This window comes from Actinia tenebrosa, unplaced genomic scaffold (genome assembly GCF_029948245.1).
Source record: "Actinia tenebrosa isolate PJP-AT-01 unplaced genomic scaffold, QUT_ActTen_1.0 PGA_scaffold16__25_contigs__length_10494907, whole genome shotgun sequence".
Classification (NCBI taxonomy): domain Eukaryota; kingdom Metazoa; phylum Cnidaria; class Anthozoa; order Actiniaria; family Actiniidae; genus Actinia; species Actinia tenebrosa.
Genome location: NW_028292576.1, coordinates 8400156 through 8539514, shown reverse-complemented (window position 1 = coordinate 8539514; position 139359 = coordinate 8400156). Strand labels below are relative to the sequence as shown.

General features: G+C 37.5%; 20 protein-coding genes and 1 long non-coding RNA gene across 25 annotated transcripts in view; 11 read left to right on the top strand and 10 right to left on the bottom strand.

Moving 5' to 3' along the window:
• Positions 1-614, top strand: part of LOC116305804 (uncharacterized) — a 2403-nt gene extending 1789 nt beyond the window's left edge. Inside the window, exon 2 of the long non-coding RNA XR_004198196.2 lies at positions 204-614. This is a non-coding gene — a long non-coding RNA (uncharacterized LOC116305804). The remainder of the gene's footprint in view (positions 1-203) is intronic.
• Positions 615-1230: 616 nt separating this feature from the next.
• Positions 1231-1913, bottom strand: LOC116305807 (uncharacterized). The gene has a single exon (XM_089031072.1). It carries the CDS (start codon positions 1911-1913, stop codon positions 1323-1325), a length of 591 nt encoding a protein of 196 aa, XP_088887198.1. The 3' UTR covers positions 1231-1322.
• On the top strand, positions 1831-12001 carry LOC116305801 (glutamate carboxypeptidase 2-like). Of its 3 annotated transcripts, none has more exons than XM_089030998.1 (5): positions 1831-1967; positions 7416-7629; positions 8219-8416; positions 8856-9144; positions 9694-12001. In XM_089030998.1, exons 1-5 carry the CDS (start codon positions 1942-1944, stop codon positions 10965-10967), a joined length of 2001 nt encoding a protein of 666 aa, XP_088887124.1. In that variant the 5' UTR covers positions 1831-1941; the 3' UTR covers positions 10968-12001. The 3 variants fall into 3 exon arrangements, with proteins under 3 accessions (XP_088887124.1, XP_031571634.1, XP_031571635.1); XM_031715774.2 differs by lacking the exon at positions 1831-1967 and adding an exon at positions 3644-5919; XM_031715775.2 differs by lacking the exon at positions 1831-1967 and adding an exon at positions 5727-5919 and having other exon boundaries at positions 7416-7549.
• LOC148910721 (uncharacterized) lies at positions 2139-3522 on the bottom strand. Its single transcript, XM_089030999.1, has one exon. The coding sequence runs from the start codon at positions 2873-2875 to the stop codon at positions 2288-2290; it is 588 nt and encodes a 195-aa protein (XP_088887125.1). The 5' UTR covers positions 2876-3522; the 3' UTR covers positions 2139-2287.
• LOC148910720 (uncharacterized) lies at positions 11918-16125 on the bottom strand. The gene is made up of 6 exons (XM_089031071.1): positions 14340-16125; positions 13905-13978; positions 13710-13801; positions 13242-13351; positions 12810-13154; positions 11918-11962 (listed from the first exon to the last, which is right to left on the bottom strand). Exons 1-6 carry the CDS (start codon positions 14718-14720, stop codon positions 11918-11920), a joined length of 1047 nt encoding a protein of 348 aa, XP_088887197.1. The 5' UTR covers positions 14721-16125.
• Positions 16126-21332: 5207 nt separating this feature from the next.
• Positions 21333-27439, top strand: LOC116299244 (glutamate carboxypeptidase 2). The gene is made up of 5 exons (XM_031707874.2): positions 21333-21880; positions 23497-23710; positions 24332-24529; positions 25082-25370; positions 25709-27439. Exons 1-5 carry the CDS (start codon positions 21618-21620, stop codon positions 26980-26982), a joined length of 2238 nt encoding a protein of 745 aa, XP_031563734.1. The 5' UTR covers positions 21333-21617; the 3' UTR covers positions 26983-27439.
• Positions 27440-28583: 1144 nt separating this feature from the next.
• On the bottom strand, positions 28584-30871 carry LOC116299254 (CDGSH iron-sulfur domain-containing protein 2-like). Its single transcript, XM_089031140.1, has 2 exons — positions 30492-30871; positions 28584-28838 (listed from the first exon to the last, which is right to left on the bottom strand). Exons 1-2 carry the CDS (start codon positions 30786-30788, stop codon positions 28746-28748), a joined length of 390 nt encoding a protein of 129 aa, XP_088887266.1. The 5' UTR covers positions 30789-30871; the 3' UTR covers positions 28584-28745.
• A 242-nt stretch (positions 30872-31113) lies between these two features.
• On the top strand, positions 31114-37432 carry LOC116299257 (sodium/hydrogen exchanger 9B2). Its single transcript, XM_031707887.2, has 8 exons — positions 31114-31759; positions 32198-32373; positions 32657-32763; positions 33683-33835; positions 34708-34816; positions 35265-35401; positions 35759-35839; positions 36445-37432. Exons 1-8 carry the CDS (start codon positions 31182-31184, stop codon positions 36628-36630), a joined length of 1527 nt encoding a protein of 508 aa, XP_031563747.1. The 5' UTR covers positions 31114-31181; the 3' UTR covers positions 36631-37432.
• Positions 37433-39751: 2319 nt separating this feature from the next.
• On the bottom strand, positions 39752-42023 carry LOC116299238 (zinc finger HIT domain-containing protein 2). The gene is made up of 2 exons (XM_031707866.2): positions 41533-42023; positions 39752-41006 (listed from the first exon to the last, which is right to left on the bottom strand). The coding sequence occupies exons 1-2, from the start codon at positions 42021-42023 to the stop codon at positions 40244-40246; spliced, it is 1254 nt and encodes a 417-aa protein (XP_031563726.1). The 3' UTR covers positions 39752-40243.
• Positions 42024-42160: 137 nt separating this feature from the next.
• LOC116299256 (sodium/hydrogen exchanger 9B2) lies at positions 42161-48456 on the top strand. The gene is made up of 8 exons (XM_031707886.1): positions 42161-42961; positions 43770-43945; positions 44619-44725; positions 45408-45560; positions 46021-46129; positions 46206-46342; positions 46774-46854; positions 47900-48456. Exons 1-8 carry the CDS (start codon positions 42420-42422, stop codon positions 48068-48070), a joined length of 1476 nt encoding a protein of 491 aa, XP_031563746.1. The 5' UTR covers positions 42161-42419; the 3' UTR covers positions 48071-48456.
• Positions 48457-51090: 2634 nt separating this feature from the next.
• On the top strand, positions 51091-59896 carry LOC116299245 (N-acetylated-alpha-linked acidic dipeptidase 2). Its single transcript, XM_031707875.2, has 6 exons — positions 51091-52451; positions 53105-53318; positions 55964-56164; positions 56422-56719; positions 57738-58798; positions 59163-59896. Exons 1-6 carry the CDS (start codon positions 52198-52200, stop codon positions 59391-59393), a joined length of 2259 nt encoding a protein of 752 aa, XP_031563735.1. The 5' UTR covers positions 51091-52197; the 3' UTR covers positions 59394-59896.
• A 326-nt stretch (positions 59897-60222) lies between these two features.
• LOC116299246 (octopamine receptor beta-1R-like) lies at positions 60223-65420 on the top strand. Its single transcript, XM_031707876.1, has 2 exons — positions 60223-61521; positions 64041-65420. Exon 2 carries the CDS (start codon positions 64122-64124, stop codon positions 65121-65123), a length of 1002 nt encoding a protein of 333 aa, XP_031563736.1. The 5' UTR covers positions 60223-61521; positions 64041-64121; the 3' UTR covers positions 65124-65420.
• Positions 65421-69958: 4538 nt separating this feature from the next.
• LOC116299239 (alpha-1A adrenergic receptor-like) lies at positions 69959-70924 on the bottom strand. Its single transcript, XM_031707867.2, has one exon. The coding sequence runs from the start codon at positions 70922-70924 to the stop codon at positions 69959-69961; it is 966 nt and encodes a 321-aa protein (XP_031563727.1).
• A 1657-nt stretch (positions 70925-72581) lies between these two features.
• Positions 72582-74178, top strand: LOC148910719 (uncharacterized). Its single transcript, XM_089031351.1, has one exon. The coding sequence runs from the start codon at positions 73474-73476 to the stop codon at positions 73987-73989; it is 516 nt and encodes a 171-aa protein (XP_088887477.1). The 5' UTR covers positions 72582-73473; the 3' UTR covers positions 73990-74178.
• A 6647-nt stretch (positions 74179-80825) lies between these two features.
• Positions 80826-84994, top strand: LOC116299251 (putative methyltransferase-like protein 24). The gene is made up of 5 exons (XM_031707881.2): positions 80826-80986; positions 81369-81438; positions 81763-82078; positions 82208-82445; positions 82870-84994. Exons 1-5 carry the CDS (start codon positions 80912-80914, stop codon positions 83152-83154), a joined length of 984 nt encoding a protein of 327 aa, XP_031563741.2. The 5' UTR covers positions 80826-80911; the 3' UTR covers positions 83155-84994.
• Positions 83887-84795, bottom strand: LOC116299240 (adenosine receptor A2a-like). Its single transcript, XM_031707868.1, has one exon. It carries the CDS (start codon positions 84793-84795, stop codon positions 83887-83889), a length of 909 nt encoding a protein of 302 aa, XP_031563728.1.
• Positions 84995-89517: 4523 nt separating the features above from the next.
• Positions 89518-91809, bottom strand: LOC116299250 (galanin receptor type 1). The gene has a single exon (XM_031707880.2). The coding sequence runs from the start codon at positions 91590-91592 to the stop codon at positions 90417-90419; it is 1176 nt and encodes a 391-aa protein (XP_031563740.1). The 5' UTR covers positions 91593-91809; the 3' UTR covers positions 89518-90416.
• Positions 91810-95793: 3984 nt separating this feature from the next.
• LOC116299249 (C-Jun-amino-terminal kinase-interacting protein 1) lies at positions 95794-102828 on the bottom strand. The gene is made up of 8 exons (XM_031707879.2): positions 101638-102828; positions 100659-100716; positions 99870-99936; positions 99331-99438; positions 98602-98664; positions 97589-97662; positions 96946-97044; positions 95794-96327 (listed from the first exon to the last, which is right to left on the bottom strand). Exons 1-8 carry the CDS (start codon positions 102317-102319, stop codon positions 96273-96275), a joined length of 1206 nt encoding a protein of 401 aa, XP_031563739.1. The 5' UTR covers positions 102320-102828; the 3' UTR covers positions 95794-96272.
• Positions 102829-103468: 640 nt separating this feature from the next.
• LOC116299241 (uncharacterized) lies at positions 103469-119466 on the top strand. Of its 2 annotated transcripts, XM_031707869.2 has the most exons (18): positions 103469-103706; positions 104564-104779; positions 105433-105501; positions 105969-106073; positions 106675-106798; positions 107811-108278; positions 108941-109170; positions 109787-109921; positions 112017-112158; positions 113452-113763; positions 114098-114147; positions 114654-114894; positions 115637-115882; positions 116415-116485; positions 116720-116827; positions 117732-117826; positions 117962-118031; positions 118747-119466. In XM_031707869.2, exons 1-18 carry the CDS (start codon positions 103539-103541, stop codon positions 118987-118989), a joined length of 3093 nt encoding a protein of 1030 aa, XP_031563729.1. In that variant the 5' UTR covers positions 103469-103538; the 3' UTR covers positions 118990-119466. The 2 variants fall into 2 exon arrangements, with proteins under 2 accessions (XP_031563729.1, XP_031563730.1); XM_031707870.2 differs by lacking the exon at positions 105969-106073.
• Positions 119467-119489: 23 nt separating this feature from the next.
• Positions 119490-122495, bottom strand: LOC116299243 (translocator protein). 2 transcript variants are annotated; one of them, XM_031707872.1, is made up of 4 exons: positions 122363-122495; positions 121975-122104; positions 121133-121347; positions 119490-120651 (listed from the first exon to the last, which is right to left on the bottom strand). In XM_031707872.1, the coding sequence occupies exons 2-4, from the start codon at positions 122081-122083 to the stop codon at positions 120475-120477; spliced, it is 501 nt and encodes a 166-aa protein (XP_031563732.1). In that variant the 5' UTR covers positions 122084-122104; positions 122363-122495; the 3' UTR covers positions 119490-120474. The 2 variants fall into 2 exon arrangements, with proteins under 2 accessions (XP_031563732.1, XP_031563733.1); XM_031707873.1 differs by having other exon boundaries at positions 121975-122092; positions 122363-122452.
• A 184-nt stretch (positions 122496-122679) lies between these two features.
• On the top strand, positions 122680-136826 carry LOC116299253 (dual specificity mitogen-activated protein kinase kinase 5). The gene is made up of 23 exons (XM_031707884.2): positions 122680-122882; positions 123278-123326; positions 123804-123871; positions 124816-124885; positions 125222-125262; positions 125377-125480; positions 125931-125988; positions 126403-126467; positions 127064-127103; positions 127499-127567; positions 127674-127726; positions 127831-127859; positions 128263-128324; positions 129050-129098; positions 129483-129556; positions 130349-130399; positions 131133-131204; positions 131531-131560; positions 132218-132247; positions 133069-133101; positions 133935-133996; positions 134724-134769; positions 135345-136826. Exons 1-23 carry the CDS (start codon positions 122784-122786, stop codon positions 135465-135467), a joined length of 1377 nt encoding a protein of 458 aa, XP_031563744.1. The 5' UTR covers positions 122680-122783; the 3' UTR covers positions 135468-136826.
• The last annotated feature ends 2533 nt before the right edge of the window (positions 136827-139359 follow it).

The following is a 139359-nucleotide window of genomic DNA, read 5'->3' as shown; positions in this document are numbered from 1 at the left end:
GTGAAAATAAAAACATGCCCGTCATTGGAATAAAGATATGAAACTCATTAATTGTTGCTATGCCATTATTGTTATCAAGCGCTTGTTAGCAACGTTATCATTTGGTAGCTTGCAAATCCATGATTCCAAGATAATATTTAAAAAGACACCTCAGTTTTGCAAATTATCTCTATTCTGATTCGGTAATATTTTCTTTATCTCAGATCAGCTGGAGTGACCTGAAATGGACTAACATGAAACTGGAGTCAGAAGTACCAACTATAATCTCCAGGTCATCTTACGGATTTCCTTCCTTCCTTTTGTGATTTCGTCAGGGGAACATATCATAAAGAAATTAAGAGAGAAGGCTGTGCAATGGAATTTGAGAAAGATAAGAAGACAAACCGCAGTAAGTCTACTGCTAGGCGATCAAGCAACTCAAGGAGAGCTCGCGAACTTGAGTGGCAAAGGAGATTAGATTCGTTGGTTGAAGAACAGCGAAAGCTTCAACATGAAAACAACGTGCTAAAAGAAGAGCATATGAGACTTTTGAAGATCGTAGAAGAACTGAAATCTCAAATCTAATTTTTTTATCACAATGAGTGTAGGTAGCATTTAATAAAGTTTCTTATTTGTTAGTAAGAAGTAAGAATTCCCGTAGATTTTTTCAGATGCAAGAATATATTTACAATACTAGGTGGAATTAAAATATAAAATAAAATAAATCAATTAACAGGGAAAAAAGAAATCAAGAATCAAGTAATCATGAGAGTTTTTCTAATGATGTGTGCAGTTCCAAGGAGAGCAATCTTCTGTACTTCTGTGATAGAGATGTCCCCTTTTAAATGGTTGACATATTGTTCTAGTCCTTTGTGAATTAACCCCAGGGCCGGGTTGTTCAAAGCTGGATAAGCGCTAATCCAGGATTAAGTCTGTAGGTCTTATTAAGAGTTATCCCAGGATTAGCAATAATCGGGCTTTGAACAACTGGGCCCAGTGCTCCAATGACAATAGGTATGGTTTTTGTTTCCATACCCCACATTTTTTTAATTTCTATTTCTAGATCTTTGTACTTTGAGAGTTTTTCTACTTGTTTTAGGGGCACATTATTATTATCATCATCATCATCATCATCATCATCATCATCACCACCATCATCATTATCATCATCATTATCATCATCATTATCATCATCATCATTATCATCATCATCATCATTATTATTATTGTTATTATCATTATTATGGCAAGTTTTATTTGTCTGTATATATCATGTTTACATTGACCAGCAGACTAAGTCTAGGCTGGTTAAGTTCATCATTTTTTACAATCCTTTCTTCAGCTTATGCATATTCATAGAACGTTTTGACTATATTAACGTTCTGGCTTAAAATCCATTTCTGACATCGTTCTATAAGAAAGTTCACTTCCCTGTCTGTATTTGTAATTGTTCTTAGGTCTTTTCTTAGCTGTTCGTGATTTCCTGCGAGAAAGTCAAGCACTATGTTAATCTGATTTACACTTGAGCTTTTGCACTCTTTTTTGATGCCTGCACGTAGTTCCGTGTATTTTTCTTGTTTTTCAACAGTTCTCTCCGCAATCTTAACAACTTGACAAACTGTGCCTTCAAATAGTGTCCAAGCATTAGTTTCTTTATCTTGTACAACTATGTCGGGTTTATTGGCACTGTTTTCTGGAGCTTTCTCAAGTTGAAAGGGTACATTCCAGTATATTTTTGCCTTTTCATTTTGAAGTACTGCTGATGGTAGACTTTGTTGGTACCATGGCTTTCCATTGTCGTTTTCCTGAAAGTTGTACTTTTCCAGCAAACAGTGGTATATCGGTCTCAGCATTCTGTCGTGTCTGGCTGTGTAAAGACTTTGGGCGATCTTTGAGCAGCCACTCAGTACATGTATTGTTGATTCTGTAGCCATATGGCACATTCTGCATTTGGTGTCTGTGATGGTCATCTGTGCTTTGCTTTGCTGGTATGTCTTTGTTGGTAGTAGTTGTTGGCGTATGCTCTTGTTTACGCTATAGACAATATCGGGAATGTTTATTATTATTATTATTATTATTATTATTATTATTATTATTATTATCATTATTATCATTTTCATTATTATTATTATTATTATCATTATCATTATCATCAGTAAACACGTTTGAATGCTAATTAGGTAAGCTAGATAGGGCGTAATTTCGTAACCTACCAGCATGACAGGATTAATAATATATACAATCACTTAAAACCAATTATTAATGTTCTTAAGATGCAGTTTAAATACTTGGAATGTTTGAAATGTCCTTAAGATGTGATTAATTTAAATGTTCTTGCAATGTTCACTGTGCAGCTTAATAACGCTTTCTGCATTCTAAGTAATACATCTTTGTATCTTGCTCCAAAGATATTCTTCATCTCAGGCTCCATCTCTTTAGACCATCCTCCAAGAGCGTCCAAAATGAGGTTCACTTGCAAGATCGTGTATCCTGGGTGTTGTTTTGTGAGCTCAAGTCTAAGTGCTCCATACTTCTTCGTCTTCTCTTTGTCTTTCTTTTCTCGGTTGTTAACCCACGGACAGCTCATTTCCACCATGAGTACTTTCTTGTTATTGTGGTCGATGAAACGCGCGTCCACACGGTTAGATCGTACATACATGTGGTCGGCATATACAGGTACATCCCAGTATGCTTCAGCGTCAGTTGATTTGTAGAGTGGTTTGGGTTTGACATCAGAAAACCATGGGGGTGTACTATCAGCCAGTTTGAGATCTCTTAGCATCTCAAAGAAAAACACTTTCAAAGCAGCGTTGTGTCTATCCAGGTACTTGGACTGTGCAAGAGACGGACATCCAGCCAGTACAGGAACCCTCGCCGCACATTCTGCATGTGACATTATTCTTGTCTGTTGTTCCCGTCTTGTAGGCGGAGTAGACTCTCGTTGGGGTTAGCTGTTCGTACAATTCCATAATGCCTGCAACACAATGGGTAGGAGCGCTTACCCACTTGTTAAGCCATGCAAAGCAACCTTCATGACTTAATTGATCATCCTGCCATCTTGCTTTCAGTAGACTTCCTTGCCAATGTTGATCTTCAACCTTCCCCACGAGTTTTTCATTTACAGCTTTCTTAAGGTGTTTCTTGATGTGCATTCCCTTGATCTTTATCTCCGGTTCTTCTAATGGGCTACATGACGGTTCAGGGGTATTTAGGTTCAGAGTTGTTCTCAGTTCCTGGGCAAATTTCTTTGCATCACTAATGAGAGAGGAGAATCCCTTGTCTGCAGCTCTTTCTTCAAACTGTTGAACAGCTCTCATCATAGGGTCCGGACTCTCGTAAAGTTTGACAGCAGCCTTGATCTTGATCAGCTTATACTCTTGTTCAATAGATCGCAGTCCTTGTCCTCCTTTCTCTCTAGGTAGATATAATACAGCTGTTGAGCTAAGTGGATGTCGTCCTCCATTCCCGCTGATGATCTTCCTTGTTTCTCTATCGATAATACGTAGCTCAGCAAGTGGCCAGTGCTGGGTCCACATAGGATATGTGAGCACCGTAAGTGCAAACTGGTTGGTAGCAAGGACGCGATTATAATCAGATAGTGGGCTTGTCCATATCACAGATAGCCTACTATTATTATTATTATTATTATTATTATTATTATTATTATTATTATTATTAATAGTATCAGTAGTAGTAGTCAGTAGTAGAAAACAAAAATAATCACGCGCAAAAGCACTTGAGATATCCCTGGATCCTCCTCTTGACTGTGATAGTCTTGGCGATGAAATAACGTCTGCCATAACATGCAAGCCGTTACGTTGCTTTATAAACGTTTGCGGCAACAAACTTGCGAAACGCTTTTATGACATAGCCACGAAATAACGCGCGCTCTGATTTGTTAATTAGCGTGCGCGAGCGTGCATTCACAAGTGGATGGTGTGCGCTGACCTAGTGATTAAATAGCGCGCGTTATGTAATGATGATTTCGTTATAGAACAAAATTTGATTTATTTTTGTTTTGTAACAAACTTGCGAAACGCTTTTATGACATAGCCACGAAATAACGCGCGCTCTGATTTGTTAATTAGCGTGCGCGAGCGTGCATTCACAAGTGGATGGTGTGCGCTGACCTAGTGATTAAATAGCGCGCGTTATGTAATGATGATTTCGTTATAGAACAAAATTTGTTTTATTTTTGTTTTGTAACAAACTTGCGAAACGCTTTTATGACATAGCCACGAAATAACGCGCGCTCTGATTGGTTAATTAGCGTGCGCGAGCGTGCATTCAGAAGTGGAAGGTGCGCGCTGACCTAGTGATTAAGTAGCGCGCGCTATGTAATGATGATTTCGTTATAGAACAAAATTTGATTTATTTTTTGTTTTGTTTTTGTTTAACAAATCTTTTTTTACGGTTTTGCTATGTTATAAAGCAATGGTCAATGCTTAGCTGTGCGCATATCCAAATGCTGACTCAAGAAGCTAGAGTTGCACTTGGGTACGCTTGGTGCGACTCTTAAGCTTTTTTGGTGCTTAGAAACCTGCCGCGTGCACCCAGAAACTGGATATACGCACGCTAAGCATTGACCATTCCTCGATTGGTATACATAATACACTATGACTTTCTAGCTTGTCTCGCAAAAAAAAACAAAAAAAAAAAAACAAAACAAAACAAAAATCTAGTTTTCTTTCAGCAAAGTTTATCACAGAAAACTATTCATAGCCGTCTGATTACTGTGGGCACTGCTCTTGAATTGTTAACTAATTCATCGATGCTGAATCATTCACTGAAGCGTGCGCCCAAGAGATTCTGTCCAGGGTAGACACGGGTACGCCGAACATTGTCTGATTTATAAAATGCGCAAGACCGTCAGAAAAAATATTTTGGTATCCTGCAGAGCAGGCGTTCTTGTGCAGGCGTTCTTGTGATGGCGTTCTTGTGATGGCGTTCTTGTGATGGGTTTGAGGAAGAATCTGGGTTTTGGGGTTCCTGTTTCGACTACGTGCCCGCGAGAAAAATGGGACCTTTCCGAAGAGTGGAACGCATCTCATTGCTCGGTTTCAATTCATGCTCTTTCCAAATGTCCAAAGTTCCCCCAAAACCCACAAGAACGCCTGCTTTGCAGGCTAATATTTTGGGTCCGCAATGTATACGTCTTGTAAAACTTTCTTTGTAGCCGTAATGTCGATCAAAATATGTACGCATAAACACTAAATGGTGGCATTTCTTGAAAATCAAAAGAGCAATTATTTTAAGAAAAGGTCAATTCAATGTCGCAATATAAAACTTGGCTATCTCGCTGTGTGGCAATTATGCTATCGTGATAGTCAACTTCTGTCTTTTGTCAGTATGTCACCAGATCCAATCAAATATTCGTGGAGTTAACCTAGATTGCTCTTAGATTTAATATCAGTCTCGTTTTGGTGGCTGAAGATATACTCTTAATGAAGTGCGTGTTGACACTTTGTTAAACGACGCCATCCTATGTTGAGCTAGTTTGCTAATTTGGACATCATTCTCGGCTTTTTGCAAGATTTTTTGTGTTTTGTCCGATTCTTTCTAACGTTTTTGCAAACTCTCTTGCCATCATTTGCAGACTTTGTTCCATCAGGGCAAATCCATCAGTTTATAACGCTAAGTTTGAATATTGACTAGTCTAATCAAAAGCAAAATGGCAGACACCGGGTACGAGCTACAAGGTAGGGAAGACCACACGTCTCCAAGACCCGTATGGAAAACCAGAGCCATACTTGCACTGAAGATTCTATTGGTTGTAGTGGTGTTCTTCATTGGCTTCGTAATAGGATACTTTGTCATGAAAGGTTCTATTCCGAAAGACCGAGCGGAAAGTTCGTCTAACACTGCAGCTGCAGATTACAATGAATACGCCACAAGACTTGCGGAATCACTTCAGGCAAAAAATATCGAGGAATTCTCCAAGTAAGTCAAGTTGGGTTTGATACTATGAACTAATGTTTTTTAGTCGAACGAGTCACCAAAAATATCAAGACATTCCGGCTATTGAATGTTTAGTCGTGATACAGTCATCAAAGTCCCGCTCGGCTGAGTGGAACTGCCACATAAAACTTTATCAATCATTTCCGGTTTTTTTTTTTCAATATCGATCGATCTTTTTCATTTGGTGGTTTCTGTGAAATCTAAATTAAGTACTTGTGATATTTGAATTGCAAAAAAGCCAAGCCCCGAATACATAATGCAAAAGAGCACATGGATTTCCGTGTCAGGTAGTGTCAGCCCACAGATATCCAAAACTCAATTGTTTAGGGTATCGATAGAATTACAGTAAATACGATATGTTACTGCTGTTTTCCATCTGCGAACTTGGTAGTTACGAGTTGAACGCAAAATTGGGCACGCTGAGATTTGCACGTAAAATTCAGAACACGTTGAAATTCTTTCGCTGCCAGTAATCATAATCAATTCGGTACCATATATGTAAGTAAGACGGCAGTAAGACTGACTTCACAACAAGTCATTGAGATGTGTGAGTTTGCAGAATATCGAAAATCAAAGTAATATAAGCTAAAAATTCATTCGGGAATATTTTTTACAGTGTAAAACTTACTTACTGTTCCCCTGCGGGACGTATTTCAAGAGTTGAAATTTTAAAGTTACTGTAACTCGTGAAATGCTGGACGGACTTGACCTCTCACTCACTCCCAGAACCACAGGAAGTTAAAACAATTTTTAAATGAATTCGTAAGCTTATATTACATATGCCAAGGTCATGAATGGAACCTGAGACCCCAGAGGTGCCTTAGATGAAAGTGTGCACCGCTATTGCAACAACACGCTTTACTGAAGGCCCCGAGAAACGTTTCCAACAGTTCTCAACATTAACTAATATATATTTAGGCACTGCCTAAAAGCGGAGCTCTCGAATGTGAATGAAACTGAAAGGTAAAAATAAGACCGGGGAAAAAATCTTCAAGTATGGTGCTCCGCTCGCGCGGTAGCTTCGCTGTAAGCCAACATGTACGTTTGTTGGGTCGAATGTTGTGACCGTTATTCATGGTCTCCCAATTGTGGGTTCAAAGTTATTGGCTAAAATGTTGCGTCAATGGACCGGTTCACGATAGTCGGTGCATTATGGGTAATCAGGGCAAAATTCCAAAGAAGCGAAGCGAGAAAAGTTATGTTTTCCGTTATATTTACATTGAGTAAATGTTGCGTCAAATAATGGGACTGTTTTTCATGTTTTGTCAAAAACGCTGGTTTAAAATTTTGAGTCATATTTAGTAGAGGGGATCTCTCTATTCAACTATTATTGGGTCAAATTTTTGGTCAAATTTTAATTGGGACCGCGTTTGTCAGGGCTTTGTGACTTAATACAGCCATGAACTATATTATTAATAGAATGTTAATAAGTTGAATAAGCAGCGCTAATTATAATCGAATTCTTCTTTCCGCAACAGGTATTTTACCAAACATCCTCACATGGGAGGCACAATGCAGAACGACAAACTGGCATACTACATTCGGGATAAGTGGCTGTCTTACGAGTTTAACGTGGACTTGGTTCGCTATGACGTGTTATTGTCAATGCCTCGTAAGGATAAGCCAAACGCTGTCAAAGTGATCAACACCACAAACAACGATGTTCTTGTTAATATAGAGGGCCCTGAGAAAGTAGGTGGTTAGGGTGCCGGTGTCATTTAATTAAGAGAGAATTTTTTTCGTATTTAAGCAGTGAGCGCCAAAAACTATTTTCTTGAAGAAAGGCTGTTGTACAAGGCTAAAATCTTGTTATTCAGAAAGTTTAACTCGTTTGGAAGTGGAGATGACCGATGAAAGTGGAATCGTGTTAACCCAAAGAAAAAATGTTATTCGAAAATGAGGTTTAGGCCTTCATTTGCTTATGTTTCATCCAATATATTTTCTATAAAAAAGCCTGACAAACAACATTCTAACACAAATGCAACAAAACATCTTTGTACAATTGTAAATACCGCTTCAAACAGGCATTTTATCATTGCACATCAGTTTCTAACTGTTTAAAAAAGGTTTTGATTGTTAACGCAAAACAAAAATTGGGATCAAAACTCATACGAAAGTCTAGTTTTTGGCTCTTTTTGCCATTATTGCTCATTAATGAAAAACTTTGAGTAATATAACCTACTATCAGAGCTATTATATTAATGAAAGCATCGAAATGCATTCTGGCGAAATAAGCTAGCCAGCTACTTCACATTTATTGATTTTCACATGTATGCTTTAGACCAAGGAAGCAAGCGAAAATGATTCTTCAGTGGCATCACCTTTTCTCGCTTATTCGCCTCCTGGTGACGTCAGCGGTGACCTGGTTTACGTCAATTATGGAAGAGTCGAAGACTTTGTTGAGCTCGAGGCTTTGGGACAAAACTGCTCAGGAAAGATTGCAATAATGCGTTATGGAAAGATATTTCGTGGTAATAAGGTGAGGGACTAAAGGCTCAGATCAAATGTCGAACTTCACGTGACGTCAGAACAGCCATATTGGTGTACCTTTGACAGCAATAGGCTTTGTCATTAGTTTCTTATGTTAGGTTCACCAATATGGCTGTCAGATAACTCTCTAGGGAGTGAAAAAGCTATATTCAAAACGAGGGATGATAATAAAAGGCGGTCTTCTTTATTTTATAAGATTCGGCTCCTGTTTCGTCGTATTGCGGACAGTTATACAATACGATAACTGAACAGCTTGCATTCTGGTCTATCTTTCGTGCAAATATTATTATCATTGAATATGGTGAGACGAGTATTAATGCTCCTACCCAAGGTAGACCAGAATGTACGACGAAGAAGAAATGAAAACGAATAAATCCGCTTTTTTTTCGCAACCACTTTCATTACATTGCTGATATATGCTCCAACAGGTTGCAAATGCTGAAAACTATGGTGCAAAGGGTGCCATTTTATTCTCTGATCCTGCTGACTCTGCTCCCGGGGGCGTCGACAACACATTCCCTAAGTCATGGTGGTTACCGGAGACTGGCTCCCAGAGAGGTAGTATACTTGGAATAAACGGTGATCCATTGACACCCGATCTGCCATCCAAAGAAGGTATATACAGAATCCCAAGGAATAAAGCCAAGGGAATTCCAGGAATACCAGCTCAACCAATGGGATACGGCGATGCGATTAAGCTACTCCGCATAATGACAGGTAAGAAACTCCGCCCCAGCCCCCCATCCAACGTACAAAATAATGTTGTATTTTTAGGGGGGCCGGGGGGTGGGGGAGAAGCAGTTATTATCTTCAATTAAGCTAATAGACCTCTTCGGCTCTGACGTAATCTTTTCCCATTTCGGACCATATGTCATTCCCTAGAGTATCATTTCTTTGTTTAAAGTTTGCGCTCGGTTGCACATGAGAAGACACATGAATATGGATACAGCTCAACTAATCTTATTCTCAAGGGAATGACACGTGGTCTGAAATGGGAAAACATTACCCCAAGCCGAAGAGGTCTATCAAGGACGTCCATGGGCAAAAGATCCCATCGTCAGATTTTTTAAAACTTTTGCACGATGAAAGTACATCATACTAGAAGTCAAATAAGCAAATAAAAAATAGGGGTCCCCGACTTCGTTTGGCCATCAGAATGCGTGGAGTTTCAACCTTTTTACTGCAAAAATTCTTCCCGGTATTTAGTAGATAATATATATATAGTTTTCGAAATTTGACTTGAATTGGATGTTATAATCATCATAGGACCCGAGGCACCAGCAGCATGGAGAGGAGGCCTTGCCATTACTTACAAACTCGGTCCAGGCTTTAACGACAGGAATGTAACCCTGAGATTGATAGTAAACAACCAATTCGTGGTTCGTCCAACGTATAACGTGATTGGTACCATTAATGGTAGGGAAGAACCAGACCGTGTGGTGTTGCTAGGCAACCATCGTGACGCATGGGTTTTTGGTGGAGTCGATCCTTCAAGTGGGACAGCAGTTATGATGGAATTGTCGCGTGGTATTGGTGAGCTGATGAAAACAAGCTGGAGGCCAAGGAGAACTATCATGTTTTGTAGCTGGGGGGCTGAAGAGTACGGGCTCATAGGATCATGGGAATGGGTGGAGGAAAATCAAAAATGGCTGGGAGATAGAGCAGTTACTTACATCAATTTGGACTCGGCAGTATCTGGCAATTACTCCTTCTCTTCTAGTGGGAATGCGTTATTAACAGGTCTAATTATGGAGCAGGCGAAGAAAGCGACTGACCAAAACCAGGGCGTGTCCCTCTACGAGGCGTGGAAGAAGCGAATTCCTGGAGAAGGCGGAATGCCGCGTTTTGGGTCACTTGGTTCCGGTTCTGACTATTCTCATTTTGCGCATTTCCTTGGAGTCCCATCTATTGATATAAGGTATGTGTTCAGGTCGATGAACGTCTCTGGCTACCCTGTTTACCATTCGGTGCACGACACTTTCTATTGGCAGAAAACATTCACCGATCCTTACTTTAAGTCTCACTTGACCGTATCGCAAATTGCCGCACGTATCCTAGTTGCTGCCTCGGATTCTCCACTCTTGCCATTCACTTTGGCCCCCTATTCAGCAACACTATTATCTGGATTCAAGAATCTGAAAAAGAACGAAGGAGCTCGGCTTCAGTTACATAACATCACGTTAGACCATCTGGAAGAGGCAATTAATACCTTCAAAAATGCGACGGACGTCTTTGAATCCAAAATAAAAGAAATGAAAGTGTCCAAGGACTTTGCGAAGATAAGAGCTTTGAATGATCAAGTGATGTTGCTAGAACGGACTTTCATCTGGCCTTATGGGTTGCCCGGCCGCTCTGATGTCCGTCACGTGATCTTTGCTCCTTCCTTACACAACCAGTATGGTTCTTCGACATTTCCTGGAATTGGTGATGTGCTGTTCGACATTGTCAAGACAGGCAACTGGCAGGAGGTGAAACGCCAGATCTCGATCATTACCTACAGCATTCGAGCAGCTTCCAAGGCTGTTGGATGGATGTATTAGTCAAGTCTGCGTCCCCCCTACCCACCCCCCAACTAGTTTAGCTTGATCCTTGCCCTAATGGTTATCATACATGTTCACTAGAGATTCCAGTTGCTGAACCATCCAAAAATGGATGGTGCACGCTGAACTAGTGCATGATTAAGTAGCGCGCGCTATGTAATGAAGATTTCGTAAGAGCAAAATTTGAATTTTTCTCTGATAAACAAATAATTCTTACGGTTTTGCTATGTTATAAAAGCAATGACCAATGCTTAGCTGTGCGTATATCCAGTTCTAGATGCACTTGGGAGGTTGATTAAGCACTCCGGAAGTTAGAGTTGCACTTGGCTATACGCTTGGTGCTACTCTTAAGCCTGGTTTCCATATGATCGCTCACGATCGCCCTATCGCTGAACACTCGACGAAAAAATGGATTTGTCATGTAGGCAAACATATAGACAAATATATGGGCAAATATCATATTTGACTAATAGTAGACAATATTTGACCAATGACTGTATATGATATGTACCTACACATTTATCCCATGGGCACAGATGGCAAAGTCCGTATGGCCCAGTAAAATCCCAAACGGCAAATATATAGCAGATATCATATCATCCATACATTTACCCGGTAGTAAATGTGAATGCTCATTTGATATGTGCACGTATTTGCCCAGCCCGTATATGTGTTTTATGTCTTACGTATACCCTGTGTTTCCCCAGGCCGTATATGTGATTCATGCCTTACATATACCCTGTATTTTCCCAGGCCGTATATGTGATTAATGCCTTACATTTACCCTGTCTTTGCCCAGGCCGTATATGTGATTAATGCCTTACATATACCCTGTATTTTTCCAGGCCGTATATGTGATTTATGCCTTACATATACCATGCGATATGCTCTGACCGTATATGTGATTAATGCCCCCTTAATGCCTTAGATGTAATAATGCTTTAGGGGACTTATATAGGGCTAACCTCAATGTCTTCCTTTTCAAAATATGTAATCTGCATTTTTAGAATAAAGTATTATTATTATTAGATGTACCAGCGCGTCTTAGCCATATTTGCTCAGTTGAATTATGCTCATCATATTTGCTAAATTTAACTATATTATCAGTCTTCAGCTATTGTCACTTATGGCAGGCCAAAAAAAATAGAAACGATATATGTCGTGACAACCACCTCATACTTTAAACATAGCTAACCTATACTAAGAAGCAGGAAAAAAGACATAAATCATACTGAAACATTTTTATTGTGAATTTCCTTTTCTTGACGACTGATTAACTATGAACAATTTGTTAACTACAACTAATTGAAATTTTCATCTTGTGACAGAATTTGTGAAAGGAGATCATAATATATTTAGTTGTCAATCGATCTGTGGCTTATGTACGATTCTTTTTAGATATTCTGTAGTAGTACACTTCATTTATAACTGCAAAAACTTAATTAAGGACACCGAACGTGGTTGGGTTTCTACGAGTTTTATGAATTAAATCTTGTGTCACTGTTCCTCCGTTCCTTTGGCCTGATTTCTAGGGTTTTCCTTCTTCTTTCGATTATTTGAACATTATACTTGTTTACTTGAAGAAATCCAAAGGTCAATAGGCTTAAATAGCCGCTGCTATACCGTTTGACCTTTGGATTTCTTCAAGTAAACGAGTATAACGTTCAAGTAATCGAAAGAAGAACGAAAACCCTAGAAATCAGGCCAAAGGAACGGAGGAACAGTGACACAAGATTTAATTCATAAAACTCGTAGAAACCCCAACCACGTTCGGTGTCCCAGTGCCCTTGATTTGATAAAAACCTTTAGGCTCTCAATGCCCATTCGGGACCTCCAGATGGCCTTGGGCGTCTTGACGGCTCTCCGATTTTCCGCTTCAAAAGCATGGTGAGACTGCGCTCTGGACAGCCTCCTTTTTGCTTTTCGGTCCATGCTTTCCATGAACTGGTTAGCTAGGGGGCTTCTCCATGGCAGAGGGTGTTTTATTAAAACTTTACTCTGCTTAGTAGGGCCCCCTTCGTTATCAGAGCCACTGTCCGCTGTATCGTCATCAGCCTGGTCATCCGCCTCTGACATCGACTCCTCTGATGACATATACTCCAGTTTCATAATTGCCTTGACTTTCTCTTTGTCCCCTGGTGATAGCGAGGTTGACAAGTCCGCTGCCTTGGATCTGGATTTTAGGAGCTAAAAGAAAAAAGAAAAAAAAAAACACCGTCAGTCAAAGTTTCTTATTAAACAAAGTCATAATCGTTGCAAATTCAGTTTACTCACATTTTGTTTTCTTTGTGTTTTCCGCTGCATCTTTTGATGCCTTCCAAGGGCCCCTGAACGCTCTCTTTTGTTTCTCTTTCTTCTCGTCAGAAAGTGACTTTTAAGGGCAGCTGAAATTATATCAAGTACCCATATATTAAAACTTGAGACAAAATTTGTTAGAAATTTTGGCATTTGGCCGACAATTACTCCTTTAGCATCCATTTGTTTTTGCTTTGTTTTGTTTTGTTTCGTTTTTTTTTTTTTTTTTTTTTTTTTTTTTTTTTTTTTTTTTTTCCATGTTATTTTATTTCAAACTGCTTCCCCTCCCTTCGGCATTTGAATATTTCTAAAAGGATTTCGTTACCCCCTCCCCCCCCCCCCCCCCCCCCGACCACCACTACCCTTTGTCCTCACCCCTCCCCCCCGGGTTAACTTTGATAGGTGCATAAGGCCTTTCGCACTTCGTAATATAAAATACATAAATACCTTCTAACTCGACGGCAGAGACATCCTTATGAACATTCAGAACTCTATCCCTTATTGCGTTATTAATCTGTTCGTTGACGTCATCTCTGAAACTAATTAGGAAATGCCATATTTGAGTGGTAAGTGGAAACTTAATATGGAAAGAAACTATGGATGATTCAGACAAGATCATTTTTATTAAATTTTAATACTTACGCTTTAGTAAAATCCCATATAAGAGGGTTTTCTTCCCTGTCCCGTAATTTCTTTGCTACCAAGCGTACTTCAGACTGTAATAACATAATATAATTCATTAAAATCATAACATGTACCTTAAGTTATTCTTAGACATAGTAATAATGTTTTCATTATTTTTATGGCTGTGATTGTATAATATTGGGGAAAAAATCGAAATCAAATCAATTCCTTTACAAAAAAGGAAATTATCATTATCATTCAGTGTCTTGTTATTGGAAATCAATAGTAAAGTTTGGTAGCATTAACCACTACCATGGCGGGTTTCCCGCCAATTTTAGCATTGCATAAATTATACCGCTGCATAATTATACCAACTACTCTTCGCGCCAAGAATTCCCAGTAAAATTATCAATAAAAATAGCTTGCTTTTTTAAATATTGCCACTTTACTTACTGCAACAGCCTTTGAGACAGTAATCTTGGTCTTGCTGTTGTCCTTGTTCTGCTGGCTTTCTTTTAAGGCCGCTAGTATTTGGCGGTTTTGTTCTTGCAGTTCTTTAAACTGTTTTACAATCGTTTCGAAATTTGAAGAAATTTCTTCTTTTTCGCTGTCGGGGTCAACGTTCTCATTCTCGCTTGTTGCTTGCAATAGGCGATTTCTGTGTTCTCTTAGCACATCCTCGTTACCACAAGGGACAGAGGGAATAAGTATATTAAGCCTTTGAGAATTGGCGCCATTTTCAGTATGTCTACTCGTACTGCTTGTACTGGTAGTTGCAGTAACAGAATGGACTGGCATTGGGCGTCCTGGTAAAGGTGTAGATGTTCTTCCCATTTTTTGATCGCGACGAATGAACGCAATTTATAAGCAAAGATATAGAATGTGCGGGAAACTAGATGACCGACAGAGTTTGTTACCTGTTTGTGACCAAAAGGCGAATGAACGAATAAGCACATCCACCGAACAAATCTACCCCCTATCTATCACGGCGTATCACGTGACTTGTGATGACATATACGTTCATATAATGAAGTCTAATAATAAAAAAAGGAATAACTGTCTTATAAAAATGCTGAAGTTGTATCCAGGATTCATGTTAAGTAATATATCTATTATCTTAAAGCTATTTGCTCCATTTTATAAAGTTATGAAATTTTTTCTAAAGCCTAGATTCACGAAATATCATTGCAATAAACTTGATTAGCTTCTAGCTCTAAAACCATCGTACCATTATCTGCCGCCAACAGTGACAGCTCTAAGGAAAAGGGCGCGGTAATAAAGATCCGGCGTGCTTTTGTCCAGTGGCATGTGGTTGATGGACGTGGAACTTTATTACGCTGGAATATGGCTGTTAGCCATTCAAAATGCTTGGATTTTGAGTAATTATCCCAATGATACACACCGTCTTTTTAATTATATAGTTCTGGAAAACAAAATGTCTTCTGCGATGTCAAAGCGTTATCATTGCTTTCATTGTAACGAAGATTTACATTACAGAGTATTTTGCCGTCACAAAGAAGAATTTTATGATCCTTTAACAAATCAATGGCAATTACAGCGGAATGACGACGAAGACTCAAATGATAGTATTTTCACTCACGAGATTGACGGCCAGAACGACACTTCTTCTAATGACTACAGCGAGATAAACGTTTTGGACCAAACTGATCAAGACTCCTCTGATGTGCCAAATACAAACCAACCATCAAGTGACGAATTCTTACCAGCTACTTCACAAAAAGGTATTGATGTTATACGTTTATTTGATGATTAGATTATATAATCTTTAAATGTTAAAGTCAAACTGCATAGATAAAAGACTGAATCTTTAACAAGCGGCTGATTTGCACATGATCTAGCTCCCCTATTGGATTTACTACCAAGCATTAGTGTTATTGAAGCGAGATTAAGTTAGAGGTACAAATGATTCTTTTCTATTTCTATCTTAGCCTCGTTTTCACCGTTACTTTTAAGAAGGGTGCATTATTAAGTAATCGGCTTATGGTTGCCATTAAAACCTCAGTGTTCATTCAGAAAGGTTCATTCAAAGAGTTTATAAAATCATAGCTAGAGATAACTCATTTAAAACGCCAAAAAGAATTTACTATGTTCAAATGGATATTGCTGTACATTTTTGTCTCCAAATCAATTCATGACTGTGGTCATCCTGAGATAGCATGGTATCCGGCAAAACATGTTTGTCAAGTTAGAGAAATACAATTATAAGTAATTTATTTAATATGTCTCTTGGGTCTTTTATTTTCGATTTATCATTTTTCTTTCACGAATTATAAATTGTTGTTTTGCTGACTTAGAAATTTATATTTTATTTTCAATGGAAATCATTTATTTTCAGAGCAAAATTTGGGTCAAAATTATACATTTAGGGACCGGTCATTATTTAAGTTGGAGGTAGGGGGGGGGGGGTGGAGGAGAAATTGTCAGTGACGCAAAAAAATTTCAAGGCCCCCCCTTTGAAGGCATCCAAGTTTATCGAAAACCCCCCATGGATTGTAGTAAAAAATTTAAAAATTTTCCCTAAGAGTCATTTTTAAATTTCAAGACTTTCACTAGCAAAAATTTCAGCCCCCCCCCCCCCCCCCCAAATTTTTTCTCCCCCCCCCCCCCCCTTCCCCAACTTAAATAATAACCGGTCCCTTAGCCCATGAGGTTTTTTTTACTGACATTTTTTTTTCCCTAGTATTATAATGGTTTCAGACTTTATCTTATACTATGTTGCAGTTATACAATGCCGAATGAATAAAATACATCGTATTTGCTTATGTTTAAAGGAGACGGAATAAATAACTTTGAGGAAGAAGATCAAGTGTTTTGGGATGACAAGTTGGACAGTGAATCTGACCATGAAGAGATAAGAGGAAACGAAAGAAGGAGATTGGTTGAAACTTGGGATATTGATATCGAAGACGTAGAAAGAGATTTTGAACAATCTAGTGCAGAAATAAGCGTTGCCGTCGAAGCAAGTTCCCGAGTGACCCTTATTAACTGGATTGCCTTGTTTGTGTGCTTTTGGTCTGCATACTTTTCTGTACCAGACCGAGGCATTGATATTCTCCTCGCCTTTTTTAAAGCGATTTTTCAGGTTTTGTGTGAGCTTTCGCCAATCATTTTCCCAACCGCAGTATTGGTTTTCCCGAGCTCCTTCAAACTCTTGAAAAATTATCTTTCTTTTAAAGATAAGCATTCAAAGTATGTTGTTTGTCCGAAATGCGACACCCTATACCGTTTTCAAGACTGCATAACAACAAGATTCGGGCGTGTCATTGCTAAACCATGTTCTCACATTGCTTTTCCGAATCACCGTCAATTGTTTCGCCGCACACCTTGTGGAGCGGAATTGCTTAAGGAAATTCGTTTGAAAAATGGACAGACGAAATTGTACCCACATAAAGTTTATTGTTATAAAAGCATCAGAGACGCTCTAACTCACTTTATTAAGCGACCAGACTTTGTACAAAAATGTGAGATTTGGAGAAATCGGAATGTACCGGACGATATTTTAGTTGATATTTACGATGGCCAAGTGTGGAAAGATTGGCAATATTTTAACGGCACTCCTTTCCTTGCCCAGCCTAATAATTATGCTTTTATGCTGAATGTTGACTGGTTTCAGCCTTTTAAGCACAGTGTCTATAGCGTTGGAGTCATATATATGGTCCTCCTAAATCTTCCGAGAAAAGAAAGGTACAAAGAGGAAAACGTAATAATAGTTGGGGTAATACCTGGTCCACACGAGCCCAAATTGAATATCAATACGTACTTACAACCACTCGTAGCCGAATTGAACTTATTGTGGCACGAAGGCATCCAAGTTCGGCCTCATGGGAGTAGAACAGCAAGATGTTTTCGAGCTGCCCTCCTTTGTATTGCTTGTGACATTCCTGCACTAAGAAAAGTTTGCGGTTTCTTAGGATGTACTGCTCACCGAGGGTGCTCAAAGTGCACAAGATTTTCCCCCGGAGATTTTAGTAGCATGGATTTTTCAGGTTTCGAAGATGACGATACACCAAGGACAAATGAAGAGCACCGAAGAGAGGCTCAGAAAATACTCAATGCAACAACCGCTGATGAACGAAACCAAATTGAAACTTCCACTGGAACAAGATATTCTGAACTCTTACAGTTGCCTTACTTCGATTGTACTCGTTACCATGTTGTTGATCCTATGCACAATTTGTTTTTAGGGACAGCAAAACATTTAATGAAAAATGTATGGCTAAATGCTGAAACGCCAATTATTTCTAAAGAAAATTTGAATAAAATCCAGGAAAAGGTAGATGACGTCAAAGCACCATCATTTATTGGGCGTCTCCCGAAAAAGATATCAACATCGTTTGGAGGATTTACTGCTGATCAGTGGAAAACATGGACTCTCTTGTATTCTGTATTCTGCATTTGGAATATCGTTCCAACAGATGATTTGGAGCTGTGGAGGTTATTCGTATTGTCCTGCTTTCACCTTTGCTCTCCACTTATTACAACTGAAGAGCTACAAGAAGGACATGATTACCTAGTGGAATTTTGTAAATCGTTTGAAAAAAGATATGGAAAGGAACGTGTTACGCCAAACATGCATCTACACCTGCACCTCAAACAATGTATTTTAGATTACGGGCCTGTATATTCATTTTGGCTTTTCAGCTTCGAACGTTTCAATGGGATTTTAGGAGCGTTTCGAACTAACAATAGATCTGTTGAAATACAAATCATGAGAAAATTTCTCCAAAAGCATGAACTAAGAGATATCCCTTTACCAGAGAGATTTCGAGAAACTTTCCAACCAGTATTTCAACTTCTTCAGGAGGCACAACAAGTAGGAACACTTGGCGAAAGCATCCCATCAATACCATCAACACTTAATCTTTCAGTTGGTCAAGTACTACGTTGCTTAGAGTGGAACAATATGAATGCATACTCATGTTTTTCACCTCGATCCATTGATGTTCTTGATGATGACTATACAGAATATCTCTTTAAAGCTTATGAAACAATTTTACCTCAACACTCGGTCATTGAATGTGTTACCGATACGTTTGAGAGAATTAGTACCATTGGATATTCGGGGACAAAGCTAGGGTCCTCTGACTCTAGACTGGAACGTTCTTCCTTCATTCTTGCAAGTTGGTGTGGCCAATATAGTGGCAGTATTGAGACCGATTCATTTGACTTGCGCCCCGGTGTTGTCGATTTCTTTCTTAAACAAACCATTATAATTGATGGCAAGCAGGAATCATTGTGTATGGCAAAGGTTCGATGGTATCAGCAACATCCAGAAAGACACAGGATTGGCAGACCACATGAAATTTGGTGCAGAAACTTGTTTGAAATGGAAGGGCCCTCTACATTCATTCCCATACAAAGGATACACAGCCAGTTTGTTGCTGCTTACGATGTTATTGACAAAGAAAGAGTATTAATTGTTTGTCCTTTACAACGTAAATTGTACGGATGATGGAGATGACAGTAAAGTATCATCCAGGAAAAATATTCAAAGCTATCAAAAATAAACTGTTTGAACTGTGCATCAGTAACTAGATAGTCAAAATGAAAATTGAATGAATTCTTTGATGAGTTTAAAATTAGATGAATTAAAATAATTATGAATGAAATTGCATATATTGCCAATAAAAAAGATGAATTCACATGTTTAGACTAAACAAAATTGATGCTTCAAATAATATTACAGATGTTAGCGGTTTGAAATGCAGCTGAGGTTAATGGGTTAATGAGTTTTCTTATTGTCACTGGAAAAAACGCATGTACGACTTACGCATATTAAAAATACATCGTCCGCGTTTTTTCCTGTGTGTATCAACGCATATAACCTCACTTTCATGACATCAAAGCAAAACAATGATTGAATTAATGTGGTCGCAACATTGATGTCATGCGTTAGGAGAAAAAATTGACACATATGACTGAGATGGACCTGCATGCACTCCCCCCTCGTAAGTCGTAAAAACAAGCCAACATCCATCATAATTCAGTTGAAAAATTATTGATTTGTTTTGAAAAGTTTTGATTGCAATAAATTGAAACGGAAACCTCACATCGGATATACTCAGTTTGGGGTATTGTATTTGCTCCCCAGGTAAATATGGGGCAAAGCCTAGTGCAAAGTTGATTTCATATGTGCCCTTCATTTGACAATAGGGCAAATATAGGGCAAAAACGGTTATCATATATCCCCACTGGGTAAATGCGTCTAAACTAAGGGCAAATATATAACATATTCACCCATGTGTTCAGATGTATGGCAAAGCAATGGCAAATTTATTAGAAATTTACCCCGACCTTTGCCTGCATAGGCAAATGTATGGGCAAATATAGAGCACCATATTTGCCCAACATTTGCCAAGCGGACATATGATGACCAAATCCATTATTTCGTCGAGTGGAAATTATTGATGCGTGAATCGCTCATGATCGCTATCAATTTCTGACATATGTTTCCATTAAGCGCTGAAGTTTATGCTCCAGTGAACTCCACTTGAGGTTGTGCATGCTCTTTTATGAGCCAACGGATATCATGGTCAGTTGTAATCTATATGAGCCACGCGTGGTGGCATAGCGTTTTGACAACATGGCGGACGAAGAAAGAGTCTTGCTTACTTTACTTTAGCCAAGCGAAGATCAAATTTGAAGCAGAAAAGATCTCATCGTTTTTGGGTGAGACATATCTTCAAAAACAGAAAACAACAGGGTTTTTACCACAACCTATTCGATGAGCTATTCGATGTCAGTACTTTTGTCCTGGCTATTCTGTACGATTCATAAGCTTATAAACAGCACAATAAAAAATATTAAGGCTGCACTATCATGACTTTCAGCCATGCTGTGTAGAAATAACGCAAGGCCAATGTTTTGCTTTGTTTAGTACGTCGCTATGACTACCACTACTGACAGGTGCGACATTTCGATCGCTCGATCGCTGAAAAGCGTTTCCATATAATCGCTCACGATCGCTGGCATCATTTTCAGCGATCCGGCGATCGTGAGCGATCATATGGAAACCAGGATTTACGCGTTTTTCGTGCTTACAAACATCCCTTGTGCAACTAGCATGACTCGCAAAAAAAAAAAAAAAAAAGCTTGTCCGGGGTAGACACGGTTATGCCGAACCTTGTCTGATTTATAATATGCGCAAGACCACCTGAAAAAATATCTTTATAACTTTCTTTGTTAGCTATAATCTCGATCAAAATATATGCGCATAAACACTAAATGGTGGCATTTCTTGAAAAACGCGAACTGAAAAGCAATTATTTTAAGAAAAGGTCAATTCAATGTCGCAATAAAAAACTTGGCTATCAGCTCGCTGTGTGGCAATTATGCTATAGTCACTTTTCTGTCTTTTGTCAGTATGTCACCAGATCCAATCAAATATAAGTAGAGTTAACCTAGAGTGCTCATAGACTAAATATCAGTCTCGTTTTGGTTGGCTGAAGATATACTCTTAATGAAGTGCGTGATTACACTTTGTTAAACAACGCCAACCTATGTTGAGCTAGTTTGCTAATTAGTCTCTGCTTTTTGCAAGGTTTTCTGTATTTTGTCCGATTCTTTTCAACCTTTTTGTGCAAACTCTGATCTCCTGCCATCATTTGCAGACTTTGTTTGGACAACAGTGCAAATATTGAAATTCGCAAGGCAAATCCATTAGTTTATAACGCTAAGTTTGAATATTGACTAGTCTCAGTTAAGAGCAAAATGGCAGATACGAGGTACGAGCTAACGGAAGACAACAAGTCTCCAAGACCCGTATGGAAAACCAGAGCCATACTTGCACTGAAGATTCTATTGGTTGTAGTGGTGTTCTTCATTGGCTTCGTAATAGGATACTTTGTCATGAAAGGTTCTATTCCGAAAGACCGAGCGGAAAGTTCGTCTAACACTGCAGCTGCAGATTATAATGAATACGCCACAAGACTTGCGGAATCACTTCAGGCAAAAAATATCGAGGAATTCTCCAAGTAAGTCAAGTTGGGTTTGATACTATGAGCTAATGATTTATTAGTCGAAGGAGTCACCAAAAATATCAAGACATTCCGGCTATTGAATGTTTAGTTGTGTTACAGTCATCAAGCAAGTCCCGCTCGGCTGAGTGGAACTGCCACATGAAACTTTATCAATCACTTCCTTTTTTTTTTTTATATCGATCGATCTTTTTCATTTGGTTTCTGCGTAACGTGCAGGTTTTCTTTTTATTAGTGGAATGAGGTGTTTCTTAATAATCAAGTAGTGTTTAAACTTTGAATTTTAAATTAAGTACTTGTGATATTTGAATTGCAAAAAAGCCAAGCCCTGAATACATTATGCAAAAGAGCAAACATGGATTTCCGTGTCATGAGTGCAGCCCACAGATATCCGAAACTCAATTGTTTAGGGTATCGACAGAATTACAGTAAATACGATATACACTTATTTCAATAAAGTTAGTCACCCGAAAAGCTACAAAGCTGAGACCAACAAGGATTATGGATAGTTACATTTTACATGTTTAACCGCTTTAATAACTGTTGATGGATTTTAGATCTTTTACCAGTTACAGTCTCACCTCTTCTGAGCATCCTCAAGCTGCAATTTGTATCAAAAGCTTTACTTGTTTGATATGAAAAGTTTCCCATGATCCTCAGTGATCTCAGCTTTCTAGTTTTTTTGGTGACTAACTTTATTGAAATAATTGTATAATATTACTGCTGTTTTCCATCTGCGAACTTGGTAGTTACGAGTTGCACGTAAAATTGGGCACGCTGAGATTTGCACGTAAAATTGAAAACGTTTGAAATTTTTTCGCTGCCGTTAATCAAAAAATAATCATTCGGTACCATATGTGTTGCTGACTAGCGGCAGTGAAAGACCGATTTCACAACAAGCCATTGAGATGTCTGAGTTTGCAGAATATCGAAAATCTATTAGACGCTATTAACAGTATGGTTGGGTCAAATGCTGAGTAAATGTTGCGTCAAATAATGGGACTGTTTTTCATGGTTTGGCAAAAACGCTGGGTTAAAATTTTGGGTCATATTTAATAGAGGGGATCCCTCTATTAACTATTAACGCTCTATTAACGCTGGGTCAAATTTAATACAGCCGGCATGAACGTTAGAGTGGTTTTCAAAAACCCGTGAAATACACTTTAGCGTTTTACACTTTAATACACTTTATTGTCCGCATTTTCTTTTGATTTTCTTTGTGTTTTCGGTGTATTACAATTTATTACACCTTAGTTATTACACTTTGTTTCACGGGTTTTTGAATACCACTCTGACTATAATAAATAGGGTTTTAATAAGTTGAATAAGCACCGCTCATTATTTAATAGATAATTACTGAGGCACGCAGCATTCGTAGGTTTAATGCAGGCAGCTGAGGGCGTAGCCCGAGTGATTATCTAGTATAGTTATTGTTCTTATCAAAATCCAATTGTTTTCTTTCTAGCTTGTTTACCATAGAAACAAAGCCAGTAATGAATGAACTAAATATGTCTGATTTTCCTCTATGCATTCGTTGGGATAATGCAGACTGAAAACAATGGATTTTAATAAGATCAGTAATTATAATAATCGAATTCTCCTTTCCGCAACAGGTATTTTACCAAACATCCTCACATGGGAGGCACAACGCAGAACGACAAACTGGCATACTACATTCGGGATAAGTGGCTGTCTTACGAGTTTAACGTGGACTTGGTTCGCTATGACGTGTTATTGTCAATGCCTCGTAAGGATAAGCCAAACGCTGTCAAAGTGATCAACACCACAAACAACGATGTTCTTGTTAATATAGAGGGCCCTGAGAAGGTAGGTGGTTAGGGTGCCGGTGTCATTTAATTAAGAGAGAATTCTTTTCGTATTTAAGCAGTGAGCGCCAAAAACTATTTTCTTGAAGAAAGACTGTTGTACAGGGCTAAAATCTCGTTATTCAGAAAGTTTAACTTGTTTGGAAGTGGAGATGACCGATGAAAGTGGAATCAAAGTGTTAACCCAAAGCAAAAATGTTATTCGAAAATGAGGTTTAGGCCTTCATTTGCTTTATTTCCCATACATTTTCTATAAAAAAGCCTAACAAACCTACATTCTAACACAAATGCAACAAAACATCTTTATACAATTGAAAATACCGCTTCAAACAGGCATTTCATCATAATACATCAGTTTCTAACTGTTTAAAAAGGTTTTGAGTGTTAACCCAAAACGAAAATTGGGATCAAAACTCATACGAAAGTCTAGTTTTTGGCACTTTTTGCCATTATTGCTTATTATTGAAAAAAATTTTCTCTTAATGAGTAATATAACCTAGCATCAGAGCCATTATAACAGTGAAAGCACCCCAGAAATGCATTAAACTCATCGAAATGCATTCTGGCGAAATAAGCTAGCCAGCTACTTCACATTTATTGAATCTCATATGCTACGCTTTAGACCAAGGAAGCAAGTGAAAATGATTCTTCAGTGGCATCACCTTTTCTCGCTTATTCGCCTCCTGGTGACGTCAGCGGTGATCTGGTTTACGTCAATTATGGAAGAGTCGAAGACTTTGTTGAGCTAGAGGCTTTGGGACAAAACTGCTCAGGAAAGATTGCAATAATGCGTTATGGAAAGATATTTCGTGGTAATAAGGTGAGGGACTAAAGGCTCCGATCAAATGTCGAACTTCACGTGATGTCAGAACAGCCATGTTGGAGTACCTTTGACATTAGGCTTTGTCGTTAGTTCATTATGTTAGGTTCACCAATATGGCTGTCAGATAACTCTCTAGGGAGTGAAAAAGCTATATTCAAAACGAGGGATGATAATAAAAGGCGGTCTTCTTTTATTTCATAAGGTTGGGCTCACGTTTACCTTACTACTTCATGTAAGACGACTACACATGAAATGGCACTATTCCGTAAAAAGTTTAAGATTTGGGTTGAGGGTTAGGGTTTGGATTAGGGTTTCAGGACGTTATAATCAATAATTAATAATCCAATAGTGCCATTTCATGTAGTATTACATGAATTACTAACCCATGCTTTTAATATTTTTAATATTATTATTATTGATATGGCATGGGGAATAGTGATGCTCCTACCCAAGGTAGACCAGAATGCACGACGAAGAAGAAATGAATAGGACTAAATCGGCTTATTTTTCGCAACCACTTTAATTAAATTTCTGATATTGCTCCAACAGGTTGCAAATGCTGAAAGCTATGGTGCAAAGGGTGCCATTTTATTCTCTGATCCCGCTGACTATGCTCCCGGGGGCGTCGACAACACATTCCCTAAGTCATGGTGGTTACCGGAGACTGGCTCCCAGAGAGGTAGTATACTTGGAATAAACGGTGATCCATTGACACCCGATCTGCCATCCAAAGAAGGTATATACAGAATCCCAAGGAATAAAGCCAAGGGAATTCCAGGAATACCAGCTCAACCAATGGGATACGGCGATGCGATCAAGCTACTCAGCATAATGACAGGTAAGAAACTCCACCCCCTACCCCCAACGTACAAAATGTTTTGTTTTCTTTTTGGTGGGGGGGGGGGGGGGGGGGGAGAAGCAGTTATTATCTTCAATCAAGCTAATTAAGGACGTCCATGGGCAAAAGATCCCATCGTCAGATTTTTAAAAACTTTTGCACGATGAAAGTACATCATACTAGAAGTCAAATAAGCAAATAAAAAATAGGGGTCCCCGACTTCGTTAACAATGCGTGGAGGTTCACCCTTTTTACTGCAAAAATTCTTCCCGGTATTTAGTAGATAATATATATAGTTTTCGAAATTTGACTTGAATTGGATGTTATAATCATCATAGGACCCGAGGCACCAGCAGCATGGAGAGGAGGCCTTGCCATTACTTACAGACTCGGTCCAGGCTTTAAAGACAGTAATGTAACCCTTAGATTGATAGTAAACAACCAATTTGTCGTCCGTCCAACGTATAACGTGATTGGTACAATTAATGGTAGGGAAGAACCAGACCGTGTGGTGTTGCTAGGCAACCATCGTGACGCATGGGTTTTTGGTGGAGTCGATCCTTCAAGTGGGACAGCAGTTATGATGGAATTGTCGCGTGGTGTTGGCGAGCTGATGAAAACAAGCTGGAGGCCAAGGAGAACTATCATGTTTTGTAGCTGGGGGGCTGAAGAGTACGGGCTCATAGGATCATGGGAATGGGTGGAGGAAAATCAAAAATGGCTGGGAGATAGAGCAGTTACTTACATCAATTTGGACTCGGCAGTATCTGGCAATTACTCCTTCTCTTCTAGTGGGAATGCGTTATTAACAGGTCTAATTATGGAGCAGGCGAAGAAAGCGACTGACCAAAACCAGGGCGTGTCCCTCTACGAGGCGTGGAAGAAGCGAATTCCTGGAGAAGGCGGAATGCCGCGTTTTGGATCACTTGGTTCCGGTTCTGACTATTCTCATTTTGCGCATTTCCTTGGAGTCCCATCTATTGATATAAGGTATGTGTTCAGGTCGATGAACGTCTCTGGCTACCCTGTTTACCATTCGGTGCACGACACTTTCTATTGGCAGAAAACATTCACCGATCCTTACTTTAAGTCTCACTTGACCGTATCGCAAATTGCCGCACGTATCCTAGTTGCTGCCTCGGATTCTCCCCTCTTGCCATTCACTTTGGCCCCCTATTCAGCAACACTATTATCTGGATTCAAGAATCTGAAAAAGAACGAAGGAGCTCAGCTTCAGTTACATAACATCACGTTAGACCATCTGGAAGAGGCAATTAATATCTTCAAAAATGCGACGGACGTCTTTGAATCCAAAATAAAAGAAATGAAAGTGTCCAAGGACTTTGCGAAGATAAGAGCTTTGAATGATCAAGTGATGTTGCTAGAACGGACTTTCATCTGGCCTTATGGGTTGCCCGGCCGCTCTGATGTCCGTCATGTGATCTTTGCTCCTTCCTTACACAACCAGTATGGTTCTTCGACATTTCCTGGAATTGGTGATGTGCTGTTCGACATTGTCAAGACAGGCAACTGGCAGGAGGTGAAACGCCAGATCTCGATCATTACCTACAGCATTCGAGCAGCTTCCAAGGCTGTTGGATGGATGTATTAGTCAAGTCTGTCTCCCCCCTCCCCCTCCCCCAACAAGTTTAGCTTGATCCTTGCCCTAATAGTTATCATACATGATCACTAGAGATTCCAGTTGCTGAACAGTTGCTGAAAGAAGAACCCTTTCAATACTCATGATTTTTGTAATAGAAAACTTGTAACAAAAAAAAAAAAAAAAAGATTTCCTTGCATAACCACATACATGTTAAAGGGAATAGCCCTCCCCGGCTTGGGTATAATGTTTTCCCATTTCAGACCATGTGCCATTCCCTTGAGAATAAGATTCTTTGTTTAAGTTGTATCAATATTCATGTGCCTTCTCATATGCAACCAAGCGTAAGCATTTAACAAATAAATGATACTCTAGGGAATGACACATGGACTGAAATGGGGAAACATTATGCCCGAAGCAAGGTGGTCTATTCAATAATGAGGAATAGTAAAGTTCTATATAAGTTTCATTGATGAAAGTTTTTTCATGGTACTTTAAAGGGAAGTATTTGATATTTTTATGAATATTAAAATGAGTCTCTGTGACACCATCTACTCAACAGTAAACATCACTCAATACATTTCTTTGTAGTCTAAGATCAAAATATCTGCTATTTTATGCTTAGAATTAAAGAATAAAAATCACTGGCATTGAACAAAAAAAGAAACAATAGACTGTTTTCTCAAGGTTGCGTGCACATCCAACTTGATGGGCCACAAAATTGAAAAATGTAAATTCAGTAAAATTGAGAAGCCGGTTTTACAATTAAAGAGGAGTATAATCAATTTTATTAATTCTTATCGAAAAAAAAATCATAAAAATGTAATATGATTCTTATCATACGCTCCTGTTCTGGTATCGTGGAGTGTCAAGTTCTTAAATTGGATGCGCATGCAACCTTCAGAAAACAATCTATTCATTAAAATTAAAAGCTTTTAAAAAACTGATGCTGAGTCCAGGAATCAAACCCAATTTAGACCCAGGAGAAAAACCCTCGAATCAAGGGAGAGACCTAACAAACTCTACTCACATGTGATGCTGAGTCCAGGAATCAAACCCAATTTAGACCCAGGAGAAAAACCCTCGAATCAAGGGAAAGACCTAACAAACTCTACTCACATGTGATGCTGAGTCCAGGAATCAAACCCAATTTAGACCCAGGAGAAAAACCCTTGAATCAAGGGAGAGACCTAACAAACTCTACTCACATGAGATGATGACTCCAGAAATCAAACCCGAGACCTTAGATGCAGAGTGAATGGGAGACAAGAGTATTAGGCCAAACAAAAAAATAAGTGTGTTCCCTGTTGCGCAACCGACCTTAATTTTCTTGCTGATTTTTGCCAACCCTCATGTTTCATTTCATTTTCATTCCCCAATGCACTACAGGGTTCCCAGTAAGCTCATATCTACTGTTGTATCCCTAAAAAAATATATATATATAATAATAATAATAATAATAATAAATCCGACCTACCAACCCCAATTTTTTTTTCATGCACTAGGAAACACACTTATTTTTTTGTTTGGTCATCCTCGATTCCCAAACTATTGCAAGTAATCCCTCAACATCTTTGGGCTTCACAGAAATATCAAAAAAGTATACCAAGCAGTTATCTACGAGAAGATTCGTCCTTACTTTAATAGGTACATGTAAGTGCAAAAATTTACAAAAAAGGTTTTATCATTGCTCTACAGCTGTGCAATATTATATAGAGTATGTATTATTTATTCGACACACACACTCTCGCTGGGGAAGACATTAGGATATCAATTTAAGAAGCTTTCTTGCAATTGACAATCAGTGGGCCAACATTGTCACCAGTCTCCTTATTGTGAGCATTATGAGAACCGTCGCAGTATGGGAACTGGAAAAAAAAAAATTAAAACTGATAATAATATCATGGGTCATGAAAAAGGTGCAGCTTAAGCAGTTATGCATCTTGACCAATCAGAAAGCTAGATTCATAATTAAGGTACAGTATTTATTAAGCTTCGCATATATGAACATAGTTATTTCAATGAAATATCCACCATACAGTATAAGACTGTATGAATGTGCTTAAAATAACAAGATTTTTTTACAGAAAACACTCATGATTTAAAACACTGCTTGACAATGAATGTAAATATAAGCTTTACTTAACATTTATCTAACATTTTGGATATGCTGATGATAGCCCAATGAGAAGGCAGCTTTCATCAGCATCTGTAGGCACCACACACAAAAAAAAATACCAAGTATGCATTTTCAGAAAAAAACCTTGTTATTTAAATATATCATTTTCATACTAAAGCCTCAAAAAGTATTATATTCTATAGTCCATTTCCTTGCTTATGTAGAAGTTCAATCATCAGGTGAACCATAATCTTTGCATGTGGTGGTTTGAGTTGCCCCCCCCCCCCCCCCCCCCCCAAGCTACTCCCAGGGCTGTCAACCCCCAAGATATTCAAATCTGAAGAATTGATAGGGAAGCGACATGACGTCACAGTGGAAAAAAGTGCACTTTGTAACATTTGATGTGATTGATTTAGTTCTGACCAATCAGATTATCGCATATATTACAATGGCCTGCTTGCAAGAACAGTTTATGAGGAATGTTTTGGTACTATCGTCGTGTACAGATTAACAAAGTACGTCATAGGTTTCTGAACACACGAGTGGGACTTAGAAATTTTGGTTCTCCTCACTTAGAAAAAAAATTAAGTGAAGATACCAAGAATCGAACTCAGTACCTTCAGCACCAAGAACTACTACAATGCCAACCCCAACCCTAAACCTAACCCCTAGACCACGAAGTGAATTTGGTTGGGTGGTCTCATTTTTTAGTCATATTTAAACGATGTATCATCAGCACGTGCACATAAATATTTATTATAGTTTAATTCATGCTATCATAGGGTACGATTACTAGCCGATTACTTGAAATTTGAATTTGAATAGAATTCCCTGACAATTCCCGTACACGACAATACAACCAATGTTTTGATTTTGTTAGTGATGTAAAATAACACAAACAACACAAAATAATTGGAATTTTATGGTTGTGAAAGTCGAGTCTCACAAGAAATGGTCAGCTTTGTCAATAAATCCAGGACATTTGAGACTCTAATCTGGAGACTGGGAGATATGGTCCAAAATCTGGAGACTCCCGGTTTATCTGGGAGAGTTGACAGCCCTGTACTCCCTTCACCTCCCCCGCCTCCTCCCAGCCAAAACAAATTAAGATATTTTAGCAACATATTTTATGTGATAGTAAAGCAAAATATCCAGCTTCCAAAATTCCATTTTCCAATTCCAATTCCAAATTCCATACCATTTTAAAGAACTTATAATATATTTAGATGATAACTAAACTATTGAAAGCTTTCACGTGAGCAAACATTAGTAATATCTTATCCCAACATTTAATTCCTCCACCAAACACGCATTTGATCATGAGCATTAAGCTTATTTACTGCAAGGTTATATAATCTTAAATCCAACATCTGAAAATCACGTGCGATCCATGTTTACGTACCTTCTTCGATCTCCAGCATCTGCAGAATACACCTTTGTCACCCAGATTTTCAATATCCACAACACTAGCCACCTTATCCTTGTCCTTCTCTATAGCAGGATTGACTATATCTTTCTTCTTGGGTGAGAAGGCATTAACAACAAGATAGACAACCACTGATGCAGTAACAACAACGGGAACTAACTGTACCCATTCCTTGCCAGATAGCTGCACTAACCCATCAACTGAACCAGGAATAGGAAGACCACGGAGGTATCCTGGAATTTGTACTTTAATAAGACGAGATATGGCATCCATACTTAGCTTGTTTGCCTCCTTGATGCACGTCGATCTCCTGCTCCCTGCTCTCTGTCTGGTTTTCCAATCGAGCCGAGTACTTTGCGATTTGTTTCCGAAGATTTTTCGAAATTACTCGTCAAACAAATATAATTTTTATGTTTGGAACCGGGAGGAAAAACATAGACTTTCATAGCAAAGAATTGTATGAGGACTAATATTTTAATATCAAATCAATATGTTATGCATCCAGAATAAATAATTGGTTAAAACTGAGAACAAAACTTGTCAAATGCCCGAGATACTCCCGAAATGTAGCGCGCCAGTTCGGCGCCAGTTCCCCGGTTCCACCGACGGATTCAGAATTTAATGGCGGCAAAATAAATATGAACGGTTTATGAAAATGCTTTTAAAATGGCCGAAAATACGTCAGCAATACAAGATGGAGATCAAAATAACCAAGGAACAGTAACAAATAACTCTTATCTTGAGTCAAGATCTCATAAACTTGGATTTACTCTCCCGCCATCTGGTTTTTTAGCTCGAGCATTGACTCGCACTTTGATAGCCGCAGTGGGATGGACAATCCTTTGGACAATGATTGGAGATGATCTACTTCCTGGAGGCAATCTCTTTGGTATATTTATTATCCTAGTGTTTTCTGCCTTAGGAGGGTTTCTAATCTCAAACATACCTTATATTGTGCTTCCTTCTCTTTTTGGGATGCTAATCGTTGGATTTCTTTTGAGAAACGTCCCAGGCATCGACGTTGCTAAACACATAAATAAACAATGGTCAGCGACTTTAAGAAGTATTGCTCTTGTTGTGATTTTGATAAGGTCTGGACTTGAACTAGATCCTGTGGCTTTAAAAAAGCTCAAGTTCACTTGTATCAGACTTGCATTTGGACCTTGTATTGCTGAAGCTGTTACTGTAGCAATTGTGGTCAGATATTTTCTTGGCATGCCATGGCTTTGGAGTTTTCAACTTGGGTAAGTACACTTTCATTCAATCAGTCTATGTTACTGTGTGAAAAGTCAACTACTGGGACCACTCTTACCGAGGGACCCCCCCCCCCCCCTCCCCCACCATGAATATCATTGCCCTCATCCTCCCCTCTTTAGGGTAAAAAGGTAATAAAAAAAATTAACCAATCACAATGTAGAGTGATGTCTGTAAAACCCTGGTCCAAAAAGAGTCAACAAATCCCGTTCAAGACTCTGAATTTTTTCTGAGTCTTTCAATTTGCAGCTACATAAGTTGCTTCATATACTGCGAGGATCAGCTCAATTTGATACATTACAACCGCAGTACAAATATATATTTCATATATATTCTCATACACACATATAGTCAATATTATGTTTACAAAGGATCCAGGAGGCAGAAAATTCCATGTATGTAATAATTGTGAGCTTGTTAATCCAAAGGTTTGTTCTTGGAGCAGTATCTCCAGCTGTGGTTGTCCCTCAGCTATTGGTCCTCCAGGAAAAAGGTTATGGAGTCCAACAAGGCATTCCTACTCTTGTCATGGCTGCTTCATCTTGTGATGACGTGTTGGCTATCAGTCTTTTTGGAGTCTTTCTTGGCATTGCTTTCTCAGAAGGTACTACAGGGCTTAAAATAGCAGTTGGTCAGTTGCCAGTCATGATGACTGGCAAAATTAGTTTTAGCTCTATCATACCTTGTTTATGGCTCAAAGTTAATTACTGGTCAAAGTTCTAATTCCGGCAAGATATTGTCCTTGATGACATTAATTTAAGCCTGGTACAATAGCATACAGATCTTTAATCCCCAGTCAATTTAATATGGGCTTTGTTTTTCCTTAAAAATATTTTGCAAAGTTTTAGGAAAAGACATTACATAAATCTTTATACTTATGTTTTCAGGCAATCTGTACTTTAATATATTCAGAGGACCCTTAGAACTCCTTCTTGGTGTTGCTATTGGTTGTCTTGCTGGTCTTATTTGTTGGTTTCTACCAAATAAGAAAGAGGTATGTGTAAAGGAAGGAAGTCTGTCCCTTGAGTATCATTTCTTGCTTCATTTGAATGTATTATTGATTGAAACTGAGGATAATAATTTGCATAGTTTTGGCTTATTGGTGCAGAGGATTCAGTAATTTTCAAGGCTGTCTTGACAAAATAGGTGTGTTTTGCACTAGTTTAATATCGATGATTTTCCATTTGATCATGAAATAGCCAGTGGTTGGAGGTGAAGTACCTTTCTGTTGAAACCTCTGTTTGTAGATGTGTGGTGTGTGTATGTTTAGATGGGAGGGGTAAAGGGCGATGAGGTTAAATGATAGGAATTTTTCAAGAGAGTGAAATGGGAATACAGTATATTTGTATGTCCAGGAAATCTGTTCTTTTTGAAAAACAGAGAGGTTGGCTCTTGACCTGTAACTACAATTCTCAAAGCAACAAAAAATAAAATAAATAAAATAAGATGAGATGAGATGAGATTAAAAAGAATAATAATAAATACACTCCTTTCTATCATATAAACACTCCTTTCTACCACCTCTTTCTCTTTTACTCCAATGAAGGACTAGCGTCCAAAACGTCAGTAAGTTTTTTCATCTTTTCATGGTGTATAATTTACCTTTTTATCATTACTGTTTCATTAGAAACACCGACGCAGCTCACTGCACTAGTTTTTAGCTAGTTATATCTTCCTAAGATAAGAGAAGAGAAGAGAAAAGAAGAGAACAGAAGAGAACAGAAGAGAACAGAAGAGAACAGAAGAGAAGAGAAGAGAAGAGAAGAGAAGAGAAGAGAAGAGAAGAGAACAGAAGAGAACAGAAGAGAAGAGAAGAGAACAGAACAGAAGAGAACAGAAGAGAACAGAAGAGAAGAGAAAATGAAAATAAAATAAAATAAAATAGATCTATTTTCATCATTCATATGTTTCAGACTGATAGATCCAGAGTTCGGTTTGTGTTGCTTTCTGGCTTTGGATTACTATCATTGTTTGGTTGTAATGCTGCACAATTTTCTGGTGCAGGAGCACTAGGTGTATTGACAATGGCATTTATTGCTGCTTACAAATGGGGAGAGGAAGAAAAGGTGAGTACAACTTTGCACATCTTAAAAATTATCTTCTTGCTCAACTGGATTGGAAAAATGGGAAAAATTCTTCACTAATTGCCCTATTTCACTATGACGTCACTGCTTGTTTATGTGGGGGGATAGAATTGCCAAATCCAATAGAAAATTCAACAAAATTTGCTCCTAGCGAAACAGTTAAATCTAAAATGGCCTGGTTTTCAGATATAATATCTGTTAATATGTATTAAAAAAATATTCTGAGCATTTGCTGGCTATTCTAATTCTCTTCGGGGATTGGTACAGGTTTTAGAACAATTTTCGGTGAATTTGCTTTGATTTGACCCCCTCCGATGACTATGATCCTTTGCATTTAAGCAATAGATTGTTTTGATGTGATGTCATAGTGAAATAGGGCAATTTTGATAAAGGCTGTCTTGCTGAATAATGTATATGATGACAATGGTGATGATGTTGATGATAGTGGTAGTGGTGATAGCCAAGGGTGGATACAGGGGGGTGTCCTGCAGTTCACCGGACCCTTGCACTTTTTCGAAGCAATGCATTATATCTCTATATACATTTGTTCATTTGAAACACCCCCCTAACAAATTCCTGGATCTACCCCTGATGGTACGGTGATGGTGATGATAGTGATGATGGTGTTGATGATGGTGGTAATATGTAATGATGATGATGATGATGATGGTGATAATTAGTGATGATAATGATGAATAATGGAATTGATAGGGCATGAACAAGACGTGAGTACCCATTAAAGACACTTCCCGTTCTTCTAAAAGGCTTTAAGTATCGTGTATGATATAACCTCTTGAGTGGTAGTTTACTATGCACCATTTCAGTTCTTCACATTATTCTGTATACTTTGACAGACACCCATAAACAATGCCATGTCTATAGTATGGGAGTTCTTCCAGCCATTATTGTTTGGTCTGATAGGGGCTGAAATATCTCTAGATTACCTGGATGGAAGATTTGTTGGTGAGTTAATTTTTACTGTTATGATCTAAAAGAATTGCCAAGGGCTTAGACAAAGGATGCCTTTGAAGTATAAAATTTGAAAGAAATCATAAGAGTGGGTCATGGGCTAGGAAAGTTAGTGATAGAGACATATAGCGCTAGTTGTGATGTAAACTATTGTGATTATGAAACAAAGCAACTTGGCAAGAACTTGGAAATAATGGTTGGCACGATTCTAATAATTGTAAACATAAACCAGCTCTATTAATTGTTGTCACTGAACCAGTAGAGCCGGATAGTATGGATTAAACCTTGCATAAGCCTGAACTGAAGTCAGACAGGCAGGCCGTCGGTCGGTCAGTTGGTCAGTCGGTCGGACAGGTGGACGAACAGACAGACAAAGAAATTGTGCATATTGTTGATTAATTTGAGATGCAAAGACCTTTGCTATGCGTTTTGTTTTTTGCAGGTAAATGTGTTGGTGCATTAGTCATCTGTATTACAATGCGCATGCTCGTTACATTTCTTATAATGGCGGGAAATAAGCTGACCAATAAGGAAAAGGCATTTGTTGCTATTGCATGGTTACCCAAAGCAACAGTTCAGGTATGGACGTTTACAACGCATTCCTTTTTGTTTCTTATCTTGGGTCCCAGAAGCTTTCTTGCAATGCAAATAACCTACTTGGGAACCGGAGCAAAGGGATGCCTAGTTCCCTTGCCTGAATGTTTAAAGTAAGTCGTGCTTATAACCTGTAGTCATGAGAAAGAATAACTTTACGACGAGAGCTTACATAATGCAGTAAAAATGTCTACTGGTCCCCCCTGATATATATTTTAGATCGATTGGTCGAAATAGAGTACAAACACTAAAAATGTGTAAAGCTGTTAGGTTTTGAAGGATTTTGCTGGATATCATAACAAATATCGCCATCTTAAAGGATAAATTCCATTTTTTTTATAGGCTGCAATTGGATCCCTATCCCTCGATATAGCACGGCAGCGAGGTTATGCTGGCAAACCACAAGAGGAGTACGGTATCCAGGTAATGTATAAGTCTCGATTAATACAAACTTGAGTGCTTGTTTATTATACTGTATAAGAAGTCCTTCTCTTGCTAGTGCCTCTCACTCATGTTTTTGGAGGGAAGTGAGGCATGTTGACAAATGCAACATTACTGCGCATGAGCAGATTATTATTTGCAGCAAAACGGCTTTGCGCTATGATGCGCATGAGCAGACCATTATTTGTAGGCATTTATTTGCAGACTCTTAACATTCCCTCTTTTCCTTCCTAACTCAGTCGAGTCAAGTTCCTTTCCTGTTTTGGAAGCACGGGAAAGTTCTCTCTTATAATACCTTCTACCCAACTCGGCTCCGCAGGAATCCTAAAAACTCGTTTTTGCTGAGTCTGGAGGGTAAAGTGGGATGCTTGCAGTCTAGTTATTTGCAGTTATCTCGGCCAATCAAAACGACGGAAAAAAATATTTCGAATGAGAAACTCTATATTCAATTCTAAAATTATACTAAACTGAGGTGTTATCAATGACCTCTCGCCTACAAGGGTCAAAGACTAAACTTCTTGAACCATGCACTGATAAGAATTGCGATCATTAGTAATGACAAGTGTCTTTGTTTTCATGATTTATAGATCATTACCATGGCAGTTCTATCAATCCTGCTGACAGCTCCTGTAGGTGCTGCTGGTATAGCCCTTGCTGGTCCTTTACTTATGAGAAGAGTACAGCCAGAAGAACAAGACATGCGGGCAGAAGATCGTTTGCTGTGTATCCAGGAGCGGCCTAATAAGGATATTGCTTTAAACGACATGACCTGAAACAGCGAGCTCGAGTGTGTACAGAGCTTTCAGACTAACCAGTAGGCTTGTAGGTCGCGAGGCAATCGCGTTCGTGTGCAACAAATAAGCGTCTTAACGTTAGAAACAGCAGTGTTTGATGTAATATTTCAAAAACTCGTGCTTCGTGTTTCATTAGGGTTTCCAAACACGAGAAAACATTTGAAAGCACTAGGCCGTAGACCGAGTGCTTTTATTATTTTTGAGTGTTTGGAAACCCTAATGAAACACGAAGCACGAGTTTTTGGAATTACTTCTCTAATGAGATAATAATTTATTATTGTAAATTATGCAGGGAAAGAAGTTTCCTTGTTTTGATGTTTTTATTTAATATACGTAGAACAGTTGCATGGGGAAAAAATCAATAAAATATAGATCCAACCCAACTTTGTCTGCAAATTCCTCGTTAGCATAGTTGGTGAATCACTAGGCTATCACGCAAAGGGTCCCAGGTTCGAGACATGGTAAGTCCAAGGTAAAAAGAAATGAAAAAGATAAATACGTAAGTAGATCATAGTAGATAGAAGTATAAGAAGTAAGTAATGGAGAGGAGAGAGGTAAAGAAATGAGGCAAATGGGTGGAAAGTGGATGAGAAATTCTTCTAGCTATTTTGAGATATCCACGACAGATATGTAGATTAAGAAATATTTCGGCACGAGATTTGAAAATATTTCAAGCACTAGTGATGATAATTTTCAAACACTAGTGATGAATATGGTTTTTCATAAGGTTTCAAAACCCATTCACGTGATCTGAAAAGTGCCCCTCCATTGGTTGCTGAGCTTATGACTTATTGATGAGTTTGAGAAAAAGTTTTCCAAGAACTGAAGAGAAACTGAAGAGAAACAAAAAATAGAAAGTTACTGGTTTTCCTTTCGTAACGAATAATAATAATAATAATAATAATAATAATAATAAAAGAATAATAATAAAAGAATAATAATAATAATAAAAGAATAATAATAATATATTTATAACGCGCATATTTCATATGGATATGTTCATATGTGCAGAAATTAACTATGCCGTTCAATTAAATAAATTGGATAAAAAGAAATATAGATATAACATAATATAGTATAGTATATAATAATAGAAATATATAAAAAAAATAAAATATATAGTAAATAGCAATAAAGATGTATAAAATTCTAAGTATTAAAGCTAATTTAAAAAGGTATGTCTTAACAAGTGATTTAAATTTCCTGATACACAGTTCATTCCTGATTTCAACAGAAAGAGCGTTCCACAGTTTAGGGGCCGCAGATTGAAAAGCCCTGTCACCTAAAGTTTTTTTACATTTCCCACTAGCTGGATTTAGCAGAGTGCCCTTATGATTCCGGAGGTTATACCTAGAAACCTTACTGAAACCAAATCAGATAAATATTGTGGTGCTAGCCCACGTAAACATTTAAATGTTAACAGTAGTATCTTAAAATGAATACGATATCTAATACGTAACCAGTGTAAATCAAAAAGAACTGGTGTGATGTGGCAAAAACGAGGAAGGCGCCCTACAATAACCCTGGCAGCAGAATTTTGCACTCTTTGTAACTTATTTACATTAATATCAGGAAGCCCATACAATAAACTATTACAGTAATCAAGTTTACTCACTATAAAAGCATGGACCAAAGTCTCGGTAGAACCACATGAAAGGTATTTCCTAAATCTTCTAATATTGTATAGATGGTAAAACGATGAACTACAAGTTTTCTTAATTTGTTCATGCATATTCAAGTGGGAGTCAAACCAGGCTCCCAGGTTTTTTACAACAGAAGATTGGTTAATCTTGGATTCTCCAACTTGTAGATTGGTGACGTTCACTTTCTCCAGCTGTTGTTGGGTACCGATCACTAAGAATTCTGTTTTACCAGGATTCAGCTTCAGTTTGTCAGATAGCATCCATTGTTTAATGTCTGAAATACACGCTTCCATAGCACTCACAGCCAACCTCATCCGCATATGCGTGGGCTTGAGGCAGATGACTTTCAATAATTCTGAATAGCTTGCTTGAATACAATATAAACAGCAGAGGACCGAGGCAGCTGCCTTGTGGAACACCGTATTCCAGATCAAACGAATCAGAAACAACACCCTCAATGGTGACACGTTGACTTCTGTTTGACAGATATGACTCAAACCAGCTTAAGGCCATCCCTGATATGCCAAAATCAAATGAGAGGCGGTTAAGTAGAACGTTGTGGTCTACTGTATCGAAGGCAGCACTGAGGTCAAGTAGGACCAACAAGGTTACGCATTGTTTATCCATGTTCATTAGTAGGTCATTCTTAACCTTAAGTAAGGCAGTTTCAGTACTGTATCCTGGTCGATAGGCTGATTGAAGATCAGGTATCAAGCCATATTCAATCATGTAAGTATACAGTTGATCAGCCACTGCTCGTTCAGCAAGCTTTGATACAAACTGCAAGTTGCTGATTGGGCGATAGTTCATGAAAACTGTGTCAAGTCCATTCCGCTTCAAAGTTGGGTACGAAAGAGCATCTTTCCATGAGTCAGGGAATTCACCAGTTTGCAGTGATGAATTCAGCATTTAATAATGAATAAAACATACGGCATGAAACACAGGTGTGCACCTAAAAACTATCAAACAGCATAAGCGAAAAGATTTATCGTTCGTGATGCTAAGTTTAGCGTAAAGCCCCGTTTACACTGGCGATTCTTGCGGCGATTTTTGCTGCGATTTTTGTGGCAATTTTCGGAAATATAAAATCTTTTGTCTCATTCTTCAAGAGACATTCGTCTAGGAAAATCATGGTATCCTGAATAAAACTTTACAAGTAAATTCTTTAATATTATTTATTATGGACAGGATCGCCGAAGAAATCGCAAAAATCGCCGCAACGCTCGCTAGTGTAAACGGGGCTTAAGAAAACGTTTGTTAGGACACATCACATGACCAGTTCCCGCCATACATCGTTACTGTGAATGCCTGGATATTGATTTTAAAATAATGAAAAACAAAAATGAGCGGCTGGAAAAATTGGAATTTTATACAGTTTGGTGGGCATGGGCAGTTTGTGGATGTTATCAGTAAATAATCCAACATGGTAAACAGGTTTGCAGATGTTTTTATCCTTGACTTTTTAACAATCTTAAACAATCACGTTTTATCTCAGTGCATATATCATTTCGAACTATACGTTCTGTACAGGGTTTGTGTCACGAGATGTCTACTGTTCAGTAAAACAGCGACTGGGAAAATTATACGCAAAACGTTTAATCTATTAGTATCGCGAGAAACTAAGAGTAAAATATTTCTTGTATTTTTTCTTTTATTTCTCCCCCCAAAACCGTGCAAGTCTCGTTCTTAAAACTAAAAAAAAGTATGGAATTTTTTCCTAAGATTTAAGTCTTTTTTACCATGATATATTTATCCAATTTCAAAGCAACAATTCACATTTTTCTTAACAGCGTGTTGTATTGTTTACATAGCTTTGCAAAAAGTAACATTTTTTTTTTTTGCATTTCACATCACATTCTTGGTATCATTGCAAAAAGAAAAAGAATGGGGCGTTATTTATGGTATTGTCTGCTCCTTCGTTAACATTTTCATGTATTTTAATTTTCTGTCTACAATTCTTCAATAAGTTTCTTTGTCAACGGTGGTTTATTTCCTTTCCACTTTGCTTGGATTTTTTTCTTCTCAGCTTTATGGATTTCAATATTGCTCACTAAATCCAAGTGCAGTGTTCTTAGATCAGCTGCAAACGAAGACAATATGTCACTATTTGACAGCATCCAGGATAAGAAAAATTCAAGCTTCTTCTTTGCCAACCAAAGTCTTTTTACATCATCTTTACAGCTCTCAGATCCATGTTTAAGCTCCTTTCTGCCCTTTTCTATTATTCTATGGGCATCTGACAAAGCACAGTCAACAAAATTAACCACCTTTTTACCACGTTTAAAACTTCCTTGAATTAGGTCAACAATATCTAGTATAATATCATAGGAAAACTTCTGTGAATTGAAAAGATCTTTTGATTCAAGCACAACATTTAGAGAATTATAAACAGCTGACTCGAGGCTCTCAAAAGTAAAATTCTTGGAAAGTGATGATGATAATTTGTACAGAGTTTGTGAAGATTGTTCTGGGTTTTCCATAGGGGAACCATTGTATAATCTCATTGTATATGCATACGCATACAAGGTATCTATAATGCTGTATTTAATCAAGGGACTTGCTGGTGATGATAGCTGTTGCAAATTGTGTAAAACTGTAGGGTAATTCTTAGACTTTTGAGGTTGCTGGTTATTATTTCTGATGTCATTATTTGGTTTTTCAGTTTCTTCATTTTTCCTTTCTTCTGACTGTAACACTTGGATCTTTAGTTTCCTAAGTTCGAAAAAAAAGTTCAGAGTTATTTTATATTATAGAATAAAAATCTTTTTCGGTAAATACTTTGTACAAAGGAATAAATACCGACATACGTAGCACACAAAGACCTTTGCTTCCTCCTGAGGCCCACCTGCGCTCTGCACTCACCACCAGTAAGTTGCCCACCATTTCTTAGTAGTTTAGCAAGTGCAATCTAGTGTATGACCAAGTCTTCTAAAGTATCTACTATCACATAGCACACTGACCCTACATAGTGTTCCCTTTGAGTTGTCAACCCTTTTCTTGCAGTATTTCCAGTCTCCTTCCACAAGACATCCCTTAACTTCCCCCCTCCTGCCCTATTTGTTCCATGGAACCCCTCCTCTGCGAAGCTGATCATGTTGCAACCTCCCATTTTGAAGATGATCGTACCAGCTTTTTATACAAAATGGACAATTTGGAACCCCCTCTTCCCCCCTTAAAAACCTCGATCTGCCAATAATCATGGATGGACAGAACAAGCCCTTCATTTCAATGAGTGTACCTCTGTTCATTTGCTGGTTCCCACCAAGGAATCCATTCTTCTACCACCTGCGATAAATGACCTGACTTTATCGATGATTCGAATTCTCTCTTTTCGTCTTCAGTCAAACTCTCCCATATCAAGCTGGGGTCAGCCTTGTCTAGATCAATGCCACCAAGACGCTCTTCAAGAGAAGACTCCTCAGACTCCTCGTCCTCGCCTTCTTCATTCTCTTTCTCCAGATTCTTCAGCATGCTAAGCACTTTTTGGACATCTTCAGGGTCTTTGGTTCGCTGTGACAGCTCTTCTAACACGTTTTTCTTATAAAATCCTTCCGAACATTGGACGTGTTTCTCACTATTGTAACAAGAAACAGAGCAGTATCCAGCATTACAGCGCGGACAAGTATACTTAGAGCTATTCTTTTGACAGAAAAAACACACAGGAGCCCTGCTAGAAGCCGTTATTTCATTGCCTTGATTATCGAATAATTTTACTTCTTCGTCCGCCATTTTGAATTTTACACTTTGGGTCAGCGGTGTTCTTACGTAGAGTTGAGCCAACAAAATATTTGTACAGCGGTAACACTAAAAAATGCATAAGCCTGCGGACGCTCCCGGAACAAATCAGCGGTATCTTCCTAAGAAAAACAAAATGGCGGACGTGTCGAAGATTTGTGACAAGACAAGCTTTCGCGAATAGGACAGTGGAAAGAATTATGCAAGCGTATCATATTGGTTGTCTAAATAGGATATTTCGCTCAAGGATCTGAATATGCGTGCAAAGTGCAAGAGAAAGTAATAGTTTGATTGACACATAAAACGAACAGCTCTGATATTTACGACAACGTATATTTGTCAAGTCTAAGTGAAGTGCATTGTGTCATAGCAGCGATACAGTGTCCTACCATGCCTGAATTAATCAGCCTTGATTCTGAAGGAGAATCCAAAACGTGTTCACAAAATCGTGGTTGCACCGTACCTCCCACTAAACACCTCGCTCGTTTACTGACTGCATTGATATTATTAATTCTTTCCTGGTCTGTTCTGTGGACTGTGATTGGTCAAGATGCTCAACCAGGAGGCAATATTTTTGGTATTTTAACAGTCATGGTATTTTCATCAGTTGGTGGTTTACTGGTTAAGTGCATTCCTCATCTCTCCCTACCACCACTATTAGGCATGCTTATAGCAGGATTCATGCTCAGAAACGTTCCTCATATAGACTTTGCTTCACATATTGAGAAGAAATGGTCTTCAAGTTTGAGAAGTATAGCTCTAGTTATCATCCTGATGAGATCAGGACTTGGGTTAAACACTGATGCTTTAAGAAGACTTAAGTTCACTGTCATGAGATTAGCATTTTTGCCGTGTGCTACTGAGGCAGTTATTGCTAGTGTAATGGCCTATTATTTATTGGATATGAGATGGCAGTGGGCATTCCAGTTGGGGTAAGTCATAAGCAAACAACAGACCCCTTTCTAATTCCAAATTACTGCTGTGTTTCTTGATTACAGACTCATTTGCACAGGGTTAGCCTTGAGTTTGTGAAGAATATTCACATGTTCCAGTTAAGGTCCGTCACATTTCAAAATGTTTGTATTGTTGAAGTTGTGCATTCTTTACTTTTCTATTGGTATTTTGTGAATATTTAAACACTGATACGAGGCTAACCCTGTGCAAATGAGTCTGTAATCAAGGAACACAGCGGTTATTTGGAATTCGAAACGGGTCTATTCTTTCTCCAATTCAACTCTCAAGACTCTCCAATAGGCCCATTGCAGTTAATGGTCACATGTCAGTACTGGTGAGTAATTTTTTTTATTTTAGTTTAAATTGGTGATTCTTTCTTGTAAAGAACTGAATGAAACGATGTGTATCCAGTGTGTTACGAAATGCAGTTTTATTACAATCTCTCAAAACTTGTTGTAAAATAAATTGTTTGCTCACCAGTATATTTCAACCATGGGAACCAAGATGTTTATTCATTTGCTCTCAGTGAATTAATCAGCATATGATTACTGTTATGAGCTGCAAAGGGCCTATTCTTCAATTGCATGTTACGTCATTGAAAAAGAGAATTTTGAAACTGAGCATTGAGAGGACGTGGACTGAAACTTGAAATGGGCTACCTGTGCTTCACGTAGTCTATAAAGGGTCATGGGCACTTTTTGTTGGTATAGGAAATCATTTTACTCATTTTATCAGTCAAAGTCTAAGCTAATCCTCAATTATTTGTATGTCGCCAAAAAATGTCAGGTTTGTTCAAGCTGCTGTCTCCTTAGCAGTTGTGATCCCATCTCTACTGGAGCTACAAGCAGAATATTATGGAGTAGAGAAGGGTATACCCACTCTCGTAATGGCTGCTGCATCATTTGATAATGTCTTGTCTATCAGTGGATTTGGAGTGTGTCTGGGATTGAGCTATCACTCAGGTTAGTCAGAGTATAAATGATTGATGACTGTTACCACAGGGAGCCCAATTTCGATAACACTGAACACAGGGTTTTGAGTAGCAAAGATTTAAAGTCTCATGCATTGGAAAAATGTGTTTTTTGAACTTGCCAGCATTTCGTAGCAGTATTTTGGCATGATGAGCAACTGGAAGGCCATACCTCGATGAGGAGGACATTGGGTGATTTCAATTACTGCAACACTGAAAAAATAAATAAATAAAAATAATAAATCCGAAAATCTCTGCAAGAAAAATCAACAAAACATTGACTCTGTAAAAGTTAAAAAGTCCAAATACTTAATTGACATTTATCTTGAACAGGACACCACAACAGTGCAATCAATCAGATATTTTTTACCTGGCACCACACGCTATAAGGTTAATAAAGTATGTTGCAAGGTTGAGATAACTACAATGCCACAAAAAAATCCAGAAAAAAATATCGCACCTCAGCCCTCCCCCCCCCCCCCAAAAAAAAACGCTGCAACACTGCAACCCCAAATGTCACTTTAAATAAAGGTTTTTTTTTCTAGTTTCATCTTAAATGTTTAGTTTTCTCTTATCAAACTGGGCTTCCTGTGGTATTTTTTTTTTCTTTTTTACTCTGCAAAATTAGTTGAATAGAAATTCATATAAATCATTTATCCTTCCAGGTAACTTAGTCTTCAATATATTCCGTGGTCCAATTGAACTGAGCATGGGGATCGTATTTGGAGTAATTGTTGGAGTGATTTGTTGGTATTTTCCAAGTAAAGATCAGGTCTGTATTGTTGATATTCAGTCATAATAGGCTAGCCATTGCATAGCCTCCTTCACACACAACTCTAGCTCTCTCTTTGCTTCTAGTCTTTCCAAGTTTCCAACCCCTAAATTCCTATTCAATCATGGAACGAGGGCCACAGGATTGTTAGCCACTGGCTATTAAGTGCTACCCTCAAAAAAAATTTTTTTTTGTCTGTTTCTTTCGTGGGCTACCTGTGGTGTGCTATTTCTAATGCCTAGCTACAAAGAATTTGAAAAAAATGCTGCCAAGAAGTTGATGACTTTAGTACCTAAGCCCATTGTCTCCAACACATACAGTACAGAACATCTATCTGTTTTACTAGAGATACAGACAGTAAAATTGTAGTACACCAAGTTCCCTCCTATGCCCTTTCTTCTCTTATGCCTTTCCCAAAAAAGCTGTATACAACTTTACCATCTGTAGTCTTTGTTTTTCACACTCTTTGGGGAATTGTAGACAGTTTGAAGGCAATTTGCAAATTCATTTGCAATTATTCCCCTTTCACAGTTCCTTGCGCCATCTTGAAAGGTAGCCTCAAAGCGAGACAAACGGTGAGCTTGCAAAAAAAGGCCTCTATTATTGGGAGCTCACGTCCGTCTTGCTTTGATGCAAAGGCATGACTAACTAAGGGCACTATTGATAAATATTTGACTTTCAGGAGAACGTTCACAAGACCAGATTCGTGATTCTTCTTGGTAGTGCTCTACTGTCAGTGTTTGGTAGTAATGCAGCTCGTTTCGCTGGTGCTGGGGCTCTAGGAGTTCTCACCATGGCGACTGTTGCTGCTCATGGTTGGGGAAAGGAAGCAAAAGTAATGAATCACATTTTCTCTACTTGCAATTCTCTGTTAATTCTTTTTCAAAACAACTGATGTAAATCGCACTTTCTGATTGATTGATGTCGCATTCAGCACTATGAGAGCACTTAACACACATACGCGCGCACTTTCTATTTCATCATTCCTACCCAAAATAGCGGCTCGGTATTCTAATTTTTGTTTTATAAAATAAAAACGTGCTTGCTGTGCAGTGTGCAGTTATAGAGTACTTCAGGATTATTAGAACGTTCGGGAAATTATCCTCAGTGGAATATATAGCCCACAAGGAACTCTAGGTTGACATATGTGAGCATCATTTTTTTTTTTTTCACATTCACTTTCATTTTCTGATCTAAGAAATATTTTGAAATGATGAGCTTTTTAATGAGCTTTTTTTATTGAATGACCAAATATTCGGGACAATTTTATTCCTCATTACACTAAACCTTTACAGATCCCAATTGCAGAGGCTACAGCTTTCGTATGGAAATTTTTCGAACCATTGCTTTTTGGATTGGTTGGTGCGGAAGTCAGTGTGAAGTACATGGAAACGAGTCTCGTAGGTAATTCAGAATAAGACATTAATCTATCTTGTGCGCATGCTTTAAGCTAATTCAAGAAACTCTCTGTTCTACCCAGGTACTGGGCTTGGCATTCTAGCAGTAGCATTACTTCTTCGACTTCTCGTAACCTTCGTTGTTCTGGCGAGAAACAACTTAACTAAAAAGGAGAAGATATTTATATCAATTGCTTGGCTTCCAAAGGCAACTGTGCAGGTTTTTGTACATTTAATTTAATCATAGACAATGTTTATCGAAGTTTTTAGTAGAACCTTTTATACTAGTCCCTGATGATACCATAATAGGCGGCGCGCAAAGCTTATACATTTATGATAGCATGACATTTTTATGATAGCGTAGTTTAGTTACGACTGCCGGAACTTCTGGGTTTCGATCAAGTGATTAAAGACTTAGAGTCTCGTTATTTTTTTCAAAAGATATGGTGAAACACTGATCGCCATGTGCTGTCCGCCAAAAAGAATTCTATTATTGAAAATTTGTGTCATCACAAGATAGCTGGGAAATCAGGAAATGATCATGAAGTTTAGCGAAGCCAAAAAGTAGCTAGCCAATTTAATGTAATTTCAAGTCATTTATTTCATTCTCTTGAAATATAAAAATTGCAATGTGAGAATATTTGTTTGCAGGCTGCTATTGGTTCAGTTTCTCTTGACATGGCTCGACAGGCTGGACTCACTGGAACATACCAAGAAACCTATGGAATACAGGTATGTATAAATAATAATTAATAATTACGTACCACCTTAAAATCTTTTAAATGTGAATTTTGATAAATTTTGATCCATCAACCTATATGATCCTATTTTCTTTTCATTATCGTTTTTTCCTCGCAGGGGCGGATCCAGGATTTTTTCAAAGGGGGGGTTGTAGCATAGGTTGAGGTACTTGTTTGGCAGGAAAGTAGCACAGGGTTCGCAAACGGAAGTAGATCTTATGACAATGATTATTTGCTGCAGGCGATCATGGTTGTTTCAGGTCCCACACACGGCGTATAGAAAAAAAAGCGAGCGAAATGTGTTCGGCACCCCTGTTTTAATAAAACTCGCGATGCTGTTGGTGTTGTCATGAAAAATGATAATAATAAAGAAAAATCACGATGGCTCTCATAGGAGGGGGTTGCAACCCCCAAAACCCACCCCTAGATCCGCCACTGCCTCGTCAATTTTAATGTTAATCATGTTTGTACTGTATGTAAATTGTATGAAGAGGGAATATCAAATGGGACGAAAGTTCTGTTTTCTTCGCCAGTCACAAAATTTGCATGTCTCAAGTTTTATAAAATGTATATTTTTATATTGTGACAAATAAACTAGACTAAAAAGTTGGATTGCTCGGGTCTTGGGTTTTGTAACATATTATGTTAAAGCGTGATTAAAAGAAGTTGCAAATGCATCTTGTTTAAAAAACAACCAGAAAGAAAAAAAAAAGTAACAAAGAACATCTAATAACGTTTTAATGTTCTAAACATGGCGGAAAATTAACAAAGTATGGATAAACTGATAATCAGTATTTTAATGTAAAAAACAAAAAAAAAGCAACAACAACAAAAAAAAAAAAAAAAAAAACGAAAACAAAAAAACAAACAAAAAAAAACATATATTACAAGAAAAATCTGATTTAGTGATTGAAAAACGTTAAATTTTCTGGCAGTTCAATTTATGACCATTATGGGAAATGCGAAAAAGGTCAAATAAGTCTTTATATTTTTGCTTTTTAGTCTTTATGTTTTAAATAATGTTCAAACCTTTCCAGATTCTTACAGTCGCCGTCCTCTCTATTCTGGTGACTTCACCCATCGGTGCGATAGGTATATCTCTCGCAGGGCCTAGGATGTTAACACAGACTCTACCAACAGAGGATGAAGATGATGTTACAGCAAAACTCAACGAGAACGGTGATGTAGTTGTAGTTACTGCTGTTTAAGGGAACATGAGCACGGTACTTCTTGTACTCAAAAACAATGACAACAAAAAACATCAATGCGACTCTCAAATGGCTTTCGTGTTAGAGCATTGAGCGATTTAAATGGCTTCCATGTTAGAACACTGTGATTTGCTGGTGCATTAGAGGAAATCCTTTTTAAATTCAAGGTTGCTACGGTAATGCGACTCTTAAATGGCTTCCGTGTTAGAGCACTGTGAATGGTTAGTGCATTATAGAGGAAAGCCATTCAAGAGTCAAGGCTGCTGCGTTAATCCTTCTCTTAAATGGCTTGGCTGGTGTGTATTTGAGAGAAGCCAATGAAGTCATACGAAATATGCGCAAATGTTTTTGATATATGAAATGAAGATAAAAATGAAATCAATCTAGTAATCATTCAAAGTTTATTTTATCATCACGTGATCATTATTCGTGGCCGAATTAAGATAACTCCAGACGTTGTTTATCAAGATGGTTAAAATTCTTCACATTATATGTTTATACAAGATGTTGGAAAGTTTAAAACAAGAGAGTTTATATTCTTTTAAAAATCCGCAAGTTATCGGTCATTTTTTTAATGTTGTTGAAAGTGACAAAAGATAACTAAAAATAAATAAACATCATGATCTTACGCCTCACAGAGTTCTCAAGATAAATAGGCTCTCGAAGAAGCAAGTTTCTACTAGTTTCTAAAATGATATTGGTTTTCGTCTAGGAAACGTTGACATGATCTTCTAAGGGGAATATTTCATGTTTTAGGGGAAGAACGCAAAATGAATTCTATAATTTTACCCTTATTATGCATTACAAACTACACGAGCAGATGGCAAGTATGTATTCCTATGGGTTTTGTTTGAAGAAGATTTTTCGTTGAAAAAGAAGTTCACCTCTATTTTCCGAGTGGATTTTTTTTCCTACTGAAAACAGAAGAGAGGAAGCCGGATAACTTCTACTTTTCCCACATGCATTGCAAAACTTCAGCAGAAGGCAAGCCATACTTTTCCATGGCGGAATTTGGTTTCACAAGTTTCTACAGAGATAGCAGTTTTGCCCCAGGAACTGAGCTCAAACCAATAGACTACAGAGAAACTTTATTGGTTATTGATGTAATAACCGTTAACCGTCACAGTCAGTTAAGGAATCTAGCGCCAGGTTAGTATATATATGTAAGCATATCCTAAAAGTTTAGATTTTGAACATCTTCGCTCTGTAAACGACTAATTGTCCCCCATAAGTTTTCCCCGCCATTTCAGTCACGTGATTAGTCAAATCATTTGCCTTACGTGCACACTGCTGCCCTGCTACCAACCAAAGTCTAAACATTGGTCTTTGTACTCAAGCCATTGGAATTTCGTTGACGTTTGTAAGTGTCAGTGCATTATATTATTCTCTAGAAAACGGGTACCAGATACTGGCAAGTGAAATACGTTTTTTTCGTAAAACAAAATCATGACAGGTTTAACAGGTGTTTTAATCGGTCAGAATATCAAGACACGCTTCAGTTTCTTTCATGTTTGACAGAAAACACCTTTAAGATAAACTTTTTTTTTCTGTAGTAATTATACCCGATAACATTCTCACTACAAATAAGTTTACTCTCATAACTTTTTTCGCAGGTTGTTTTGGTGTATATACTTTTTATGTCAAGATGAACATATGATATTGACGATTGATTAAAGTCGATGAGAACAGGAAAAACTTCTATCCATTAGCAGGTTAGTGAGAAAACTAAATTACCTATTTTCTGTTTGTTTATATTGATCGCACCCAAGCCGCTTTGTATATTGATAAGCCTTACTGTGTGTATGACAGGTCTCAGAGCACCCCAGATATTTGTTCCCCAGATTACTTTCAAATGTATTAAAAATAACTTGACCCTGAAACTTGCTGATCGAGCGTTTTGTTGCACGAAAACCGTGCTAAACAAAACTGACTGAGGTGATATTAATAATAATAATAATAATAATAATAATAATAATAATAATAATAATAATAACAACTTTATTAGACAGGGTAACAGCGTTACCATAAATGATAATTTTCAAGTGGCCCTCGATAAAATATATACAAAATAGAACAATAATAATAAATAATAGTAATATATATATATATCAAATCCCCTCCCCGCCAAACCATCAATGCCCCCTCCAACCCCCCATCCACCCCCTACCCTCTCCCACGCGACGACCCACCCGCAACCGGGTGTATATGAGACTATATAATAAGAAAAAAAAATAGATCATCCTAAATATGTAAATTGAAAGTTCTAAAAATTATTCATTGTTAGGTTCATGGAAAAACCTCCAACTGCATTTATGACATTCTGACAACGTTTGACAATCACAACAGCTCGAGTTAAAATTCGAAATCACAAAGTTACGATTTCTCTTCTGCAATTGATGGTTTTCACGGCGGTCATGTTGGAGGAACTTAACAAAAGAATTATCAATGAATTCTTTTGTTATATCCTCCAACATGGCCGCCGTGCCTTTTGTCATTTCATTCTCTTGGGAATGGTTGAAAGCCATCAATTGGTTCGACATTTTAAGCTTGATTAATCAGTCCAAAAGCCAATATGAGATAAAAAGGCTGGTGTAATATGGTTCTATTTCGGACTGAGACATTTTTGCGATTTCAAATCCTAAAAGTTCAGTTTTGCAGACTCACTTGCTCGCTTGCTCGCTGTCCTGTCCTATTTTTTTTCTTCTTATAGATTTATGCCATTGTAAACAAATAAGTGTTTGTGTTACTTCTTGCAGCTACATTCACCAAAATGGAATGAAAACTCTAAACCTGTAGTGGAGAATGCAAGAAGAACTCGCAGCTCATGATGAAAAAACCCTACCTCTATCTGCTGCTCAGCTTAACTGTCTTTGTTCTTAGCCTGATTGGTGGAATTTTTCTTGGATATTTTCTGTGCACATTTGAATGGAAATCACAGGAAACAAAAATTGTCTCTCAACATCGATATTACAGAAAAGTGATCGACCCCGAGCACATAAGAAATACTCTGAGGTAATACACCCCTCTGAGGGAATAGTGGGACTACTCGCAGTCTAGTATATGAATGTTCCAAATAATCAACTAATTAAAGCCAAAGTTCAAGTGGCTCGGCAGACAATGCAATGCGGACTATAGGCCGATCCAGGCTATGCTTGAGTGGTCAGTGGCCACCAAATAGATGGGTAGTTTTCTCAATGGAATACAGAATGTTCGACCAGTAAACTTGAATTGGGTTGCAAGCATTCCCAAGAGAGTTAAAAGACAAAAACATGGCGGCCATTGTGGTACCGTTAACAATGGATGCTAATGAGAAATCTTTTGTTAAATGGAACCAACATGGCGACGATGACGTAACGTGCAAAAGTAGGATTCATAAGATTTCTTGGTAATAAGAAGAGATATCTAGCTAAAAACTAGTGTGAGATTTAGATTTTTTGGTAGTTATTGATTTTTTTCTAAGTTTACCTTTAGAATGCGTTGGTTCTAAGGAACACATTTGCTATTCTCAGCAATAAGTGTCTGCTCCATGCTGTATTTCAAAAAGATATAACTAGCTAAAAACTAGTGTGAGCTGCGTCGGTGTTTCTAATGAAACAGTAATGATAAAAGGATAAATTTGACACCGTGAAAAGATAAAAAAGTAAGTTTTTTCATCTTTTCACGGTGTATAATTTACCTTTTCATCATTACTGTATTTCAAAAACACAATTTAGCTTCTCCGACGTAGCAACATTAACTAGGTAGGTAGAACAATGAATGCGGGATCGGGAAGAAAAGACAACTGAATTAAAGGAGAATATCTTTATTAGTGGTTCAAAACTCTTGCTCTCGCTGTCTGAGAACGGCTAGCGTGATTAGGTCACTCATTTTTACGAATCGAGGAAAACCGGAGCACCCCGAAAAAAAACAAAAACAAAGTAAGAAATATCTAATTTACAGAATATCCGAAGTCATAAACCACAACCATTCCTTTGTTCTGCTCTTTCTTTGGATAAGTGAATATTCATGCAAATCGTGGAATAGAGTCACTGACTCGTGAACAGTCGATTGTTGTTGTTGTCGCTGTGCTTTCAAGCTTTAGCAAACGCGCTTACAATCTGGTGCAGCGTATTTGTCTCACCAACATTATGAAGTTTGACGACGAACTGGAATTTGCCTACAGGAAAAACAAAAGAAACCGTCGATGTAAATGCCTAGCGGTGATTGCTTTGATCTTAATAATACTAGTTGCTGGTATCGTTCTTGGGTATTTCATTCGTAAGAGTCAAGAACCTGAGAAAAAAGTAAATGGTTTACAAAAATCGACGAGAGCTGCAAGAGAAGAGAACCAGAAACAGCTACGAGATGTTATAAGTTCTGACGAGTTGAGGGAAAATCTAAGGTAAAGGAAGACCTTGCCATGTCAAACGTGCAATTTCAATTGTTCATCTCTCACGAAAAGGACTCAGAAATCATTTCCATGTAAAACAATATCGTAATTAAGTAGTTCTTGGCTTAAGCTTTAAAATGTGCACCATGCGTGTTTTTTTCCATCTTTTTGGCGAGTTGGTTGCTGGATAAAAGTCTAATAGTAAAACTTTATGCTGCTTCTAGTAATTATTATAATTATTCTAGCGATAAAGCATTAAATTGGCGCCATTAATGATATTTGGCTCTAACTGTGTCACACCATAGGATGCTTAGACCGTGCTTGTTGCTAAATACTTTATCTAATGCTGAAAACAATTGCCATTAGGCTCTTCATGTGAAAGAAACTGATATCTAGACAGTAGTACTGATATAGTAGGTAGATTTGTGGCCCTTTTCTCCAAACCCTCCAATTTTGAAAAGTAAATGTAAACCATTCAACTTATGCATGAGCTATTTGCTTTGTTTGCTTGGTAAATCAAAATTTTCTTTACCTCCTAATTATTTCAAAGACGACGAAATGAGTATATTCAAATTTGTTTAAAAAAATGTTGCGAGACAATTTGCAGCAATAGTTGCGAAAAGTAGAATTTGAAGTTGACACCCCCTTGATCCTGTTTTCTTAAGGTATTTGACCAAGAGGCCACATATTGCAGGGAGTGCAAGACAAAAAGAACTGGCCGATGAACTGGCCAAAAGATGGCGCAGCTATGGGTTTGATAAAGTTGAAATGCCCGAATACAAAGTGCTGCTTTCATTTCCCCAGAAAGACAAGCCGAACCTTGTGACACTCAAGCAGAGAAATGGAAGCGTGGTGTTCCAAACATCAATCAAAGAAAAGGTGAAACAATTGATTTCAGATTATATTCTCTCCTGTGATAATTAAAGTCCTCTTTTATTCCGACGAAGGGCTAGCGTCCGAGACGTCAGTAAGTTTTTTCATCTTTTCACGGTGTAAAATTTACCCTTTTACCATTACTGATAATTAAAGTAGGTATTCTCTTAGAGGTGGATGTGTGGCGAAGTCAGATTTTCATTTCGTTCTCTAACATTCTCACACACTTGTTTGGACTTCTCCATAGCATTATACTTCACAAATAATCCTCTAATCACATCTCCGTATTTTAGTCACGTGGCAATTCATTATTTTGCAATATTGCAATGGGCAGCAATCTATGGAGGCTTTGCATCACCACGTGATGGCAGCCATGACAGGATCCAGGAACAATTGAATCTGGTCTAATGTGATTTACATGAGAAAGAATTCAGTTTCCAGGGGAGAACGACTCTTGTTGTGCCTCCTGTCATGGCTGCCATCACGTGATGGTCAAAGCCTCTATTGAGGAAAAAATATGTGTTCGATGAAATAAAACATTTTTAGGATTCATCGTTGCTCATCGACTTTGATATTCTGCCATAATGGGCTCGGTTGAATCCAATAAGTGCAGGGGCGGATCCAGGATTTTGTTCAGGGAGGGGTGCTGCGCACAAAATTAACCCAGGGAGGGGTGCACCCCTTAGAATCAAAAGGAAAAAAACATTTTGTATTGATTATCTTCAAAGTAGGGGCACAAAGTCGAACCAGGGAGGGGTGCGCACCCCCTGCACCCCTCCCCTGGATCCACCACTGAAGCGTATAATGATGTTTGCCGGGTTTGAGTATGTCGGCAATGTGGCGTCCTATTAATAACCACTACTATAATGCTCTGTTTTTCTTTTTATTTTACTGTGTGAGAAATTTAAATATTGGTCTAAAGGCATTATTACATGTTGAAACTTTTAGCAAAAACGTGTTTGCAACGTTCAGCGTTTGCGAGACAAGTTTCACGGGGATGTTACATGGCGCGCTTTCGTTCTGTGAACTTGTTCGCGACACAAGTTTCGTTTGCATGGGTAGAGCTCAGTGATTTCTGCCTTTGTAAGTAAGTAAAAGAAATGGTATGTAAGGGATTTTGATATTGGTAGTATACGATGCTGTGATCTTGGAAGATCAGCCACACTTCCATAAATAAAGGAAATGCCAACGTTAAGTACTGTTTAATAAACGAGCAGGAGTGTTTTATCGGGTATGAAACACGAGGCGCAGCCGAGTGGTTTTAGACCCGATAAACCACGATCTGCGAGATTATTGAACGGCTTAGAAAACTCATTAATAATTCATGAAGAAAACACAATAGAAATCATGACCATGAAGGTGATTTTATATCTGATAAAGATTCGTCTTCATTTGCATAAACTTGAACTTGGATTTTCTCTATCAAACTTGGTTCATTTCGTAAAAAAATCGGTACACAATGAGAACAAACATCATAAGTTTTCTAAGCCGTTCAATAATCTCGCAGATCGTGGTTTATCGGGTCTAAAACCACTCGGCTGCGCCTCGTGTCTTATACCCGAAAAACACTCCTGCTCGTTTATTAAACATTACTTATCTTACGTAATGTTTAATAAACGAGCAGGAGTGTTTTATCGGGTATAAAACACGAGGCGTAGCCGAGTTGTTTTAGACCCGATAAAACACGATCTGAGAGTTTATTGAACGGCTTAGAAAACTCATGATGTATGTTCTCATAGTGTACCGATTTCTTTACGAAATGAACCAAGTTTGATAGAGAAAATCCAAGTTCAAGTTTATGCAAATGAAGACGAATCTATATAAGTTATAAAACCTCCTTCATGGTCATGATTTCTATTGTGTTTTCCTCATGAATTATTCATGAGTTTTCTAACAGTATTTAGTAAACCATGCTGTAAATAAGCTGTAATGTTAAGGGATTTTAAAACGCTTCCCAATCTCACTCGCGAAATCGTTCATCTTGAGCGCTGTCGCGACGAAGTTGGTTTTGTTGGACGTCAATCAAGGGGTTTCCTTAATATTTTGTAGGCACATGCCCTTGAAAACTTTTTGTCTCCTAATCTCCTTGGAATCACTTTGATTGACGTCCACCAAAACCTTATTTTCTCGCGACGTCAAATTTTACGATTTTACGCGTGTGAATAGTTAGCACATTTCCATCTTTTTGTTTATCAATTTTTTAATGCTTTTCCGCCACCGTTTATATCAAAACATTTTAGATTGCTTGTAAAATAAATCATAAATATAATATAAGAAAAAAATAAAATAGAAAAAAATAAAAAATAAATAGAAAAAAATATAAGAAAGAGCTCAGTACTCCCATATAATCTCCTTCTACGATGTTGGACCAAATTAGTCGTTACAAAACCGCATTTCGAAAACTTACTTAATTTTGTACTTATAAGTTGTAATTCTAAAGTGTTCTCTGTTTGAAAGTTTGTCATGAAAAGGCAATGTAACAACATTTTAATTTAACAGCTATTTATTAAATATTGCATTACTGTAAGTGTAAATAGAGATTGGAATTAAGCATAAATAAAGTTTTCATTTATAAATGTAACCACAAATTTGTCCAAGTTTGTAACCATTAGCATCATTAATGATTTTTTTATGTATCTTTTTTATTCCAGATTTCTGAGGAGAGCGAAAACGACACCTTAGTCCTTCCACCATTTCTCGGCTATGCACCAAGCGGTACTGTGGAGGGAGAGCTTGTCTATGTTAATTATGGTCGAACTGAAGACTTTGAGACGCTAAAGAACCAACTCAAAGTTAATGTCACGGGAAAGATAGCTATCATGAGATATGGAAAAATATTTCGTGGAGACAAGGTAGGTTAATATTATCACCACCACCAACATCACCATCACCATCACCATCACCACCATCAGCGAGGTCACCATCACCACCACCATCAACGTCACCACCACCATCAACGTCACCACCACCATCAACGTCACCACCACCATCACCATCACCATCACCACCACCACTGTTACTACTAGTACTACTACTACCTTTAAATTTGTGATATAAATTTATTTATTTCTTGTGTATGTCTTAGTAACATTACTTTTCCGTCTCCTAGGTTCATAATGCAGCTTTATACGGAGCAATAGGTGCAATTATCTACTCAGACCCGGCTGATTACGCCCTACTTGGTATTGGCCCCAACGATACCTTCCCTAACACACCATGGCTTCCTCCAACGGGAGCTCAGCGAGGCTCGATCTATACGGCCCATGGGGTTGGAGATCCGTTAACCCCGGGACACCCTGCTATTCCCGGGGTGTACAAGAGACCCTGGAATGAAAGTGGGCTACCTAAGATACCCGCCCACCCGATGTCTTATGGTGATGCCATTAATTTTCTAAAGCACATACAGGGTGAGTTTTTTCACTTTAATAAGTAAATATTTTCAATTGGAAGGCGCATAGTAAGATAATGTCAATGGTAATAAGGCCTTAGTTAAATATTTACCACGTTGGGCGCCCTTCTCCCTGAGAATAACCTTCTAATCTAAGCCACCACTGGGGAAATTGTCCGGTTCGGAAACTTCTAATGTCTCAGCTGTGCATGATCAAAAATAAAACAAACGACAAAACAAAATATTTTCTCCAAACTCCAAACTATGCAAGGGCTACGAGCCCTATTATTGCCAGCTGATTTGATATATAAATAATCTTAGCAATAAAGTGAAGGCAAGACAGAAATAATTTGACAGGATAGGCAAGTCAAAGGCAAGATTAATGTTGAGGCAGATAAATATTTGACGGGATAGGACCTTCGAGTCAATATTTACCAAGTTCAATTTATTTTGATAATAACGACAAATTTTTAATCCAAGTGGACGTGAAATGTTTTAAGACAATTAACTGAACTGATAAGTTAAAAGAATATTGATTAGTGTCATACGATTTCATTATTCTCTATCAAGGACACATTGTTTTAATTAAAATACCTCGATTCTTCCTGTTAAAATAGGTGTGTGCGGGGGTTTTGGGGGGGGGGGGGGGGGTTGCAGGAATTTACGTTGAACGATTCTTTTTTTTTTTTTTTTTTTTTTTTGAACGTTGAACGATATTTATCATTAATTATCCCCGCATGCACGCAATATTTTTTTTTTTTTTGTTTGCTTGACATTACTTTCATAAGGAGAGGTTGCGCGATATTTTTCCCGTAGATGAAAAAGTAGCTTGCTCGATATTCTGTTGGGGATTTACACAGCCCCCTTCAATTATTTAATGGTCCACCTGCGGCCTAATTCTTTTTGGTCTTGGAATGACCTATCACCTACATGCCCTATCTCCTTTGGCTCTCGTGACATGAAAAATGGAATAGAATAAAAGGTCATTCGGCTGCACAACCAAATAAGTCTGATGAACTGTCCCCATTGTTTTCCAGGAGCGAACGTGCCAGAAGATTGGAAAGGCTCGCTTAACATCACATACAAAGTTGGTCCTGGTCTGTCGCAAGGCATGCGCGTTAGGCTTGAGATCAACAATCAACTCGAAGTGAAGTCAATCTTCAATGTCATTGGTACCATATTTGGCAAGCAGGAGCCGGATCGATATGTCCTCGTGGGTAGTCATAGAGATTCGTGGGTGTTTGGCGCTGTCGATGCTGCTAGTGGTACAGCCGCTATGACTGAGATCGCTCGTGGATTAGGAGAACTTCTGAAAAAGGATTGGCGTCCAAGACGAACAATGAAGTTCTGCAGTTGGGGAGGAGAGGAGTTCAGTCTCATCGGGTCAACGGAGTGGGTTGAGCAACACTCCAAGGATCTAGCAGAGAGAGCTGTTTCTTACCTTAACATGGACACTGGAGTCGAAGGGAACTTTGTTTTGTCGGCAAAAGGAAGTCCCCTGATGATAGAAACCATGACATCACAACAGAAACTCGTGACAGATCCAAATGCCCACGACGACAAAGAGACCATGTACGACATCGGGGTTGAGAGAAATCCTTCACCAGAGGACCCCAAAAAGCCGAATTTCCCGGTAGTTGGTTCTGGAAGCGACTATGCTCCGTTCTACCACGTTGTTGGAGTACCTGTAGCAGATCTTTCGTACCAAATGGGCTACGGAAATAAATCCGTGCCCTATCCTGTCTATCACTCTCAACATGATACCTTTTACTGGATTACTAAATTTATAGATCCTGAATTCCTTGTGCACAAAGCCGTGGCTCAGTTTGGAGGGTCTGTGCTTCTGACCCTCGCAGACTCTCCACTGTTACCATTATCCGTGGATTTCTTTTCCAAACGACTGAATGATTCCTTTGGCAGCCTCTTGAAAAATGACGCATTCACAAAACAAAATATATCACTGAAGTACCTCGGAGAGGCTGTGGACGAGTTCGTTTTGACTGTTAGAAGGTTTACTGCGATGGCTTCCGAAATCAAGGAAAAAGAAGACAACCAGGCTGATGATTTGCTGCGTAGATTGAATGATCAGATGGTGCAGGTAGGAATACTTATTTTACCACAATTTTTTTCTCGCTTTCTGATTGGTTGAGAACCGTGGTGCTTGTGCAATTTCAACTCTTTGAAAAACACACTCGCGCGAATTAATCCCAAATTGAACTCGAAACCGTATGATTACCTTTACAAATTGAATCAAGCTTCGCAACGATTTCGCGTCCCAAACACTCGACTGAGATCTTGTACCATATTCTTGGGGTGCATGTGACGTCATAGGCGCCATTTTGGTTGACTTTGACAAAAGATTTGGTTTTGGCGGCCACGTCTTCCTTTCCTTTAATTGTGGTTACATCATGTATGTTTGTCTTAGAAAGGGATGCCAATAACATAAATCTCCTTTTTTCCAGGTTGAAAAAGCCTTTATTTATTCTGATGGCCTTCCTGGCAGGAAGCTTGTCAGACACGTCCTGTTTGCTCCAGAATTACACAATCTCTACGGGTCATCGAGCTTTCCTGGAGTCAATGATGCAATCTACGATGCTAAGACCAATGGAAATTGGATAGAAGTGGAAAAACAGATCTCGATAGCTTTGGAGTGTGTTTTGGCTGCTACAGAGGCTATTCAGCCTTTACAATAAAAACTGATTTGTATAATTCATTCCGAGGTTGAGGGAAAACTGGGTCGAGTTCGCATTGCAGTGCATTTTGGGGCTGTTTTAGGGGAACTTTTTAAAGATGACGTCCAATTCGTCCCCACAATGCGCTGCAATGCCAACTCGACCCAGTTTCCCCTCAACCTCGGAACGGCAAATTTAGAAACCACATTTTCCCCCCTGTTTGAATTTATCTCCGCCCTAAATTCTGGCGATCGTTTTCTCAATTTAAGCGAAAGTTTTTTTAAAGTGAGCGTTTGTGTATGAGGTTGTGAATTCTCGAAAAAAAATTAGAGGCCTCAAAAATATATCCCATGCCTTCGTATGACTTGCGTGACTATCAAAGTGTATGTTTGTTCATTTTGATTGAACGATACATATATTGATCTCACCACCTACAATACAAACACATCCCAAGGCTTGGCGTGACTAGCCTGACTATCAAGGTGTCCTGAATGTGAATTTCGATTAAATGGCAAGGAATTACACAGCTGTTCTTGGAGTCACGTTACTACTTCTTCATACAACATCCAAGATGATTGCCAATGCTGTATCTTTCTTTCTACTTTTCTTTTTTCTCTTCTTATTTGATTATTTTTCTTCCTACTTTAGAGAGTACTTTAATACCTACCTTTAGGACTTCAATTAAGGCTGTACTCGTATTAAAAAAAGGAAAAATAAAAAACATCAAAGATATTGAACAGAACATACATAATTTTAGGGAAAAAATTAATTTTTTATTCAGATTAAATTGCGTTTGTTTTATTTATTTAATTTTTTTTCTGCAAAGCTCGACACATGTCATCTTACTAGTACCATAAATCAAGCAAGTCTTATTATTCTTATTTATATCCAACGGAATATGTATGCCTTTTGCAACCACACTTCTTGTTTTATTTCGAGGAAAACCGTTCAATAGGTTTGCGTGTGACGATCAAACTATACTTCGCCGCAGTATAACAACCGACATCTTTTGCCTAAGTCGGCGTACTTTTTCGGTTATATTGCACGTAGCGCTGCTCAATCATAAGTAGCGATATTTGTAATAAGGGAGAGGGGGTGAATAGAAGTGTGCAAATCCGTCGATGCTCCTGAAAATTTGTCAAAATTCGAATCCGCAAATAATATGACAGTTGCTTGAATTGTATTTTTTGTCTCGGCCGACAAAAACAAACATAAAACATTTGTGAAGAGGTCTAGATCCGCGATCCGAACTCTATAGTGATTTGTTTTTGTGAAATCTGCCGATACACCTTTTCAGTGATTATGGTGATATTTATACCTCGCGGCTCGGTAAATATTCCACCGATAATCACTTCTCCTTCGGTGAATAATTGTTAAATGTATTTTTTCGCCGCCTGAGCGGAAATATTTGACACCAACTAGTATCTCTAACCCTTGAATGTCTGCTCTCGCGTCTGCTTTGATCCAATGGAAAATTAGCGCGAAAAAGAAAATAATCCAATCTTGCCTTTTGAAGAGGGAATCATGATATATGCGTTTTCTGATGCCCCGTGACCGGCCATGGCTTTCAATTAGTTAACCTAAAACACCCTCTGGGTACGGCTACATGAAACACAGATTGAAAGGGAATTTATTGTGCTGGGTTTTGTGGAGTTAGAAAACTGGAGAACCAGGAGAAAAATCCCTTAAACCAAGGTCCGGAGAGGAAAAAAAAGTCAACTAAAAAAAAAGGGTCTGGAGAGAAATCGAAGCCGATATACCCCAGAAATGTGAAGTGAGTATACACCGACTTTGTTACCAGCCTTGTCATTTTTTTAGTTGCTATTGAACATCATCTAAACGTCTTTAGAAATACGCTTCCACCTGCTTGATAAAGAACTGTAGAAATATTACGAATTAAGCAATTTTTAATTAATTATTGGAGTCTCTTTATAGTATACTTGTTATTAAAAATGAAAGGAATATTCGAGAAGATCTTTTTATATTATTATTCTCGTGCAGCTTTGGTATACAGCAGAGTAAAGAAAGGTGCTCTATATATTTACTCAAGTTGATTCAATAACTTGCCTCCTGCTCGATAGATATTATTACTTTCTTCGTGAGTACTCTTTGAGACGACCGCGAAGCCTCGATAAAATCTATTTTAAAGGTAATTTCCGATATCCTCTTTTTATTTCATAAATATATCAAAGCATTTAAAAAATAACTGATATAGATAAAGACCCACTTTTAGTCTCGTCAGGGTACTGAAAGCTGATTGAGTTAAACTTGTGATTTTTTTCCTGATACGACTTGACTTTTTAACTTAGTCGTTCCATTCGCGCCAAAATCCATTGCTACTTAACCAAAAATAAGTGTTGCCAAGAATATTAAGTGTTCAGTTACGACTTAAAACTCTTTATTTTATTAATAGTAGTAATTATTATCACACGGTTATAGATTTATTAGTATATCTTGTCCGAATGTATAGGTACGAGTGATGTTTTGAAAGTTTTCAAATTGGCGAGCCTTTATAAGGCTTGAGAACTTTCAAAACATCACGAGTATCTATAAATTCCGAATTCTACGAGAAGATTGTGTGATTTTTTGTTTATAATACACTCAAAAAAAAAAAAGAAAAAAAAAATTAATGTTTTGAAAGTTCTCAAGCCTTATAAAGGCTCGCCAATTTGAAAACTTTCAAAACATCACGAGTATCTATAAATTCCGAATTCTACGAGAAGATTGTGTGATTTTTTGTTTATAATACACTCAAAAAAAAAAAAAAAAAAAAGGAAGGAACTTAATTGGGACTCTGCAAAACTACAAGTGTTTCTGATCCTACGGTGTATATACTTTTTGGGTATAAATACAGCTGTAAAAGCCCAAGTTGGTATTGAATATTATTATATTAATATTATTAGCTTATGAGGTTTTCCGGAGGGAGGAAAACCTAGGAGAATAACCCTCGAATCAACTCTGTTGAGCTTTACATGTGCATGTGATGCCGAGTCAAGGAATCGAGCCCGACACCCAAAGAGGCCCGGGGTAATAGGCGGCGAATTGATGCATTACCGCCTCCTCACTCTTCTAATTCGTTTACCACTCCTGGGTGGACAGCTTAATGCCTAACAGGTTTTGCAACCCTATTGATAACGCAGCCGATAGATCAAATTAGAATTTAGACGTTGATTTTTGTGGAGGGAGAAAAAACTGGAGAACCCGTAGAAAACCCTCGAAGCACAGGAGAGAACCAACAAACAACTCTACTCACATACGACACCGAGACCGGGGGAGCTCGTAGCCGGGCCGTATTGGTGAGAGGCCGCGGCGCATTAGGAGCACACGCCACCCGTGCTTCTCTGATTCACTTAATCAATAAGTTATATGAACCCTAGCTTTTTAGTTCTTATTCTATATTTATTTCTATAGCATGATCTTATTCTATAATTAATCTTACAGTGTGAATGAGACCAAGCGTCTTTAACGGCGGGAATTGGAGCTTTTAAGTAGTGGTCACCAATATACGTTATCAATCTTTACTTTTATTTCCACAGTGCCCTGACTGTGCGTGATATCTTTGATCTTACCAAAGATATTAAAAAGCCGAGATAAACAACCTACGAAAAGATCATAACAAATTAAAAAGACTATACTCGACAACAATAATAAGCTTCTAATCTCTACACTATTCCTTTCAAATAATCTATATACAACGTGTACATGACCACCTTTTCATACTGTCAATTAATATTATAAACCACTATTAAATGAGAAGTTAGATTTTAGTGGTTTAAGGAGAAAAAATATTCGTTAATTAAGGGTATTTTTTCGTGAAATTAGAAAGTGATAATTATTCATGAATATTGATACACAGCATGTGAGGATGTCACATTTATTGTATCTAGTAAAAGAGTTTTTTAATAATTGCGTGCGTTTGGAAGAAGAACATCAACTGTCGATTTGGTGGCCATACTTTTAATAGAAATAAGAAGATTTTTTGACGTAAGTCAAGCTCCAAATATGTCGTTTACTTTTGTATACATTTTTTTAGTTTTTACTGTGTATGATTTTAAGAACTTAATGTCGTATTGTCTTAGCATCAAAAAAGGAATATTGTCGTTCACAAATATAATATCCCTGTCTTCCGTAGTAAACTTTAGGAAAATAAATAAGTACCAAGGTTTCCTGTTAGCATGATTAACTACATTGAATGTACCGAACAGGTGGAACTAGAGCGAAAATTAAGCAAGCAGTTTGCGAGAAAACATGCTACATTACTTAAAAATCAAAAAACACTGACTGAGTTTGTTTGTGGGGAGTTGGGAAGGATGGCAGAAATGGAACATCACACTACAACTTGGGAGGGAAGTAATCCCAAAACGGCTTAAAAACAATGAATGTATGTACCCTAAAGGCAGCTATTTATAATAATTTAATTAAAAGTCTTAGAAGCGGAGTGACACCCTTCAATTTCCTCGCTTAACACAAAACAAAGAAGTGCGAATCTGAAATTAATAAAGAGGGACAGTCTGTAGAAGTTGAGGCAATTCTTTATGAACAAGATCACATTTGCGAGAACGTCGAATTAAGTGAGAGCAGATTTTACACAGAGCAACCGGTATTAAATTGGACGAATTATCTAAGCTTTTTAAAACTGATAATAGCATTTTAAATTCACGCTTGCAGGTTATTAACGTGATCCGAAGTAAAAGAAGGTTTTAGGAAAAGCAGGAAGCAAAACGTAAAGTCGAAAAATCAACGTTAACAATGGACGACGAAGCACTCGGAGAAGCTAGATCATCTGGAGGATCTGATCATCTGTCAAATATAACATCTTGGAATTCATCATCTTTTGATTCTGAAAGCTTCCTAATGTCAGACGCAGTACCGCTTTGGGATACAGTTGTTTTAGGAATCATTGCTAGTTTATCATTATGTGGTAACGGAGTTGTCATTTTGCTCATCGGAACAAGGAAAAAACTGCGCAAGCATGCTTCGCCAAACTGGTTTGTTCTATCGCTTGCTCTGGCGGACATGTGTGTTGGTGGATTGTATGCACCGTCAAGATTCATCTGCAGGTTTGCTACCAGTTGTTCGGTGATAACGTGGAACATCATTTACTACTTTCAAAGCGTATTTCTGAGTTCTTCAGTGTTGAATCTGTGTGTCTTGACGTTTGATCGTTACTTGGCTGTCGTCCATCCTTTCACTTACCACAACGTCATGAACTCTGCGCGAGTGTTTCATCTCATACAATTAGCCTGGTGGGTAGCTGTGCTCCTCAATATACCCTTCTCGGTGATAGAGTTCCATCCTCAGTTTTATACTAACGAAGCTCGTATGGTCCACAGTGTGTCTCACATGGTCATCTTTGCTTTTGTTCCCAGCCTTTTCATGATCTACGCGTACATTGCCATTATGATTATCATCAGGCGGCACAAAACGATCATCATGCGACAAGAGATGCAAATTGCGGCAAATTTTCAGCAAGAAACAACTTGTAATCGCCAAAAAAATCACACTAAGGACGGCACAATGAGGGCTGTTGGAGTCATCGTGCTGATGTTTATCATTTGCAGTGGTCTTTTCCAGTGGCTTACCATCTGTAGTCTTTTAGATACTGGGGACATTGCTCCAGATAGCCTGGCATATTTTATTATTTTTACCTTGTTGAATTTTAAATCAGCAGTAAATGTTGTAGTTTATGCTTTGTTAAGGAAAGATTTTCAAAAAGAATTGAAGAATTTGTTGAGGACGTGCTGCTCCTGATTAATCAACCTAGAAGGAGATCAAGCAATGCTCGTCGATCGTGTAATTTTAGTCAAGAGATGAAGTAGTGTTAAAATATGCCCACCCTCGAGTCTACTTAAGAAAACCACCTTTCTTTTAATGAAAAATGCAAAACTTCAGATCAGTGCTGTAATTGAACACGCAACAGATCACTCACTCGATCGCAAAACCTCAGGTTTGGAACGAAGCATTTTATGCTGTCACTTATAATCGATTCCAGAAACAATTTTGTAACTTAGGAGTCGGTGATGATCATCATAAATATTTTGTAATGAATACATGGTGTTGACTGTATGCTTTACGCTGATGATACTCAGTTGTATATCTCACTAAATTCATCCAACAATGTTGATCGTTTGTCATCCCTCGAACGCTGTCTATAAGATGTTACAAAATGGCTCAACAACAGAAAAGTAGTCTGTAATCAAAGAAAAACCGAGGTCCCTCACTTCACATCTCGTTTTTGACAACTCGACCTGAGCAACTTTCAATCAATCTCAATGGTATCGATATAATTCCTCCTTGTGCTGAAACAAGTAATCTTGGTGTTGTCCTTGATAGCCATCTTCCACTTAACCGCCATGTTAATAATATCTGTATATCTGCATCCATCGCTATTCGTAACATCGGCGAGGCAAAGACACTCATAGGGCGCGTAAACGTAACCTATGGGTGTTCAAACTATTTACAATTAGATATGCTCTACAATAAAGTATTTACAAATTTAACAATTATTTACGATATACATCAGACCATTTAGTAAATGCAGAACATAAGAAATACTTTTGAAATAATATAAATCTAAAATTTGTAAAAGAAATAGATTACATCATGCGTAAAATTTATAACTTCTTATTAAAAATTCAGTTCATAATAAGAATTCAGTTCATTATTATTATTATTATTATTATTATTATTGTTATTATTATTATATGGTGGTGACGATGACGATCATATTGATGGTGATGATGATATTTTATTCAAAATGATGATGATGATGAGGAAGAAGGTGGTGAAAATCATGATCATGTTCATGATGGCGATGATGATGGTGACGATGATGATAGTGGTGATGACGGGGTGGTGGCGGCGGTAGACATGATGATCTTAATCTTAATGATGATGACGCTGGTTGTAAAAATAAGATGATAGCGATAATGAAAATGTTGGGATACGATGTGGATAATGATGGTGGTAATGATTAGGATATGTATAAATATTAATGATAGTAACAATGAAAATGAGATGATGATGATGATGTCGACAATGTCGGGAGTTGTGATCAAGATGACTAACAGTAGTCAATTGAGATGATGGTGGTGATGATATTGTTGGGTGGGGAGGGGGGGGGGGGGGGTGATGACAATGCTGGTAGTGAAAATGAGGTAGTGGTGGTGATTAAGTGGCCCATGGTGGCCCATAAGTGGCCCAAAATTAAGAAGATATAGTGTTGATAACAATGTTGGTGGGTGTAGTGATGAAGATAACAAAGATGTTAGAAAAAGAGACGATGATGGTAATAACAAGGTAGGAGCCGGCTGGCGTCGATGATGATGACAACCTGCTGTGCATTGATTAAAAACAAAACAGATCGATTTGGTAATAATGATAATGGTTCTTGCTAATGATGACTCCACGCCAACGCGCACCAAAAAATAAGGTTATTATCTATAATTTATACGCTGATAATACGCAATATTTAGCGAGTTGCCCATCTGCAATAATGGTGAAGCCGAAAAATGAAACAAAAAATTTGTACTTACAAAACTACCGAATACCTAATTAGGAAGATTAATTTAATTTGAGTTTTAACATGACATCTCGAAGGAAGTTGAAAGCTCGCTTATTAAAGTGTCTGTGAAAAGATTATCTTAAAATAATTCAGTAATTAACAACGGACAGCTCTATTCATTTTGTATTGTCTTTTTTCCCCCGAGAATACTGAAAGCTACTTAAATCGGGACTTGCCATCGCCTTTCCTATTACATTGTCTTTTATTACAGTATCTTTTCTTTGATTATTGGTGGATATCAAGGATGACTGAAAAGAAATTTTAGCAGTCTAAAGACTTTGCGTGATACTGAAGGAAATGACCCACGTTGTGTTTGGTCGTTGAGTTGCTCAACCACTTGGCTCTAGGCCTCGAGCATAATGTGTTTCTTTATGGAATGACATGTGGTCTAAAATGCGGGAAAAATGGACCAAAAGAATTTTGATCTTGATGGTTTTTGGAAGTAGTATTTCCTCTTTATAACACATGCCGTTGTTAGGGGGAATGTCAAATGTTGTTAGGGGAGGGAGGGGGGGGGGGGGGGGGAGACAACATTTCACCATCAATATATTAATTCTTTGCTTGCAATCACGTGACAATTTGACTGAAATTTTGCTTCCGGTTTCCAAGTGACGGTCAAGTAAACAAAGATGGCGGCTCGCTTGGGTCAAGTTAACGATCAATCTACCACAAAAAGCGCTCTTTCAGAGTAGGCTAGTTATCTTGACTTGAGTGCTTTCAGAAATTCTCACGGTACGCTTCCACGCTGCAAAGTCTTACGAAAATTTCGATGGAAACATTTGCTATAAAATTCTCTTGGACGAAATACATCGTAATTAAGTTTTTTTTGAAGATTTTAATGGTTCTTGCTTTGAAACATCGTGGTGTTTTGGGGGAAAACAGGGCAACGTACATACACATAACGTCTCGCAGAACAAATGAGAGATCCCGACAATAGATATAAACAATGATCGAGTATCGCACAGAGCAGATTACAAAATATTTTGGCACATGAGCATTAGTGTACGCGCTATGTTGAATGTGGGATACTTTTTAAACCTTCATTGTGCTCTTTGATCTTTAGTGGTAAATGTTTTTAGTTCTTATGCCGTAGCTTGAAAAGAAATGCGAACGTCTCAATTCGAACGAAAAGATACAAGGCTTGTCTTTGAGCAGTGCACCGTCACCAATCTACTCCAAATTTACATCTTTTGGTGCTTCAAAAATATTACCGAATCCAAGAATTTAAATACTTTAAATCAGGGTATTAATAACTGAAAACTGATGATTTCAGACATCAACCTTTAAAGTTGTAAAGTACGCACTGGTTGTTAGGACCTAGTTTAAATAATAACTGATACCAAAAACATGTCCTCAGATGCACACAAAGCTACTACATATAAGCTTACTTCAGAAAGTATATATGCATCAACTGTTAGTTACATAGATAAACTCGCCAGTTTTAATATCAAGAGAGAATTCTTTTCGTATTCAAGCAGTGAGCGCCAAAAACTATTTTCTTGGAGAAAGGCTGTTGTACAAGGCTAAAATCCGTTATTTAGAAAGTTTAAGTTGGTTGGAAGTGGAGATGACCGATGAAAGTGGAATCAAAGTGTGCAAAAATTTTATTCGAAAATGAGGTATCAATTTCAGGTAGTAGAAGATGAAAACACTTCTTTAGAAGCGAACCAGGAAGAGGATTAAGTATACGACTCACACACTGTCTAGTAAAATTATTCGCTTTAACTTCATTTTAATTACTTCCATATATATATATATTTATTTAATATATTAATTTTCAAGTTTTATTCTTAATGACTTTTTTTGGCACAGAAGTGTATTATTCCTTATTCGTAAAAATGCGCAGGTGATTATAGAAAATCTCGCGCGCTGATTGGTCAAGAAACTCACGCATAATAAACACGATATTCAGCTCGAGCGAAAATCCAAAATGGCAGCCAGCCGCTTTGTTCCTGTTTCCGGGGAAAAAATGCCTTTTATCTTCTTTTTTTCCCTTTTTTTGAAAGAATCACCTGTGTATTTATACTAAAACAATTATTTGCCTCAGGCTCAGTGATTATTGGGGAATATTTACTTCACCGGTCGAAGACTCACGTCTCGGTAAATATTCCCCGATAATCACTTCGCCTTCGGCGAATAATTGTTAATTATTATATAGTTAGGATATTACGCGCACGCTGATTGGTCGAAAACCGTGCTTTTTCAGTGGACGGAGCACAGTGCTGACGCCATCCGCGCGCGCGAAGTTCTGCTAGATCCTGCGCACGACCGTCCTTTTTGCGTAAATAAATTCAATACCGAAAAGAAATTAGTAGCTATATAATAAAACGAATAAAACAGCTTTTTCCGTGCTCCGTTCATTAATAAAGCACTTAGGAAACGCCGCAAGCACTCGAAGTGTGAGAAGTACTCGCCTATAGTCTACGGCTCGTGCTTCTCCTTACACTTCTTTCGTGTTACGTTACTTCCTGTTTCCTATTAACTGAACGGAGCACGAAAAAAGCTGTTTTATTTGTTAATTACATGATATTTTTCGAGATTTTTGGAAAGTTTTGCAAAGAAAATGGGTGTTGCGAAGATAAAATGGCAAATTCCATTAATGATAATTTCAAAGCAGGGATGAAATACATTTTCTAATAATGAGAACCAAGTACTAGCTTTTATATTGATCCCTGAGTTCGACACTCAATGATTTGTACGAGTATTCTATATACTCACTGAAGCCAATGAGCTAACACGTTACGTAGTAAGGGTGGTTTTTTAAAGGAATTTGCGCCTATTTTGAAAAGAATTATGAATGAGCGACAATGAAATTACAAAATCATTTGAAGTGACTCAGAATACGATTTTTCCTCAAAATTGCAAAATTAAAGTGTTGCGAAATATGCGACCTCGAAATCCTCGACCCGAAATCGTGTTGCGAAATTTTAGTTGATAAAGAATCTAGTGAGATTGGTCGACAAAGGCTTAAACACAACAGTGGATTTTAAGGTTTAGCGTTGGTTGATATATCGGGTTGTGTTCACAGTGCCCTATAGCTTGTAAATACGGCTATGTTGTCGAATGTCTTATTGAGAGCGTTCGGATCCAACCCCCGTGAAGTGATATCCTGGCTGTTAAGCTGAGACAAGCTGCTCAAAGGAGCGACTCTCCTACTACGAGGGCGAAAAAGGTTAACTGCCTCAGATCTGAATCTTTGATTTCTCCAGGCGTAGACCACAGGGTTTATTGCCGAGGAACAGCACATTATAGTGAAACAAATTTCAACTGCAAGTTTGTTGGATGAATCGATCATTAGTAACAGCGTTATCGGCAAGAAGCTGATAACGAAGGAACTAACGATGATGGAGGCTGTCTTAGACGCTCTGTTCTCGAAATCGATCGTTGCAAGTTTATAATTATAAGTTAGTGACTTGGCTTGGCGAACGATCATTTTTCGTTGCTTTTGAGACACGTGGAAGATTTTGGCATACATGGAAATAAACAGTAAAACGGCACAGATCCTGATATGAGGGGTGAACTGTTTGAAAATAGTCAATGTTCGCAGCACACCTTCGATTATTGACAGGACCCAGATGAAACCGATACAAAACAGGACATTCCTCTTGGACATAATGGACTTGTATCTCAATGGATAGAAGATGGCAACTACTCGATTTGCGGTCATTAAGAGAAGATTATTGAGCGATGCATAGAGCGATGTTGAAGTAACAATATAGTAGAAGACCATAAAGTGCTTGCTGGTAAAACCAATCAAACTGAGGACATAAATAGGCTGAGTGAAGACACAGACCAGAAGATCTGCTACAGAAAGACTGACGATGCAGAAGTTGACTCCTGCTTGCAGAAGAGGGTTTTTCCACACAGCCAAGCAAGTGACTGCATTGCCAATGATACCAATGACACCGAACAGGACATTGACAACTGCAAGTATGATGACAGCAATCAACCCTATCTGACCTTCCACCGATGTTCGATCGTTCGCCATACTTCAATTGTTTTGTAAATAAGTGGTAGCAACTATTGGAGGATCCTTAGCAAGTACCAAAAATCCAAAAAAGATTAAGTGTACTCGTTTTCTTCAGTGGGGTTTGAAACTTGATTTCTCTTCCTTTGTCAAGTTCAATTGATTTGTAAATAGGAGGGAGCAATCGTATTGTAGAATCCAAAGCCGGAACTAGAGATCCAAGGAGATAAATTGTACTTAAGCAAAACCCTACGTGACAGCAACTAAGAGAGATCCCAAAGCATGAACCAGAGATCCAAAAAGATAAATTGGACTTGAACAAAACCGTATCCTTGTTTTCTTTTGTTTCAAGTCTTAATTTCTTAATTTGATTGCCAAATTTAATTATTGAACTGGAATCTTTTGTAGAATCCAAACCATGAACCAGAAATCCAAGACCTGATTAATTGTTCTTAAAAACTCTTTTCCTTGTTTACTTGAGGGCTTGACCCAAAGACTTGCTTTCTCTTTAATTGTCAAGTGTTACCTGGCAACGGGTGCATGTCAGTTATTTTGAGTTCAGTTTAATCACTCACGCACCAGCTGCAGTTCTTTTGCACAATTTGATCAACGCTACATTAACAGATGGCGCTCGTTACCGTTCCATCTAGTTCCAAATCGTGTTTGCCTGAGAGTACACAAAACCGTCGTTCTCGTAAAAATCAGATTTTAATGAACGTTCAGTATATTGCACTCGCTAACTAACTTAACAGGTTAAAGTCTTCATCACATAGGGGTGTATATAATGTACCTGGCAGATTGATCCTATTGGTTGAGGATTTCCTCCACTTGTGTTCTCGTTAGCAGTATCTTGTATGAATCACCAATCTGTAATGAAAAGTTCAATGAATTACGTAGAAATCTTTAATGACTGTGTATCTGGATAGTCCAAGTCATATTTTCTGTCCAGGAAAAAAAATTCACTGGTTGAATTCTTCAGCCCAGATTTGTTTTCTATATATTAATTTTTTTATTTATCTATTAACTAGCATTATGTAACTACCCGGTCAACATCAATTTGTAGGAGATCAAGCGATAGGACACGGAGTTCCTTACAAAGGTCAATCAATTGCCAAGGACAAACTAAATACTAACCGCAATGACTGTTAAAACTAATGCTGCACTTTCAGATAGAACCCTGAAACAACCTCTGGGCTGATGTAAGTCATGGCACGGCTAACTCACAGATCCAACCCTGAAACAACCATGAAACAACCTCTGGGCTGATCTAATGTTATAAGTTAGGGCACGGCTAACTTCCAGATCCATCCCCGAAACAGCCTCTGGCCTGGGCTGATGGGGATGGCTAACTCGCAGATCGAATTGGACTTTAGTCCGTTAGGTTTTTGGGAATGAGGAAAACTAGAGAACCCGGCGACAAAACCTCGAATCAAGAGAGTGATCTAACCTCCTCCGTATGCATTTCCTTGGCTCTTTTTGCTCCTTGGGCATCCTGTGGTGAGGATAAAAAGTCCTCTTCCCCATTCCTCCTCCTCTCTCGTTTCTCGTAAAATCCAAGCTCTTCTCTGCCATACGATTTAGCACAGGGATCCCAACGGAGAATGTATGAGATAGACTGCGAGGAGGCTAAGAGAGGTATGACAAACTGTACATGATGCTACAAGTTGTTCCGCAGCTATCATAAAGCCATTCTTCGTTATCGAACAAATCAGAACGCTATAATATCCTACCAGCAGGAATCTTCCAAGACTCTACATGGAAAAGCTCAACTGTTCAACTCTTACTTCTCCGTATTTCTTCCACCGAGCCCCTTCACAGACGTAGGAACGCCATCACTACCCATAAAAGCTAACGAGGAAGTACGCGATCTTTCACTCACAGAGGATGAGGTACTGAAGTGTTTGAGTGCTTTGGATGTTACAAAGGCTTGCGGCCCTGACGGTATTCCTCCTCTCCTTCTAAAAGAATGCAGTCAAGAAATTGCACCTAGTATCTGTGCTCTTTTTAATCATTCACTGAGCATTGGTCACACCTGCCTCCTGAGTGGAAATCTGCTGATGTCACACCCATTCACAAGAGAGACTCCAAGGAACTAGCTGAAAACTACAGACCTATTTCGCCGCTGCCCATCATAAGCTAGGTGTTTAAGCGCTGTGTTTACAACATAATCTACGACCACATGTTGAAGCTGATCACCACTGCACAGCATGGATTCCTTAGACACCGCTCTTGTGTCACTCAGCTGCTCTCAGTATTGCACACTATTGGAGAATCCCTTGATAAAACACTCAGGTTGATATCATCTATCTAGACTTTGCCAAAGCATTCGACAAAGTCGACCATAAGATCCTCTTAAGTAAGCAAAGAACGTACGGCATTGGTGGGATGCTCCTGAACTGGTTCCAGGACTATTTAAATTATCGTTCTCAAAGAGTTGTGGTCGACGGTGTTGCATCTTTCTAGGCTCCAGTCACCTCCGGAGTACCTCAAGGCAGCATTCTGGGTCCTCTTATTGTTTTATTTATAAACGATCTTCCTGATGTCATTTCCAAGGAAACTACGGCTGCTATATGTACGCTGACGACACCAAGATATTTCATAAAGTTACTTCCCATCGCGACTGCGAAGACCTTGAAAATGCGCTGTCTAGGCTTAATGTTTGGAGCTTCAACAACAACATCAAATTCAATGGCTCCAAATGTAAGCTGTTGACAGTGACACGCAAAAAAAGTCCAATCCTGCATGATTACCACTTTAGCGCAGACGTAATCCAACGTACACAAGAGGGAAAAGATCTCGGAGTCACCATCACAAGTAACCTTAACTGGGACGAGCATATTAGAACCATCACAGCCAAAGCTAACAAGCTTCTTGGTATGCTTAAGAGGACATGCCCTCAACTGACTGATATAAGATGCAGAAGAACACTATACCTAGCACATGTAAAATCTCAACTAGTGACTGCTTCTGAGGTATGGTCACCGAGCCTGTCTAAACTAAAAGAACAGATCGAAAGAGTACAGCGACGTGCCACCAGATGGATCCTCAGGACCAAGATTGGGGAACGACTTACAAACAAAGACTAAAGGACTTGCACTTGCTCCCTCTCTGCTTTGACAGAGAGATTAAGGATCTAATGTTCTTTTATAAATCATTATATGGACAGACAAATGTTAATGTTCACGATTTTGTCAAATTCTCCAAACATAGACGTACTCGTCTTACTCAAAATCCTGGCATGGTTCTTGAAACATCTTTTTGTAAAACCACTACTTTTAAATCATCTTACTTTAATAGGATAGTTTGCCTTTGGAACACCGTCTGTAAAGAGGCGCCAACTAGTGTTTTTTCTAGTCACTCTCAATTTCAATTGTTTCTAAGGCATAGGCACTTTTCTTTGCTTGAAGACACATTTGATGTTGATCTGACATGTATTGGTCATTAGTTCGTAAGTGTCCTTGTCATCGTACTCGATAATAACTGAACCTCAGGGACTTTTGTTTGTTTGAACTCCATTGATTATTTTTTGGCCGTTCTCGGTTCACTAGTTATCAGTTTTTACTACTATACTGACTGTATTAATTTTCCAAGACAGTTCTCTATTGATTTATATCGTTAGTCAAAAGGAAATGCCTAGCATGGGACCTAGAGTCCAGTTCGCACACTTTCCTCTTTGGGTAGCATGTTGGTTTTTTAATTTTCCTTCCTGATTGATACCCAACAAAAGTTGTAAAATCAAAAGTCCAGGAAATGAACATTTCATTACCAGTTGATAACTTGACTTACCAGTTTTACAGGAAAGCGCTTTTAATTTTCCAATCATACAACATGGTGTCCATATTTCTAAGTTCCCCCCCCCCATTTATTTACTTTACACAACAGCATTCACCTAGGCCTGTAATTCCTGGGCCGGGTTGTTCAAAGCTGGATTAGCGCTAATCCAGGATTAACTCTATAGGTCTCATTAAGAGTTAACTCAGGATTATCACTAATCGGGCTTTGAACAACTGGGCCCTGTGTGTAACTATAGGAGTCCAATTAACTCGGTCATGAGAAAAAGTTGTCGCAGCCATCACACGAGTCACACTCAAAGGTGTCCCTACTTGTGGGATTACTCTAATAGCGTACATCCGTATTTATCAACTACAAACGCTAGACTTTGCTTTACCTCTGAATAGAAAATAAACTTTATTCAAAAAATATACTGGCGTGAGGAACGTCGCGTCGTTGCTGTTGGTTCGTACAGAGCCAAGTACGAAACGGCCGTTACTGGAGTAACAAGTACAGATCGATTGTGTTAAAAAAACTCTTCGGCCTTTGGAGGCGTAAAGCAACATTTAAGCAGCGAAGGAGCACGAACACAAGATAACCTAACAAGTATAAATAAACGTTCATATTTGATTCAAATAATCGGGGGAAAAAAAAAAACTATAATAATTCAACTACTTCAGTTGTCCTAGTGCCCTTGGTCGAGCTAGAAATAAACTAGCTCGTCGCTCAGCAGGGCATCGTTCAGGCTGCGGCAATGTTACCCTGTTGCCCGGGGCGACTCTGCTCCATGTAAATGGCCACTTGTAGTCGTACAAGATCTTTGTCGCCTTGGTAGAATTGATGTACTTCAAATTTACAGAAACTATTTGAAATCCACTTGATAATGGAGTGTTGTTGATCTTTATGCAAAGCCATTTCAAAAATGGTTTGCCAGTATAGAATGAATACGAATCAAGTACAATGAACAATTTGAAAGTGGAAATTTCCTGATCTGTAAATATAATAATAATAATAATAATAATATCGCATAAAAATGAAAAGAGTATTAGAGAAGAGATCAGGAGAGGTCAATAGATGATAATATTTAAGAGGCCTCCTCGCACGAAACGGGGCCAGACTTTTGCTTTGCTATCTAATTGCTTACCAAAAATTGCTCCTGCCTAACTCGATTACATTCAATCTCCTTTTATCTTTTCAACCACCCCTTTTTTTCATTCATTTATTCATTCATTCGTTCATTCATTCATTCATTTATTTTTCTGTTCGTTCGCTCGTTCGTTCGTTCGTCCGTCCGTCCGTCTGTTCGTTCGTTCGTTCGTTCGTTCAACAGAGTCTGTCTTAAAGACGAGAAACGTCATTAGATCAAGAAAAGGCAAGCATACAAACGAGAGAACTTACTTCGTAGATCATGTTATATTATGAACTTAGCCTGATGAACTTCTGTTAAAGTTTGAGTAAAACAAAGAATATGATGACCATAATATTATTAATATATATATATATAATATATTATTAAATTATTGTAACAAATTCGTTTATTACAGTCACTTTCACTTAGAAAAGACCACAGTATGATAGAATAGCGTAAATCGTTTCTGATATAATTCAAGACGATCGCACCAATGTCAAAAAGTATACAGCTTCTACGTATGTTTCTCCCTTATATAATAAAATAAATACGGCCTATACATCTGTCTTCGATTTTTTATTTTTCCAGCTTCTCCGCAAACAGTGCACGAAATTTTCTTAACTGAATTTAGTTCCTAATCATTCAATTCTCACCTTTTTTCAGCAACTCTTCTCTGTCGACTTTAAAACGCTCTCTGTTACATCTCATTAGCCTTCAAGGGTACAATTTCTAATGTCGATTCTTGAGCAATTAAGTCAGCAGTAGAAGAAAACTGAACCTGCGAAAGTCAGGAAATTAATTATACCTTTACTAATGAAATTCGAATTTTCTTTCATAACGACAGCTGTTATTTTTTTAGACGCATTGATCATGAACAACAGAATTAGAAGAGAAATATGTCTTCCAATGATCGTATATTTCCGGTATAAAGAAAAAAAAATCTTTTAAATGAGGGTGAGCCACTTAGTCCTACATCACTCCAAAGTTAACATTCCGTTTTGTGAATATGCAAAATGAGACAAAATACAGATGTTGTGTAAATAGCGTCTTATTTCAAATAAACTCAGCTCGTCGGTAATTAAATTTGAAACTTTAACACTTGGTCTCGACAATCGGTGGTTCATTACGAGAAGAGTAGTGGGATAATTGTTTTGCTATATAGACAACCACTAAAATAACCTAGACTCTTCCACAGTCTCTCGCTCGGCCGTTCCGTCTCAACGCTTCGGAACGGCCGAGCGAGAGACTGTGGAAAAGTCTATAAAATAACCCTTCTTTTATTTTTTAATTATTTTTTTTTTCGAAAAACCAGTCGATAGCTACACTAATGGAATTCATCTGAAGTCGTGGTTATGTAAACTGTGCAATCTTGTTGTCTAACCGAGTTGCATTCTCGTACTCAAAGCCTTCTCAGCTTTCTAACGTCGAATTCGATTTTTTGGTGAGAACGGTCTGGGTACGAGAATGACCGAGTCGTTGAATTGCTTTACCGACAATAATAAAAACTTTAGTTATTGAACAGAGTACACCGTTACCTGACTGATAATTTTCAGAACTACTTCATACTATAAATATACAATATACAATATAAAAATAGACTTATACAATTTAAAAATATTATAGGAATGAGTATATTTGAAAAAAATCCAAAAAAAAAAAAAAAGAAATTCTATGTAAAATATATATTAATAAGGAAATAGATCATAATTAAATTAGATTAATATGTGTGTGTCTAAGTTGAATTTTTCTTAATAAACACTCGAGTAAACATGGTTTCGATAGTATCTTTTTTAAACCGTTCAACTGAGGAACTGTTAATGTTTCTGTCTTCTAAAGATAATGCCGGCGTTCCATAGGATGATTCTACGGTAGTATGAGGTCTTTTGACCAGGGTTGGTTTTGAACAGTGGAATTGTTTAGGTCTCCTTCAACCTTAAACCAACGCTCACTTTTGTTGACAAACACTTGGTTACATAGATACATATATTAGATGGTCTGTTTGTTTGTGTGTGTTTTTCCCCCTTTTCAGTGCATCTTTATAAAATCTACTAATTGTATATGAACTGTTAACCCTGAGTAAGTCAATGATTTTTCTCAAAGATCACTATCTATGGAAGGTCATTGTCCTAAAGATATGAAGGGAATGAAGGATTCTCTCTTTGTTCCCAGAACCTCCATCGGTGCGATTTTTGCATCGAAAGCTTGATTAAGTAATCACCCATTAATCTTTTACGAAAAAAATGATATGTGTAATCACTCCGTTCTTAGCCTGATAGTAGTGGTAGTGTATGTTATTAAAGTTGGGCCAAACTAGAAAAAGTATTTTATTATATAGATATCGATGAAATACCAGGTTTTCTCTAGTGTCGAAAATTTGATATCTTTCACCAATGGAAGATACCATATCTTTCACACGTGAAGATATCGCTGTTGACATAGTAACGTATTTTAATAAAGAATTTTTGAGCTTTTGTTTTATTTAAGTTTCATCGATATCTATATAATAAACAGAACATTACATGGGCGCTTGGAGATACGATTTTTTTCTTCTCGTGTTCAATTTAGATATCTCACTCGTTCGCTGCGCTCACTCCTGAGATATCAATTGAACACTCGAAGATAAAATTCGTATCTCCGCGCGGCCATGCATGTGATATCCTTTATATAATATATATGTTTCTATCTATCTATCTATCTATCTATCTATCTATCTATCTATCTATCTATCTATCTATCTATCTATCTATCTATCTATCTATCTATCTATCTATCTATCTATCTATCTATCTATCTATCTATCTATCTATCTATATATATATATATATATATATATATATATAAGACTCAACATCTACTTCTTAATCTAACTGTTCTGATCTTTTGGCTTACCGTTATAACAGATCGATCAGTACTGTTAGTCCGGCCAAGTGGTTGTTTTCAAGGTTCGATAAAATTGAAGATCGTCGGTCTATGCGTAAATCTTTAAGAGGAAAAAGAGGATCAACAGATGCTGTCGAAGAGTGTTGCATCGAGGGATGTTCACTCCCCAAACTCTTCTAAATTCTTAGAAAACGTGCTGAAAGACACGCATGCACAAACGCTTTTCTGTAGTGTCTATACGTTATGATCTAAGTAGTACTTCACCTCTCATCATTTACTATATACATGCAGTTTCAATTCCATAGACATTTACACCATTAGCAGCAATATAATTTATGATCCCACTGATCACTTGCCTAATTTTCTGATCACTAGTCTTCTTGATAGTTCCTTCCCAAGAACTGAAAATATTTGTAAAAAAGTACAGTATATTCTATATTTGGCCAAAAGTCATTTCTCAATGACTATACTATATACACTTCTATTGATTGGTCTAGCTTTTGCTATGGCAGTCAGGATATAAGTGAATTATTTTATTAGGTTTTACAAAACAATAGATGATGTTGTATGTCGACAAACACGTCCCTTAATTAAAATATAAGCCTATATCTAAGAATAATCTTGGATTCTTGACCAAGCCCTGGATAACCCCGGCCAGGACTTAAAATATCGACAATCCAAAAGGGGAAAATATCCGTCTTTTACTAACATCAAAATTCAGTTTTTTAATTAAGAGGAATTTTTTTTCAATAACGAGTAATAATGGCAAAAAGCGCCAAAAACTAGACCTTCGTATGAGTTTTGATCCCAATTTTCGTTTTGGGTTAACACTCAAAACCTTTTTTTAAACAGTTAGAAACTGATGTGCTATGATAAAATGCTTGTTTGAAGGTATTTTCAATTGTACAAAGATGTTTTGTTGCATTTGTGTTTGAATGTAGCTTTGAAAGGATTTTTTATAGAAAATGTATGGGAAATAAGCAAATGAAGGCCTAAACCTCGTTTTTCAATTCAAATTTTTGCTTTGGGTAAACACTTCGATTCCACTTTCATCGATCATCTCCACTTTCAAACAAGTTAAACTTTCGGGATAACAAAACTTTAGCTTTGTACAACAGCCTTTCTTCAAGAAAAAATTTTTTGGCGCTCACCGCTTGAATACGAAAAGAATTCTCTCTTAATCTTAAATAATTTCTCTGGTGCAGTACGGTGCCTTTATAGTAGAGAAAATCCTTAATGGAAAACGAGGATACAAAAGAATAAAAGCTAATAACGGGTACCATGACAAGCAGGTTGTCTACTTATTCCTTTTATTTGAACCTCTTTTCTACGGTTTCCTTGACGTCATTCAAAGCTAGCGCTTTTTCAGAGCCACAATCGAAATTGCATTTACTTGTACTGTATTTCATAAATAGACATATTAGTCATTTAAACGCGTCACCGAAGATCAAAAAAATCATCAAAACACTGGCGGGAGCATAGAGGGACATTATAGTGGGATGAAAAGTGACAGCCGTTATGGTCAGGAGTACAAGTCGTTGTCACGTTATAACGGAAAGTAAATAAGGGCCAGATATCTTCAAGGTGCTAGGTATTGTAAATTTACAATTCAAGATTAATTTAATATATATACATTTTTTAAATATATATAAAGTTATTGCTTTAAAAGTAGAGTTTAAAGGCATGAGTTTTATTCTTAACGGGGGGTAGATTGGGACGGTAATAGTATACTTGCGTAACCGGTATACCGTAATGACAAACAAAAGCCAAAAACCGTGTTCAGAAAGCTGAAATCATAGAGAACATCAGTATATTATTGTAGGAAGGGAAGAAAACCAAAATACAAAAGCGTAAAATAAATATATGAAAAAATAAAGAAGCAAAACACGCTGAGTCAGCTGTTTCAATTCTTTGCTTTCACCTACGCCTTTTGAAAAAATTCCAAAGACTTGATTGACAAAAGGCATAAGATTATATATTTTTACCATTCAAGTAATTTAGTAATGTGGTTTCAGAAACCGAAATGAAAATTGTCGCTTCACATTAAGAGAGCTATGACGAGAACAATTGACAATTGCATCATGACGTCATTTTCCCACCAAAAAATAAAATATTAGTTCTAAAAATAGTTTAATGGCAGCTGACGTTTCTCTAATGATCATCCATAACGGATTATGCGAATGCGTTTTATTTCGTTTGATAGATAACTCATATCGTCTACAACGATCATGAAGATCCATCTTCGAAGGACTGTAATTATTCTGCTGATAACATTTACAGCAATATTTCTACACCAAGCAGTGGTAAGGGATAAGTAGTATGCAAGGGCTTCAAGGGCACCTATAACCTCGTCTCCAGGCTACTCTCCTCGCTGATCGAAATGACGTAGAAACAATAAAAAACGACTAAAAAACAGTTTCGTAAAGAAATGAATGTGCTTCGTCTATTTTTTGGAAGATAACTCCAAGCGTTTTGCCAGGCTATACTCTGAAGCGTCCGCCATCTTAGATTTAGAAGAGCAATGAGTAGCCTGGGGATAAGGCTTCGTTGCGCGCAGCTGTAGAAACCTGTTTACGGGAAGCACGGGTGGTGTAGCGGTGAGAGTGCTTGGCTTTCATCAATACGACCCTGGTTCAATCCCGCCGGGCTAGGTATCTTATCTTTTTTTTTTTTTTTTTTTTTTAGCAACGAGTATTAGTTCAGCTACAGAGTCCCCCAAACTTCAACCATAAAATCAAAAGAATCGTCAAGAAAGGTATGAACAGTTCCCACTTCTTGACTGTCGAGTAATATCTCTTTCCGAGACGCTTTGCTTCTCACCCACAAACCTTTCAGTACGAAGTTACGTTAGTTAAGCTAATTGCACGGTCTCGAAATTTCCTTACATATGGCGGACACTAGTCCGTCCGCAGCCGCATTAGTTTCGGTCCCAGATCCTCAAAGACCCTGCCCCGTAAGCTTGAGGATATGGGACCGAAACTTATGACGGCTACGAACGGAGGAGACTAAGCGGACACCCACTTCGTAAGATAGTGGTACCACTGTAAAAACATTTAAAACAAGATTCTAAATGTTTCAGATATAGATAAACGTTATATGACCAAGACAGGTCAAACCAGTAACTATCAATTCCCAACAACGGCGAAACCAATTAACATCTACAAGTACATCGAACAAAAACCCGCTGGTAACGGGACGATAGCATATGAAATGGCTAGATACAAGCGTTTCCTAGCAACGCAAGGGGCAGTCTGTCAAGATATCAGGAGAATAGGTGGTGAGCGATCAGAGACAACGATTGAACCTCGTCCTTTTGGAGCTGATGGTGCATGGGATGTATGTTTTGACACCAATGTTGGACTAATACCGGGTTCGTGTATTGTGTATTCGTTTGGGTGAGTTTGATAGTTTTTCCCCGCGAGAACATTCTTTGTTTTACGAGGGTGGCAATGGCTAACCAACCTGTCGCCCTCGTTCTATGATAGAACTGGAGTTTATATCAAATTCCGTGTTATTTTTTTAAGGATTGGTAGAGATTTTTCTTTTGATGATGGAATGGCAAATTATGGGTGTCACGTGTTTTCGTTCGATCCTACCATTGGTCAGCCCGATCACAGACGTCCAAATGGAGTAGAATTCTTTAATATCGGTTTGTCTAGCTTTGATCAAGAAGGAAGTGGGAATAATAGCGAGAAATTACCAAAATCCCAGTGGAAAACAAGAACTTTAGCTTCTGTCATCAATGAACTCGGTCATGAAAAGGTAGGTTTTATATGCACAAGGCTTTGTACTTGACATCTGTCAATCAATCAATTTTGCAACTAAACATTAACCCACGTCCAACCAGCCAACCAGCTAACAGCCAACCAGCCAACCAGCCAACCAGCCAACCAGCCAACCAGCCAACCAGCCAACCAGCCAACCAGCCAACCAGCCAACCAGCCAACCAGCCAACCAGCCAACCAGCCAACCAGCCAACCAGCCAACCAGCCACAGCCAACCAGCCAACCAGCCAACCAGCCAACCAGCCAACCAGCCAACCAGCCAACCAGCCAACCAGCCAACCAGCCAACCAAACGAATAATCCGCACCCCAATTTATTACTTATAACAAATTGAAATACGATGCATGGTATTACTTTATCAGTAATAAATAATAATGTTACTATACATACTTCTTTGTACAGGGTTTTATCGATATTGTCAAGATGGATATCGAGGGAGACGAATGGAAGTGTCTACGACAAATGTTGAAGGATGGAACTCTACGTCGTTATGTACGTCAGTTAAGCATCGAATTGCACTTGTTTTTCAAAAGCTCTCAACGACTAAGAAAGTATTATAGTATCGCTCGTTGGCTTCACCGACAGGGTATCAAGGTGTCGAGCCTACATCAAAACCCATATTGTCCAGATTGTCTAGAGATAAATTTCATAAATACAAGACTTCCCTATGATCGCGGCGGGAATTAAGATAACTACTAGAGCGGTTTTCGTATGACTGTGGTGAACGTGCTGCCATTTACGCATGCCTTGCCGCGAAGGCGATGTTTTATGGAATTTTTATTTCCTTTTTTTAATTTTTTTTTCTCGCGTAATGTGATTATTATGTGACAGTGCAATGGCCTTTGGTGGAACCATGTCCAAGTTGTATTCGTGCAATTTTCAAGTTCAGGTATTTGGTTGGATGGAGAGTAAAGCCTGGTTCACAAAAGAGCAACGCAAACGCAAGCGGAAGCAAAATTAGGTGTGGACTACAGAAACGCAAACGCAGTGAATGGAAACTTATTCATTCTATTGAACCCTTGCAGCACTTAGGTTCCAATTGTCAGGAGATTGGAATTCATTTGTTTTGTCCCCCATATCGAGCTGCATGCTTTGACGTCACATGAATAGGATCTGTTGTGCTTGCGTTTGAATTTGCAATTGCGCTTTTAACGTGTGAACCGGGAAAAAAGCAAACGCAAACAAAATTTCTTCTATCTTCCGTCGGATCTGTTTTGTTTATCACTTGATCCATTTGATTGGCAGGTTGGATCAGTTGCAGGTGTCATAGTTGGTTTATGATGGTTGCTTGTATTTGATTGGTTGGATCTGTCTTGTTTATCACTTGATCCATTTGATTGGCAGGTTGAATCAGTTGCAGATGTCATAGTTGGTTTATGATGGTTGTTTGTATTTGATTGGTTGGATCTGTCTTCTTTATTACTTGGTCCATTTGATTGGCAGCCTCGGCTTCAGTGTATCATTCATGTCGAGTGGAGGGGCAATACGATTCTTACGAGCGAAAGGAAACATTTTCTTAACTTCATTTCTGAATCGGTGGTTTCTCCAGCCATATACTAAAGGATTTACTGCAGAGGAACAGCACATTAGAGTAAAGGAGCATTCTGTAGCAAGTTTAATGGTCGAGTTGAACATGATCAAAAGAGTTATGGGCAGAAAGGCCAACACAAACGTACCAACAATGACGAAGGCGGTTTTAGAGGCGTTGTTTTCGAACTCAATCTTCGCAAGCTTGTAGTTGAAAGACAGTGAGTTATTTTGACGGATAATTTTTTGCCTCTCTTTTCTTGATACGTAGAAGATTTTGGCATACATGGAAATAAACAGTAAAACGGCACAGATCCTGATATGAGGGGTGAACTGTTTGAAAATAGTCAATGTTCGCAGCACACCTTCGATTATTGACAGGACCCAGATGAAACCGATACAAAACAGGACATTCCTCTTGGACATAATGGACTTGTATCTCAATGGATAGAAGATGGCAACTACTCGATTTGCGGTCATTAAGAGAAGATTATTGAGCGATGCATAGAGCGATGTTGAAGTAACAATATAGTAGAAGACCATAAAGTGCTTGCTGGTAAAACCAATCAAACTGAGGACATAAATAGGCTGAGTGAAGACACAGACCAGAAGATCTGCTATAGAAAGACTGACGATACAGAAGTTGACTCCTGCTTGAAGAAGAGGGTTTTTCCACACAGCCAAGCAAGTGACTGTATTGCCAATGATACCAAGGACACCGAACAGGACATTGACAACTGCAAGTATGATGACAGCAAGCAACCCTATCTGACCTTCAACTGACGATCGATCGGCCGCCATATCAAGAGTTCCAACAATATTGGTTAAAGTTAATCGAAAAATCTCCAAAAAACGATAAAGAACACCAGTGAGTAGAAGAGTTAGGCAACTGCGAAGTCTGTGAAGAAGTTCTTCTGCATTTCCTATATATATTTTAATATCTTTATTCTTGTGGTTCCATTAGGAATGACAATATTAGATACGGAAATTAGGATAAAACGAGAAAAGAAAAGAAAAATGAACGCATTAGTTTTTCTTTTCTTGGGTTTTTTTTTTAAATTTACTAAAACGATAGAACTCAATTCAATCTGCATGTTTACTAATGTGCTCTATTGTTGGATTCTGCACGTTTATCTACACCAAAAAATAGCTCCTAGTCTGGATAACTGTGTGTTATATAACGGGAAAAAAGATTCGAACATATCATCTCTTTTATTTGTAAAAGCGTAAGAAATTTTAGTTTCCAGTTACTAGTAGATGCTTTAGCGCCTATTTCTCGCCATGCTAATATGGCCGACACCTGGACTCATTTTGAATTCACTTTCTAACCTAAACACTAAGTACATTCAAATAATCGATAAGAATAATATGAACAAAGTTAGAATGCTTGCTGTGAAAATTCGGTTTAGAATTATTAGCTATGAGAATTTAAAATCATGCAGGGCAAAAAAAAGAAAAAACTAGTCAGTCCTTCATAGTTTTAACTTTAAAAAACGCGTACAGCTCAAAGTTTAGCGAAGAAAAATAAGCACCAGGTTAGGAAAGAATAATCAAAAAAAGAGCAAAATCTCAATGAAGGTATTTGAAATATATTTTCTGGTCAGAATAGAATTTATTAACGTAAAACCATGATCATCTCGGATTCTTTTGTCTTCCGAGGGCTTTACAAACCCGAATTTTCCGCAGCATGCATAGAACATGAGGAAGAATTAGAAGACAAAAAAATATTTTTCCTTTATTTTAGCAGCGGTTGTTGTGACAGTGGGACCCGGAAATAAGCCACAACTTAAAAGCTCTATTGTGAATAATATAACCAGGAGAAAATAAGTAGTCACGGAACCCAGGTCTGGGGAGGTGGGGGGAGGGGGTTCCGAGAAACGAAAGGTACTGACCAAGCCCGGGGGGGGGGGGGGGGGGGGGGGGGGAAGGGGGGGACTCCGGGAAAAAAGTACCGGGGATGCTCGCCGGAAATTTTCGAAAAGACCCATAAAAGATACCGGAAGTCTTTAAAAAAGGGCGTGGCTGAATGATTTTTAACCCCTAAGAGATACCACAAGATATAATATTTTGAAGTTATCTCGAGTAGTAATTATTTTTCTTACACTAGGCATCTGGCCTATAAAAAGCGCCTAGGATAAGCCATATCGATGCACGCTTCTCTCCTTTTCCGACACCCTAAGAGATACCAGAAAATGCTGAATTTCAAAAATTCGCATTTAACACCCTAAAAGATTCCAAATCGCGAACTTTTACCCCTAAGAGATATGACGAGCATCCCCGGTACTTTTTTCCCGGAGTCCCCCGTCCCCCCTCCCTCCCCCCCTCCGGGTGACCAAGAAGAACGTGGGCTCTGGGTACGAGATTTTAACTACTATATCTTAAGCCAATTGACAGTTAAGGTGACTGCCTACTTTTGGAGAGCAATTTCAATTTTTTTTTAAAACTTCGATTTAGTTCCGAATTGAAATTTAATGCTGATTCCAAATCTGGAAAGAAAAATAGGGTGTCCCGAGTTTGTTTTCGAGATAATCAGCATTTAATGGAAGCCTACGCGCGAGCTTTTGGAGCAAAAATTGCGCCAGCCGGAAGTGATTAGAAAAAATTAAGATTCATAAGATAATAGTTAATTGCAGTCTCTATGATTGCACGAATGAAGGCTAGTCAATCATTCTACAATAATATGTGGATATTTTCGACAAAAAGACAAAGAGATACATTGATTTGTCATATTTTGTAGTTTTGGTGCTCTTAAAAATCTCATAAAGTCGAAAAAAATTCCCTACAAAAATCTATTTTTTCATGTGTTAGAATATTTTACTTTTTCTAAAATGTTGATATAACCTAGATTTTTATGAGTTTATTCAAATAAGCCATTAAAAAATAGAGAGTCCCGTGCAAAATTTGTGGGTTTTGCCATGTTGAAGCTCAAAATGTGTATGTAGATTTTTCAGCGGTTCTTTTTTTTGAGCGCGCGCATCGTGGGTTCAAATCGAACGTTCAAAAGAGCAAGTCCTTAAAGCGGCCATCTTGCCAATTGAAACCGAAATTATGTTTCCAAATATGGTATCGAAACTAGTAATTTGCATATCTGAATATTTCAGAGCATGGTTACTCGTTCAACGTTTCAACTCTCTTATGAGTTTAGCCTGCGTGGCGACTTTGAGGGGGAGGGGATTGGGGAGGATGGGGAGTTCTGATATCAGTTAACTCTTAACTGTTCTAAAATTAAGCCAGTTTTAACGCTTTTTCCTCTACTCTTATTTCTAACCTTGTAGAAAGGGGAAGCGTTAATGAAACTGCCGCTGAAACTGGCTCAATCAAAAATCTAACGTGACACATGGCGAAAGAGGTACTATTTTTCAAAGGTCAGCTTATTCTCTTACCAGACCCTTCTCACCAAAAATTCGAAGGCTCTGGTAACACACAAACCGGAAGACCCAGATTCTAGGTCGTCAGATATGCGCATGCTCCACTTATTCTGACTTCCGGTATGAATTCAAATCGTTTTGTTTTGTTTTTTTCTTCAAACGAAAAAACAATCAAGCTTATTTATACATTGCCTATCATTGGAAAAAATTGCCCATACATTTGGAATATTTGCTCTTTTCGGTCTTTTTCCTCTCTTTCCAAAGCAAAAGGTTGTTTTTAAAAGTAAAGTTATATAGCACAAGTAAACTGCGTCACAAAACAACCTACGCGCGCACGTAAACAAGCACTACGAGGAACGCCTGTCATATCTTAGATTACGTGCGATAAAATCGAAGATAAACCAACACAATCAAAATTTTAACGTGCTCCCTTGCACGGCCCCGGTTATGTCATGCAACTCAAAAAGTACATCCTAATGATCCGTAAATCTTCTTTTCTTTCGCTAACTAGTAGTTAGCGTGTTTTCGAGACTACGAAACCTAAGAAACCATAAGAGGCGAATGTATAGGCCAACAGGTAGTATGAGCTTATAAAATCAGCAAAAATACGGTTCTAAATTTTAACAAATTCCTATTAATTATATACCAAAATGTTCAGGAAAGCCCGGGGTTTTCAAATCCACTTCTGTTTTTTTTTTGTTGACAGGTTCTGTTTTATATCAAGGAGAGACGATTTTCTAGCTCGACCCAAGGGAGCACATTAAAATTTTGTTTGTGTAAGGAAAGGTATTGTTCTTGGTTGATCTATCTAGCGCGCGCAATCCATCATGTGACAGGCGTTCCTCGTAGTGTTTTGGTTTCGGCCGATCCGAATGGCCTACGATCGTGTAAGGAAGGGAATGACGAGTGTAAGCAAGACATTCGTCGGTTTTCGGAAGTAAATTCACTAGCCCGACTAAAGCAAGGAACGTTTGCCATAAAGTGTAGCGCGCGCACGTAAACAAGCACTACAAGGAACGCCTGTCATATCTTAGATTACGTGCGATAAAATCGAAGATAAACCAACACAATCAAAATTTTAACGTGCTCCCTTGCTCGACCCCGGTTATGTCATGCAACTCAAAAAATACGGTGGTTTTTTTCAATAGAATTCAATCTAAATCCGTATAATACAGTTCGTGAATAGTTGAATTAACTGAATCCGCTTCTGTTTTTTTGCCTAGATAGTCATTATTTTGAGAAAAGATCCAAAAACCGTGTTTTTGAGACATCATTTGTATGGGCTCACATGAGGGGGCGTGAGCTTGAAATCGTAGCTGACCAAATGTTAACAGATTTTTTCTGATGGAACAGTTTACTTGTCTGTGATTAACATTCAGAAAAATAAATTGAATTTAGCGAGACAAGAGATGGTGTACGGTAAAATATTTAAATTTCAACCATTGACTGTAAAATCAGCAAACCAGACACAGATGATTATGCAAAAAATTTAAACCAATCAAATTAACGGTCGATTTGTGCATTGCCGGAGACTTCGATTTTGCGTTAGAAAGCTGAGAAGGCCGGCTTTAGGTACGAGAATGAGTTGCAGCTAAAATGTTATACCTTTATTTAACATTTTGACGATTTTGTTGAGGATTTTACGGAGCGCCATACATTTTTTAAACATTTAAATTATAATATGACACCATATAAACCTAGCTTGGGCTACTTGTGGTCAGAGGAGCTATTCTAGGGCCAAGTTTACATTAATGCGTTTTCGAAACGCTTAGCGCTTGGCCGAAAGTTTCGCGTCCACGTACCATAGCGTTTACATGGCGTCAAAACGACAAAAATGCAAATACAATCGCCAATAAAGCAATATCGTCAATTGAGCATGTGAAAAACAGGCTTGCCGGTGAGAATGACGTTAGCGTTTTCAAAAACCTTCGTTTTCACCTGTCCATATCACGAGAGGCCTTTGTTTTCAAATTTCAATATTCTGGATTAAAACCATCGAAACGTATGCGGACGGGAATACATTAATAGTGGACGGGACCTGGGTCACTCCGGTTTGGATTTGGCTCGGTTGCTCAGGGTTAGCCTCGATTTCCTGTAGAATCATTTGTGTTTTGAATATTCATGTGTTCCAGCGAATGTCCGTGGAATTTCAAAGTGTTTTTATAATAGTTTATTAAGTTGTAAAGTCTTAACTTTAACATTGGCATTGCGAATATTTAGAAGTCTGAGTAAACGAGTCTGCGCGCAATCAAGGAACACAGCGGTATTTGTCCAGAATTCAAAAACTGTTGTATAGTATATAAATAAAACCCATAGATCAATAGATTAGACGTGGGAATACTTGATAAGAAACAGCACTAGTTCAGGAAGCTATTTCTTTAAATAAAAGGGTCATAAAATTCGGAAAAAAATCCCTCTCGAATGCCTTTTTTCGTAGTTGAGGCGAAGATTGATCTACGATAATACTAACCAAATGGGAAAACAAAGCAAAAACACAGCCAAACCTTTTTTTACGTTATGTGGAAATATATTAATTTAATTAAGGAAAACTTCCCAAATTTTATTTTTACCTCTGGGGTTTCAGGTTCGATTCCTGGACTTGGCAACACATGCTGCTTCCCTGATTCGAAGGTTTTTCTCTGAGTTCTCCGGTTTTTCTCCTTCCGCGAATCCTCACGCACTAAATTCTTTCATCTGTGAGTCAACCATGCCCCGATTAGATCAGCTCATTAGGTGGGAGGTGGTTGTTTCAGGGTTTAATCTGTGAGTCAACCATGCCCCGATTAGATCAGCTCATTAGGTGGTTGTTTTCAGGGTTCAACCTGTGAGTTAATCATGCCCCGATTAGATCAACTCATTAGGTGTTTGTTTTCAGGGTTCAACCTGTGAGTTAATCATACCTCGATTAGATCAGGCTCAGAGGTTGTTTCAAGGTTAGATCTGTGAGTTAGCCATGCCCCGACTAGATCATCCCAGAGCGGTCCTTTCATGGTATCGATAAAAAAAAATGTAAAATTTGAAATAACAAAGTTATATTGAGATCGATGTTCAGTCTCAAGTATCGGAGCACCCAAGAAGAGGAGTGACCTGCTTGAAGTCATTCTTGTCATTATTGGCTGAGTAGCTTTCCAAGATGTTCGACTGCGGCGATGAGATTTCTTCTAGTCTTCCAGACTGATCTCTTGGTATGCGCTCCTTCTCGAGTGTTTGCTCTGTAGGTGATGATTTTTGTGGGTTCAATGTGCCTTGTGAATAAGAGATCGTCGCCCGCGAAAGCTTCTTCGTTGATCTCTTAACTGCCACGCAATGCCGTAAAATCCTGGCGTACTTATCCCTAAAGTAGTCATCTAACGCGCCATAAATGATAGGATTGGAACAGCTTGATACCCAGACCATCAAATAGCAGTATTTCAGGGTTATCTCAAAATATGGGAAGCTCAAACCGCTTCCAAAATCCATGGCAAGAAAAAGAATGTGCTGAGGGAGATAACTCGTGGCGAAGATGATGACAACGGCGATCAAAACTCGTAGACTTTTCCACCGTAACTTCTTGTCAGTATTGTTGAAAGAGTGCGACTTCTTAAGGGTACTCATCATTTTGATATAAGTAGGAAAAATAACCATCAAAGGAAAAAGATAGGTGCAGACGAATAAAAACATCGTGTACGATTGCCTGTATTTTTGGTGCGGCCATAATTCTCTACATTGGAATTTTTGACTTGCATTGTCGTGGAATTGGTAGGCGAATATTTCTGGCGAGGCCGAAACGAAGGCAAAAATCCAAGCCATTCCCAACATTGTTAGAACTTTTTTCTTAGGAATTTGAGCTTTGAGGGGTTGTACAATAGCCTGATATCGCTCGTAAGTCATCACAGTAAGCGTAAAAATAGATGCACTTACACTTGTTACCTGTAGCGTTGGAACGAGCTTACACATGAACGCACTGAACGGCCAGTTACCAGTTTCGTAGTAAACAACGGTGAAAGGAATGCAGAGCAAGGCCACAGCTAGGTCGGCAAAAGCAAGATTCATCAGAAAATATCCATAATAAAACCTTTGCATGCTTCTAAGTTTTCGATTGTTTATCACGACTGTGCAGACCAGGACATTTCCTCCAACGGTTAATACGAAAACTATGGCGTAGAGAACAAGACGAAAAATTCTTGAAGCGTAAGGCTCTGGCACTTGGCTGCTCAGCTGATCTTGGTAAGAATCGGTTGTAAAGTTCATTTTGAAGGCTCAAAACTACAACGCATCAAACCACAAGCATCAAACTTTTTTCTTGCGTCATTTGGTGCCAAAGACTATTCAATTTTTTGCTGTTAATGGCACCGAGGGAAAAAGCTTTTTCCGTTGCTGTCACTACTGCATTAGTTCATTTTAAAGTCTCCTAATCTTGAACATCCAACTTGCCTTCCTTTCTGGTTACGTCAATGGATCAGTACTAGGCATCTTATCGCTGTCAGTGACACTTAGTTTCTTAAGAAGCTGTGATAAAAGCATTAAGTGACCGGAAAAGTGCACTTGTAACGTTATCTGTCGATATAGTAGGCTTTCAAAGATTTCCTGATAATTTTAGATCTTAATATTGGTTCTGCATGTCAGATGATATGGGTATTGAATTTAGATCGATACATGGTTTAAGTATAGAAATGCCTTAGGTCTAGCTTATTTAATGGAGCCTAGTAAAAGTGTTAGACTTCTTAGCTACTTTTTAATTGACGCCTTTTTTCTGGGGAAAAAGGGAAAAAATACGAAAAACCGATTCAAGAAAGGACACTGCAGACAGACAAAAAAGAGAAACTAACGTACAAACACAAAAGACATCAACAACAACCACAACACAACAACAACAACAACAACAGCGACGACGACGACTACAACAACAACCACAACACAACAACAACAGCGACGACGACTACAACAACACAACAACAACAACAACAACGACAACAATGACAACAACAACGACAACAACAACAGCGAAGACGACGACAACAACAACAACAACAACAACTGAACAACAACAACAACACAACAACAACAACGGCAACAACAACGACGGAAAACAACAACGACAACAACAACGACGACATGCCGTACAACAAAATTAGCAGCACCATTATGTAGAATCCGGCTTTCCAATCGCTTTCCAACAGAATGAAATAGTGAACAGATTTATCAAAATAACTTGGCCTCCGTCATTTCAAACTTCAAATTCTTATAACCCATAGTTGTTGTGATAAAGGTTGTCCTATGAAAAAGACTAGAAAATACCACAAGAAATATCGCATGATGATTTCTTTGTTCGTCTTATTTAAACGATATGTAATCTGTTTCACAACTTTATAATGTGTAACAATGAACAAATAATGATCATTATGAACTTTACTTTGATTACTGTATCGAGCACAGAGCAAGCGTATTAGGTCAATCACGTGACATTGCTTTTGGTGTAAATGTTTATTTCGGTGGACAACGTTTAACGTTCATGACATTGACTGTATAAAGTATTTTGCTCAATTTAACCGATGCGGCAGTGGCTATAAAAAAGCTTAATTGGATGATGTATGGATTCTCCAGAGCATGTTAAGCATGTTCGCAAAGGAACTCAATGATCTTGACGCCAAAACATTCAAATCTTTATCAATTTAAAAATGATCATGAACCTCCTTCGAACAGAGCTGATCTGGGAACTGCTCCAAGGCTAGAGCCCTGTTTCTATCGATGTGAAGGGATAATGTTGTCAATATATGGTAATCTTTGCCGCTCGCTCTGATCATTCAATGCAAAACCGCATATATTCAAAGGATGTTCTTAAGCCGCATTAACCTTTTTCCATGCAGAATTGCTCCTAGCTTTAATTTCCAAGGTCATACTTTAAGTGCTTTTTGGGCCGTGACGTTATGAAAATCTTTTGTTTATGAATTTTTATATTAAACAGTTAGGTCTCGTTGCTATATAAGGACTGCAATGGCCGCTCGCCCTGCCCTAAGAGTGTGTGCTATAAACGAACCACAGTAGTCTGCTGGTTCCACTGGTTGAGTATTGAGAAAACTGCAGGGCAAACTGCTGAATTGGCTGACTTGGCATGAAAATCTCTCTCCCGTCAAGCTGTCCGTGAGGAGAAATTTAGGCAAAATTTAACAGTGTAATAAGGAACGGAGAGAGTGCGAAAGAAAAAAGAGGGAATGAAAAGATGAGAGAAAGAATAACAAAAGGAATAAGAGAAAGAGAGACTAGAAAGAGAGAGACGAGAGAAAGAGAGAGAGAGAGAGAGAAAAGGAAAAAGAAAATGGAATGGAATGGAAAGAAAAATTATTATTATTATTATTATTATTATTATTATTATTATTATTATTATTATTATTATTATTATTAAGAAAGGCGGATGGATGGAAGACAACACAATCTTTTGCGGATTTTTATTCAAATATCACACTGATCAATATGCGTCCACTTCCATTCGTGTCCTAATTATCTAACGACATCCATCGTGCCCATCATTCTTTAGATCTCATGGTTATAAATCTGTCAGCAGTACTTACGCGAATGAACTAGGCCTAGATCGAAGATAAACCAGTGCTAGTGTTTTTTTGATCTTTGAGATAAAGAGCATGCCTTTCGATCGCCTTATGCATGAGTGGGAAAACATCATATCAAGCTTTACTCTATATGTTAGTGTCGAAGTTGGAGTAGAGAAAGCTCACTCCAAATATTATAATATGGTATGATCAATTCCATATTTGGATTGTGCGGAAAGGCGGCAAACAAAAAGGCCGTCGTTTCATAACGAATTCGACATGAACATTTTTGAAGAAGAAAAGAAAAGAAAAGAAAAGAAAAGAAAAGAAAAGAAAAGAAAGAAAAGAAAAGGAAAGAAAAGGAAAAAAAAAAAAAAAAAAAGAACAAGTAAAAAAGAAAAACTTTGGAAAATCGAGGAAGGATACGGGGACAACAGACACAGGGAAATACGACACTTAATGTTTGATATGGCGTAAGGTACTATAAAACGTACGTATACGGTACGAAATACCGTGACATTAAAATGGCTTCTTATCGGCATTCAAGTGAATTATCCAATCACGACGTGTAGGTAAGCACGCGAATAGGGGAACTGATACAGTGCGGCTAGGAATTGACCGTCATCATTAGGTCGATTAAACTTTAAAGTGTTTGTTATGTTATTGTGTTATTAAGTGACGCTGTCTTTACAATGTTCAGTGGGTAATTCTGTATAGAATATTGACACTAAGATAGGGTCAACTCCTGAGTAACTAGTCTTCTCGATTGCGGATTCTGGACAGGCATTTTATTACGGATTCCAAAAGGGATTATGTGAGCTTGGGTCACTAGATAAAGAGATCAACAGGGATTGAATCAATTTTGTTTTATCGATATATGATACCAACTAGTATCTTGCGTGGATTACGATAGGCTATCGTCATAGTGCTGCTATAAAGCTATTTCAAAAAGGGTTGGTAAAGGGTTTGGCACATGGCGGCATGTTGCATACTAATCCCGAATTGCACTATGGGCAATGTTAATATATGTGATCAGCAAAATGACGTAATAATATGAAAGTTTCGGAGAGGAGAGGAGAGGAGAGGAGACGAGAGGAGGAGAGAGAAAAAACCAATACAACACGAATGTGAATGATTCTTTTTTTTTTTTTTTTTTGATTATTGGGGTGAAACGATTTAGCAAATTCGTGTCATAAAGATTTCTTTAACTTTGTACAATAGGTGCATAGAAATAGTTATGCCTTCAGAAGAGTGTGTTCTAAAATTACAAGTTAAAAGTGAAATAGTCGATGGTTTGCCATGAAAAAAGCACTGTATAAGTATTTCATCCCTCACCATTGAAAATATCTAGGCATTCAGAAAAGAAAGTTTCAAACATTGCAATGCCTGTTGGGAAGAAATGGTGGATTACTACTGAAATATATATCGGCTTTCCTGCATTCTGATTGGCTGTTTGAAAGGAGTGGGATAAAGAATAACATACAAAGTATGGCTGTCTTATGCGCAGCTAAGCGTGAGGAGGACGTGAGTAAGATCAAAATGCTACTGATTCCGAGGCCATCTCGTACGCAGAGCCCTTCAGCGCATTCCTGCTTTGTCGTCAGCGCCTGTACGCTGACCGGAAAGCCGGGAGACTCTGGGCTCGAGATTGATTCCGAGGTTGAGGAAAAAACTGGGTCGAGTTGACATTGGAGTGCACTGTGACTGTTTTAGGTGTGGAAATAGACGCCATCTTGGAAATATGTTCCCTAAAACAGTCCCACGATCAACTGCAATACCAACTCGACGCATTGTTTTTCCCTAAGCCTCCGAATGGCTTATGCAAAACTCTATTCCGCATCGCATTTAGTAATTTTCTGTCTTTTAAGTTTGGAACATAAATAGTCCTTTTCACCTTGCGCGTAATGTTTGTTTTTTTTTTCATTTCAGAGCACTTGTCATTCTTTTGAGAAGAAGATTCTTCGCTTGAGTTGTATCCATATTCATGTGTCTTCTCTAGCGCAACCATTAAATGATGAAGGAAAGATACTCTAACATTACGTCCAAGGTAAAGAGGTCTATGAATCATTGACCAGTACCAGGAAATGTATTATATGAATACCAAAACACTAATACATACTTCAAGTACATTATGTAGGTTTTAAAATGAATGAAGACGCCAAACTAATCTAGTCATAAATACTGATATAGTTAACGAAAAAAACCAATCACAATCGAAAAGAAAACAGAGAAAAAGAAAAAAATCTTTAAACTGTTTTAAAATAAATAAATAGAATGAAAAAATAAAGAAGAATAAAAAAGGGAAAAACGAAAGAAAAGGAAAAGGAAAACAAGAAATAATAAACTTGTTAGAAAGTTGAAATTCCACACCAGCTGTTCAGTTCTCTTATGTCGGGGACTGGTAGTCCAAAAATTCATTGTAAAACTCCTTAAAAGCTTTCCTACAAAGAAAAACAAAAATAATTGATTTTAATCTATGATCGTAGACCAACGTTCAATTCATTCAACTGACGTACGTAGATTGTGTGCGCAAAATATGAGTGCGTTTAACGTAAATTACGTGCACAAAGTTTAAGATCTTTTAGAATTATCATAATAATGACTACCAAAGGCAACATCCTCATCGTCACATAAACCCATGATCAAAGTACATCGTGTGCGCAAATTTGTCTGTATTCAAAGTGCGCATGCAAAGTTTAACTTATCTTGTAGAACGATAGCGCAAAAATATTATTAGACCCATTTAGCATCATCAACTTAGATCAACATATGTACGATGTATATCTGGCGCGCAAACTTATCTTTAAGGCTCAGTGCAGACTTGAGCGCATAAAACTATATGTGTTCATTAAAGATTGTAGATCAGCATAGACTGCACACATAATACTATCTGTGATCAATGAAGATCGTGCACGCAAACTTATCCCTGTAGACCAGGATAGACTGCGAACATGAAGTCAATGTTAGCGCCCACTTTTTGTACTACAGTTTCAAAATACGTGATCAGAATGATGGAACAAGTTTCTAGGATACTAGATAAATGTACTTTATATATTTACCCAATAGCATAAGCAACTGGCTCGGTGGAAAACTCAGACATGAAGACATGGCAAGCGAAACGACTTTCTTCAGGATGCTTGGTAATAAAAGCAAAGTACCTGAAGAAAAAATACATTATTATTTAGTCATTAATGCTTTAGTTTTCCATATAAGCAAGATGAGCAGTGCTATTCTCCGCTTTCCTTATTAATGCGTCTTGTTATTAATTATTGGAAAAGGATTTTGGTTCTAGGGAAAAGAATTGAACAGCAAAATGATAAAAAAAGGGGGGAGGGAGAAGAAAGAGGAAGTAGAAAAAAAAAAAAAAAAAAAAACTTACCATCGCGTCGCTGATCTAAGATACATCAATGAAGCAATAATTCACGATATATCAAGAATGATGAGCAGTGTGTTTATCCGCTTCCCTTAATATATCTTGATATTAATTATTCGAAAAGGATTTTGGTCGTAGAGAATGGAGAATAGCAAAATGAACAAAAACAACAACAACAACAACAATAACAACAAAACAAAACAAAAGAAAACAAAACAAAAAAAACAAAACAAAACAAAACAAAACAAAACAAAACAAAACAAAACAAAACAAAACAAAACAAGAGAGAAGAACAAAACAAAAACCATCTTGTCGCTGATATAAGATACCTTGAATTGTTTGGATGGCAGCCACAAAATGTCACATTTTTCAAGTTAAAGAAGTGGCAAGATTCTGGAAGGTCCTGATGTAAAGAGAGAGAAATAGTTGGTTAGTTAAGACGGTATTGGTAAAGAAGCATCTTTGACGTTGGTAGCTCTTTGAACGGGAAGTGTTATTTCAGGGGAACAAAAATGACGCCACAAAGAAAGAAAGCAAGAAAGAAAACAATGAACAAATGAAACTGAAAGAAATGAAAACAGAACAGTCGAAGGACAAACGAAAGAATGAAGAACCGACTGAAAAGATAACTAGATGAATAAATAAAATACATTAAGCTAAAGTCAATATGTAAACTCCACAGTAGGCCTTTTGCAACAAACAGTCACATGCTGATATATGACTTTGATAACGAATCAATTCAGCTCAAGGTCCCTTGGGGAAGGCTCTGCTGGATGGCAAACAAATTTTAAACTGCTTCGTATCTTGAAATCGAAAGTATCTTATAAGGGAAAAAAGTGTTTTTGAAAAGGATTTGGGATACGACATTGGTAATCCAGCAAAAAATCCAATACCCATCACATGTCAATCTATTGCAAAATGCCTATTGACCCCTTTCATGTGACGTCAAAACAGCTCGATCTGGGGGACAAAACAAAAGAATTTCAATCTCCTGAGAATTGGAACCTACTGTTCTGTCCCCGAGATAGAGCTGCATTCCAAAGTGCTGAAAGTGGTCTATAGAATGAATAAGTTTCCATTCACTGCGTTTGCGTTTGCGTTTCCGAGTTCACACGTAATTTTGCTTCCGCTAGCGTTTGCGTTGCTCGTGTGAACCAGGCTTTACTCTCCATCCAACCAAATACTTGAACATGAAAATGGCACGAATACGACTTGGACATGGTCACAGCAAGGTCACTGCACAGCCACAAAATAATCACATTACGCGAGCAAAAAAATAAAAAAAAAAAGCTAATGAAAATTCAAGAAACATCGCCATCGCGGCAAGGCACGCATTACTCACACTTTGATCTTTATCAAATAACTTGGTGATTTTATTCCTGCTTGGCTTCTTCCCGCTTAATGGCTGAAAACAGCATTGCAAAACGTTATCAGAATGCAAGCCATTTCTCTACTAACTAAAATTTATACCATTTATAAACACCTATTTCAAAAAACGTTGTCGTTCGGAGATCTGAAATCTGAGACCGAAAGGAATTGTGGGTTGTAAGCTGTAAATTGTTTTGTGGTTTTAAATAGTAGTTCGCAAAAAATTAATATATTGTTATACTAACTTTGAGCGGTGATCTGCGCTGGCAAACTATCTGGGTAAGTGTATATTGGATTTTTAACGAGAAAACACTCAGTTCCCCACAATTCCAATTAGTCTCAGATTTCTGATTTCAGATATCCGACCAACAATGTTTTTTTAAATAGGTGTATACGAATCAAAGGTGGTGTAGTTGTAGTTCATTTGCCTCTGCATGGCTAGCTCACTTTTGGGGTCTTGAGTTCGATTCCCCAGTGAACTTGGCATCGCATGTCACATGTGAGTAGAGTAACTGTTGGGTCTCTCCCTTGATTCAGGGGTACCCCCCCTCCACAAAACCTAATAAACCTTAGAAAAGAATAATTCTCAAGGGAATGTCATGTGATCTAAACTGGGTAATTTACATAAAAAGCTAAAAAGGTCTCTTCCAAATTGATTAAATACTGTATTGACTAAATGTGAAGGTTTGAACAATTTCAATACCTTTGATAGCTGCCCTTGATGCTCTGTTATTTTTATTCCTCTGATACTGATGTCAAGTGTGCAGTAGGGAGGACTTGACTCTGATGCCATCTGATGTTGCTTCACTATCTGAAGTCCATGTTACAAAATGCATTGTTAAAGTAATTAGTAATATTTGAAAGTGAAGGAAGGAAGGAAGGAAGGAAGGAAGGAAGGAAGCAAGCAAGCAAGCAAGCAAGCAAGCAAGCAAGCAAGCAAGCAAGCAAGCAAGCAAGCAAGCAAGCAAGCAAGCAAGCAAGCAAGCAAGCAAGCAAGCAAGCAAGCAAGCAAGCAAGCAAGCAAGCAAGCAAGCAAGCAAGCAAAGCAAGCAAGCAAGCAAGCAAGCAAGCAAGCAAGCAAGCAAGCAAGCAAGGAATGAATGAAAAAAAAAAGAAAGAAAAGAAAGAAAGAAAAAAGAAGGGAAGACAAACAAGCAAGAAAAAGAAAAAAAAAAAAAAAAAAAGAAAGAAAGAAAAAAAAAACATAAGCAAAAGAGGAATTAGAAAAAAACCTTTTCATACCTCTTTCATAGCAGAGCAAAGCACTTCATTTCCTTTAAAATCTGCCACTTCTACAGACCCAAGAAACCTATGTAAAAACAAAATATCTCTAATAAAATACAGTGTACTGTAAAGATAATATATTCATCCCCTTTACTACCCTGTAAAAATGTGGGAGAGCCTACGTAGCAAGCAGTTGATGTAATGTATTCATAAAAATACAATGAATCACACCCAATACAATAGAAAGAAAGACAATGGAATACAATAGATTTACTGAATACATATTACATCAACTGAGTGCTATGTAGGTTCTCCAGCTGTAAAAATATAGTGACCAGAAATCTTTTAACTACACAGGCCTCCCTTTTCTTTTTGAAAGAACAACCACAACAACATCTGTTGTTTTTGATTTTCAACCACAGACGTTAAGATATGCAGAGAGTATAATATCTGACCTAGAGTTTGGTTACTATAATGGTGTGAAACACTGCCTTTTTAATGAAATATTCCTTCCAATAATACAGCAAATGAAAATTCCAGATTACCAAGTTTGAACTCTGTTGAACATAAACTATTTAGTTCAAAAAAAAAAACAAAAAAAAACAAAAAAAAACAAACAAAAAAACAAAAAAAACAAAAAACAAAAACAAAACAAATCAACTAAATGAAATAAAACTTTTCATTTTAAAATGTAAGAAAAATATACTTTAGGGACACGGTTGACGCAGGTTTTGTTTTTTCTCTATCACTTATATGTGAGATATTAATAAAATGAAAAGTTAATTTCACTATATCATTTTTCAGTACCTCAAGTAAAACTGATTATTATCAGATGAATTCGAACTAACCAAACTTGATGAAGAATCTGAAAAATGAAAATTAAAAAAATTTATATTTATATGTGAATTACCTACACAACTCTAGTCTCCCTTGCATCCGTTTTTAGCGTTGCAGGACGACCGACACTAAAAACGGATGCGAGGGAGACTAACACAACTCCAGATGTGTGTGAAACATTTCCTTGCATTATACATTTTGGCTTCTGTCAGTCAAACTCACATTCCTAACATCTTACAACTGTATAGATAATCGCATTTAACTTTGATTTTGATATTATTTACATCATATTACTCTTCAGTTGCTATACATATAGATATTAATTAGGATAATATATTAAAATGGACAAAAAATTTTTTCAAAAAATATAATTAATTCATAAAACTTAATTGAACAATGTGGAAAAAAATATGAAAGAATTAAATGTGATATTTTAAACTAAATCTTCTTTTTGTTCTGCATGAAGATGGTGATAGATAATTACATTAAAAAATCTATGCATGGCAGACAAGATGTGGTCAAATTGTATATTAATTCTATTAACTATTCAATAAACTGGAAAAAGTAAATATTTACTAGCAATTCTAAAAATTGTTTCAAAAGCAGGTTACTTGAGTAGAAAAATTCCCATAAACTATCTTGCTTGTGTCATATTTGTTGTCACATGAGCTAGCTGTGAATAAATTTTATTCATACTCTAGGAGGTAAAATTCCCCTAATGACGTTGAACAACACAAACTTTTTAACTTAATGAGTGCATTTGGAAGGAGATACCACCAAGGAATATTGTTATTGAAACTTCCTTAAAATGAATAATTTTGGCCATAATATTTTTTAGTGTGTGTATAGATGACAAAAATAAGAGGAAAGATAATTAAGGAACTTTGAGGGAATTTTCTTCCGATATTTTCCATTCATCCTTTTAATTATTCATAAGGCACGTACATACCCCTTTTCTTGGCATATTGAAGAATATCAGAGACATATCTTGAAGGAAACATTCCAGTTTGACCGCTCCGTAGATTTGTCCCCTCGAACCAAGATTCATCATGGGACTTAAGAAGACATATAGCATCTCCTACTTCCAGGCTGATTTCATCCTCATGTCGCACGTTGAACTTATAAACCGCAATATGTGTCTGTCTCATTAAATTACTTATTTCGTCAGTCGAGCTGTGTGAGCTGTAAGAACCACTAGATGAAATCGACAAGTCAGAAATTCGATTTTGACTTGGGTCATCGAGTGGAGATGTGAGTCTAGCGTCCACTGTTCCAATCTGTGTTTTCCGCATTTGATACGGAGGATTTACCCCTTGCGGTAATGTAGGTTGGGAAGAAATTGGATACCCCGTCTGAAACGACGCCATATTATTTCTCGGAGATGGAGGGAGATAGTACTGTCTATAATTGCCGTTATAAGCTCCACTATCGTCCATTTGTGAATTATATTCTCTCCTCTGAATTCTTTTTGAACTGTTCACATACGAATTCGAAGAAGGTGAACGTTGATTCTCCATTGTTGAGTGGAAATTCCTCTGTTCGTTTAAATTTGTCGCTAAAGCGTTTATTCCTCTTGTGATTTCATTGATCTCGTAAGGATAAGTCCCTTTATTTTCGTACTCAGATGTCATATTATCCAGTTTAAAGTCCCTTTACCATCATCGATCCACAGCAGATGAATAAAGAAATTTTCCCGGCTTTGAAAACGCTTCTCTCAAGAATAGTGACCAAAAGAAACTCGTGCCAAATTCTGATCTCTTTTCGACGTTAAATTGAATTTAAAGATATCCTTCAACCAAGTGATATGACTTTAGGATGTCCCAATATATACTTTGAGGTTATATAAACTGCTTAAAGTACACGCTAATAAACGCCTTCAAATTGTAGTTTTGTAAACAAAACGCGCGAATAATGAATATAGGATAAATGAAGTCCACACAGAAGTCTGTCTTGCAGCTGTCTTGACTTTAGAAAGTTAAATACTGTCAAAAGATTCAACTATTGGCACTGGAACCCTCAATAAAGGTGAAGTACTTCAACTGTTGAAAGTATAGGTCAAATCTCGTTAATCTGAAGGGAAAAATCACGGTAAAAACTTCAAGTTGTTTTTGTCACTCACACTTTCGTTGTGCAAAGCCATTCAATTGGAAATGTTCCCGTACGGGGTAGGGGTTCGTAAAGCTTAAATAATTCATCAAAACTTGGCAGCTAAAATAAAATTAAGCATTTTACCGCCACAGATAATGAACTTATTTTATTTATTTTCTCAATTAAAAACCAAAATAAAAAACAATTCCTCAAAAGCATTAAATGAAAAGAAATTTAAAGAAGGAATAAGATAAAAAACAAAGCAAAAAACTACCTCTCCCTACTCCGCTGAGTACCTTTTGTATTCATACGGAGCAGTATTGAAGTTTGAAGTACATTACATTAATTTTTCAGAAAATTTTCCAAGAAATGCATTTTATTTTTCCTAGGTTTGTTTTACATAGATTATTATTTCATTCTAGACCAGCACTTCTTTTGTAGAAAAATATACAGGTTTTATAATTATTCTCCTTCAGGGGTAGTGTAGAAATAGCTTTGTCAAAACTCAAATAACTTTAATTATTCAAGCTATCCAATAAAATAAAATTTGGAAAATAGTATCGAAATATTCGTGCATAGTGAGAAGTAAGTAGAAAGTCACTAGAAAAGTGTTTTGGTATTTTTTAAAAGCGAAAGAACAAATATGTCCCTATGCCTCTCCCCTTTGTCTGGTCACTAAGTACAAGCTGTCGACATAACAACGCTAACATGATAATTTCAACCACAATGGCTGACAATAAACTGCTACTTGAAGTGTAAAACATGCCTGCTTTGCCCTATCTACAGCGTCCTGAATCTCAGTCATCAGAGAAGAAGAATTATCGGCTGAGTTTGACTCAAGATGAACCAAAACTTTGGCGATGTAAAAGTTTCTCTAACGACGACGAGAAGACGAAACGAGGGGTGATTGACAACAATGCAAACATTCAGGTATAGAAGTGATAAGTACCTTAGTAAACTTTATTTCAAATTAACTGATGTTACTGTTTAACAGTACTCTCAATGAATATTTAAGAGCTAATGCTGCTATCTTGTTCAGGGATCGAAATCAGCTTTAAGATTTAAATAATTTAGAAGTAAAATGACACTGAATTTTACGCTAATGACCTCACACTTTTATAATTCTGTTTGATCATCATTTATTTGACTAACTAAAGCTTTGATTAATAAAAAATATCCAGGTGTTTAAAGCAACAGCTTTTTCAAAGTTTAATCAATGATTATTTCCTCAAAATTATTGATTATATTCTCTTGATTTAAGTTCACTAGATTTCTAAAGATTTTCAGTTGTTATAATAATTGGCACTGAAGTGAAATAAAACACAAACAAACCATTGTTATTTCGAAGCGTTTTATTTATCTAAAAGCTCAAGGATGAGTTTATCAGTCAGTAGTTTATTTATACCTTACTATATTATTTTCTTATCGTGGTTAGTGGGTTTATTAAAACATAGTTCATGTCGAAAGATAGCATAGTTAATATGTTACTATGATCGAAAAGAGCTGTCTCAATGTCTGTTCATTAAATCCTAAGTGGTAGTTGGCTTAGACAGTTTAAGCACATTCTTAATCTTACTCAACTTTGTCCTTTATTTTTTTTTAACATCTTTATTTGTTGCAAGCAGTGCATTTATATCTTTTTTAACATTTTGTGATGGCATACTTTGAGCTACCTGTGGCAAGTCATCCCACAGAGAACCAAATGCACCATGGAAAATCTTGCAACGCCTTGCTAATCACTTCCTAATACCACACAACTTAATAAATTATCTTTGCAATATTTATAGGATGTCAGAAGAAATAAGTTTTTCCCAGACGATCAGAATGATTCAAGTCCACTGTTATTTGATAGACAGCTTACTGGCAGTGCCAGACTGCCCCACACGGCATGCCCAACACCATCATCAGTTTCAAGGCACAGAATATTACACAATAAGAGCCATAACAGGCGTGGTCTACCAAGATGGGTGTCTGAACTTGGACGGTGGCTTCCACCAAAACAGGTATGACGTAATGAGTCAGAGAAAATTTTGAAAACTTGCAGTAAATGGCCAATTTACAATAATGTAATAGATAACAAATGTACAAATGTAACAAATCAATGCTGGTATCCAATAAATTTATCAAATGGATATGATTTATCCCAGTGGTACAAAGGGTGGATAGCACTACTGGATAATTAGGCCAAACAAAAAAATAAGTGTGTTTCCTGTTGCGCCACCGACCCTAATTTTCCTGCCAATTTTTGCCGACCCCAATATTTTTTTCATTCCCAAATGCACCACAGGGTTCTCAGTAAGCTCATTTCCTCATTTATCCAGTAAAAAAAATCTGACCTACTGACCCCAATTATTTTTCTCATGCAACAGGAAACACACTTTTTTTTTTTTTTGCCTTAAATAAATCTTGTCCACTGGATATATATATATTTGATAACACCAACAATTTACCCACTGGATAAGGATTTATAGCTCTATCCACCCTTCTTTTAAAGCTCAAGCATTTTAGCATTAAAATATCACATAGCTCACGACAGATTAAAGAATAGAGGCAAACATATATATCAATGGATGGATAATTCAGGAATGAACAAAATCCAGACGTATAAAATATATAATTAGTTTAATGACCATTTTTTCAATTTTTTTCATTTCAGAAATTACAACTTTATCAGAGCTTTTGGAAACATCTTGACCTCATTGACAAAAGCAAAGAAGACATGTTGGTAAGTTAAACTGATACTCTTCAATCTTGGCTTTCAAATGGGCCATCCTCTCTCAGTATTTGGGGGATTTCCTCAAGGCTGTGACTATAACAATACTGAATACTATGAAGTATTTTTTGTAAGACCAGTCCTCTAAATGACAAGTTTCAAGTTGAAGCACAGTGAAGTGAAGCAGGTTCAAGTTCACACCTCAACCCAAATATCAAGGGTGGAAAACACCACTTTCTTGCACATGCATATATAGATACAATATCGATCCCGTTTTCCAAAGATAAGAATTTGACGTACTTGAGTACGTCTTATGGGAATCTGGGTTGGTGTAGTGTAGTACAGGTTGGTAGGTCTCTCTCTTGATTCGACGGATTCTCTCCGATTCTTTCCTCTGCAAAGACCTAATACACTGGAACCAATGTTATCTGAAAATTAGTCTAATTAATAGAATAATTAACTTAAATTTCGTTACTAAGGATCCTTTTCCACATGTCGAACGTTGTGAACATGCAAGAACTCTATCCGTTCTACGACGGCAAAAGACAAGGATGAGATTCGAAAAGGAGATGAGAGAAGACGAGGTATTTTAACTTTCGGTGTTTGCGTAACTACGAGTGCAATTACAATTTGTCGTCGCGATAAAATAGGGTTTTTGTGGACGTCAATCAAAGTGTTTCCATTACATTGAAAACACAAAGTTCTCAATAGCACTTCCTATGGATTGTCATGGAAACGCCTGAATCGCCAAACCCTATTATAAAGTAACCGTTATGATTCTCGAGTTCTGCTTGGTTGGGAGCGCGTGGTTTATGAGAGCACACAGCACGCGCGCGCACTTTCCTATCTAAAAATGTGTTATATTTTGTATTTCATGAAAGAAATAAAAAAACTTGCTTGCTGTGTGTGTGGTGGAGTTATAAAGCGCTTGGGATTGGCAGAACACTCGAGACATTTCGAGAAATTTCTCCTCACGCTTTTCTCTTGTTCTGCCAACCACCCTCCCCCCTTGCTTTTTAACTGCACACAACACGCGCGCGCGTTTTCTATTTCTTCATACTTTCGAGAATTTCGCACGTGCTATTGAGAAGCACTGCAGAGGCTGTTGTAGAAATTCGCATTTTTTATATGCAATATGAGTCAATTTAACATGATCAATATATCTTTTGATGTCTGGTTTTGTAGCGGTTTGAAAGATTGTTGGAGAGGTTCAAAAAGATAACAGAAGCATGGGAAGCGTTTCAGCAACAAACTGCAGGGTTAGGAGATGAACACACGACACGCCTTCTGGCATTCAGAAAAAATAAAGGTAATAGGCACCATTTTTTCCGTTACTTACCAACCAAATATTAAAAAAAGGAAGAAAAAAAATAATATGCCGGACGGAAAGACTAATGGAAGTGAATGTATGGGATAGATTGGGTGGCATGGCTGATAAATGACGAAGAAAGAAATACAAATAAACGAACAAATGAGTCATGAATGAATGGATTGGAAAACTAAAAATTTTTTACTGAATGGGATTTTTGAAAAACGTAACTGATGAAATTAAGTGGACATAAGAATGAAGTGAGTTGTTGGATGGGTGAATGGATGCATGGCGAATAAGTGGATGGATGGATGGATGGATGGACAAATAAAGAAATACAAAGCAACGAAAGGATGAGTTGTGAATGAATAAGTCTAAACAAGATAAATATGCATGGATTTGGACGTGTAAATGGGTCAATGGGTAGTTAGTGCATGGGCGAATACATGGCGGATAATGAGACGGACGAACGAACGAAGAAATGCAAAGAAACGAAAGGCTGGGCTATAAATAAATGGGTGTGGAAAAAATAAAATAAATTGGACGTGTAGATGGGTGAAAGGGTGGAAGGATGGTTGAATAGTTGGCAGATAGATCCGAATGGATGGATACGAATAAAGAACGCAAAAGACTAACGCGCGAGTGAGTTATCATGAATGGATAGATCTTGGGGAAAATGAGCGTATGAGTAAATAGATGAAAAAATATAAGAATCAATAGGCAGATTAAGATTCCCGTTTTTTTCTTCCCGCAAACGGCAAACGTGACCACGTTTTCATCGTTTCCCTACATTTCACTTTACCTTTTGCAAACCTTCTCGACAAAGACACATATTCTTAATTTTATCTAGTACTTGGAGATTTTTGCGATTCCTTTTCATTAATTTTAAAGAATTTTTAATGGTCAACTGACGTTTCACGTTTGCCGCAAACGAGAAGCTTAAACTCTCTATTGATAGGAAAGTGACTGCTGGGCTTGATTATTCGAGTTAGTTGTTTTCTTTATTCTCTAGATCAATATGTCGACCCTCTCGAGGGAATCAGGGAAAGACGAGAGGAACGCGAACGAATGGAGAAAGAACACCAGCGTCTTCTAGAAGAGGCGCGACAACAGAGACTTGACGAGCAACGAGACAGCATCCCGTCGATAGTTGTATCAGATTATGACGTAGATTTAATGCAACTAACGCAACACACGTCATCAGAGTCAGAAAATGAGCCTGAAGGGCAAATGGAAGTGGATGGATATGAAGAGGCAGCAGAAGACGCCAAAGAGGCAAATTCGAATGAACGTTTTGAAATGGAAGAGAAGAGTAGTTCTCCAATTCCTTTAGTTCTGGAAAAGAAGGACAATGAGAAGAAAGAGGATGAAAGACGGAGTTCAAAATCAACAAATCACTTATCAGCGCCTTCTTTGTCTTCTCTCGATGCCCAAGATAATGTAGCTGTCGAAGAGAGTCCGATGTCAATCGATGATACTGGTAATTACCTGATAAATTGTATTGTGTTTTCTGACTCGACAGCATTACACTGCATGATCATGACTATTATCGTCATCAGCACCAGCATCCTCATTATCATCGTCATCAGCATCAGCATTGTCATTATCATCATCATCGTTCTCCGATTACCACCCTTCCATTAGATTTATGTGCTTTCCTCTCTATTAACTCATTACCACCACCAGTCGCCGTCATTATTTTTGATTTCATCACCACCATCATCATCACCATCACTATCACTATCATCGTCACCATCATCATCACTATCATCATCACCATCATCATCATCATCATCGCCATCATCATCATCACCATCATCTCCATCATCATCATCATCACCTCCATCATCATCATCATCTCCATCATCATCACCATCGTCATCACCATCATCATCTCCATCATCATCATCATCTCCATTACCATCATCATCACCATCATCATCAACATCATTGTCAGCCACCTCCGTCATCGTCATTGGTATTGTCTAAAGCATTGCCGTGTCATGCTTGGTTATATCCCTTTATTAGCATTATTCGTAACATCATTGATTATCATCAACAACCTCATCATCAGCATTAGTTTTCTGAGTATCATGATTACGTCATATCAAAGTGTAACAATCTTATTTTGTCTTGCTATAGCCGATCTAATGACAGGAATAGTTCCAGTCCCTCTCGGTCTATCAACCGGCCTCATACCAGACTCCTCAATCAGGTCATCCTCGTCATTTGACCGATATCACTCTGGGGCCCAAGCCCGCTTGAACAATACCAAGAAATCGAGAAAAGGCGGCGGAGCATGGTGTGCCAAGAATAATAGCGACAAGCAGTATCTTGAAGTGGATCTTGGGGGTGTGGCAACCTTGATGCAAGTAAGTCATCGGGAACGAACGGATTATAGGTTTGGGGCTAGTGTGGCTAATGGCGTAAATAAGCGAATTGGCACGAACGCTTCCCCGTTTCAAAAAAAAAAAAACAAAGGTTTTCATTTTATGGTGGAATTCCTGTGGTTTTGGGATTTGGCGGGAACTTCCACTCCACCATTCCCCTAAGGCTCTAGTTACGCCACTGACGTGACTATGGTTAAATTAGTTGGTGTGCGAGTAAGCTACCTTCTAGCAAGCGAGGCCTAGCTCGATCGAACCTCTTCCTTTCGGAGTATCCTGCAATCAGAGCACTGAGTCTGAAATGGGTAGGAAGAGGAGGGCGCTAATGACAGGGCTTGTATTAAGGACACCAACCTAGAAATAAGTGTAGTTTTTACTGGTTCAGTTCTTGGTCACGTTTTCGTTAATTTATGATTATGATTATAAATTGTTGGCCCGCTAATATAATTCATATTATATATCCCAATAATATATAATATAAAATAAAAATATTCCAATCTTATATGTGAGTTAGGCGCGCACTAGCTTTGATCAGCCCAGAGATTAATTCAGGATTGAGGATTGAAGTATCTTCACTTATTTTTCTCTCGCCTTATTCAAGGTTGCTACACAGGGTTACCCCAGTGAAGATGAAAAAGTCGCCAAGAAGGATCTTAGATGGGTCCAGTCGTACACAATGACATACAGTAATGACGGCAAGAAATGGAGTAGTTACCGGGAAGACGGTGCTGTAAAGGTATTGTGAGTTGTGTCAATCGCACTAAAACATGGGGGAAATTCTACTAGAAATGCCTCCAAGCAAATTTTGCCTTTGGGTTTCCTGTGTTAACAGATCTCCCCAGCAATCCCATCCGCGGCTTAGGCGAGATTTAGCTGCGGACGAAGCTAGAATGAATTTGAGGGCTAACGAACAAAGTTGTTAAAAAGAGTAAGATATGCCCCCCCCCCCCCCCCCCCCCCCTCCAAAACAAAAAACAAAAACAAAAACAAAGCACACACACACACAAAAGAAAAAAAGAAAGAAAAAAACTCGCGAAAAAGTAAACTAAATTTCTGTTAAACTCCAAAAATATTGCCGGTAAATCGTACCTACTGACTTATAAGTTCATAATGCGATGTAACCATGATTGAACTACAAGCATTCAGGGCCATTACGTTCGTTATAAAGGTGTGGAAGATGATTCTTAATTATTTGTCGCACAAGGACTGTGTAAATCTTTTAGATATACAGTAAAGAAAGTTATATCTAAACGTAAAACACAACATCTGGCAAATTTGATATGATAGTTTTTAAGGGCCGTAACCAGGGGTTTTCCCAGCCAGGTACACATGAAATAGAAATTGAACTTTGTCTTTTAAGAAGTGCTATATAAAATTCTAAGGATTTCCACGGGGCAAATCCAGACAAAAAAAAAAAAAAAAAAAAGAAAGAAAAATATATTCAAAATTAAGCAGACCTTTAGCTTGTATGTGGGTTGCAATCATGAGTGCACCCAGTGCAATCTCTGGTTACAGCCCTGTTTTTTGACAGGAATCGCTAGGGCGGTCGGGTTACTTGGTACCCACTATCTTTGGAAATGTAACCCTTAAATTTTCCCCTGAATATCTCCAAAACTAAAAGTCAACCCACAGACATGAATATCCTGTCTGTTCATATGTGCTACGGACACCCAGTATCGAGCATTTCAACGAGGCCCGGTTGTTTGAAGAGCGAAAAGCGCTATCCGACGAATAAATTATCCAGTGGATAAATTTATTGGATAACAGCATCGGCTTATCCACTAGATAAGGATTTATCCGTTGGATAGCGCTATCCACCCTTCGTACAACCGGGCCCTGGTGTCTGAGGAGGATAGGATATTCACCGGTACCTATACTCGTGCCCAGGTTATTCCGTCAGCTTTCCCAAATCCAAAATGGCGGACACTTATAAGAGCTGACGTACGAGTCAAATCGCAAGTGTGACGTCATATCGATAAATAAGAGGGTAGCCTGGGGACGAGGCAAACCGGTACCCATCATCTGAATCAATTAAATTGGGTCCCTGTGTTGAACCATGGTTTTGTCCTTGCACCTTCTTTTGTGCAGGTTGTGAAATACTCATCGTCATTTTATAAAAGTAAAATATCTTATAAAATTAAATACTTATAACCTGTTAATGCTATCTAAACCTTAAACAAACAGAGCGGAAGACCATCCACGCTCCTCAGGAAATAAATCCCAAGTGAAAACCTTAAAATGTTAACAAAAGGTATAAATACAATGTGAGAAAATGTTAAATAAACATAAATCAGTAAATTAAATGTGAAGTTAAATAATTCTGCGAAACACTTTCCTAAACAACCCTTGTCGTTTTATATTACGATTATGATTTCATGTTCTCTTAATTGTCCTATACCTACCTTATATTTGTTTGTCCCCCCCCCCCCCCCCTCCAATTTTTTGAAGAAAATCCAACATATTTAATCAAGGGAGAGGCCTGACAAACTCTGCTCTTATATGATACAGAAGGTGCATGCATGGTTCCCCTTGATCAGGGGAAAGCGAGGTCTTGCTTTGCCACACAACCATACATTTCTTCGTAATTTATAGTGTTTTCAAAAAAAATTTACACCCAAAATATTGAGCATACTACTCTCAATTTTTCAGTAGTTACTACATAAATGTATGTTATTTACCGGTTAGGAGGTCCGGATAGGGAAAAACTGTGCCTGATGAGGTCTTGAATGTACGGACCGAGGCCATTAGGCCGTTCCCCCCTCCTTACGCTAGTGCCTTTGATTTTAATATTATTTAGTTAGCTAAAAAAACACATTTTATTTGCTGTTCAGGTATTTGAAGGTAACAGTGATAACAATACTGTGGTTCTAAACAGCTTGTCAAACCCTGTTGATGCTCGTTACGTTCGATTCTGCCCCAAAACATGGCGTAATGGGATCGCTATGAGAGTAGAAGTGTATGGAAGCTTTTCAGGTATTATATAATGTATAATATATCTATTAGATATTTAACAGATAAAACAGCTTTTTCCGCGCTCCGTGGCGTAAGCACGAAAGAAGTGTAAGTGTTTCTCACACTTCTTGAGTGCTTACGACGCTTCCTAAGTGTTTTATTACCTAACGGAGCACGGAAAAAGCTTTTTTTTTTTTTTTTTTTTTTGTTTTGTTTTATTATGCAGTTATTAATTTTATTTCGGTATTGATTTTTTTTACTCAAAAAGAAAGACTGGCCGCAGGATCTAGCAGAACTTCGCGCGCGCAGATGGCGTCAGCACTGTGCTCCGTCCACTGAAAAAGCACAGTTTTCGACCAATCAGCGCGCGCGTAATATCCTAACTATATAATAATAAGGAATAACACACTTCCGTGCCAAAAAAGTAATTAAGAATGAAACTTGAAAATGAATATGTAAAAAACAAAAAATAAAAGTAATTAAAATGAAGTTAGAGCGAGTAATCTTACTACACAGTCTGTGAATCGTACACTTGATCCTCTTCCTGGTTCGCTTCTAAAGAAGTGTTTTCATCTGCTGCTACCTGTAACTGACGACAATTTGAACTCTTACATGGACATCTCTACTGTTCCTGGTGCTAATAAAGCACAGTTTTCGACCAATCAGCGCGCGTACTATCCCAACTATATAATAAAGCAACACAATGAATCCTTATCGAAAAGAACCTGGATGCGGGGCTATTATAAAAATACACAAGAAATAGTCACACTTTTATTGGATGGAATTTGTGGCACTTCTTTTGTATTTCTATGTTAGCCTCACATTCTAGACAAATTTGAAAAGCGTTATTTAATGCGAGGTTTTAAAGTCAAGTCCCGTCTACTTAAAGATCGATAGGGCGACCCGTCTCATTGCAAAGGGCCAAGAGTAAACTATAGCTATAAGGGCACTGCTGATATATTTTAATGTAACTTGGTCAACTTGTACCAGTTGTACGAAAGTCAGATATATAACCACGCCCCTATTCTAGTAACAATCCTGAGCAAATGAGTCTGTAATCAAGAAACACAGCTTCGTTTTGTTTGCTGTGCACATTTCAGGCCATGTGATGTTTCTTTTGAAAGTTGATTCTTTCATGTGTAATTGTAATATGTTCGGCATAAAAGAACAATTCTCAAGGGAATGACATGTGATCTGAATTGGGCAATTTTTGCATACGAAGCTAAAAAGGTCTATTTGGAGCTCGAAAATAATCATTCCTTTAAAAGTGTACTCAGTTTTCAAAAATAACAATGACATGTTGTTTTATTGTAGACGACTGTGTATCGCCCGGAGAAGCTGTTACCCCCAATCCTTCCCTACCAGAGAATAGACCGACTCCAGAACGCGTCCCTTCCCCCGAACCTTCCCCACCTCCAAAAAGTCCCTCGCCTCAAATCCCCTCTCCATCTCCAGTGCTGCCGTCACCAGTTACCAAAACCCCCTCGCCAATATTTGAAGTGGACGAAGACGTTTCCGAGGTTGAACAACTCAAGTGCAGTCCTGACAGAATGACCCCCCTGGAGGGGTGGGAAGAGGAAACCATTGGATCAATAGCTGAATTACCCTCGGAAGAGGAAGTTGAAGGTAGGTGTACATCCGTATGAAATCATCAGTTAAAAAGTTTTTTGTTAATACACACGTTGTGGATAAGTGAAAGACAAGAAAACGGTGCGGCGATTTATGGCAGCAAAAGCAGACGGCCGCACGGAATGTTTGCATAAAAATGGGCTGGAATTTAATGTGATCTATAGGCACTGACCAGGCAAAAATGCAGTGTAAATGAGATTGATTTACGTAATTTACTTGCGATTTGCGCATGCGCAGTTTTAAAATTTCGCAAGCCAAATGGAAAAAAAGATGGTTGATATTAATTAACATTTTGTATGAAATAAACGTCCAATTTTTGTCTTTTTTGCAGATGCTGAAGTTAGGTTATGTTCGCCTTTTTTAAATGTACAAGGATCAAGGGTAAGCTAAAGTAGACACTAGAGAAAAACGTTCGCGCATGCGTGCATTTAGCAAGTTTTTTTAAGTGAGAAAATAAATGTTTGTTTTCTCCGAGTATACAAAAAAGTTCGCACTTTTTTTAAAGAATTTAGAAGAGTTAATAAATAAATAATAAATTACATTTATAAAGCGAAGATTAGCGCAAGATGTTCATCTGCGCTGTAAGTTTACATGTAAGTGAGAAAATAAATGTTTGTTTTCTCGGAGTGTACAAAAAAAAATCGCGAATATACTTTTGTGAGACCAAGATACTTTACACAATATGAAAAATTAGCCTTAAGTTTCAAGCATGGGCACCAAATTTTTGGTATTTCCTGAAGACGTTTCGACTAATTTGCTTACGGATTTAGAGCATACGCAGACGTTTTTAACTCGTCTCGCTACAGTAGCGTTAAATAATTTGTTTAGTAGGCCTAACAAGTTTCTCTGTAATTTTCAATGAATATCTTTTTCGCTTTCGTTACCAGAAAACGCCAAAGGTGAAACACAAAACCAAGAAGCCAAAAGCCGAGAAAAAAGAAAAGAAGAAGAAGAAACCCCCAAAGAAAAAGAAAGTTAAATTACCAGAAATAACAAGTTTAATGGACGCTCTACCGGAAGTGGAAGAAGAACCGGAACCTGAACCAGAAGAACAGGAGGAAGAACCAGAACCGGAAGAACCTTACCGTATCCCCACACCACCCCTGCCAGAAATTCAAAAACAACCAAGTGAGTTTTTTTTAGTAAACTTTCAAGATTAAGCAGTGAAAAAAAAGAGAAAACAAGGAAAAGATGTATACGACTGGTGATTAACGCTTGTGGCGAGACCGCGCCCGTAAATAGTAAAAAATTCCCGCCATTTTCAAAGGTAGCAGGGTTTTGATGAACGCCAATAAAAAATTTTCCATGATATTCCATAGGTAGTGTTGTTCCCTCTAAAAATGTTTGTTCCCCTGCGATGCAAACTGGCACATTTGATTTACGTATACCGCAAAGCCGACTTGTGTTATCAAAAGCAGGTGCAGCTTTGTTGTTTGGCATTGATTTCTTTAACTAGCGCAGCTAAAAACTTAGACAAGGACCATTAGATTGCTAAATCACCCAAATAGATATGTAGACCTTTCAAATATAGATCTTTTTGTTTCAGGTAATAATTAACAGTTATTCGCCGAAGGCGAAGTGATTATCGGTGAAATATTTAACGAGCCGCGAGTCTCTCACCATGATCACTGAGCCTGAAAGAAATACTTGTTTTAGTATAATTTTAGACTTGAATATCAGAGAAAAGTCGAAATTCGTTTAGCATAACTTGACTCCAGCAAACTTTGGAAAACCTCATAATCAGCGCTTGAGCAGTGACTATCGTCTGATAATCACTGGTCGCTCGACCAATCACAGCGCGAGAAACTCTATATTCAAGCCTAAAATTATACTAAATAAATTTAATCAAAAATGTTATCTTGTTATACAGTTGACGTTAGACCACCATCGATGAAGAAGAGATTCCAAATGTTCTTGCCACAGGCGATTTCTCCCAGCGAGGAAGAGAAAAAGAAGCTTGCACGAGCGCGCGCAGACAACAGCATACGAGAAGAAATGCTGCGCCAACAGCTGGCTGAGGAAAGAAAGAAGAAGCTCTTGAGCTTAACGGGAAAGAACAAAGCATTAATCCATTCTTCTTCTTCGACTGATATGAAAACGTTTGGTATTGACGATGGTAAGTAGTTGTTGCGGTTTGTTTAGGCGTAATGTTTTGAATTCCCAACTTAGCCGAGGATCACGGTCTCCTAGGAGGCTAGCAATGATAAATGAATGAAATCGGATATTTATTACGGGAACGACGCGTAGCCTTTGAAATGGAAAATGAAATTTTACGACTGAACGATTAAGTTGTGCTTGTTTTACAAAGGCAGCACTATGATCTCCAGTGATTACACAAACCCGTGGCCCTCGTTTCGTGATCGAATTAGAATTTAGAAGTTGATTTTCGCGGAGGGAGGAAACCGAAGAACCCCAGGACAACCCTTGAAGCAAAGGAGAAAGAAACAAAAAACTCTACTTACATTGGATGTCGAGTCCTCGGATCGAACCCACAAACACTACTATTTTTTGCTTAAAATAAAGCTGTAATCCTAATATTATTTTATTCATATTCCATTCATCCCAACCCCAAGCCCTTTGCCTTCGTCTATTCACAAAGGTCTTGCCCGACAAGTGGTCACAACGGAGTGACTTTTTTTTACTTTCAGACTCATTCATATTCAAGTACTGCATCATCAATGAGAGTCAGTTAGGCTACTATCAAAGAATCTTTGAAAGTGTAAGTTTCTTTACATCTTATACATGGCTAATTATTGTTAAATGTGCCACCTATATATCACACTAGAGACCCACTTTTTATTCTCAAACTCCTTAATTTAAATGTAGGCAAGTTACGAAGCTGCAAAGTTTTATTAGCATGCGCACGGATTCTGCATTATACAATCAAGAAGTATTTCATTCTCACTTTTCCTCGTCCATGCACAACCATTTAATGATTGATTTTCTTTTCTAGTTTGATGAGGATAAAGATGAATTTCTTTTCCCTGAAGAGATTCTGGAAGCTTTAGAATGTGTCAATAAAAACTTACTGAATGATTCACACTTGAAATATATCTACAGGGTAAGATCTATGGTATCACTATTATCAACGGAACATTCATTGATGAATTTGTGTTGTTTTCCGCCCTTGTAATAATCGTTCTGCGTTTTTTCTTTTTTTTCTATGGTAGTAAAAGTATTACAATAAATGAACTTTATATCCCTCTGACTTGTCACAGTTAATTTGTCTCTTTCTAATGGTGCGAACTGTGGTGAATAAAAACCCCATTTTACTAGTTGCCCTTGAATAGGCCCTTTGCAGCTCAGTAATCACGTGCTAATTCCCTGAGAGCAAATGAATGATCATTTTGATTCCCATGGGTGAAATTTACTGGAGAGCAAACACACTTTCTACGACCTGTTTCGAGAGATCGTAATAAAACTGAATTTCGTAACACACTGGTTACACATCTTTTCATTCATTTTTTTTTGTACAAGTAGCTAAAAAGGATCACCAATTTCAAAAAAATGCTCTCCAGTACAGACACGTGACCGCTAACTGCAAAAGGCCTATTGTTTCTCCCGTCCCTGACATCACATATACTGTTTTGCCATGTTTATGCGTCTCTAAAGCAGTATGTATATTTAAGGAATATGAAACACGCACATATCGCTGTAATGCGATATAAATATGCTGGGAGCTCAAGCTTTAGAGCACGAGATTATGAGCAAGCTTAGGAAAACAAGGCGCAGCCGAACGCGTTTCTCTTGCATTTTGAGTGCTCTACAACTCCCAAAGTGTTTACATCACAGTACAGAGACATAAACAGCCGCTTTATGTTGCTCTTATGAAATATTTTAGAACAATTTTGCATGAGCGTGTCTCTGTCCTCTGATATAAGCATGGTAGCTACATGTAGCCAATCAGCTCACGCATCATAACTAAAATATTTTATAACTATCTATATATATGTGGATTCTTTTAGGCTCTTGAGTTGTGTGACTGTAGCCTTGACAGTGGAGCAGACTTCAAGTTTTTTTCTGTCGTTGCTGCATTTTCTCAAAAGATTGCTGCTCTAGAGTAAGTAGTAAGATGTATCTCTATGTAGATGGTAGCTGGTGCAAGCTCTTTGCACCTATAGCTTCTTTGTTTTCTAAATTTTAACTCTAAACAAGTTTGATTACTAATTAAGCCTTTCATTAATTTGTCTTATAGTGATTATGCGAAGATTATGATCTCTAAGCTGGATTTTAGAGAACTAGATTACAAACTTCAACGTGCAAAGGTAAAGCAAAATAAACTTTTTTATATCTCGTTGTTATTCTTTGGTTTCTTAGTCGTCTTAATTAGGGGCAGGTTTAGTCCCATGCTCATCAAGCCTATCTGAGACACCTCAACTCTATTGTGAGAGGTTGGCTTAGTTTGAACCCATAATATGACTTCTGACTCATACTCAAGATGTCGATATTTGATTTCGCATTGCTAATACTATTTGGCTGAAGGTCGATTCAATCTACCCTCAGCCAATTAGCATATCAATTTTTTTCAAGGCTGAAGCTCCTTATGCTAGAATAGTATCTTAATAAATTTTGTAAAAAAATTTGCTACTTGTCATTGTAAATCATTTTTTGTGATATGTGATTAAACTATGAATATTATGAATTATGCATTGTGTTAATCAAATGCAAATCCAGGAATCAAAGAAAAGGAGGGGGGGTGGAAAACATCTGTGCTAATGAGATAAACCTCTATGACCAACACACACAACTCAAAGCTCCTTGGATCCACCCTCATAAAACTACCCCTTGATAACACTATATTGCCAAGACAACTACCTTGTCCTCTCTGTTGAGCTGCACATAGAAACTAAATGTACATCCATGCAAATTCTCCCTTAAATTTGATGCTCATGAGATGCATGTTGGTTCATAATAAAGTAATGAATTTGTTAAACACTAAAATATAAATTATACTGTTTCATGTCTCACTTTGTATTTCAGTCCTTGTACAAATGTTATGCTGATGAGAAAACTGGACAAATGTCAATGGAACTTCTGACTTTAGAGCTGACTGTAGGGGGCCTGGACCCTAAAACTAAGAGCCACCTCCTCAGGAGCCTGGGTCCAACTACCACGTACCTTGATTTCTTAGACTTCTTGACATACATACCATTATTCATTCATATCCATCAACATGTGCTCGCACAACCACTTCACAGTCCCGTGACAATCCCTGTCCATTAATGATTGCAATGGAATAAAATATGAGAGAGTTAGGTGTTATATACTAAAGGGGCATGGACAGAGGGTCCTTGCATACCTGTGACCCCCTCAACCGACAGGGTATGCAAGAAGTAGGACTACATTCATGTGTTTTAGGCGAGACTAAGTAATGAATAGATAAGATTCGGCCATAGCACTACACCCTCCGCCCCACCCATAAGGAAATTTGAATTCAATAAAACATTTGCACAAATGAATGCAACAGAAATAAAACAAAAGTATTTTGGAATAAAGAAATATTTTCTAAAGATTTACTACTTGACCACCAATACCATATTTTCTGTATTTTAGGTCGTGCAGTTTTGTAAAATAATATTGTGGGGGGAGGCCTTGTGGTCAAGGTATTTTGTAAGCTTTTGTATTGAGCTATTTATCACTGTAAAGTTTTTTTTTTTTTTAATGCAGTAATAAAATAAGTTACCATTGGTAAAAAATACAGTCAAGACATCAATTTTTGAAAATTCCTTTAGTAATATCTACTTTATTATTGAATAAATTATCATTCTACATGTACAACAATCTGCAAAGGTATTCGGGGATTTCATAGCCTGAGTGCAGACAAACGTAACTGCACGAGAGAAAAGTCTGGCTGCATGCTGGCTAGGGGTTTCATTGAGTCAGGGATGAAAGAATGCTCTGATAAATAAGTAACACTTTCTGGCTTAGTCAGAATGAACATATTTCAAAGACCAGGAAACAGCATGTCAGATTGTACTGTCATGGTATGACATCCCTTGATCACAACATAATCTAATATGTTAAAACATACATGTAGTGCTCAGTATCACAGACATATGGCATGTTACCTGCGTTTGCATTGCTACGCGGCCACCCCAGACAAAAATCGTGACGTGCACTTCGCAATGGACTGCCTTCAATCAAACACGTTGACGCCATTTACACGCGTGATTAAAAAGGTGCCAAAACTTTGGTCGATTGTTTACGAGTATTATGAGACACACTCACCGGGCCTATCCGGGCCAATCCAAACGCGTGTAAATGATGTCAACGTGTTTGATTGACAGAAGTCTATTGCAAAGTGCATGTCACAATTTTTGTCTGGGGTGGCGGCATAGCAATGCAAACACCGGTAAACCTGTATTACTGCGATTCAATGGCTTGTTGTGAAATATTGTTTTTTTTAGGATTTATTTATAAAAGGTAATGACTGAGTATTTTTGATTGACGCCACCTAAAAACCAAATTTCAGCTTGTAGCCCGCAGCTACTGACAAGTTTGCAGAATAATGAGAATTGCTGCAGTACATATGAGTTTTCATGGCCATATGAAATCTGCTCTAGTAAAAACTCCTTACATCTACCATCACCTACGTGCTACACCTACATTTTTTCATAATCAGACATCATCAATTTTAATTCTTTTTAAACTTAAAAGTCGGTATATCTAATTAAGGTTTTCTACTAGCCAGCTGAAAGGACTATTATTTTACTCCTCTTTTATCGCTGGCTTGTTCATCTGCCAGATGGAGTAGTTGAGTGCTGTTGCCAAGGAAACCCAACTTAAGTATGGCACCAAAAGACCTGCAGCAAGCTTACTGATTGGGTAAAATGTATAGATGCAGCCTGCAACACCAGCCCATAAGAATGTTATCTCCACAAGAGCCTAAAGGAAAATATATTATTGGGATTATCGTTAAGATATATGATGGTATTATTATTATCATAAATTATTATTATTATTCATCAAGTTCAACCCCGCCTATTATTATTTTCATTATTATTATCATTATTATTATTATTATCATCATCATTAACATCTAATAATTGTAACAATTAGAGAAAGAGATGTCACTTTTTTTAAATTTTTATTTAAACATATTTGACTAAACTGTTAAACACTATATTCTCAATGCCTGATCTTATGTATGCACACTTGTCATGTACAGTACACTACAACAATACATAAAAACACTAAAAGCATTAATCATTGGTGGTCAATGGGTTACCTGAAAAGGATTTTTTGCCTGATGAGTACATTGTTCTAGTATATATGTAAAACAAAAGGCCTGCATTGTAGAAGTGAAACAGCTTTAACCTACCATATTGCAGAATCTTAGGCATATAATTTAGGATGTCAAACTTACTGCTCCTAGTTTATGACTGCCAAAGAAGATAGGTGTCCATGCCCAATTGAGAGCAAGCTGTGCTCCATACAACATCAAAGGAATCTTGGTTGTCTCATTGAATCCACCTCCCTCACTCCACACCAAATATGACGCATAACCCATGCTAGTGTACAGTGTGGTCCATACTGGCCCAAATGCCCAGTTTGGTGGACGCCAAGACGGCTTCTTTAACACTATACAATAAAATTACAGGCATATAACTAATCGAACAGATTACTGAACAAAAATTTGACTAGACTCTGCTGAACTTTAATCCCTCAATCATTGGTTTGGCAATCCAACATTGTGCCATTGCCCAACACAGTTAAAGTTATCAAACGATTCGAGCTAGATTGAGTTTACACACTGAATGTTTGATTAGTTTTATGCCAGGAGTAAACAGAAAACTCAATCAATTATTCCAAAATCAAAATACTCATAAAGTTTAGTTAAAATTGGAATTAAAGTTGAAAGAATATGTTTTCAATGAAACCCCTCTTTATGTATCATGTGTGTTTGTGTGGGTGGGTGTGGTTGGACGGGGGGGGGGGGTGGCGGTACTCTACCCCTTTGAAGAATAAATAATACCCAGGAAGTAAAAAACGCAAGCTTAAATTAATGAAGAAATAGAAAACGCATGAACATGTTGTGTGCAGTCATAAAGCACACAGGGTTCGGCAGAACTTGAGAGAAGTGTTAGGAGAAGCACGACTATAAGTGTGTGCGTGTGCTGCATGTGCATTCATGAAGCACACGCTCCCAACCAATCAGAACACAAGATTTATAACACTTATTTTATAAATAGGTATCAATGTTATTACCTTCATACCAGCTCTTTATTTGAGACCTTGTGACAAAACCACCAGCCCATCCTCCAACATTGGGTAAAATACAAGCACCAGCGATAATGGCCCAGTTAGGGAGAGGCATCTTTGCTCTCTGTTTTTAAAACTAGAAGATTATTAGAATATAATGATGAAATTTGCAGTTCCAGAAACTAGCAAAAGATAGCTACAAACTAAATCATGCAATCCATGCGAGATGTAATTTTTGAAGAGGGTTGAAGGTCTAGAAGTCAACTCGTTACGTAACAAAGTGTATGTAAAATCCAACAAGACATTGCTGTAAACAGAGCAGGAATAAAAAAGCAGTAGCTTTTGAATATTAATAACATAAAATTACCCTAAGAGGAGCCGAGAGATTACTTACAATAATTTTCAAAATACAGTACTGTTCCTTTGCAGATCTAAAGCTCCCTTCACTCTACCCAAAAGACTTTGCGTTTAAACCTTTAAAACAAACATGACCTATGGGATCCCTGTGATAACAAACATTCTAGGGAGGTGTATACAATGCGGAATAATTCTAATTCGATCTGAGAGTTAGTGTTTCCTGCTTAGATAAGCCTAAAAAAATAGCATAAATAAATAAATAAAGGATAGAATAAAATTTTAAAGGTTCTCTAGGGGGTAGCACTCGGGAATTTTTGTTACCCCTTCCTAGTCCCTCACGACAGCGGAGCATTCTTAAGATGGCGGACAAGATGGCGGAAGTTTAACTTGAGTTCAAATATTCTCAAATTTCCGTGACTGAATGGACACTGATTATCTCGCTCACTCTAAATGTATATATGACATTTTCGCCTCCTCTAGTTATTCGGATTGTTCCAGAAGATGGCGCTGCCGTAGACTGGACAGTTCCTACAGGAATCCAATTTCGTGATGTTTTGGTATGTGAAGAACCCAATTTTAATTAAGCTTACTGTTTGTCCAACAATTTAACTAACAAATGTTTCTTTTATTCGAGGGCACTAAGAAGCTCAACTCTTAATCTACATGTTTAATCTACCAAACATTTGATTAATTTGGGTGTGGAATTTTATACATATTTTTTAGAAGCAAGCTTAGATTTTTTAACGCTCTAAAAGCTGCCATTAAGTTTAATATTCTCATTATTTCGGTTACTTTTTTTGTTATCGCCTTTGTATGAAAAGGTTCAGTTATTGTACTTTTTTGTAAAAAATCCGTACAGTTTATTTAAGCTTACAAAAAATATTAGGAATTTTAGACGATAAACTTTAATTCCATTCACATCTGATATTTATTTATTGATGTGTTTGTATAGGAAGCTGTTTCTCAAGTTATGCCATCTGTAACTGTGACCTCTTTTGACTGTAAGCAAACCTTAGTATTTTCTGTATAATTTCCTATTGTGCATACGACATAATTTTATCATAATATATCAGGCAAGCTAGATTTGTGTCCAAACAATTTCATTATTTAGACAAGAAAGGTACTTCATCCACATCAGTAAACATTCATTTTTCAATGGTTCACCCTAATGTGATGGCATTTCTGTGTATGGGTTACCTGTGGTGCAGAATACTCAGTCTAGATTTATATTAATATCTCCAGGTTATTATAATATCCACTGTAATGGATAATCAAAAAAATCTCATCTGTTTTTAAAATTGTCTGGACACAAATCTATATGACTCTCTTTCTCTTTATATGGTATAATTAGTTCCAGTTTGAGTCATGTCAAAAGCCCCAACATTTCCTATGTCTTTTGTCCTGTTAATCTCATGGAAAGGGATGTATGCCATCAATGCATTATTTCAACAGAGTATTTTTTTTTTAAAATAATATAGATGAAGATGAAGAAAAAGATCGCATTACTGTTAGGAGTGATGAGGAGCTGCAAACAATGATAAATGGGGTAAAAAACCATCCATTTTTACCACTCTTTTCACTGCTACGTGCTGATCGCGACAACAGTAGCAACAGGGAAACAGGGCAATACACTGCCGCCAATCAGATAATATAATGGTACCAACCAATTTATTTGGTTGAAGTGAATTGAAGTATATTGCCCAATTTCTTTGTCGCCACTGTTGTCTCAATAAGCACATACCAATGAAAAGAGTGGTAAGCAAAACTTATTGCCTTGCAAAACTTTTACAATTACTAGGCAATAGGCTAGCAAATCTGTTTAATAATTAGTCTGGAAGCCTATATAGTGTACGAGTCAGTTAATAGCCGATAAGGCCAAAGGCAGATTGGACTATTGACTTGTAGACTAAGAGAGTGATAGAAAAAGGTTTAATTGTTTTAGTCTGAATGAAACTAATCAGTGACCACATAAATGGTTTTTCTTTTAAAGTTTGTCATCTAGCCCAGACCTTTAGTAATTAAAAATCCCTTGAGCCTATAGACTAGTGAGTTCTAATTTTCATCAGTCCAGAGTGAGTAAGTCCTTGAAATGCCCTTGAGTTGATGATACAATTTCAAAGGTGCTTAAAGCTCATGGAAAATAAATTTAAAATCATTGAAAAGTCCTTGAAATACTCCTTGAAAAGTAAAAATATTCTGCCAACACTGTGAGGTTTGAATGTCCTTGAAAATTCAATTTTTCTTCCTTAAATACTCCTTGAAAAGCCCTTGATTTTCAAGAGCCCTGGAATAGTTACTACAAGTAGTCACAGACTACTGTGTCAATCAAAGAATTCAACACTTATTTTAGTTTGATTGCTGAGTATAATGTCAAGTGAACTGCAATTTTGAAATCCAAGCAACCACTCTCCCATCATTGTACTCCATGGTATCTGCATTTAAATATAATACTTTCAAGTTAATACATTGTATCATTGATTCATTTAAAAGTTCTTCTGGCTAAATTCAGAAAAGATCAAACAGGGTGTGGCACTAGAACCAATTGCTATATTTCCCAGAGGTAAGGATTACGACAATGTTTTGTCTTTGTTTACTTCCTTTCTCAACCCTCCCTCTCTCCTTCCCACCCTTTCTTATTTCCTTCCTTCCTCCCAACCTTTCTACCTTCCTTCCTCAGTCCTTCCCTCCATTTCTTCAACCATGCCTCCCTTTCTTCCTTCCTTCCTCTCTGATATTCCCTCCCTTCCTCCCACCCATCCTTCCTTCTTATTACCACTGAAAATACCTTTCCTTCACATCACTCTAGTTTTCTCTTTTTTGTCTCATTTATTCACTCTTCATTCATTCCCCTGCTCTTTGTTCATTCATTCAATAACTGATACTTTTGTGATCAAAGCTGGTAGATCATCAAGAAAAAGAAATATATGTGGTCTGACAGTAAGTACATGTAATTCAATGTTGGCCATATATTTATAAATAAATTATATATAAGTACTATAGGTAATAATTGTAATACTTGTTGAAAGCAAGACTAACAGTGTTAAACCACAGGTCAACACCCGTGTCGCTGCAGCACCATCAGCCAACTCAACATGCATGCCAGCTCCTATGAGTACAAATTCCACAATTCAACCTCCTGTAGCTGATGCATCTGGGTAATATTCATATTCTTGTACACTGCCACTTAGTCTGCTACAGCAGCTGCTATTGGTGTTGTTACCCCTCTAAGCACCTACAACACTAATAGTGGCTGTGAAGCAGTATAATGGCAACTGTCAATAATTTTTTTTATATTGAAGTACAAATAGACCTCCTCGGCTCTGACATAATGTTTTCCCATTTCAGACCATGTGTCATTTCCTAGAGTATCATTTCTTTGTTTAAGTTTTGCGCTCGGTTGCTCATGAGAAGACACATGGATACAACTCAAACAAAGAATATTATTCTCAAGGGAATGACACATGGTATGAAATGGGACAAGTGCTCCAGAGCCGAGGAGGTCTATTGGAAGGACATTTCAGGCTACAGTTTTCCAACTGCATGCCCAGGGATCCAATCAGATTGCTTCATGTCTATAAATCATTAGCATTTTTTACTTACCACAGGGTTCCCACCACCAAAAAAGAAGGAGGCAACATTTCAAGCATTCTTGCAAGTGGCCAGGTAAGTTTTCATGAATTATTCTCTTTGATAATGTAATGTTTGTATGAAGTGATTTCTATTCTGTCAAGAAAATGCTTCAAAGCAATAAGGAGTACTTTATAAACATTTAAGTATTAGCCAATGTACACCTGTACTCTGAGGCCGAGAATTAAAAGCTGGATCAAGTTGGCATTATGGCAGTAGTTCCATGTGGGACTGTTTTATGGGATGAAATACAATTACGTAGATGCTATATATCTTGGAAATATGTCCCATGTCCCACATGTCTCTCGATCTTATGCACTGCAATGCCAACTTGACCTAGTCTCTTTTCTCAAACACTGAAATATTAGCTAATACTCTCACAGTAACTATTAAAAATGACATACTGTAGATCATTCTTACTCATAGTTTCGACCTCTTTATAAATTTTAGGTAAATCCTGACCAAATTCAACATCTAGAAATCCTTGGCTATGGAAATGGGGGGACAGTTTATAGGTAATTATATTAAATGGATACTGCACAATCATACACACCAATTGCATTACTTATTAAGATGTTGCAGCTGTAATCTACGGCATATATTATCCACTCTGAGTGAGAAAAAACTGTGTCAAGTTAACAAATTGACATCAGTTTTTTATGTGACTGTCCTCTTATTGATGATGAATTGCATCATCACATTGTCAAAGTAGTGTAGATCTATCCATGAGGTGTGGCCAAGTGGATCTGCATACTACTTTGACAATCACTGAGTGTGATGATGAAATTTATTGTCAATAAGAGGACAGATATATACATAAAAAAACTGATGCCAATTAGTTTTTTACAATAAAAAAACAATAAAAACTTCTCATTTTTACTGATGAAAACAACAAACTGAAAGACTGTGCGCTCGTTGACGTCAGCTTTATCTGTTTGTCCTCTTATTGATGATAAAAAATGATGCGCGAGAAATTTGTAAGTTGTAAAATTGGCATTGGAGAGGACAAAATACAACAATGCTTTGCAATGCAAACTGGACCCAGTTTGGCATCATAGCTGCAAAATAGCATTTTTTTTTTTGTTAAATTTGCTCAATGTTTTTCTTCAAGGGCCATAGATCTGAGTAGCAACAAAGTTCTTGCTGTCAAGGTTAGTGATTCAGTAAAATATATGATATGGTGTGATTTTGTAAATAAGAATTAGGTAACAGATTGGTTAATTTAAAAGGCCGATTGACACGGTATGATTTTTCCTCATAACTGTCATGCGCATCACAGCCAGCTACTACATGAATTGCTTTGTGTAACTTATTTAATGGGACCATGCGGTATTACTTTAATGCCTATGACACCTAGAATTTTTCGTAAAAACATATTGAGCCTGACGTGGTAAGAAAGTTACAAATCTGATTTGATTAATGATATTATAACAAACTTGGGATTTTTAAAAAAATATGAATTCCACCAAAAAAAATTTTTTTTTATTAGAAGTCATAGTCATCTGATCATTATAAATTATTATCATTATTATAATAATGTATCCAGGTAATTCCACTTGATGTAACAAAAGAAGTACAAAAACAGATCATCTCTGAGATGGAGATTTTGTTTCAGGTGAGTGATTGATTGATTGGTAGATAGAACGGACCGGGTTTAACGAACTAAACGTTTTCATCATTTCAAAATTACTTCATTTAACTTCTCTTTCTATATTTTTCAGTGCTCTTCACCTTACATTATAGAATTTTATGGTGCCTTTTTTATTGAAAATAGGTATGATTTCTTCTCTCGCTTTTCATAATCTTACAATTCTTCCCATTTTTTCAATCCTTCAAAATTGGCCTTTCACATTTTCCTGTCATTTGTAATTTTTCCAGAATATCAATGTGTACAGAATATATGGATGGTAAGTTAAAAAACATTTTATGAATGATTGATTCACCAATGAAACTAATTCATTAACTAAGGCCCATTTATACTAACAATACATTTTGTTGTGCAATGTGAGCAGCAATTTCATTGGAGATTTTATAGCAATGGGTTGCAGCCAAGTCCCTGCAACTCCTAACATACATCAAAATTTAGTGCATTTATCAGAAATTTTCGCAGGCTTGAAGCCATGTGTGAGTAGAGTTATTTGTGCTTCAAAGGTTTTTTTCCAATTTTCCTCCCTCTGTAAAAATCAACTTCTAAATTCCAATTGGAATCCAGCGGAAGAAGAGCCACTCTATGGAATCCTCTGTTAATCCCATTATTATTCTCATCATTATTATTATAACATTATATCATTCTGTTATACTTCAAATCAGGTGGATCATTAGAAAATTATGGTAAAATACCTGAACCAGTTCTTGGAAGAATTGCTGTATCTGTAAGTAAGCACCTTTGACAAAGATAATTGCTTCTTTGATTCAATTCCTTTGACCTGATTTTCATTTCCACTAGTCTCTATTTAAGTTTTGTAATATCCCCTGCATATGCATAGAAATAGCTTCTCCTTATTCTTGCATTTGAGTAAGTACTATAACAGGTGTATTTAACTTGCAATTCTAGTATCTTAAAACTGATCAAAGACAGTAACATTAATGCACTTTGTCCAATTATTGCCCTAATTCACTATGACATCACTGCTTGTTTATGAGGGGGATAGAATCACCAAATCCAATAGAAAATTCAACAAAATTTGCTCCTAGTGAAACAGTTTAATCTAAAATGGCCTAGTTTTCAGATTTAATATGCGTTAATATGTACTAAAAAATATCCTGAGGGTTTGCTGGCTATTCTACTTCTCTTCGTGGATTTATACAGGTTTTAGAACAATTTTCGGAGAATCAGCATTGATTTGACCCCATCCTACGACCATGATCCTATAATTGCTTTTAAACAATAGATTGTTGAAGATTGTTTTGATGTGACGTTATAGTGAATTAGGGCAATTGTTCACCTCACTAGATATACTGTAATGTACCATATCACTATTTGGTTCACAATATTTAAAGTCAATTTTACATTATATATTTGTACAGACAACGCTGGAGAACTGTGAGGTATTAACTTCTTGTTTTGCATATTTCCTGACTTTGTTTTTTCCCCCAGGTTGTGAAAGGTCTGGCATATTTGTGGGATCAAAAGATAATGCATAGAGGTTGGTATTGTGCAAACAAATATTGCAACTATCAGCGGCATATAGTCCAATGCCCTTAGCGTGTCAATTTAATAAAGTTAACATAGTTACTTTTTTATTCTAGTCCGGTATCATAAAAATCATACAATACTGATTGCCTGCATGAGGGGGCAGTAGTTTTGATCTCTCTGCCCATATTCGGGTATCCTGACAAAAGGCTTATGTGATCCATAAGCAAGCATGGGGGCAAAATATTGTTAAAAAACAAAACCATGGCTAAACAAATTTTAAAAAAGTCATATTCCAGCCCAAAGTTGGTTTGGATAGGGAAAAACTGCCCTCTGTCTTTTTTTTTCATCTCAGTTCAAATTGTAATTAAAACATTTATTAATATTTTCCATCCAGATGTCAAGCCATCTAATTTTCTTGTCAACACTCAGGGACAAGTCAAATTATGTGATTTTGGTGTGAGTAGGCAGGTGAGGGCAAATCATTTTACTTCTCCTTTTTTCATCGTTCACTTGTTTTTTATAGAGGATGACACTTTTAAGTTAAAACAGTAATTCAACTGATAAACTAGTACAGGTGCTCTTTCGATGTTTCTAGTTGATTAGGAACTGGACTGCCATTAACATGGTCATCCAAGCCACATCAAGGTCTTACCATTAATTTTAAATTAGGCAGCACCTTCTCCTCAGTTATTTTAAGACCCTGAGTACGGCTGAGGCTTGAACCAGAACCTTCTGCACAACAGACCAAGGCATTACCAACTTAGCTAACTGGGCATAGGTTAATTCATTCATTCGTTTCATTCATCAGTTCATCAATCAACTTACATTAGATAATTTATGGGAATTCAACAGTAGTTCTACAGTGTGGCTCTTCTTCCACTGAATTTCAATTGGAAGTCAGAAGTTGGTTTTTGCAGAGGGAGGAAAACCAGAAAACCCCCAAAGCAAAAGAAACTACTTACAACCATCTCTACTCACATACAACACTGAGTCAGAATTTGAAGAGATAACTTGCTAAAAACTAGTGTGAACTGTGTCGGTGTTTCTAATGAAACAGTAATGATAAAAAGGTAAATTATACACCGTGAGAAGATGAAAAAACTTACTGACGTTTCTGACGCTAGTCCTTTGTCGGAGTAAAAGAAGATTTGATTGAGGATGGCATTGGTTAGAGGCAACTGCTGTCATCGCTAAAGCACCCATGCTTCCCATTTTCATTATTACTAATGTTTTGAATTTAATTTTCTTCAATATCTACAGCTTGTAAATTCTGTAGCCACAACATATGTTGGAACAAATGCATATATGGCAGTAAGTAGTGTTATCAAAGCTTAGTCTTTTTTGCACCATCACATCAGTGGCGGATCCAGGATTTTTCAAAGGGGGGTTCCGTTTCTTAAACTGGGTATAATTCGCTTTTGTTTAGTTGATGTCTGACAAAAAAATTGGCTCTAATCACCTAATTTACTATCTAGTAACGGAACGTAAAGGTAAATTAAACATTATAACAGCAAATATCTATCATTTCGTGTTCAACATTATCCTTGTGGATGCTTTTAAGCAAAATTTATATAAGACATATTTCTATTACCTAAAAGATCAAACCTTCAAGGGGGGTTCCGTGGAACCCTTCGAACCCCCCCTGGATCCGCCACTGCACATGACTTTTGAGTTTGAAAAGTAATGTTCCGTAAAATGTAAAGCACAAAAATTATGTTTAGTCTCAGATCGCCCATTTCAAATCTCAGATTGACAACGCGCTTTGAAACAAGTGTAGACTACCACTTTTGTTGTAGTTAAGTTATTGGGCACCAATAGGACGTTTGCATGATGGCGTCATTTGACTACCACTACGAAGATGCTTCGCGAATTTTCTTGCTTATTTAAATTTGTATTCCCTCATGAGAATAATAAGACAATTGGTGCTAATTAACTGAACACAAGAAAGTGTGCGAGGGATTCTAATAGTGGGAGTAAAATGTCCATCATACACACACATTATAGGCTTAACTAAGGATAACCTTTTTTGTGTTATTATTTTCAGCCAGAGCGTGTGCTTGGGGATGAGTACAGTATACGCTCAGAGGTGTGGAGTCTAGGAGTATCTCTGTTTGAGGTAAATCAAAAGGATTCTATTTTTTTCGGTTACTAACTCTTCTTCCCTTTCTTCCTTTCTCTTTTTGTGTCTTATTTCTATTTTTTACACTCTTTTTATTTCCTTTTCTTCCATCCTTTCTTCCTTTGTGCTTTACCCCTTTCGGTTTTTTAGTCTTTTTTTCTTTTTTCTCTTGGTCATTTTTTCTTTTCTCTTTTCTCTTTTCTCTTTTCTCTTTTCTCTTTTCTCTTTTCTCTTCTCTTTTCTTTTGTCTCTCCCCCTGTTGTTCCCCCTCCGTTTTGACATATTGTTGTTAAATATTAACCCTTTGGGTGATATGTTTTCAGATGGCTATTGGAAGATTCCCTTATCTCAAGGTAACACATGATCAAATAACAGCGATATCGAAATAACATTATACATACATGCATCTACATACTGGATTCTATGGATTACAATGAGGACACCCGAACATCCAGGACACTTTTAGGGTTTTTGTTTATTACATACTGTAATCATCCTTTGGGCCAATCGATTAAAAAAAGTTTTGTTTGAAACAGTGGCAAGTTCAATGAATTTATAATAACATTGTACCATTCAAAAAAGAAACAAAAAACAAAACAAAGCAAAACTCAAAAAAAAAAAAGTGTTGACAATTCGATTGTTCTCATTGTAAACTAATGCAGAGGCTGTAATGATAAAATGGTAAATTTTACATCGTGAGAAGTTCTTTCAACTTTTCACCGCGTAAAATTTACCCTTTTATCATTACTGTTTCATTAGAAACACCGACGCAGCTCACACTAGTTTTTAGCTAGTTATCTCTTCTGATGCAGAGGCTGATAACTCCCATCCCTTTCGTTTCCTTTTCTTTCATTGTTTTTTTGGTTTTTTGTTTTCGTTGTAGTTGTTGCTGTAGTTGTTGTTTACACTGGTAAAATGTCACATTATATATTAATTTAGTATCTGGAACTTACATATTTTCGATTCACGACGATATCTAATTCAAAGTGCATCATTAATTATCGTTTCAGGACTATCCTGAGAGAGTTGATAACTTGTTGGTAAGGCTGGAGATATTTTTTTGCAATTATAAATTTACTATCAACCTCATGTCGCGTATAATATCAAGTTATAAGAGTAAATGGTTTGAATCCATGTGTTGAAATTTGTCTTCAGAGTCCAGTGAGAAAGCGTTTTCTCGTTTTCTCACTGGACTCTAAAGATGATTCCGCTCAGGTTGTCGAAACGTCAGTCACCACCAACAATTATTTCCAACAATTCCGAATTGTACGAGATTGTGCGATTTTTTTGTATATAATACACTCCAAAAATTGAGCAACTTAATTGGGACTCTACGGAGTACAATTTGGAATTTATTTGTACTCCTCTTGTCTAGTCAGAGTCGAGCAATCTTGTAGACTGTTATATAAACTTAGAAAAGAATTAGGATCTTTTGACAAGCTGGTACAAATAAATATGAAATGTTTCCCAGTTTTATCAATGATAGAACAGTTATCGTATGGTTGGGGAAACATATACAGTACTCTGACTTACGACACCTACACGGTACGACACTGCCTTAACATCGAAATTTTTTCCCATGAGAATGGTTGTCGTATGATTGGAAAATATACGGTACTGTCTTATACTCTGAGTTATATTCTAACAGTAGCGAAAAGTGCCGGCTTTAAAAACCAAAACATTAAATTTAACTTTATTTCAAAACTTGTTTGACCGACTAGTTGGATTTGACTAAAAAGACTCATGCCCTCATGGCTTATAAGTGAATATCCCATTCAGGCTCGAGGATTAATTGCTAGATAGTCATTTCCATTACTGTTCCCTCTTCATATCTTACGTTTATATCTTTTTGTTTCTTCAGCCAATCGAATTATTACAGTGCATTGTACACGAGGTACGTGACGTCATATAAAGTGCAGTTTTCGTATGACTGTGAAAAGTTCACGGCACGAACGCGGTCGTGACACAGCAAGGGATACGCCAGACAAATCACATTGCACGAGAATTTACTCTCCATCCAATCAAATACCCGGAACACGGCGCAGACACGGTCACGCCAAGATCACGGCATTTTTAGACCAATCATATTGCGCGTGAAAAAAATCAGCCAATTAAAATTCTAGAAAGTATCACGGTCACGGCACGTCACGCTTACGGCACTGAGCTTTTCACAGTCATACGAAAACTGCTCTATTCGTAATCGTGTTGAGGCGTTTCTCTTGAAGTGATTCTTTTATTCATTCATTCTTTCTCTCTTTTGTTTTGTTCGTTTATTCATTTTGCGTTTTTTCTTTGTCGTCCACTTTTCTTTCGTTTCCTTGTTTGTTTCTTTGTTTCTCGCTTTTTATCTACTTAACAAATAAAACAGTTGTTTCCCTGCTCCGTTCAATAAAGCACGCAGGAAGTGACGTAATCACAAAAGAAGTGTAAGGAGAAGCATCCAACGTAGCACGGAAAAAGCTGCTTTAATAGTTTTATTATATAATTAGTTACTTTTTTTTTTTACGCAAAAGAAAGACGGTCGCAGGATCTAGCAGCACTGCGCGCGCAGACGGCGTCAGTACGTGCTTCGTTCACTAATTATGCACAGTTTTCGAGTAACCAGAGCGCACGCACTATCCTGACTATATAATGATTTTTTTATGTTCTTTTTTATTGATCTTTCGTTTTCTTTGCCAAAATGTCAATCATTACTGAAAATATAAAGTCTCGATATTCTCTTCCCAGGTCCCACCCCGTCTTCCAAGTCGTCAGTTCTCAGCAATGTTTGTGGACTTTGTAGCACAGTGGTACGTCTTCAACTTGGAATCAATCAGCCATTCCAAGTTTGAAACAAAAACTGTGTCGAGTTGGCATTGCGGTGCATTGTGGGACTTTAAGATAAATATTTCCAATATGGCGTCAGTTTTGTCCCCTAAAACGCTTCTACAATGTACTGCAATGCCATCAAGACCAGTTTTTCCTCAACCTCGAGATAGCTCATAGATCTCTCTACCTTGGGAGTAACGTTTCCTATTTCAGACCACCTGTCACTCTCTTGGGAATAAGATTCTTTGTTTGAGTTGTGTTAAAGTGCTACCGTTAACTTGAATGAAGAAATGATACTCTAGGAAATGACACGTTGTCTGAAATGGGAAAATATAAAGGCCAAGGTAAAAAAGTATATTTACTCAATAATCGACTACTTCGGCGATACCCCGGCCATCTTGCCAGGGGGGTAAAACGAAACCAAGATGACGGAAAGTATATAGATTTACCAATTTTATATTTCTCTGTGTTTGCCTTTTTTTTTTTTTTTTTTTTTTTTTTTTGGTAAAGGTGAACGATGTGGCGTCCTAATTCATTATTTTTTGTATTCTCTTGTGGTGAGCTGTTAATATCAATCGACGTCATTACTGTAACAAAGCTTTATTTGCCCCCTGGTCGACCCATAATGCCTTGCGATCCATTATGGCCACCGTATCGCCGAAGTAGTCTATTACAACCTGTTTTGACTTGTTTTCTTTTTTCATATAGCATGCAAAAAAGCCCGAATTATCGTCTAACACCCAAAGCTGTGGTGGTAAGTTGATTGTATTACTTTAGTTGGGCTCTTGCAATAGCACAGCAAACAGCACCTTAAAAGAACAAATAAAGTAATAATAATAATAAATGATAATAATAATAATAGTGAATAATAATAATAATTAAATGATATTGATGAATAAATGATAATATAAAAATGATATTATATAAAAATTAAATAAATTGTGATTTTAATAATATTGATAATAATATATGTAATTTAAAAAGACCTACAGATATATAGTCTCCCCCACAGCCGCTTTCAGTGTCGTCACGCAACGGGGAGAAAGCGTTGCGTGACGACACTGAAAGCGGCTGTGGGGGAGACTAACAGATATAGTATGCATGTATAAAGCAAATCTGAAACATAAGACAATTATTATAAACGTCCAAATCACACACACCTTTGTCTTGATTCGGTTTCTCTTTCCATGGACTGCCTGTGTTCAAAAATGTTCAAGACACAACATGCCCCACTCTCTCTCTCTCTCTCTCTCTCTCTCTGAAAAAAATAACACAGGAAGCCCATTCTCAATAAAATAAGTCCTAACAAACAAATTTCTGTTCTTTTAGGAACACGCTTTTATCAGAGCCAATGATGACAATAATAGGGATATCATTTCTATGTGGGTGTGTCGAAAGCTAGAGGTCAAAAGATCACGTGCCCCCAGCATTGATAGTCCAGCTTCTGTTTAATATTGCGTTTGAATACCATTAATAGTTATAAATATTTGGAGCTTAAGGCAGTAAATGAAAGCCACTGTTGAATCATGTGGAATGGAAGTCGAACCATTTTGTTGTAGAAATGGTGTTTCGTCCTTCAAAAAAGCTATAGGCACGGCTAACTTACAGATGAAACCTGGAAGCAACCTCTTGGTTGATCTAAGTCAGGGCACGGCTAAAATACAGATGGAGCCCTGAAACAACTTTTGGGCTGATCAAAGTCAGGACACGGCTAAGTCACAGATCAAACCCTGAAACGACCCCTGGGCTGATCAAAGTCAGGGCACGGCTAAAATACAGATGGAGCCCTGAAACAACTTTTGGGCTGATCAAAGTCAGGACACGGCTAAGTCACAGATCAAACCCTGAAACGACCCCTGGGCTGATCAAAGTCAGGACACGGCTAACTCACAGATCGAACCCTCAAACAACCTCTGGGTAGATCAATGTCAGGGCACGGCTAACTCACAGATCGAACCCTCAAACAACCTCTGGGTAGATCTAAGTCAGTGCACGTCCAACTCACAGATCGAACCTTCAAACAACCTCTGGGTAGATCTGTATGCAGTAAGCCAGCTCGTCGTCCAAAAACCATCTATTAATTCCTTACCATTTCAAACATGCGATTCTTCTTTATAAAATGTATCCGAGTCCAAATCTATCCCTAAAATATTCCGATTTAAAATCTCCACATTTAAAGTGTATATCAAGGAAAAAATTATTTTCAGAATCCCTTATATGTGAACAGTGTAGTATTCTGGTTGCAGTATTTTTGTATGTGGTCGTCTCTTTCCAAAGATATAAATATTCGAAATATCAAAATGCAAATGAGATGACGTAAATTCAAGAATGGGTTACATTTTGCAGTGTGATTTACGAAAAGTGTTCTGAAGTGAAATAACCTAAAAATGTACAAAGTCATATATTTCTGTCATAAGGATGACTTACAAACAACCAAAAACAGCAGTACTTTCCAAAAAAGCATTTCTGTATAATAAAATAGTCTTGAATTTACGTCATCTCATTTGCATATTGATATTCCAAATGTTTATATCTCCGAAAAGAAAATTTGACATACAAAAATACTGCAACCATACTACTACACTATTCACATATAAGTGATTTTTTTTTTTTTAAATTTTTTCCTTGATGTACACTTTAAAACATTCCAATCTGGGTTCCAGAAGCTACTCACGGCCTCCTCTCTCCCCATTCCTCCTCGAGCCTCTAGAACCAAGGAAGAATGTACATATTAACTGAATATCATTATGCGTGTATCATTATAAACGAAGATAAATATTTCTTTCTGTTCATTAAACCCAATTAATTATTGTTTTTTATGCGCTTACGCTTGGTTAACATAAGCTAGGATTTGAAGCGAGAGACCTTAATATTCTTTGGATCATACTTTAAATCTCCCTTGCTTACCCTGGGCTCAGGAAACGCCGGAGAGAGAACTACATAACCCCTGGATCCCCTGTACTGTACCTTACCCTGGGCTTAGTAAACGCCAGAGCGAGAATAAATAACCCCTGGACCCCCGGGTACTGTACCTTGCCCAGGGCTCAGCAAAGGCGGCCGGAGCGAGATTACATACAACCCCTGGATCCCGGGTACTCTTACTTATTCTGGGCTCAACAAATGCCAGAGTAAGAAAAATAATCTTTGGGTCTTACCTTGGGCTCTAGAGGTTCTATTTTGCTTCCTGTGGTTTTAACAAGCGAGCTATGGCTTTGAGTCTAATTCTATGAAGTTTTCTTTTTCCTAAAAAAAGATATCTTTCCGGAATTTCGAGAACTGAACGTTGCATGTATTTTATGCCCGCATTCTAGATTTCCGCCTTTTTTTATTTGCATTCTTGCTATTTTTCTTTTACATAATTGTTTTCCTTTTATGGCTTTTTCTGGGTCTCATTTTCTAACTTGTATTAAATTTTTTACTTTTTTTTTTTTTTTTTTTTTTTTTTTTCTTTTTTAATAACTTTTTTCTAAATATTAGTTATTATTGTCAGTTTTCTCTTGTTGTATTTTTTATTATGACTAATTTACTCTGTTTTTCCCCTTGCATTACGTATCATCGTCGTCTTTTATACTTTTTTTTTTACTCTTTTGCTGTAATAATTGCAGTTTTGCGCCTGCAAGCCCTTATTTCACTTGGCCCCATTGCACGTGGCTCAATATAGCTTAGGTCCTTGAGATTTTCTTTGCTTCCTGCTCGCTTTCTTTCTTTTTTTTTTTTTTTTTTTTTTTTTGAAAATGGCTTGCTTTGACATCATACTAGGCCTCTCAATATCACTCTTTCCCCTATCTATGCTTATTATTTCTGTATATTCTTTCAAACTTTTTTAAAGCGGTACTAGCTTACAGGACACTCGTTTTCGTCTTATTTTCAACATGGCTCGCGTTCTCGTTATTTAAAAACACTCTTTCCTTGTCTTTGTTTTCTTTTTCTCTATTGTTTCAGCCTTTTCTTCAACTGTAATTACAATCCGCATCGACTCCAATTTTAATTTTTTTCTCTTTGTCAATTATAACTCTTCTCTTTTCACACTTTTCTTTCATCCAAGAAAGCTTGTTTGTCGTTCTTGCTTCGATAATACAAAGTACCTGCTGGAACCTTTTGAACCTTTTTCAACCTCAAAAATGTCTTTGTTCTCGCTATTAGAGCTGAACTCACGAAATAATCAACGAGGTTAATCACCGATTGAGTCGCGACTTTGAACTTTTTTCATCCATTTCTTTGATAATAACCTTTAATGATTCCAAAACCATTTCAAAACTTCTGTATTTTAAATATCATCATTTCGCAAGCACTTTTTGTTTGTGTAAGTGTAAATATCGTCGGGGTAAATGTGAAAAGTCGATGAATTTCAATAGACTATAGTTTACTTTGATCGACTTAAAAAGACAGTTTTTAGACGTATCTTAATCCACAACCGTCTGACCTCTTTATTAAAGCGATAAAAACACAAAGGACTAAAATGGGAGCTCAATTTTAACGGGTCCTTAGATGTCATATTGAATTAACTCCAAGGTAAACCGGAACTGTAAAACCCGAAATAATCATGACAGATAGATAATCGACTTTTTTGCTTTTTCAAGGGATACCCACGTGTTATAAACTATCAATCTCGAGAACAGGTATTACGGAAAAAATTACAATGCTATACTCTTTACAAGTAAATATATATTTTGATATAAACAGCAAATTTTAGTGAACGGAATTTCTAATGTATCCTTTAAAGAAATTAAATGTCTCTTAAAAGCGCTAACAGATTTACTATCTCATTTATGGGTAAACTAACAGATTTCCCCTGATGATTGGATCGCGTTAATGTAATTATTAAGGGTTGGATCATCGCTACCAATTGTTTCTAAGTGTTTTTCTAGACGTACATAAGGGTTCTGTGCTGTTTTAAGAATTTTACACCGAGCTTTAGCCATATGCTTAGAGGGTTTGGACGTGAAGGGTTCTTCAGGAAAAAGGCAGTACACTATGAAAATGTTATATTGCATTGTTTGACTTGAGGAGGTAAAATGCTTTGTCAACGACACGGGAACCTAGGAAACCTCTTAACACAAAGTAAAATGACAATTAGCATAGTCAAAGAAACGACGTTCCGATTGGAGATAGCTGAAGTATTTGGATTTCATTCTTTGTCAGTAATCCAGCAATAAAATTTATATTTTTTTGTTTAAAGTTGGTTAGTGGAAGGAATGTTATAATGGACTAAAACTTGAATCTTATACTAACCAAAATGACTAAAAGAGAATGGTATTTCTTATTTTGAAAATCTGGATTTTTGTCGAAGTCTGAGAACAAAAATTGAAGTCACAGTGAAAAACGAAAGTGAAATTTTGGCCAA

Excerpts from the sequence above, each read along its gene's own strand:
- LOC116305807 (XM_089031072.1), bottom strand. The coding sequence starts at position 1,913 with ATGGCTACAGAATCAACAATACATGTACTGAGTGGCTGCTCAAAGATC.
- LOC148910721 (XM_089030999.1), bottom strand. The coding sequence starts at position 2,875 with ATGTCACATGCAGAATGTGCGGCGAGGGTTCCTGTACTGGCTGGATGT.
- LOC116305801 (XM_031715774.2), top strand. The coding sequence starts at position 5,651 with ATGGCAGACACCGGGTACGAGCTACAAGGTAGGGAAGACCACACGTCT. Across the intron at positions 5,920-7,415 it reads AATATCGAGGAATTCTCCAA|GTATTTTACCAAACATCCTC; the intron begins GTAAGTCAAGTT and ends TTTCCGCAACAG. Across the intron at positions 8,417-8,855 it reads AGATATTTCGTGGTAATAAG|GTTGCAAATGCTGAAAACTA; the intron begins GTGAGGGACTAA and ends ATGCTCCAACAG.
- LOC148910720 (XM_089031071.1), bottom strand. The coding sequence starts at position 14,720 with ATGGGAAGAACATCTACACCTTTACCAGGACGCCCAATGCCAGTCCAT. Across the intron at positions 13,352-13,709 it reads CTCTGCCGTCGAGTTAGAAG|CTGCCCTTAAAAGTCACTTT; the intron begins GTATTTATGTAT and ends ATATAATTTCAG. Across the intron at positions 13,155-13,241 it reads AAACACAAAGAAAACAAAAT|CTCCTAAAATCCAGATCCAA; the intron begins GTGAGTAAACTG and ends TTTTTCTTTTAG.
- LOC116299244 (XM_031707874.2), top strand. The coding sequence starts at position 21,618 with ATGGCAGATACGAGGTACGAGCTAACGGAAGACAACAAGTCTCCAAGA. Across the intron at positions 21,881-23,496 it reads AATATCGAGGAATTCTCCAA|GTATTTTACCAAACATCCTC; the intron begins GTAAGTCAAGTT and ends TTTCCGCAACAG. Across the intron at positions 24,530-25,081 it reads AGATATTTCGTGGTAATAAG|GTTGCAAATGCTGAAAGCTA; the intron begins GTGAGGGACTAA and ends TTGCTCCAACAG.
- LOC116299254 (XM_089031140.1), bottom strand. The coding sequence starts at position 30,788 with ATGGATGCCATATCTCGTCTTATTAAAGTACAAATTCCAGGATACCTC. Across the intron at positions 28,839-30,491 it reads GATGCTGGAGATCGAAGAAG|TTCCCATACTGCGACGGTTC; the intron begins GTACGTAAACAT and ends TTTTTTTTCCAG.
- LOC116299257 (XM_031707887.2), top strand. The coding sequence starts at position 31,182 with ATGGCCGAAAATACGTCAGCAATACAAGATGGAGATCAAAATAACCAA. Across the intron at positions 34,817-35,264 it reads CCTGGATGGAAGATTTGTTG|GTAAATGTGTTGGTGCATTA; the intron begins GTGAGTTAATTT and ends TGTTTTTTGCAG. Across the intron at positions 35,840-36,444 it reads AAGAGGAGTACGGTATCCAG|ATCATTACCATGGCAGTTCT; the intron begins GTAATGTATAAG and ends CATGATTTATAG.
- LOC116299238 (XM_031707866.2), bottom strand. The coding sequence starts at position 42,023 with ATGGCGGACGAAGAAGTAAAATTATTCGATAATCAAGGCAATGAAATA. Across the intron at positions 41,007-41,532 it reads GAACCAGCAAATGAACAGAG|GAAACTAAAGATCCAAGTGT; the intron begins GTACACTCATTG and ends TTTCGAACTTAG.
- LOC116299256 (XM_031707886.1), top strand. The coding sequence starts at position 42,420 with ATGCCTGAATTAATCAGCCTTGATTCTGAAGGAGAATCCAAAACGTGT. Across the intron at positions 42,962-43,769 it reads CAGTGGGCATTCCAGTTGGG|GTTTGTTCAAGCTGCTGTCT; the intron begins GTAAGTCATAAG and ends AAAAAATGTCAG. Across the intron at positions 46,130-46,205 it reads CATGGAAACGAGTCTCGTAG|GTACTGGGCTTGGCATTCTA; the intron begins GTAATTCAGAAT and ends TGTTCTACCCAG.
- LOC116299245 (XM_031707875.2), top strand. The coding sequence starts at position 52,198 with ATGAAGTTTGACGACGAACTGGAATTTGCCTACAGGAAAAACAAAAGA. Across the intron at positions 52,452-53,104 it reads GAGTTGAGGGAAAATCTAAG|GTATTTGACCAAGAGGCCAC; the intron begins GTAAAGGAAGAC and ends TGTTTTCTTAAG. Across the intron at positions 56,720-57,737 it reads TTTTCTAAAGCACATACAGG|GAGCGAACGTGCCAGAAGAT; the intron begins GTGAGTTTTTTC and ends ATTGTTTTCCAG.
- LOC116299246 (XM_031707876.1), top strand. The coding sequence starts at position 64,122 with ATGGACGACGAAGCACTCGGAGAAGCTAGATCATCTGGAGGATCTGAT.
- LOC116299239 (XM_031707867.2), bottom strand. The coding sequence starts at position 70,924 with ATGGCGAACGATCGAACATCGGTGGAAGGTCAGATAGGGTTGATTGCT.
- LOC148910719 (XM_089031351.1), top strand. The coding sequence starts at position 73,474 with ATGTACGCTGACGACACCAAGATATTTCATAAAGTTACTTCCCATCGC.
- LOC116299251 (XM_031707881.2), top strand. The coding sequence starts at position 80,912 with ATGAAGATCCATCTTCGAAGGACTGTAATTATTCTGCTGATAACATTT. Across the intron at positions 81,439-81,762 it reads CAAAAGAATCGTCAAGAAAG|ATATAGATAAACGTTATATG; the intron begins GTATGAACAGTT and ends TAAATGTTTCAG. Across the intron at positions 82,446-82,869 it reads ATGAACTCGGTCATGAAAAG|GGTTTTATCGATATTGTCAA; the intron begins GTAGGTTTTATA and ends TTCTTTGTACAG.
- LOC116299240 (XM_031707868.1), bottom strand. The coding sequence starts at position 84,795 with ATGGCGGCCGATCGATCGTCAGTTGAAGGTCAGATAGGGTTGCTTGCT.
- LOC116299250 (XM_031707880.2), bottom strand. The coding sequence starts at position 91,592 with ATGAACTTTACAACCGATTCTTACCAAGATCAGCTGAGCAGCCAAGTG.
- LOC116299249 (XM_031707879.2), bottom strand. The coding sequence starts at position 102,319 with ATGACATCTGAGTACGAAAATAAAGGGACTTATCCTTACGAGATCAAT. Across the intron at positions 100,717-101,637 it reads TCAATATGCCAAGAAAAGGG|ATTCTTCATCAAGTTTGGTT; the intron begins GTATGTACGTGC and ends TTCATTTTTCAG. Across the intron at positions 98,665-99,330 it reads ATCAAGGGCAGCTATCAAAG|CCATTAAGCGGGAAGAAGCC; the intron begins GTATTGAAATTG and ends TGCTGTTTTCAG.
- LOC116299241 (XM_031707869.2), top strand. The coding sequence starts at position 103,539 with ATGCCTGCTTTGCCCTATCTACAGCGTCCTGAATCTCAGTCATCAGAG. Across the intron at positions 103,707-104,563 it reads ACAACAATGCAAACATTCAG|GATGTCAGAAGAAATAAGTT; the intron begins GTATAGAAGTGA and ends CAATATTTATAG. Across the intron at positions 115,883-116,414 it reads AACGTTTGGTATTGACGATG|ACTCATTCATATTCAAGTAC; the intron begins GTAAGTAGTTGT and ends TTTTACTTTCAG.
- LOC116299243 (XM_031707872.1), bottom strand. The coding sequence starts at position 122,083 with ATGCCTCTCCCTAACTGGGCCATTATCGCTGGTGCTTGTATTTTACCC. Across the intron at positions 121,348-121,974 it reads AATAAAGAGCTGGTATGAAG|TGTTAAAGAAGCCGTCTTGG; the intron begins GTAATAACATTG and ends TTTATTGTATAG. Across the intron at positions 120,652-121,132 it reads GCAGTCATAAACTAGGAGCA|GCTCTTGTGGAGATAACATT; the intron begins GTAAGTTTGACA and ends ATTTTCCTTTAG.
- LOC116299253 (XM_031707884.2), top strand. The coding sequence starts at position 122,784 with ATGACATTTTCGCCTCCTCTAGTTATTCGGATTGTTCCAGAAGATGGC. Across the intron at positions 125,481-125,930 it reads CCTGTAGCTGATGCATCTGG|GGTTCCCACCACCAAAAAAG; the intron begins GTAATATTCATA and ends TACTTACCACAG. Across the intron at positions 130,400-131,132 it reads GAACAAATGCATATATGGCA|CCAGAGCGTGTGCTTGGGGA; the intron begins GTAAGTAGTGTT and ends TATTATTTTCAG.